At 31.9% G+C, this 144,179-nt stretch overlaps 6 protein-coding genes and 1 long non-coding RNA gene across 19 annotated transcripts in view; 4 read left to right on the top strand and 3 right to left on the bottom strand.

The window, feature by feature from the left end:
• Window positions 1–9,139, bottom strand: part of LOC148614260 (uncharacterized) — a 34,722-nt gene extending 25,583 nt beyond the window's left edge. For 2 of the 3 annotated variants that reach the window (XM_088588255.1, XM_088588256.1), the window contains exon 1: window positions 8,988–9,010. Coding sequence is in view for 1 of the 3 variants with exons in the window: in XM_088588254.1 (XP_088444380.1) it covers window positions 8,988–9,037 (50 nt within the window). In the remaining 2 variants the exon portion in view is untranslated. Of the gene's footprint in view, window positions 1–8,987 lie in introns of all 3 variants that reach the window. The other variant, XM_088588254.1, reaches the window with a different exon arrangement.
• Window positions 9,140–22,975: 13,836 nt separating this feature from the next.
• Window positions 22,976–47,044, top strand: LOC148614259 (armadillo repeat-containing protein 2-like). 3 transcript variants are annotated; one of them, XM_088588251.1, is made up of 21 exons: window positions 22,976–23,069; window positions 23,805–24,039; window positions 26,478–26,550; window positions 27,829–27,864; window positions 29,678–29,840; window positions 30,223–30,406; window positions 30,734–30,816; window positions 31,433–31,531; window positions 32,461–32,636; window positions 32,867–32,969; window positions 33,594–33,766; window positions 34,588–34,638; window positions 36,073–36,218; window positions 37,558–37,657; window positions 37,965–38,105; window positions 39,276–39,444; window positions 40,151–40,273; window positions 41,652–41,765; window positions 42,516–42,648; window positions 43,195–43,355; window positions 44,126–47,044. In XM_088588251.1, exons 2-21 carry the CDS (start codon window positions 23,825–23,827, stop codon window positions 44,290–44,292), a joined length of 2,610 nt encoding a protein of 869 aa, XP_088444377.1. In that variant the 5' UTR covers window positions 22,976–23,069; window positions 23,805–23,824; the 3' UTR covers window positions 44,293–47,044. The 3 variants fall into 3 exon arrangements, with proteins under 3 accessions (XP_088444377.1, XP_088444379.1, XP_088444378.1); XM_088588252.1 differs by having other exon boundaries at window positions 22,995–23,076; XM_088588253.1 differs by lacking the exon at window positions 27,829–27,864.
• A 5,186-nt stretch (window positions 47,045–52,230) lies between these two features.
• On the top strand, window positions 52,231–67,389 carry LOC148614258 (uncharacterized). Of its 2 annotated transcripts, none has more exons than XM_088588250.1 (7): window positions 52,231–52,384; window positions 55,788–55,892; window positions 57,477–57,675; window positions 59,233–59,304; window positions 62,868–63,014; window positions 64,409–64,592; window positions 65,958–67,389. In XM_088588250.1, the coding sequence occupies exons 1-7, from the start codon at window positions 52,292–52,294 to the stop codon at window positions 66,073–66,075; spliced, it is 918 nt and encodes a 305-aa protein (XP_088444376.1). In that variant the 5' UTR covers window positions 52,231–52,291; the 3' UTR covers window positions 66,076–67,389. The 2 variants fall into 2 exon arrangements, with proteins under 2 accessions (XP_088444376.1, XP_088444375.1); XM_088588249.1 differs by having other exon boundaries at window positions 55,788–56,045.
• Window positions 67,390–68,804: 1,415 nt separating this feature from the next.
• On the bottom strand, window positions 68,805–86,041 carry LOC148614257 (uncharacterized). Of its 2 annotated transcripts, none has more exons than XM_088588244.1 (12): window positions 85,951–86,041; window positions 82,923–84,492; window positions 82,171–82,256; window positions 81,564–81,730; window positions 80,884–81,001; window positions 80,578–80,685; window positions 79,515–79,662; window positions 79,133–79,267; window positions 77,936–78,072; window positions 76,931–77,071; window positions 76,377–76,466; window positions 68,805–74,866 (listed from the first exon to the last, which is right to left on the bottom strand). In XM_088588244.1, exons 2-12 carry the CDS (start codon window positions 84,424–84,426, stop codon window positions 74,798–74,800), a joined length of 2,703 nt encoding a protein of 900 aa, XP_088444370.1. In that variant the 5' UTR covers window positions 84,427–84,492; window positions 85,951–86,041; the 3' UTR covers window positions 68,805–74,797. The 2 variants fall into 2 exon arrangements, with proteins under 2 accessions (XP_088444370.1, XP_088444372.1); XM_088588246.1 differs by lacking the exon at window positions 85,951–86,041 and adding an exon at window positions 84,874–84,892.
• LOC148614256 (uncharacterized) lies at window positions 85,928–92,419 on the top strand. 3 transcript variants are annotated; one of them, XR_015923612.1, is made up of 4 exons: window positions 85,928–86,141; window positions 87,274–87,378; window positions 88,802–88,818; window positions 92,288–92,419. It is a non-coding gene; the product is annotated as an uncharacterized LOC148614256 (long non-coding RNA). The 3 variants fall into 3 exon arrangements; XR_015923611.1 differs by having other exon boundaries at window positions 87,271–87,378; XR_015923610.1 differs by lacking the exon at window positions 85,928–86,141 and adding an exon at window positions 86,284–86,360.
• Window positions 88,720–115,279, bottom strand: LOC148614255 (dual specificity protein kinase TTK-like). Its single transcript, XM_088588247.1, has 18 exons — window positions 115,196–115,279; window positions 109,302–109,375; window positions 108,125–108,276; window positions 107,494–107,567; window positions 106,791–106,897; window positions 106,264–106,401; window positions 105,628–105,697; window positions 103,554–103,766; window positions 103,023–103,150; window positions 102,243–102,561; window positions 101,022–101,100; window positions 100,215–100,298; window positions 98,496–98,656; window positions 96,806–96,975; window positions 96,187–96,386; window positions 95,261–95,437; window positions 93,835–93,919; window positions 88,720–92,523 (listed from the first exon to the last, which is right to left on the bottom strand). Exons 2-18 carry the CDS (start codon window positions 109,369–109,371, stop codon window positions 92,396–92,398), a joined length of 2,355 nt encoding a protein of 784 aa, XP_088444373.1. The 5' UTR covers window positions 109,372–109,375; window positions 115,196–115,279; the 3' UTR covers window positions 88,720–92,395.
• Window positions 115,280–115,344: 65 nt separating this feature from the next.
• On the top strand, window positions 115,345–143,396 carry LOC148614254 (rho GTPase-activating protein 1-like). Of its 5 annotated transcripts, XM_088588239.1 has the most exons (16): window positions 115,345–115,618; window positions 117,492–117,590; window positions 117,998–118,027; window positions 119,988–120,032; window positions 122,516–122,619; window positions 123,530–123,596; window positions 124,345–124,432; window positions 125,490–125,621; window positions 127,439–127,525; window positions 132,324–132,422; window positions 133,145–133,255; window positions 134,917–134,987; window positions 135,341–135,418; window positions 136,366–136,494; window positions 137,507–137,613; window positions 138,481–143,396. In XM_088588239.1, the coding sequence occupies exons 1-16, from the start codon at window positions 115,540–115,542 to the stop codon at window positions 138,646–138,648; spliced, it is 1,494 nt and encodes a 497-aa protein (XP_088444365.1). In that variant the 5' UTR covers window positions 115,345–115,539; the 3' UTR covers window positions 138,649–143,396. The 5 variants fall into 5 exon arrangements, with proteins under 5 accessions (XP_088444365.1, XP_088444367.1, XP_088444368.1 ...); XM_088588241.1 differs by lacking the exon at window positions 119,988–120,032; XM_088588240.1 differs by lacking the exon at window positions 117,998–118,027 and having other exon boundaries at window positions 115,390–115,618.
• The last annotated feature ends 783 nt before the right edge of the window (window positions 143,397–144,179 follow it).

Raw genomic sequence — 144,179 nt, 5'->3', positions numbered from 1 at the left:
AGAACTTTTTCCGACAAAAGCTGACATTTAATCACAGAACAAAAATGCCCCTAAAATTGGTTGCATTTTTGTGCATTTTCAATGATTCAGAGATAATAAGACACTGTAGAATATTACAATGCATATCTAAGTATTCTTTACTGAATAACAAATAAAATAAACACAACATTCTGAATTCGATCTGCAACATGAGCTTTGCAAAATGAGTTTTAAGTTGCAAATTTTCACATATTTTAAGTACTAATTACACTAAAATTGTAAAATACCAAAACATTTCCCGGACAACCTGTTCTGTTTCCTAACTGTTGATTCAACAACAATATTTTAAGTGCTTTTGGGTGGATAAAATTAAAACAGAACTAAAATTGTATTACACGGAATTGTTTCCGGACAATTATGTCTAGTTTCCAGACTTTTTTGTGAACAGAGACACATGTAAAGTATCAAGTCTACCTTAAGTTATGATGAAAAGGCTTAAAAGTTTTAAAAATTTACTTTTGTGCATACAAAAATCATACATATTTTTGTGCATTTGTCTTCATAGACAATAGACAATTTTATATGCACAAACACATTTACAGTAAATGGTTATGGCATGAACAAAAACAGAACAATGTAATATACATTACATATAAACTAAATTTATGAACATGGTGCGACAGTGGTGTAAATCTGATCAAAACAGATTAATCTTTAGTTTTAACATTATATATTAATATAATTTCTGTTAAATTAAATTGACCTTAGATTCCAACATTCACTCATGAATTTGATAATTATTTTTAATATTTCTATAGAGCTACTGTTTAATATGTATGCTATGTCTCTTGGTGTGAGGTGAGGTTTTGATGAAGAAATTAAATTATTGTTGTCCAACTTCATTCTGTATTTATTTCTTTGCGGTGTGTAGTGGGTGCACACCGAGAAGAAATGATATTCATCCTCTATGTTCCCACTATCACATGATTTACAAATACGTCTTTTTTCTCTCTATGTTTTTGTACCAACCCCTTTCTATTTCTAGTGCATGTGCACTCAAACGAAATTTACTGATGATAGATCTTTCTATTTTAGATTTACATAAATCAATATATGGGGGTCTTCTAGATGGAATAAATATTTTACGGAAAAAAAGAGTTTTTCACTCATAGCTATTGAGCCTACTTAATTTTGCTTAAACTGATCATGTAGTCTTTTTTACCAATTTTACATATGAAAATTACCAATTTTCCAATAAAAAGGGAGATCCAACCCAATGCACCCCCTCTGGATCTGCCACTGCCGTTAATGGATTATACTAAATGAGTTGGTAAAAACAAACCAGATTCCTTGTAAAAATTCTAATGCAAAAAGAAGAAAGAACTTCAGATGCAATAAAAACTTCTAAAATTGTTTTACCGCTCAAAAAGACTCCAGTTTAAGTAGCCGTATGAATAGGACACAATGGTAACATAGTGGTTATAGAATCAAAGGAAACATCATTGTCCAGGCCAGAGGCGGATCAAGAATATTAGAAAAAGTGAGGGGCTCTGATCAAGACGTTTATAAAGAGGATACAATCTACTGTTTGCTAAATTTATGTCTACATGTATAAGTTGTTATAAACTTAGTTTTTTCTATGAATGAAAAAGTGAACCACTTTATGGTTCATTTCTCTAATCCTTGTTTGTTATAATTTAAATACCAATAAGAATTAAACTGAACATGGAATCACAACTGTAAAAGCATCTTCACTAGCCAAGGGTTACAGTGTTGCCCAGTGTTCATTCCAGACTGCGCCCTTGTGCCATTAGCGCGAATATTTTATTCATGGCACACAAAAAGTGTGGCATGTGGGCCCAGAGGGCACACAATATTCCGTAGGTAGATCTCTGAATTTCCAAAATTTTTTTCCATTCCGTATCCAGTTGTGTATCTGTCATTTAAAAGTGTCAATAGGGTTTGTAAGTCTTGTTCAAGTTTCAGTTTACCTTCCGGAATTTTCGACATGTACATGTAGAAGGAACTGAAATCTAAAGACCAATCTGCATTTTGCTGTTTACTTCCCGGAACTGGAAGCACTGAATTACAATCAAAATCTTCTATTCTTATACCTTTCATAACATTTGAATCCTGTATAACTAGATATTTGTCGAATTTTTTTCAGTATTTTTACACAGAAAGATATTTTGCTTTTTATGTTCAACTCAATGCTATGTTAGTAATGAATCTCAATGCATATGAATGGTAGACGAGGGCCCATTCTCATGAAACCACAGAGTCACGTGACAAGATTTACATACCCTAAGGTTGCCTTGACCGTTTTGTCTTAAACATGAGAAACAAAAGTTAAAAATTTTTATCTGGACAAAACAATTTTGGGAAACTGCAGGCAGTGTGCAGGGGACACAATTGTTTCCCATGATCCTATTGACAGGAACCAGAAAATTTCAGATGAGCCAACTTACTGAAAAGAGTTACATGACCAGAGAATTTCAAGTGAAGATAAACTGTTCATTGTCCATGGACCTGAGCCAGGTTGGATATAATCCTATTAAGAACAGAAAGATTCTAAGTGGAGATGGAACATCAATTTGAATTACAATTTGAATCAGCACAATGCCATAATAAAAAAAAACATATACTAGTTTTTTTTCTTTTTATTCATTTGGAGTGTATGTACCTGTGTTAATGAATCTACGAAGTGTATATAAACCTGGGGTTAACTTGTATGTTGGTTAAATCTCTCCTGTTATCTAACAATGACCCCTTATGATACTGCCATATACATCTAGCCTCTTTATATTGAAAATGACCCCCTTTTGCAATTTTCTATAATGAATTGACTTGCCTCCTCCCTTCATGTGATGGGACTGTAACCCTTGACTAGCAAAGATACTGTAAAATTTAGGAATCTGAAATAAGCAACTCATAACTTGGAAAATTTTCATTGTTCTATATAATAGTAAAGGTGTATTTTATTTGAAATAATCCATTTACAAAAAATCTTGTTAACATTCTCTTTTTCACTGTCACATCCTAGATGACTATTAAGCAATGCCAGTTTCCCTCACTCGTTTAAATCCAGAAACATCATTTACATAAAAACTGATTGATGGGAGCTGAAGGAAAAAACAGAGAAAAGGTGTTAAAATCAATAACCTACCAATGAATCTGGTCCAAACCCCCATTTTTTTATTTTAAATTTGTATATGTTATTCTTATGACTATTTTTGGTATTTTTTATGCTTTGTCTTGACTATGGATATCCTGTTCTTCATTTCAATTTCCTCAAAATGAACATTGTTGAATGCTCAGTTATTGAATAACAGAAAAAATATCTCAAACTTTTATCTATCTGCTTAAAAAGCACTTAAGATATTGATCATGTCAAAAAATAAGTTATTTTGGATAATATTCATGCTTTTCTGTTGCACCAACAGTTCAGAAACAGAACAGGTTGTCCAGGATATGATTTTGTATTTCACAATTTTAGTATAATTAGTACTTAAAATAAGTGAAAATTCGCAACTCCAATAACATAGGGAAACACCAGATTCATTATGGAAATATTGTCACAAATGTATGACAAACAATGGCATCACAAAACTGTGAACACATTTAATTAAGAAGACAGTATTTTATTTGTGTTATATACTAGACGGGCTGCATATTTGGTAGTGGGAGCAACCCCTGTGGCTCAGTGATCAAATTTAAATACTTGCTGAATGCAAGTTGAAATTCAATTTTGCTTGTAGAAATTATTTCCACTTGCTAAAATTTGCTAGTGGAATTCTATATGTAATGTAGGTAAAGTCCGTGTTTTCTAACACTCAAGTCTGACCTGACCAAAATGTACTTTGTCCGCAAGTTCAATTCTTTTTATTGAATGTCGTGTCAATGAAGCCATAGATCATCAGGAGTACGAAATCATAAACATGTCAAACGTGGACACCCATGTGTGAAATAAGCAGGAATTTCGTTTGATGAATTGGTCATAACTACGAGCGGTAATTAGTAAACAATGTTACCTGGTATTACGAAATACAATAAAAAAATAACTGTTACCTGCAAATTTGGTTACAATTAGCCATTTAGATGACACTTAAACTAATTACAATTTGAGCCACGTGCAAATGTGTTATGACATATCATAAATGGGTATAAATTTGCATATTAAAGGAACGATAACTCTCAATAATGTTTTCCAAGTTAAAAAAGAGTTTTGTTAACATATCATCCAGAGTTAATTTATATATTTTAACGGTTTCAAAGTTTCAGAGTTTTTATCAACATCATCGTATTCTTTCATAAAGGATAGCGGCAATGATCAATAATATACGAATTCAATTGCCAATTTGACTGTTTGAGTGACGGCTTTCATTGATTGCAATTTACCAAATATTTTGAATACAGCAATCAAAAGTGAACTAAATAAATTTAATGAAATGCTTTATTGATGAACATTTTTCTTGAAAAATCCTTAGATAAGTCGAAGTGGACGATAAGTCGAGGCTGACACTTTGCTGAAAAAAAATATCAACTTATAGTCCAGAAATTACGGTACATAATGTGTACATAAAAATTGTAAAGTAGAAGCCCAGTAATCAGTACATCAGAAATAATTATAAGTTTCAATTCATTGTCCAAACAAAGATGAGACGGCGATCTCAATCAGCCAGTCATTTGCTTCAAGTTAACTCTGAGACATTTCTTATTTAAAGTATGTTTCAAATACAACCTACATATATCTTTATTGTAATGATGTTTTGTTCAACAATTTCGAACTTTCATTGATGCCGAATGCTGTTTACTTCCATATATTATAAAAAAATAATCCTTTGACAAACCTCGCACAAATACATGTTGTCTATTTTTAGAAATTTAAATGAACACATTGTTTACAATGTCTCCGATGTGTGATGAGTCATCAAATGGACTGCACTTAATCATAACTCAATACAGGACAATTATGCGGGTTTTTTCCAGGATTTTGAAAGCTTTAGTCACTTTCGCGTGAGAAAATGAGGACCATTTTAATGGTATATTTTTAATGGTATGGTATGGTAGTATTTGCATCCGACATAAGGTATTTCAGAATCATCTGTTATTTACAGCTCTGTTTTAAGACATGAAATAAAACTTAAATGTACCTGTATATTGCATATAAATAAAGCACGATTTTTTTTCAATTACCATGCAAGCATGTTTTCGAGAGAATCCAAATAGCATGCCTGAGATTCAATTAAAAAAAGAAATTCCCCAGCTTTTAAGAATAATCATAAATAGAAATCCCTTTACACTCTTATACAATACATTAATCAGGAACATACAAAACTGGCATAATTTTAAATGTATTTCATATTTTAAAAAATGCTGTTTTCTGTATTGCCACCCTTTGTAGAAACACAAAAATACATCTAGCACAGTGTAGATATATAATTGCCTTAACATGCAACAGTGCTACATTGGGCAGATGTAAATATTTACAAATAAGTATTTCCCTATTGTTGCCTCATGAGATTCTATTTCTAGCACAATTTTCAACTGTGCTTTTGGGATCCAGACCGAGTTAACGACAAATTTATGTCATTAGTTTTCAGTTATATTTAGTATTGGTCCCCGAGGAATTAATAGATAGCATATATTTTCAAGAACTTAAATATTGTTGACTTGCAACTACAAAATGTATAGACACCGGGGTAGTGATCAATTGCAAATTACCCACATTTGGTTTACACTCAAAGTTTGATGAACAGAAATATTATTATAAATGATAAATAACTTTTATGTCACTTTGATACAAAGTTGATGAGAAGTAAAGGAATTTTCCCAGCAGTTATGAATTGTTACTTGCATTTGAACTTTTACGCTTCAGTGGTCTAGGGATGACATTTACTCCACGTGCCTGATTAGTGTAATTGGCGATTTGGTGATTGTTTACACAATATTTTGACACCTGTTGAGAGTTGTAATTAGGTTGGGGTAATAAAATTGTCACTTTCTCCACTTGAACCAATGATGGACTAACAGCTCTTAATGTTTTAGTACTTTCAAAGATTTCAGGTGACGAAATGAGACTAGATTTTTTTCGTCATTCTGAAAAGTCTTTTGTCAATGGCGAAAATGACGAGTGCTAGAAAAATTACTGGTTATGAAGTATGTATCAGCGATAAATGTCTTTTTTTATGATTTTCATGTTTAATATATTTGTCAATCAATAATATTACATGCTATTTGTCTCAACCGCTGTTTTATAATTTGTGCCAATGGCTTGGATTAAAGAAGGACAAATCAACTAATGACTCATGTTACTAGTATAAATTCCAGCGACTGGATAATTTAAGAATTTTTACAAGTCCCCCGGACTCCCCTGTTATGATTTTCATGGGTGCCCAATGAATTTCGGAGGTCAGTGACCTGGGAGCTCCGGTACTAAAGTCCATATTGTTGGTGGAGATCAATGAGATAAACTTCACTGTGCTGGGTGAATTTTACACCAAGGTCAGTGATTCTCCATACACAATTAACAATCGGAAAATACAATGTCCAAGATGGATGGGAGTAACACTTACATTACACCGTGAAAAAATCTGGTTGACACAGAGTTTCACTGACTAACACAGATTTAAAACTTGGACTTGAGTGATAGAGAAATAAAAGTCGCTGAGTGTAGTGTAAACATAATACTTATTCTCGTTATATTTGTTTGAAATAGTCGTTCAAGTTTGTTAAATGTACATTCATCATCATCATCTTCCGGTACAAAAGTAGAATTGCAAGGAATGTGGAACCTCCCGGTACTTTGTCTTTATTCTGAATTTATTTTTAATCAATATTTGTCACATAAGATAGTTAATAACTTTTATGAATTTTTCACAGTTTCAAGATTACTAATGCAAATCAAGTGTTTCCTTCACTATTCTATGTGTTATTGACTCGAACCGGATGTGTGGATGATTAGCCTTAACATCCCACTAGTTTTTTCAAACCTTCAATAGTTTCATACATCATTTATTATCATAAGATTTCAACCTCCATGGTTTACACATACAGTGAAAGAAATTACGGAGCAGTCCGATATGTCTGCATTCCTAAGATTTGCTGTCTTTTATAAACATAAGCTAATGTATAACTGTTATTTAAAGTTTTGAATACTAAATCTACATACAATGTTTTTTTAAGTAAATCATTCTTTATAACCAGTGTCATAAGCACATTTCATTTATTTGTTGTCTATATAATCAACATGCTGTTTTCTTGTAAACAATGAAAGTCCGGTAATTCTGCGGATGCTTAGAATAAACACCTGGGTATGGATAAAGGAATGATTTTGAAACTTCAAATTAAGTTTTACAAATTGTTCAGAACATTCATTGAACAAAGCAAACTGTTTTAGTTGATTTCAACCAATAAAACATGGTTCGACATTAACGGTTGCCCGATTGCCCGGGGCAAGTAAATCGCCGGTCTGGGCAAGTAAAAACGACATCAAAGTTGCCCGACTGGGCAAGTGAAAAAAATATATGCCCAAATTACATTATTTCTGATCATCGCAGCTCTAAAACATCGAAAATTACTTCTGTATAGTTCGCCGTTCTTCCCGACCTTGCTGACCTAGATTATCATTGGATAGTTTTCTGATTTTCCCTTTGCCAAAAATAGATCGTATGATATTAATGTTGACCAATCGGATGCGTCCAATTGTACATCTATTTTCGTTATCCAATTGAACATCGCGATTTATTTATGGAATTTCTTACTTTGGAAAACTGCAAGAAATCTGTATCGAAAACTTCGAAAATATGAGAGAAAAAGAGAAATAAGATTCTATTGAAGATAGTTATTGTTGTCCATTCGTTAAACTAAAGATGTGAAATAAAAACTCCTCACATGAATACTTGTAATTTCTTTGCTTCTTGTTTTACCCCTTATTCCCGCAAAAAATATGACGGCTTTTCGATTTATTTGGCTTGCAATTAATCAGTTCTCCCCAAGTGTCGAGGGAGTAAGCATGGCCAAGCAGGGGACACTTGACTGTTTTGGGGTAACTGGGGTCCTGAAATTCCACAGAAAAATACAAAAGCTGACTATGAATTAAAACGAAAACGTGGGTTTAATGATGGATGGCTGAAAGACTTTGATGGCATTGTTGATTCTGAAAATGGCATGATCTGCACTGTCATCTGCATTATAGTTGAACAGTTTCTTGCCATCCACGTCTTATTAAACAAGGGTTTCTGGTTTAAACACTATATAGTGACACAAAGTTCCGGGCAAGTGAATCACATATGTCACTTGCCCGACTGGACAAGTGAATATAAAAGTTAACGTCGAACCCTGTAAAAGTTGCAAAACAATGGGTTCGAATTGTAGTTGTTGTGATACCTTAGACATAATGTGATTTTTAAGTGGAGCTAAATGAACAAATTTCTTTAATTAAATAACTGATTAGGTAGTTATATGGCTTAAAACCAATTATATATATTGTACATGTCTATGATACAGTCACAAAATCAAGTTATTTATAAAATGCTCTGTGAGGTAACACACAAGGGACAGTGGAAGTTACCAATTTTAGATATGTGTTCCTCCTCGGTACAATACTTCAAATGGACCCACTTAAGACAGCAATCACATTGTGCCCAGTTAACAATTTTAAGGCTTAGATCCAGTTTGAGTCCTTCTGGCTGACATTTTCCATGCACAATGCAAGTTTCTGTATCCTCAACTTCATCACCATTCTCTTCAACTCTTGAACGTTAGAATATGGTGTTTCAAATGTTTTTCTTTTCTTTTGAGCAAATTATAATTTAGAAATGTTAAAAGAGGCTTTTGGTGATGTCAGAACTAGGGGAGAAAGTATTAGATATGCAGCTAGAAGACATGGTGTCCCAGATTTCAATTAAGCAATATACATACATGTACGAAGATGCCAGAGCGAAGCGATTGAAAGTTAAAATCTTATCGTTTTAAACATAAAAACAAACAAATAACCATATGCTTACATAGCAACGATTAACGCAAACATCGCAGATGCGTTGACTTGTTGAGACATCGTGTCAATTGATCTAAATAAGTTCTTCTTTTTTTCTTAGCCGTTCACAACCACATGCAGCAATGACTACGCTCGGATTCGGAACCCCTCTTAGTTTAGCGGAAATAGCCGAGTAGTTTCTGTTCGGGTTCAATCGGTAAGTCCTCGGCAGCCGGGAGGTTGCGGTCTCAGTATCGTATTAATTTTCCCATAGACTTCTATAGTGAAGTGCATATTTTTAGGACTTTTTAAAAAATATGTAAATTGATTCAATAAAACTTTCACTGTGTAGCATTTCTAAGGACATGTATAAAAATAATTTCCCGCAAGAAAATAGGGTGAGTCCACGAAGATCGGACAGAAAAGTAGTCTCGAACTATAAATAGTCATTTTCCCTACTTTCACTTTCGTTTTGCACTCACCAAACCAACATTTTCAGTGGAACATTTTTATGATATTATGTTAGATTTTCTTTTAAAAAAGTTCTTCATCTTACAGTGTGATGTTTGCTCTATTTATAAGTCATTGTTCATATCTTTTGACAAAATATTAGTTTGTAGAGAGGCAAAAAGAAAATGCACTATATTTTTATAGCATCCATGTTTTGACTACACCTGCTCAGGTTTATGCAATACGATACTGGTACCTTGCGATTGCGATTGGTTTGGGGTAAGTAGTTTCAAGTTCCGGTCTGTTAGGGGTCTCACTAACTAGCGACAAGAGGTGACAAGAAGAGACATGATGCGTCAAGGAGTCTTGTTTGTTTGTTTGTTGGGTTTTAACGTCCAAGCAGCAATATTTAGCTATATTCAGACGATGAACATGAAATTGATGATAAAAATGAACATGAAATGATGATGAAATGAAACAGGGATGGGACACAAGGACAATGGGGTCGACAAATTTTGAATGCCACTGGAAATAGGGAGAGGTGGGTATGATCGGGCCACCATACATCGTGTACTAAGTTACAGCCCTAGATTAATCCTACGAGGAGGAATGAACCGGCCAGAGAAAGCTATATTATTATATAGCCTAGCTGGCCGAGTGGTCTAGGGCGCTAGGGCACAGGTACTTTGCTGTTCGGCTGATACATAGTTTGGGATATTTATTGTCAAATAAATTGAACTGTGCCAAATACATGATTGTTTATAGGTAGCATCCTACACAAGGCACAGGGAAGCCGAAAAGTATGGTTTGCATTTTTTTCTTTTCTTTTATTATTATTATTATTATTATCATCATCATTATTATTATTTGTTTACATTTTATACAATTAATATTAATGTGAACCAAAATAATGATTATTTAGGCAACCGCGCAGAGTGGTATTTACGCAAGAACAGTAAAGGATACAAGTCACTTGTCCCAATTCAAATTTGTCCCAGACCGATTTGTCCCGATTCCATTTTGTCCAAGGTCAATTCGTCCCATGTTTTCTGAAATGGTTTTTGTTTCAGGATATAGTGTTTGTGGTGTGTTATTCATGGTTATGAACAACTCTTTGTTTTGATTTTAAAGGGTATTATTTTACCAGACCCTAAATTCATGTTTTTGTTTTTCGTTTTGCTTTTTTTTTTTGCGATTTATAATTTAAAAATAGGAAACATTTTGGATTTTTGTTTTGTACAAAACTAGAAAAAAACATGAGAAATGATTTTTTATTCTTACAAAGGAAAGTTCACATTATGTACACTGTACCATTTTTTAAAACAAACACCAACTTCTACTCCATTCTATTATGGTAGTGTAACTCACATATTCATATAACATTATCCGGTACTTGTCTTTCTCCCTAACTTTTATCCACTCATTTTAAATCATCTGTGTTATCTTGTACTAAGTAAAACCAAAAAAATGCATTCAACATCAAAATAACACCAACTCAACACACATTTAAAAGAAACACTCATATAGCATCCATAAAGCTCTCATTCTGAGTCATTCAACATTCATATTAAAACAAATATTTTCATCTACCACTTATTCTTTTTTAATTCATCAAATACAACAAAGAATAGACAATTCACATAAAACATCATCTATTGTCAAAGTTTTGATTTTTAAGTAGTCTTGTTTACAACAATTAGTCCTACAGATTTCAAAAGAGCAGACACATCATTGCTGTAGGCATCCCACAACGAAGAGCGTGATGATGTTCTTAGTGTCCTGAAGAGTTTCTGCTCAGAATCTAATTGTAGCTGCAAAGGAACACATCTAACAAATAAGACATTTTTATACTTCATTTATGAAAAATTTGGACACTATGTTATTGTCAAGTAATAACTTCATACATGTATTTATTTTGTTTCTCTTTTTGTCTCATCTATTTTATTGATTTCCAAGTCATTGGTTTGTTTAACTGTTGATTTTTTTACAAACCTAGATTCATCACTCAGCAGTCTGGTCATCACGTACAGCTGCAGGCTCTGCCCTTCTGCCATTTTGTTGAGTTGTTGATGCCATCCTTCCACGTCATTGTTGGTCTTTACTGCTTGACTAAGCACAGACCATGTTTTGACAGGGAACTTGGAACCAACAATCCATGTGGACGTAACGTAGTTTACTAAGTGGTCTTGCTGCAACAAGAACAGCAAGGTACAGTTTGTTGAAAGATGACACGATGTGCTCTTATGGGAGGCACGGCATTGCCATGATCTGCCTGTGGAATTTATTAACTATGTCGCTGTTCATGTCGACAACCTTAAATAACTTTTCAGTTGCATACTAGTAAATGATAAAATACCACATACTGCACCAGTTACTTAAACAGATACGTTTTAATTAACCCTATAAAAATGTTCATTTCTAACTGCTGAATGACCACATTCAGTGCCATATATATCTTAATTTGTACCGATCTACTATATTTTTTTCTAAAAGCAAATGAAAAGATTTCAAAATACCTGTAGGCCAACCTTTTGACATTTCATCCAAAGTACCTGCCTCAAGTGAAAGGCACACCCACGGACAGTCACTGTGTGTAGTACCCTACAAACTGCTTTCCACATGGCAAACTCAAAGTATTGTACCACAGCTCTAACTGAAGCAGCACTAGGTAGTAACATGAGAATGCAACGGATTACCTGAAAGAAACAAATCATGTGAAAAGATGTTAACCAAAGACCCACAAGGGCAACATAAAACATAATTTATAATTTCAGAAATATACAATACATCCTTTGTTATACATGTACATTTCAGAGGCTTTTCACAGAATCAATATTTAAATATACTTATTTAGACAGATTAACAGCTGTTATTTAACAGGAGTTATTTTATCTTTTTTTTATTTTCAATTCTCAATTTATAAGTACCTATGTGTTCACTTTTTCTGTCTAATCTCACAAAGAAAAACTAATTGCTGCAATGTAATCTTTAGCAAGGCGTCGAGACATAACGGCAAACACTAGAGTATCTGCTTGGTGTCAGAACCAAAACGAACAAAGGCATGGACAGAAAGTAGTGGATTAAATGGTCAGCGTACTACTTTAAATGTTGCATCAATATACCAAGTCTTCGCTGTGACAAGAATGCTCAACTCTCTTCTTGTTGAAAATGTCAGATGGCGTTGATTGTCAACATTGATGTCTTTCTTCAAGAAATCTTCTGGAATATGGTCCCGTACATACTGAAAAAAAAACCCAATATATTTCATGCAACATTTGCATTTGTTTTCCGTCCCATTATTAATTTTGATTTCATTAACAGTAATAACATATATTTATGTAATGTTGAAATATTTTCTATGTTTTAGAGTAAAAAGTGATATGTTGACTGCATATATTTTGATCGCTAATTTTAGTTGAAAGAGACTTATATATCAACCTATATATATATTTTTTTCTTTTTCAATGTACTTATTTTTGTCGATTTAACGGCATATTAACAAGAATTTGAGTTGAAAATAATTATTAATACCTTCTAAGTACAAGTGTGGCCGTGGATCTCCACAAGTATTTCTTTGCTCATTTCCGTGCTTGCTGGTATAATGGAAAACACATTGACCAGGCTTGTGATAATGTTTGATGTTTGTTTGTTTGTTGGGGTTTAACGTCCGAGCAGCAATATTTCAGCTATATTCAGACGAAATAATGTTTGAAAGACTGGTGTCAATGATTGAGTCATCATGGAGTTATGAAAGTGGAGTACCCCAGGTTCCGTGAAAGAACGATTGGTTACGTCAAATGGCTGGTTCTTGGGTAGATAGGAAGAATCTGGATCAGTGTTCAGTCATTCTCGGTTGTCAAAGACCGACAAATATACCCCTTGGTTCTGCTTCATCAACACTGTCGGTGTTATATGTTGGGTTTGACAAATTAAAATCACCTACATTTATGTTACTGCCAAGGGGTGTTCTCGTGTTTTCCCCGTCAGGTTGACAGTTGTTACAAATGTAGTCTGTTGTAGGATGAAATTCTGTAAAACACAACATAAGGCTTGAATTAACTGTGAAGGCATGGTTTTAAACACAAACTGATCGGCTTCGGGTAACACATTCAGACGACATGATGGACTTCATATGACATTTTATAACAGAACTTCATTTATGTACACATACTTTTATTTGACTTATTCAAGAATCCTTTCGGTAAAATGGTAAAATTGTCAATGTTTGTTTTATAACATTAACAGAAATATATTGTGATGCCATACATGTATTTTACCAATGATATTTATCAATGTATTGTCAGAAGACACAAATATTCAAAATGTATTTGCTTGTTTGGGTTTGATTTTTTTTGTTTGTTTCTTTATTGAAAAAAGTACGATACAATATTTTTGTGTGATTGAGGTCGTTATAAGACTACAGATCATCATGCAAGTAATAAATACAAAAAACAAATATTTTCGTGTGATTCAGGTCGTTATAAGACTACAGATCATCATTCAAGTAATAAATACAAAAAAAATATTTTCGTGTGGTTGAGGTCGTTATAAGACTATAGATCATCATGCAAGTAATAAATACAAAAGCAAAACAAAACAAAACAATGCAGAAAAGGAACTATAATAATTTTTTTTCAACTAACATGATTTTCTTACACATGTGAGTTCTCTGCCTTTACCTTCAGTCAATGAAAGACAATCCAGCTCTCCTAAGGATTTTTTTCTGTATATTTATTAAGATCACTTGTAATAAATTATTGCTAATGCTTTTATATTGTACAAAGTTCCAGGAGATATTATTAAGTTCACATTTCTTTAAGCTATGACAAGACACGCTACTCCACTAAGTTTTTTGGTAAGGGCAAAGGTTAACAGCCTCCAGTTAATGTCATTTATTAAAATGACGTATAAAATAACACAGAAAATATGTACATATATATATACATTAACTAGGAGTATGAAAATAGTGAAAATGACACTATATAAGAATGCTTTTATGTAACTTATCAAGGTGTATTATATAAAATTTTCATTTTCTGTCATATATTTAAAAATAAAATGATTCCAATTTTGGTTAAATTGAGACAAATTATTCAAAACTGGGACATATTGATTGGGACAATTCGGCATGCAACAAATTGACCAAGCACCGATATTAAAGGGAACCAAGGTTATATCGGTAATCATAAGAATGTAATCCAGGGACAAAGACCAGACATGGGAAACAGACATACACAACAAAGAACATATAGTAACTAAAATCATATATACAAAGTAACAAAAGCAAATGAGCAACTCGGACTCCACTAAAAACAGGGAGCATGGACCAGGTGCACCGGTAGGGTAAGCGTCCTCTGCTTTTTTAGAAACACCCGCCGAGTTGCTCATAAAAAGTCAAGTCCGGGGTAGACAAACGAGGAAAGGATAACTATGACTCATGGTGCAGATGGATACACCATAACGATCCACGAGTTCATGATGATGACCATAAAACGTCTGCAGTGATGACTTCAATCTTGTAGCAACATAACCCTGTTCCAGAAGCCTATTTGTTAGAGTTCCAGCGCCATACAAAAAGTCTGCGTAGTTTCGGCAAGCTCTGGCATAACGTATGAGTTATGATATGAACATTCCATACGCAGGTGCTGAAGGGATATTGCCACAGATGAAAGGAAAGTTGACAATTTTGAATGAAAAGTCATCACGTTTGTCGTAAAGTTTGGTCAATAGATTTCCTTTACCATCGATTTCTAAGTGTAGGTCAAAATATGATATGAGGCTGACCTCACAGTGTCTGTAATATCCTTTATCTCAAGTTCTTTTGGGTAGATGTGATGTATCAAATCCCGGAAATTAGGATTGTTTAAAGATAATACGTCATCTATATAGCGGAAACTGAGATTAAAGGATCTAGCTAAACGATATTCTTTCTTTCGGATCAGATCAGCTATAACGTCAGCCTCATAAGAGTGAGGGAAAGGGTCAGCAAGTACAGGAGCACAATTTGTTCCCATTGGAATGCCGACCGTTTGTTGAAAAATACGTCCACCACACTGACAAATATGTTGTCGATTAAAAATTCCAGCATTTTGTAAACATCTTCCTCTGTATGTTTGGAAGATGATTTGGAATAATTTCTCACAAAGCATGAGGAATCTCTACCAAGAACTATATATTTGTATCTAGGTGTCCCATTTTTTTGGAAAAACAACGATGTATAATGTTTTAAGTTGGGATTTTAACTGAGTATGAGGAATAGAAGTATACAGTGTTGAAAAAATCATAGGTTTTAATGCTATTATATTCAGATAATAGTCTTGAACTGATTGTCTCCAAAAGATCTTTCGATTTTTTTAGGATCCACATTGAATTTAAAGATACGCGATAAAGTATTTACATAAAACTCAACGTGAAGTGTGGCTTCTTTAAGCCTGGTCGAGTACAAACTGTTTAAAGCTATATATTATAAAAACAAAAACAAATTCACCAGTGCCTTTTGATCCGTGAAAATGTTATCATAACTTTTTATTGTTTTTATTAACATTAAGATACATTCACTAAATTCACGTTTGATTCTCTTTTATTTGAAAAAAAATAGATAAGTCCATTAGCTGCCAATTTTACAATTTTTGCACAAATATAAATTTCTACAATATGCATTCATTTCCATGTGGCTATATTACATCCCACAAAATTTCGCAGCTATGCTGCTTAGAAAATAGTTCGGAAACCTATTAGTGTGGGGTGTCTTAAGAGAGTCAAGCGTGAAATAGAAAGAATCATTCCCACCAAGCACCTGTAAAAATCAGCAACACAATTAAATTCTGGGGAACCACATCACCTTTACTGTGTTTTGAAGGCAGTTAAGTGTTTTATACCAACTGCAGTCAACGATCGAAGTTTTGGGTATGTATGTTTTACCCTGTTTTACCTGGTCTGTCCATACTATTTCATAAGCAGCTTGCAGCATTTTTATGAAACTTTGTAGAGATGTGAATACAGTATTTTACTTAAATTTACATGAAAACTACAAAAGAGAACCTGTATTTCAGGGTATTTGATATCAAGTCTTTATAGCTTCCCACAAGCAAAAATTTAGGTGAATTCTACAAAGCGTAACCTGTATTATATAATTCAGCTTTCGGGGCATTTGATTTAATTCTTATATTTCCTACAAGCAAAATAATGTATCATTAAGGTTGAAAATTCATTGAAAATCTACATTGCAGAACATGTATTATATAATCCAGGTTCGTTCAGTGTGGATATTAACAACGAGCTGTCAGTTGTTACAGCACTCTACGCGTTGACCTACTCCCAAATAGTTACAGTGAGGAAACCCTCTCGGACCCACTTGGGGTGTGTGAGTACAGAGCGTCAACAAAGCAGCACAGCCGCTAGTAGGACATACTCTAAGTTTTTCGGTCAGTTATCCAGAAGGCTGGACTCCGCTACCTTCCAATTAGTAACAGCCATCTACTAACAGAATCCCCGTAAGGGGCGGTCGTGCGAGATCTGTAAGGATAGTCAAGACCGCATGAACTTCCAATCATCTTATTACAGCACTCTTAAAATGTTGTAAGAACAAATGTGGTATGTAGTTCTGCCGGGTTTTCTGCCTATAGAATATCGTTTGCATTACAGATTTTGATAAAGTAATCTAGTTCTCCGATTTCTGCTCTTTTACTTGTCAACCCATTTAATTTTTTGTATGATTTGGTGCCAGTCTAACGCCAAACAGCCTGGACTCTGGTATTTGTTTTAAGTTGCTCATTTATGTATTCATCTGCCGTTTTCAATCATATATTAAACTTTTTTAAATCTAAACTAAGTAGTCAAAATTTATATCTAGTTTTTCCCCTGAAATTACCAGTATTTAATACTTAATAATATTCTTTCGATCGGGTCAATATTTCTAAAATTGTACATTTTCTCCATTGGTTTTCTGTGTACATTTTCTATACTTTATGCATTGTTTTTGGTTGTCATTTTCATTTATTTTTTTTAACTCTATTTTTTTATATATTTATAATTGAAAAATGCATAAGGGTATATATGTATTTAGTTACCACAAAATAGAAATTCTTACCAATTAAATGTAACTTAATCATAGCTGGTTTGAAATCAACATAACTCAATTCTTTATCATCCTCCCAATTCAGGGTCCGCTCCTGACTTGGGAGGATGCTTCTTATACAACCTATCCAGTTAATGAGTAATCAAGGGAACCAAGGTTACAGCGGTAATCAAAAGAATGTAATCCAGGGACAAAAACCAGACACGGAAAACAGACATTCACAACAAAGAACGCAGAGTAACTAAAATAATACAAACAATGTAAAAAAAGCAAATGAGCAACTTGGACTCCACTAAAAACTGGGAGCATGGACCAGGTACACCGGTAATATCCCATTATCTCTCAAAATCAAAATGGAACAAAAATAAAACAAACTGTCCCACAGAACACAACATAACTAGTACACCAAATCAAACAAAGAAAAGGAGTAACAAATATAGACAGAGGTACATTCTTTTTACATTTAAGTAATATTATTTTACTCAAAATCATAAATTTCAACACATTTTAAAAGAAAAACAGACTTTTACGAAATACGGCCACTTTTATCGAGTCTTACAAAATGTCACACATGCTCTTTTTTCGCATTAGGCCAATTTATGCAAAGTTCGCGTCTTATTTTTATATTATTGCTACATTCAATTTTCCAGCAAAAACTGATTTCTGAATGTTATTTTTTCTCAGCTTTTCATTGTCCTAGACTTTTAATTTCTGATTCTTATTACTCTTACAATAGCATATTTTACAAATCTTACAAAATGTCACAACTCCATAAAAATGACGTTTTCAATAATGGTAAAAGTGACGTTCCGTAAGTGTGGTCGGCAATTTTTTCGTACGAGTTTACTCTTAACAGCTACAATTCGCATTATCAAGTTAGAATTTAATTCAAAGCAATATTTAAAATGCGATATTGTCGTATTTTAAAGAAAAAAATCATCAGTGTGGTTTTGAAAATGTCATTCTTATTGTAAAAGACACAAATCTAGATTAACCATTAAATTAAATATACATGTATGTTGCTGAAAGTTTTTGATTATAAAAAATATTTGCATCTAGGCCTATAAGAACATTTTTTACTCTGAAGTCACGTGAGTGGCTTCGAATATTGTAAGTATAAGAATGACAAAAGGGCTTCCAGCAGATAACTTCACGGACGGAAATGCCGTCTTCAAATTAATGCGTGATTCTCTTTTAAATTTTAAATATTTCACCGATATCCCTAGTGAATGATATTTCAAACAATTTTAAGTGTTAATTTTCAGCTAAATATTGTCGAACTGGTAAATCGAGACGCCAAACTATTTTTTGCCGCTTGGCCGCGTAGTAATTTCAAAGAAAATAGTTAAAAGCTATCCTGGTTCCCGGGACTACTGAATATTGCGATTGGGAACCAGTCTAGTTTAAAGCCAATACAATTTAATTGGAGTTATCTCTCTTTGGGTGGTGTTGGATTTTAACTATGCCCCGTGGATGGTATTATACCCAAAATCATTTTATCAAGAAGCGTCACATTCAACATCATCAGATTCCTTTTTTCAAGTTTCAGGTCTCAAGAACATAAACAAATGCAGTAATCTCATTTTCACGACATTTGTGCACTTCTTTGTTTTGTTTTGCTGCAGGTTGCAAGGGAAATATGGGTTCAACACCAAAACATTATCAAACCTTGGTCCATGTCATGACCGGCACTCTAGCACATTGCTTAAAAAAGTAAACAACTATCATGAGAAAGAAAGGATATGGGGAAATGTTATAAATAAACAGCACATCAAACATGGCAGCAACATTTTTTTTGTTTCCTCACTATGAAAACTTTCAACAGGAGAGAATAAAAAAAAATATTACGACCAAAATAAAATGATCGAGGCACCGACAATATTCTAAACATGTCTTTATACAAAAAAGGGACTGGGGAATATTGAACAACTGATTGGTCATTGTACACATGCTCCTTTTGACTAACAAAACAATAATCAGCTTCCGATCCAGCCTGATTCAAGTGTGGCATCAGAAATAACATCAGAGCATTATTTCTTCAGTTCCTGTGTGTCTTCTTCGCTTTGTGGTAGAGTAATCAAGGGAACCAAGGTTATAGCGGTAATCAAAAGAATGTAATCCTGGGACAAAGACCAGACATGGAAAACAGAAATGCACAATAAAGAACATAAAGTAACTAAAATCATACATACAAAGTAACAAATGTAAATGAGCAACTCGGACCCCACTAAAAACTGGGAGCATGGACCAGGTGCACCGGTAGGGTAAGCGTCCTCTGCTTTTCTAGAAACACCCGCCGAGTTGCTCATAAAAAGTCAAGTCCGGGGTAGACAAACGAGGAAAGGAAAACTATGACCCGTTGAATAAATCAGTTTTCATGGTGCTGATGGATACACTATACGTGGTACTAGTTTCAAATTGCTTTCCCTTGGAGTTGGCACTGGTTTCTCAACTACATAACCTATTGGAAGCAATAAAATTTGGTGTAAAGTACGAATCTTCCCTTCAATACCCTCCTTGCGTACTCTGGAGATTGGAATACCCGCATTGGGTTGTGCTATAACAAGATAAGGTTCTTCTCATTTATCCATCAACTTATGCTTCCTATCATACAAAAGAACCTTGATCAATATACCCTATCTCATGGTTTAACAACCGCTCCTCTGATCTTTGTGTTATGTCCTTCTTTCTGTCTTTCTCTGGCGTTTTCCGATGACTGCTTGGCAAGGTTGTATGCCTGCGTAAGACGGTCTTTCAACTCCATAACACACTGAGTACTGGGTACTTGCTCATCCATACAGAGTCTAAATGTAACATCAATTGCTAATCTAAAATAAACATATATGGTGTTTGACCAGTAGAGTCAAGTCTGGTGAATTGTATGCACGTACTATAGGTGCCACATAAGCTCTCCAGTTCAACTTTTGATGTGTGCCTAAGGATCCCGGCATGTTACAAAGTGTCCTAATAAACCTTCGGTCATACCTTTGCCATTGGGATGATACCTAGTTGTTCTGGACTTTTTCATACCTGTCAACTTGCAAAGTCCTTTCACTATCTCGCTCTCAAAATTGGTCCCTTTATCAGAATGTATCCTCTCATGAATGTCATAATGCTTCAGCAGTGGATTTTGCCAGTTGAATTTTAGTAGGAATGGGCTACGCATACCTGCTTTAATCTAATAAGACTTTATAAATTCTCACATTCTTTTTTATATTCTGAAATTACAAAAGTGTTTTTGAAATCCACTATATCGTGTTGTGATTTATGACTTTACAGAAACAAGTCTAAAACATAAGTTTACTTAAGTTCGTCATATTTTTATGGAATATCTTTTTCGTTTTAAAGAAGAGAAAATTTAACTTGCAGGATAAATATCATTTGGCACATTGTTTAATCACAGACCAGTGGCTTATATACCGTAGATTTCTTTGTGAGAGTCCCTGCATAGCTACATACTCCGACAGTTCTTTTTAAAGCAATATCAAATCTTTCAAAATGTTATCCAAAGTCTTAAAGTCAAGTCTTAACCTCTGAATGTTTTTTTTTTTCAGATAAATGTGAAAATTCGGACTGGAAAGTGAGAAATAGTCAGTTATCAGTTTGGTACAGTAACTTCCGGTTACACAATTCAATATAAAATCGACTGAGTCAAAATGTTTTCAACTAGTTTTAACTTCAATTGATTTAAATTACATTTTGAACTTCATGACGAAGGTTCAGTTCAAAATTCTGAATAATAATAGAAAAATTGGCGATTTAGTGAATTGATTTAGGTACGGGGACTTTGGGTCGGCTACGGGTGCGGATTATACATTTAAAGGAGACATTACACAAAAATTTCATTTTTTAAACATTTCAAATAAATAAAGTTAGAATTATTGTGTTATCAGGACGACCTAAGTAATATGCATAAGTGAAAACCGGAACTAACACCCACTTACCATATATGGAAGTGTACGTCATTGGTTCTCAATCTCCATTCTGGTGCATTTAAAATGTATACACGTGCCCGAGAAAAAATTAATAAATCTTCAAAAATAGGTTGTAATTATAATGCAGAGTGGTACAGTGATCTGTGTATGAGCCCGATAATTATGTTTAAAAAGTAAGAAGTCTAAAGTTCTTCTCGTTTTCTGTCAACATTTCATTTTCCTTAGGCATACATTCCCGCGTGGTGAAAACACAAACTACTTTGCACACTATATTTAGGACTTGTACAGGAGGGTGCAAATTAAATAGTGACATTCTGTTAATTGTTCTTCTTTGTCGCTGGGTTATCAATTAACAAGCCCGGTAGACTGAATTAAGACAAAGAGAAAGCGTGGACGGCGGCTTTTATCTTTACATGGTTCGGCCCCCCGCGACACTGGTGTCGACGCAAGTGTATGACTTCGATAATTGAAATAAAATTGCATTTCTTTTGTCTTACTAATTTTGAAATAAGACAATTTACATGGAGAATTTGACACAATACACAATTTGTAATAGGTGACCCTAGGTGAGTTTAAGGGAGCTTTTCTGGTACAAACAATATGTTTTATAGGTCACTTAGTTAAAATATTTAAGTTTAGCAAAACAGATTTGGTACACGAGGAAGCTTCAGCGCGAAACCTTTATGGGCTCTCAAATAGAATCAACAAAAAACAATGTAAAAAATAAACATGTTCGTATTTGTTCGCTGCACTTGCTGGGTACATGTACACTTGTCAGGAGTAAAGTTCCGTAAAAAGGGGTGAAATCAATATTTCCATTGAAGATCGAGTTCGGAAAAGTTTGAATCTTAGAATGTGAATTTAATTTACTTTATGTAAAAAGTTCACGCGAACATGACAAAACATAATGAAATATTTCTATGTAATCTTCGAAAAGAAGTGGTGTCGTCTCTCTGTGTTCACACATGTAAAAGTAAAATATTTCTATCATTGTTTATCATTTTCCTCTCGAAGTTGTTTAAATTGATACAACTGTAAGTATATATTCGTTGGCCAACCAAAACTTTCAATATTTTCACTCTCATTTGTAGAAATCACGTAAAATGTGCAGAAGCCCCATGGACCTATGACGTAGCTTGGTCACGTGACCACATGGCTAATCAAAATTCGTATGGCTTGGGTCATCGTCGACTTTAAATCAATTTATCTTCAATTGAACGATGTAAATGACTACAAGGGGCGATTTTATGATAGATATTAGGTGTGATAAAGCAAATAAACCCAAAAGTGAAAAAATGGATTGGTTTTTGTGTCATGTCTCGTTTAAGGGAGAACCAATTATTGATAAAAAAACACATTTACAACAACATTGATTGCTGATCTTCTTTGACATTGGCTCATCTTCAATAAGCACATTCTGTATGATATAGGTAAATTTATAGCATTTTTATTATTTATATTTTGCAAATTGAAAGCACTTGTAAAATGCAGACCACGTCGTTTTTGGTCACTACTTGGTGCTTCTTGCTACCGCTTGTCGTTTATTACTGGGCACGTTTTCATTTAAGATCCGGCTGTCTGCGCAGGCTCGTTGTGTTGTGAACCAAACATTCCAAGTAAATCTGAACTAAATATGCTGCTACTGTCGTGTGTAAGTTGTTAGTATTTAAATTAAACAGTTTTTAATAACTTGATTTCAGTAAGAATGGCCTGAATTTATTTTCCCAATGGTCTTTGTCGGCATGTTTTTTCGAATGTCAAAATTATTGGATGTCCGATTCCTATCTGCAGGTCTATAGTATACCTATTTTTTTTACTTTGTACCTATAAACTTATGTGAATGGCTGCATTTTTTTCAGGAAACACAACAATATAGTTTCCATATTTTAATACATGGGTCAAAATACTGTCTGGAGATGCACATGTGTGCCACTTCAGTTACGCATCCATATTCACCTCAACTGGGCTCAGTCATATTAAGTCATCAGTGATTCATTCATTATGCAAAAGTTTGTACAGGGGTTCAGAGTCACTTTCAAGAGTGGAAAGTTCTGGACTTTTAGTAGATTATGATTAGACTGAAATCGATGGTCGGCTTGTGAAAACCACAAGTCCTTATTAAAGTGTCAATGACAAAGACTAAGAAGGCCCAGGACCTAGGTAAATAAAATTTAGAATATTCTACACTGGCTACAAGTCAAAATTTAGGGTCCTCGAACTGAGACAACCACTAATTTTAACCTCTGTTGTAGGCCTGAGTCTTACCATAGATTTTAAATATGGTAGCTGTTGCTTTTGCACCAAACGTGGTGTAAACATTTCTCTTTTTGTATAGAAATGGTCAGTGTAAACTTGAAAAAAAAAAATAATATCTCTTGTTTGACAGAAATGAAGATGTCCTGAATCATGGATCCTAAGAAGACAAAACTAGGACTACCATTTTACATTCCACCACAAAATGTTCCACTACCATCAGAAATCATCAGTGATGCCAGGAATAGCCTGAAAAATCCTAGGTCCTTACCAACTAAACGACCGTTCACACCTAGAGATGAAAGGAGAAGCCTTTTCCCAACTACAACCTGTAGAAATCCAGACAACAGACCTCCAAGTGCTTTTAGGTACAAACTGACATATAATAGTGTAGCTGACTATGTTTTTCAAAATGTATATAAAAAAGGTATTGAAGTGTGTTAGCCATGTCTTGTCAACAAAAATATTTCTTTAGTCATACAATTGAGTGAACTGTTTCTTCCTCAGAAAGTAACTGTAAAAATTAATTTATATTGTGTCATTGCTCTACATGTGTTGTAATGAAATAAGCGTAAAAGAAAGAACAAAGTTTTGTGTCAAGTGTATTGAGAATGAAAAAAACATATTAATGTCATATGATTGAAACATAACAATACATAAAAATAATATCAATGTCCTCAGGTTGTGTAGTGCTATATATTTTTCACAACATGTACGTAATCCTGGCAATTCATTTATCCATTAAAGTTTATTAGTTGGCACTTAGAGTTAGTGGTAGCTTACCACAAAATTGTAATTTTATCTTAGTTCATTTTTGCCATTACTTGGCGTCCTTCATCGTCCGTTGTCGTTGTCTATCGTCGTCGTCAATAACAGTTATGCAAAACTCTTTTCCTCTGAAACTACTTGACTGATTTGAACCAAACTTGACATAAATGTTCCTTTGGGTATCCTGCATAGAATTGATTTATGATTTGTTGAAAAATATGGCCGCCGTAACTAAAAATAGAACATAGGGGTCGGACAGTAGTTTTTCATATATATCTCCAAAAAGGTTGGCTTTAGCTAAATGCGGACATAGGTAAAAGTGTTAAGCATGATAAGATCTATCTCTTGTCAAATTTTTTGTTTTAATCTGTTAAGCCATGTTGGAATTGTTGCCCTTTTTCAACGATTTTTGCTATTTTTTTTTTTTTAAACCAAACTTGGTATGAATGTTCCTTGGGGTATCCTGCAGAGAACTGATGTGGCGATTTTTGATTAGTCAAAAAACATGGCCGCCATTACTAAAAATAGAACATAGGGGTCAGACAGCAGATTTTAGCATGTATCTCTATGACCGTTGGGTTTAGCTGAATTCTGACATGGTTAAAGTGTTTAGCATGATGAGATCTATCTCTGGACAAATTTTGGTTTTAATTTGTTAAGCTGTGTTGGAGTTATTGCCCTTTTTCAATGACTTTTGCTATTTTTAATGTTATTTCTTTCAAAAATCTTCTCCTCTGACACTACTTGATCAATTGAAACCAAACTTTTTCTGAATTTTCCTTGGGTATCCTGCATAAACCTGATGTGACAATTTTTGATTCGTCAAAAAATATGGCAGTCGTTACTAAAAATAGAAAATGGGAGTCAGACAGCAGATTTTTACATATACCTCCAAAACTGTTGGGTTAAGTTGAATTCTGACACAGGTGAAAGTGTTAACCATGATGAGATCTACATGTATTTCTTGTCAAATTTTGGTTTTAATCTGTTAAGGTCTCACTAGCCACTTCTAACGTTTCCATTACTTTACATGTTAAAAAGTAATTTTCGAAGTCTCCCTGTGAATTCCCAGGACAAATGACATCTTAAAGTTGCATATCGTTGTTTGAAGCTTGGAAAATAAGGCTTCCAAAATCTTATGCTAATGGTACGATGATAGTAGAAATTCTTCACAAAATTTACTTGAATAAATAATACTGAAAATCCACATTTTTACCTGTTCTGCTAACTGACAGCATGGAGGCAAATTACTTGCACATGTAAACAATATTCATACACTTTTGTAGTTAATTACATATATGATTTTAAAGTACACATTCTCAGCTTCATTTTCACTACTTTTAATCATAGTACACACAAATAATGCACTTACAATGCATATGTCTAGGTTCAGTGTGTTTTTGGTACTACATAGGGAGATGGCCATTTGACCCGGAAGTGGTTAGTGAGACCTAAGCCATGTTGGAGTTGTTGCCCTTTTTCAACAATTTTTGCTATTTTTAATGTTATTTCTTTCAAAAATCTTCTCCTCTGATACTACTTGACCAATTGAAACCTAACTTGGTATGAATGTTCCTTGTGGTATCCTGCATAGAAATGACTTCCCTTTTTTTTACAGTTTCCAAGCAGTATCTTGAAAACAATGATAGATTAAAAGAAACTTTCAATTGTTGAAATGATCCTTAGGATAAGTCGTACCAAAGACTTCTTGAGTCAAAATTGTTGGACAATTTCATATTCAATTTATTGCCTTTGAAAGGCAATATTCAACCATGTGGGCCATTCAGGCTCCTGGGAGCCTCTTGTTGTCTAGATGCTGTGACTGGGATTAAAAGTTAGAGAATGGGCCCATTCAATGGTATTCTAAAGTTCAGTTGGCCATTATTGATCATTTATTGTTATTAAAAAATGTATTTTATTTGAACATTTTTAGCTGGCTTGAGATAAAAGACACTGGACCCCGTCAAATCCTAATCACTTAATATAGTAAAACTAGTGTCTTTCTTGTAACAAACAGTTATTGTATTATATATTGCAGTCTTGGTTCAAAGAATTTTGATGGAACTGATTCCCGTCCTGTTTCAGGAACCAGACTAAGTCCATTAGATTATGTAAGTTTTATATATGCTGATATTTTACTATGTTCATTCTTTTTTTTCCTTTTTTCCTAACTAGTACTCTATTGCATGTTTTTACTGAACCTTATTTTTATAAAAAAAAGACCTGTACATTTTCATGGGGAATAACATGGCACGGAGCTCAGTATAAATTTATGTAATGAGATGATGGTCTCTTGCTTTGACATGTTTTTCTGAAGTTATATTGCAGAATTCAAAGAGTGGATGGTATATGTGAATCACCTTGTCTGTCTGTTTTTTATTCAGATTTTGCAATAATTTTTTGGCTCCCAATAGATAGATTGATTTCAAATTTGGTTTGTTGCTTCTTATAAATGAGGTATAAGTTGTTAGTGATTTTGGGTAATCTCCCATATCAACTTCCCGTACGAGTGGGGGTAAAATTAGCACAACTACATGTACCCAGTACATGTAAGTGTGGAACTTCATGTTTTAATTTCGAAATTAATATGACATGAACCTTTGAGTCCAGTCCTGATCAATGCTATTCTTTCATATTATCTTAATCAGAACTGTAAAAAGTATATACCATTAAATCATATTTGAGCTGAAAGATTCAATTCTTCCTGGTATTAGAATAAAACTACATTTATAAAAGAATTCTAAGTTAAAGCGCTCATATTAGATCTGATTCCATTCTTCACAAAGAATGTTCTAAAATTTTTCATCTATATCTATATTAGCTATAATTTAAAATTAAAGGACCGAAACTAAATGTACCAGTACAGGTAATTAATGGGTCGCTGAGTCACTGATTAAGGTCAATTTTTTAATAAAATGAGACGAAACAAATGATTTGCTGAAAACATTAGGTAAATGTATTGAAGCAATTATATTGTGTAGCTGTTTCTTACAAACCATTAATATCACTGAGGATTATACATGCAATTATATTTTTAACTAAGGCATATTTCTACATGTGTTTCACTTGTCCACAAATTATGTAGTGAGCTTCCAAAGTACAAAGGAAAAATGTAACAGACATATCTTTAGGTTTGTGTTTTTGTAGGAAGAAAAATCCTACAAAATATCACTATGTTTATGCATTAGATGTGTATGTGTACTTAACAAAAAGATGTAATTATTGGTCAGCTTTAAAAAAAAAACAAGATGGCAGATTATAGAGAATAATCAAATGATAGAGCGGCAACTTCATAATATTTTAATCATATATTACAGTTGGCTTTTTAGTAAGTATCCTCCCCTGAATAGTTCCTTTCTTACTATTGTATAAGACATCTTCAATTTCAGAAACCTGGACTCATATCTACAACATTTCCTGAAGAAGTAAGCATATGTCTATGTTGGGTGTACCTGCTCGAAGTTTGGGGGAAAGGACAATGTAGTCTAAAACTTTAATCCTAATTTTGGCCTTCTTCTACACAAGGAAATGCCCATCTGTCCACCCTTTGTTTTTGTAATGGTATGGCACTGTCTCACAGTCTGTATTGTCAAATTGTCCTAATTGTTAACCATAGACACTTAGTTTTTGTGCGATACATTGAGTATTTGATGATGGGTCTTTTGATTTAGTTCAACAACAAAGATTCTTAACACAGATTTGAATGTTTTTGACTGATTTTGATTATTAAATCAAAAGAGTAACATGGAATTAATGATAATACATGTATTAAAAAAATCTGCAATACTTGGTCTGTTTTAATGGAATTTGTGTATGAGAGCAAAGAATGTAGACTTAATTTTGACTATATATAGACTTACTTAGATTCCTAATTTACTACAAATTTGTCATTGGACAGACTGGTTTACTGTAAAATTTTAGTAATGGACAGCAGTAACTTCAAATTCAAATATTAATTTTATAAGAGCCACAGTAAATACTTGAATACTTTAAATAACTTATTTCAAACCATTCAGGTATCTACTAAAGTAAAAATAGTTTAAATTTATGAAAAATGTTTACTTTTTTCCCTTCCCCCAATGAGACTGGCAAACCAGATTTAGAAAAAAGGGTTCCTTTTGATTATTCAATATTTCTCCCTTTTACATTTGGGGAAGCAATACAACATTATGAAACACATTAATGGCTTTCAAAAATATAGTATGTGCTGTGGTGGTAGTTCCCTAAGTAATGTTAGTATTTAAACTGTACATGTAGTTGTAGGCAGTCATGATAAACCTATATTGGTTTCACAAGCAATAGGAAATATTTGTTAATTGAGTAATTGTTTAGTTTTAAAGAAACATATGTATAGTTACAGCATCAACAACTTGTTCAGATGTTTTTTATACCCTTGCTCCGAGAAGATGGGGTATATACTGTTTTTCCTCTGTCTTCCAATCTGTCATTTTTTTCTCTACCACAACAATGATTCACAGTCAATGTGTTACATGTTTTGCAACTGTTGTGTGTTACCATACTGCAGTGAGCAGTAGCTCATGAATATTTTCTTGATGTGAGTTGAAGTGTACTGAAATATCTGGCTCTATTTTAAGTAGTTTGGCTGAACATCTAACAGTGGCTTGACAAAAACTGCTGAGAATGGGATATTACAAAAAATAATCAAGATTTTAAATGGCTACTAAGTGACAGCATTAGTTAAGATATCTTGTTTTAATAGGACATTCTTATCTGGAGAATGATAAATTCACATGACCTCTTTCAACCTTATTGCTAACACATAAAATGTTTTAATCCTGTGAAAGATTTAGTTTCAAGTTAATCTATGGCTAATTTGTGTGTAAAATATGCATGTTCTACTCCTAGTATTAATTATGGAACTTATGGTCACAATTAATTGATTGTATTGAAATAAAAGCTTGTCGAGTTTTACATGATTACTGTTACAATAGATCTTTTTGTACATTTGCAAGTACCTATAGTAATTCTAAAAGATTAACAATTTTGATAAATTTCAACTAGAATTCAGCTTGTCAATTCATTGATGTCATGAAATTATGTATTTATTTTAGAAAAGTAAGGGCTTCCAGTTGTAAGTGCTATAATCTGATTAATTGATGTAATTCATTCTCACATGTTTACTACAGAATTTATGTAGCAGGTGTAAGATCATAAAAGGAGTGTATTTAATTTTTCTTGTGTTGCATCAATTTGATTGGTAACCCTTCTGTTTTCCAGACACCAAATGTTCCAGATGTTGAACCAGAGAATAGTCCCCTCCCACCTAAACCCCCAACTGATCCAAATAAGGCTCAGAGGAAATACAGGAATAGTCGTCTTATGTCTGGAAATAGTGTGGATGAGTCAACTCGTTCTGTCAAAACATTATCACTAAGCGATGGTAAGTGTATCCTACTTCAGATTTATTATATAGGACATGATATTATGTTAGTGTTCATTTTTTGTTTGTTTTAATATTTGAATGGTCTTTTTTTATTTTTTTAACTCATTAATTGTAGTGTACATTTTTTTATTTCATGATATAGCAGCTTAAGGGTTTATATTATTTATATACATGTATTTAAAAAACCTCTAAACTTCATAATATTAATCCAAAGTATTAATAGAAGTATTACAATTTCCACATATAGCATGTTTAGAATTTTACCAATTGTTGATTTTCTGTTTAACAGTGTGTTTCACTTAAATATTTACCTCTTTTTGTATCTATTTAATATTCATTATAACATTTGTTATAACCACAAGACACTCCTTTACTTCAGTTTCAAAACAAAAGCCAGAGATTGACACTCCTCGGCGTGTAAATAGTGGACCTAAGGAGAGAACACCTGTAGAAGGGCAAGAGATTTCTGATACTATACCATTAGAGGAGAGAGGAGAAGGAGATGGAAAGGAGATGCCTTACAGAGCTCCTAGCTCAGCCTCTGTAAGAAGCCCTCAAAGAAGGTAAGAGGAAAGTTTTATACCGTAAGTCTTTCTTGATGATAAGTTTAGCTTGACTTTCGAATTACAGAACAGAAGTAAAACTGAAAAGTGGGATTAATGTTCATGAGACAATATTCTATATATTTAAATGCATGTACAAACACAGAAATATGATTTATTTATAACCAAACAAACATTAAATATGCTAAATATATCAATTTTCAATTTAACACCAGACAAAAGGTGTTTTTGATCATGTTCCTTGTGACAAAAATAAATTCACATCAACACCAAAAAAATAGGTCAGATTAGTCAGGTCATAAGTGACTTATGGAATATCTATTGTAGTGCTGGTAACAGTAAAGATGAGAGTAGAATTGGAAGTGGCGGCAGTAAGAGAACCTCTAGTGCTGGTAGCACTGGTAGACAAGGTAATGTTAATGATGCTATCTTTCAATTCAAGTGAAGATTTTTTTTTTCACAGTGAAATCAGTGTTCTTGTTATTTTTATGAGATTGGAATGTACCAAGTTGTCTTATGTTGGTCATGTTAATAACAAAAATTCTCAATTACAAAGTTTGTGTTGTTAGTGGTATGCTTACCTGCAGAGAAAAATATACCAGCACTTTATTTGTCCTACAACGAATCATATTTGATATCATTTCTTATAAGGTAAACTTATTCTTTCTACATGTAATTAATGTGTGCATCCATGTATGGAAGATATCATGTCTTAAAATGTAAACTTACTCTTTTTACATGTAATTAATGTGTGCATACATATATGAAAGAATCAGTGAAAATTAGCTCTACTTATGATGCTAAGTGGTTTTCATTGTTAAATCTGAAGTAATATTAAAAAGTTTTAAGTCTTCAACAAGAAGGACTCTTTTTCTGCTCAATAGAAACACCATCATCATATGTAAAGTAAAAATTTTATGTATTTGATCAATCCTTTTGAATGGCTATGATAGTGTACAGTTATACTGGCTGTACTATAACAAACAACGAAACTCATTGTTGTAATAATCATTAATTTTTAAATAGGGAGTGCTGGAAAGAGGGAGGAAGAAACCCCAGAAGAGGTACAGTTCTACACAGATCATATTGCTCCTCTACTTGATAAAATGACTGTTTCAGCTAAAAGTTAGTATGAAATGAGTTGATAGGGCTTTTTTTTTCCCCTACTCTGCAACACTGAAGGGGACATTAAAAATACAGGTGTCCATGGGTCTGTTTGTGTACTGGTCTTGTTTTGAATTTAAACCCCAATCCACAGAAACTGAAGAAGTTGTATAAAAAAAAATCAGTGGCTTCATAACATGAATTATCCAATAATTATTGTAACTACATGAACAATAGTAAAGAATACTGTCGCAATATGCACAAAGAGAAGACAGACTATGCATCTTATGTAATGAATGAATACCATTATATTTCGCATTGTTAATACTTTGACAATGAATGGAAAAAATTAATTGATATAAATTATTCAATGTATTATTTATTGTAATATGGACAAATTTAGATCAGTTATGAACCAAACACAAAATCCGAACTGAAAAAACTATGCTCTCTAATAAGAATTATCAACAGAAAAGTGAATTATCCATTATACAATCCATGTTTACAATTTTTGTTAATCTTTCTATACCAGCAAGTGTGCCACATATAATAATCATATGGTTTGGATCATATGATTATAATATGAATCAAGCACCATATTTAAATCATATGTTTATGTTTACACATGATTATTACATGATTATCATATTTTTTCAAGCCAAAATTCGCATATGAGGATCATTTGATAATCATATGACTATCATATGTGAAATGTCATATGATATTCATAGGATTATGATATAAATGGAGACCATATGATTATCATATGTGGCACATTTGGCTGTGTACATCTGTGGTTGTTTCACATTGTTTTGAATGCATTGTATGCCAAATATTCTGTGTTATGACTACTCAGTATATCTGTATACTACTGCATTATAGGCAGTTATCAGAATGAAGTATTATCTATATTCTGTAAGTATGTATTTACACTCTTTGCCTTATTTCAGAAAAAGATGCAGAGCCAGTAGCCAAATTGATAGAAGAATTGTATGCTTTATTATTAAAAGAAAACTTGCTAGGAAAGAACTGTAAACGAAGATCTACAATACTGAAAACTATATTTAAAATACTAGACTTGGATGATCCTAAAGTGCTGTTGAGGCTTGCCAGGCTAATACTCAGTGTAAGTTTGTATTATTTCGATGAAGAGGCAAATACATTTTACATTCCCATTTAAATATCAAGAAATTGATTTTATGGTGCTTTTCAGTTCATTGAAAGGAAAGGTACAATTAAACATTGCTACAGAAAAAAAAATCAAATATAATTAAGTTGATTTGTATGTATTTTGCAGAGCATGATCATCATTCTAGAAAAAATACTTTATTTGTTTTCACATTTCCTATTTTGCAGTTTCGTGTCAGTGGTAATAACTTGACCAGTGTTTGTAAACTTATTTTCAAAGTTAGCCGTAATGAAAAGAATGATCCTCAGTTTCTTAAAGGAGATATATTAGGTAAGTATTCAGAATTATTCATATTCAAGTTAGATATGGAAGATAGAGAGAACCGTGGCTCAGTGAGATTGACATGTCTTAGTTGGGTTACATGCAGCATGTTGATTATGAAAATTTCGCTTAGGATGTTTTTAAAGTCAGGGCAGTTTAGGTACCATCTACTTTGGTGGTATAATATCTATTTTGTCAGATTTAATTTTGACTTCACTTGACTTGGTTATGGATCTAATAAGTGCTTTATTATTTTGTTCTTAACCTTATTTAAAAAAAAAAACAAAATTTATGAACATTGCATTGGTCAAACTTGTCTTGTACATCGATTTATATCAGAGGACACTCTTTCAATCTTTCCACTTTTTTAAGAAATCATGTAACAGAAATTTTAAGCATGAACTAGGGAAGTAAATAATGAATTGCACAGTGGACTGGAATAGATTCAGTTACAGAAGCAATTAACACAATTCATATCTTCATTTTAAGAAGAGGAGAATAGGATATAGTAAACAAGTTATTTTAGATATTTTATTGGGATCAGTATCCAGAAAACATATTGGGTTTCCACCAGCTACCTTTAAAATATCATGTATTATAATGCCAACTCTTAAATTATACATGTATTTTCAGATTTATTGATTGAAATAGTAAAAAATACAGATCATGTGGCCTCATCTGAGGCTTTGATATACTGTGTTGGGGCCATCAAATTCTTGACAGGAAATACCAAAATAGTCAAAGAACTAGTCAAAAAAGATTGTATTGAAGCATTATCTAATCTGTTAATGGGAATTAACAAAACAGTAAGTACTTTTACATAAAGATGATATGAGTCGAGCACCCCCTGAATACAATTTTTCAATATATTTACTATATGGCAATATAAATTTTTGCTAAAATTAGCCAGCCCTGCCAAAAAAATAGCCAGTCTCGGGCTGGTGGGCAGGCTACTATTTCTAACTCTGGCACCCCTACAAAAGAGCATCACACTTGTACATTTTTCTTATGTTTGTGAAGTCATTGAAAAAAAAGGGGCAAGATAGGATATATAAACAGTTATCGATTTATATAATTAACATACCAGATCTAGATACTGTAAAGATTTTTTTTTTATTTTTATTTATTCTTTGTTTTTGAATTGCATATTTTAATTTTAAACCAATTTAAAGGTTACTTTCACTTTGAATTCATGTTCCTGACCCATTTCTGTGGGCCTGTCTTTGACTTGACGTATATTAAGTTAGCCTTGCATGTGATGCTCAGTATAAATGCATAATTGTCAGGTGCACATTAAAATTGACAATCAGTTGCTGCAAGTTCCCATTTGATGTAATTCGAGGAAAAAAATCAGTCAAGTAGTATAGCTCACTCTATTCATTGTTGACCTAGTTTATACTAGTGAATACTTTCATTATGAGTGTCATGGCTTTGTATTGTTAGGCAAGTTTTATTGTACCCCAGCTCCAAAGGAGAAGGGATATACTGGTTCACCCTTTTTTGTGTTTCTGTCCATAACAATTTATTTTCATTGAGCTTTTCTCAGGAACTAACTCATTTTTATTTGTATATATTTTGTAATATTTCTCATGTTTCTACCAATGCATTTTTTTTGTCTTATTTACAGAATAGAGAGAATTCTAAACCTAATGATCAGTTAGGACATATATTGGTGCAGGTTAGAAACTATCAGTATTTACTATTGTTATGAAAGAATGGGTTGATTACATTGATATGGTAGTTATAAGTGAACATGAGGAAAATGTCCATAAGACGACCAATTTAACATTGCCCCCCACCCCCCCCCAAAAAAAAAATATAATAAGTTGTATAAATCATTTTACTTAATGAATTCCAAAAAATGGGGCTATGGAATAATTAAACCATGGGAACAAAACCACCACCAGTATGTCTGTTCAACCAAAATGAAGTTTGGTCATAAAACATACTGTATTTTCTGGACTACAAGTCGATATTTTTTTCACCAAATTGTCAGCCTTAACTTATCGTCCACTTCAACTTGAATAAGGATTTTTCAAGAAAAAATGTTCATTAACAATGCATTTCATTACATTTGTTTAGTTCACTTTTGAATGCTTTAATTCAAAATTTTTGGTAAAAGTCATCACTCAAACAGTCAAACCAGCAATTGAATTTGAATATTATTGATCATAGCTGCTGTCCTTTATGAATGAATATGACGATGTTAATATAAACTTTGAAACAGTTAAAATATATAAACAAACTCAAGAGGATGTGTTAACAAAACTCTTTTTATCTGGAAAGACATTATCAACTGTTCTGGAGATATCCGTCCTTTAATATGCAAATTTATACCCGTTTATGGCATGTCATAACAAATTCGAGCATGGCTCTAATTATAATTAGCTAAGGTGTTATCTAAATGGCTAATTGCAATCAAATTTGCAGGTGACAATTATTTTTTATCGTATTTGGTAACACTAGGTAATATCGTATTTGGTAACACCAGGTAATATTATTTATTTATTACCGCTCGTAATAATGACCAATTTATCAAACAAATTTCCTGCTTATTTCACACTTCGGTGCCCACGTTTGACATGCTTACGATTTTGTACACCTGATGGTCTAGGGCTGCAGAGCCATTGACACGCCATTCAATAAAAATAATTGAACTCACGGACAAAGTACACTTTAACAAAAACACAATTATTAATTTAATTCAGAAATATAATACTTAGTAACATTGCTGGAATAATATGCTGTTGAAACTCTGATCTCCGCTGACACCTACAATATGAATGCACACGTCTGACTCTCGACTTATCTGCTGAATTTGACTTATCTATGTTTTTTTTTTCATTGATTTTGTGCAAAACTAGGCAATTCGGCTTATACTCCGCATTGACTTATAGTCTGGAAAATATGGTTGTATATATAACAAAAGGTATTTAAAAAATCTCAGCTTAGAATCCTTGTTCATGTATAGGAAAGAGATATATATAACCATTGTTTTATCTTTCTTCAGTTATTACCAGAAAGGAAAACAAAATCATGTTGAATTAGCTTTCTTTTCAGTTGTCAGCAGCTATGAGAAAAAAAATCATTCTTGAATTTGCTTTCATTTCAGTTGACAGCAGCTATGAGAAACCTTGCTGATGCCACATCTAGTAGGGAGAGACTGTTAAACAGTAAAGGTCTAGAATCTCTCTGTCATGCTATAGATTCCTATACAGCAGATGGTGATCTTATGCTCAACATATCTAGAATATTTAGGTAAGCTTTTGAGTATGTGGTATTATTCCTTCTCTTTTTGTCCCCCGTGATGCATTGCAAGGGGACATGGAAATGGTGGGCGTCTGGCCTTATTATGAAGAGTTACAGATTAACTTCGACTTCGGTTACGGTTGAATGATTTTTATGGAAGTTATGGACTTTGGACTTGGAAAATTTCAGTGAATTTAAAGTTTTCCTCACTTTTTTTTTCACGGGAGACATTGGAACGTTGTTCCTTTAGTCATTTGATGTTTGAAAACTTAAGAAAAATTTAAATGCGAGTGAACTTAGTAAGCATTAGCATTGGGTTAATAATTTAAGGTGGAACGCAAGAGTATTAAAAAATTTTTGGAAATAGGAATGGGCGTTGAGTAAGGTTCAGATTATTTTCAAGTTTTCATCAAAAGATATATATTATAAAATATTGTAACACCACTTTCCTAGAGAAAAAAAAAACATGGGGAGAAGGTCACTAACCCAGGAGATTGGAAATGAAAATTCTCATAAATCTGGACAAAATGATATATGATCTCAAAGAAAATTTTAAAAGGGTATTCACCATCGTATTTGTTACCAGATTTCTTGTATAATTTATTTCTGAATGATTCCAGTTTATTGAGAACTGTCCAGTATAGTATAGTCGAACTTCACTCGCTCGACCTCAGATGGCTCAAACACCTGGGATTTCTCAGAACACAATTCAAAGTACAAAAATTTTCTCCTATATAATCAATATAAATAACCATTGATTTCTCAAACTTTGATTTCTCGAACACTCGAAGTGACTAGTCGGCCTGTTCGGTAATAAATCTTAGAGAATAACCCTCACTGACTTGAACTCGTCAGCCATTTTGTCAGCTTGGGTAATAAAAGGTGTGAAAAACTGAAACCCTATCATTAATTAGTGTCATTTTAGTTAATTGCAGGTATTACTATAGTTATCACTAATTAGGTAGTTTTGATCTTAACACAATACTGATTGAAGTTCAAGAATGTTCCGAAGTCGGTATGATGAAAGCATGAAAGAAAATGGGATGAAAATAAATTATTGACCAAGGAACTCGTACTCTAAATGTTTTTAAAACCGAAAACAGCATTTTTAATGTCCACAAATCAACATAATCTTCAGAAAGCGAATGAAAAGGAACCACGAATTAAGGAAGTAAGCAATTTCTAACGATAAAGGCGACTTGGACCGGCAACGAAAAATATCCGGAAATATACTAACTTCAATCTCTCGTACTCCCGATAACTCAAACGCATATCAATGGTCCCTTGGAGTTCCAGCTACCGAGGTTTGACTGTAATTATGAATTTAATACATTGTTGTCTATTTTAGTAAAGTAACTCTACATACAGACTGCTGCATGGCTCTGGTTACTCTTCCCTCCTCATACAAGTCTTTCGTTCATTTACTCAACAGACAACAACATAAAGCAGTAAGTAAATTAGGTTGCAATTATTTTCATATTTTTATGACAGTTATGCCATTTTTTTCATCAACAAATTTTCAGCCTGTCTCTCCATTTGTCTGTTATGTTTCGTATAAAAAATTGTACATAAGGGTCTTTTGCAGCTTTGTAACTTCTTATTTTTTCTGATATAGTGAAAATCCTGATTTGTTGCAATTATTGGTTAGATTAGTATAAGAAAGGGATTAAACTTTTAAAAAGACAGAAGGACTTGTCATACATTGTATACATACAATTTTGGTATAACTACAGCATAATCATTTTGTATTTTTAGGATGTTGTAGTACGGGTATGTTTTATATTAGGGAATATGACAGCCAAGAATGATGATGCTAGGTTACGGCTATTTCAAGAAAGTAAAGCCATGGAATCACTGACGGCTGTTATGAAGTATTACTTAGAAAGAGATATAAAGGTAATGTTACCAGGAAGTTAGTTACTGTCAAAAGCAACTTACATTTAGATTAGACCTTTATAACCTTCTTTTTATACAACTGCAAATTAAAATTTGTGTTATATATTGTTACGGCACAGTTGTCGTCTGGGGATACTTCGTTTATGTGCAATAAGTTTGTGGTTGACCAATTGTTCTGAAATTTTAATATGATTTTACCAACCACCAAAGGAAGGTTCCTAATTAAATTGGACTTTGTGGCCTGTACCATTATAGAAAAAAGAACCAAATGAAAATAGGTGTTTAATTAAAATCTTATGCAGAATGTTTTTTTTTCTGATTTTGATTATTCTTTTTTTATTGTGTTCCTTATTTAATTCTGTTGAATTATATATGTTACAGCAGATCTTGTATATTATGGACCATTTTCAAGTTATAGGGAGTCAAATTGGGCAAATTCATAGACATTAACTACCTGTTTGATGACCTTGTTTTTATTTACACTTATGATTACTTGGGGTTGGGGGGGGGGACCTTTAAGTGAGTTTTCCATGTAAAGGTTCAATGCTCAATGCTTTCGTTTATTAATGACATAATTTCGTTGAAAACACAGGTAAGGCAACTAGAAATAATTCTATGGTTGTAATGCTTTCATTCTTGAGGCATTTCTTTTTTTTTATTTAACAAAAAGTAATTAAGGCCCTTTTACCTTGTCCATAGCCAAAAGTTAGACAAAAATTGATTAAGGTGCTTACTTGTTTCTAGTTCTAAAAATTACAGTTGTATTATGTTATGATGTTGTTGTCTTTGTCATTGTTAATTTTTCGTTTCCATGTATTTGAAAGAAATGTAATGAAATTTTGATATATTGTTACTTGCTGATAGTGAAAGCTTGTTATTAAAAAATGTTGTCACTGGCCCCTACTATTCTGCAAAAACAGATTAAAAAAAACACCATGTGTTTTTAGTTTAAAGAGGCAAAATTTGGGCCATACCCTTAAGATATTTTTTTTTATTACGGGTCCAAATTTGAATTTTTTTTATTTGATTCCAGAAAGAAATCCTTACCTGTATTTTTATTTCAATGATATGGCAATTAAATGAAAAATGATGCACTTTCAAAATTAGTGAGGAAGAGCCCTAAAACCACAAAAAGATCATAACTAATCTGTTGAGTCTTTTCATATACAGATACGGTCACGCGAGAGCAGTAAACAGGAAAGTAGTAGTAAGAGCAACGACTGTGATGATGTGTTGATAAAGACTGTTAGAGTTGTAGCTAACATGTCTATCAACGAGATGGTTGGACCAGTATTAGCCTCTAATCATGCCTGCGTGGAACTTTTAATCAGTATTTTAGGTACAAAAATATTTTCAGTAATCATATAAAAAGGGTGCATGTTGTGCAATGTAATTCTTTTGAAAAGAATTCATTCAACAGTGACATGTACAAATTCTATTTATGATAAATAAGTCAATAGAGTCAATAACCAAAATGTGATCACAAGTATCACAGAATTCAGTATTCAAAAAAAATATTGTGGAACTTGTACCCAACATGTGTTGGATCTTGTAATGTGATCATATTTTGTTTTTTTTCAAGATTATCTTGTTCTATACATGTAATACAAGTCTTACTATATGTACATCTTTTTATTGCTGTAAATGGTTGTCTGGTTATGGTTCAGAGTGTATAGATTTCCAAAATGGTCAGTGACATTGAATATCATGTATATCACAGCAACAAAACAGTTTGGTTTTTTGGTGTGACAAACTTTGTGAGTGGAAGCAATTAAGTTATTTCACACGTACAATAACAAAATTTACAATACTGGGAAAGTTCACTAGATTAAAGCAATCTGAATAATAATTTTAATATACTCAAACCAAAAGACTACATCTGTGTCAATGATTATGATTAGGTTTTGCTAAATTGGTCTGAGAGAAATTTCTTAGAACAATAATCTCCTTAGACATGTAATAAGATAAACTTTTTCCCTTCCTTACTTTAAGCATATGAAACATATGTATGTGTGTAAACCATGTGTAATTTTTTTTCATTTCAGAATGTAAAGATATACAGTCAAGCGAAGAATTATCATTAAACACTGTAGCTACCATAAATAATTTATCATTCTACAATACAAAAACAAGTGCAATAACTGCTCATCAAATGAGAATTATAGATAGTAAGTATAACATTGTATTAAGGTACTGTGAAATTACTGCTGTTTGTGGGGTACCCAATTTTCCTGGTTTTTGTGGATAGGCCAAATCATGAAATTTGGTTCTCAATGAAAAGGAAATTTCCATTGGTGTGTGTAATGAAAACATCAGAAAAAAACTGTTGTTTCTTCCCCAATCCACAAAAATTGGTATCCATGAATTAAGAGTACTTTCAAAGTAAAACATTACCTATCGATTGGCCTGTATTTCCAACTAAAACATGTTACATAAAATTTTTTTATGAAATGGAGCTTATTTGATAGGAGAATCTTCTGTGGAACATAGTTATGATAGTTTGAAGGGACATACATGTATGAAGCTGTATAAAAAGTGTAGCCCTAAATGAAACAAGATGGTAGTGAACACAAAAACATAAATTGAATATTCATGAATACTCGATGATGCTTTTACTCATTACTCACAAGTATCATTTAATTATATTTATATGATTAGTCTTTTTTGTATTATACCCACTCAACAAATGAGTTGTATATTAGAATCACTTTGTCTGTCAGTTATTCTGTCCATCCGTCAAATTTTTTCGTTGTAATTATCTCTATTCTCAGTGAGTGTATTGATTTCAAATCTGGTGTGTGGCTTTATATTGATGGGGCATACATTGTAATAAGTGATTTAAGTTGCTGTTCATCATCGACTTCCTGTACATAGGGCAAATTGCACTGTATGTTTTAAATGTTTTAAAACATATGGAAACATTTGTATAGGACCAGTATGGTAAAAATATGTTTTTGTGTTTTTAAAAACACATGTTTTTGAAAATCGTATGAAAATCATACTCTTTTCATATGTGAAATCCTATTGAAAACATATTAACACAATATGTCTTTTATTTAATTGTTTTTCATGAATTACTTTGTAATTCAGAAACATATCTTTTTCATATGTTTTTTTCATGGGGGTCTTAAACATGAAAAAAAAACATGTCACAATATTTCCTGTGTATGAGTGGGGATATACCTAGCACAACTGCATGTTTAATATCCATGTCTGAAGTATTAGATGTATTAATTTAGTTTACAGTGTGACCAAAGACAATTATTATGCAAATTGATAAGTCGCACACAATAATGATCAGAAGGATGATACTTGAAGTGTTCAGTTTGATAAATATTCTCATTTCATTCCAAAAAAGATTCCCAATGGTTGATTTTTTGTAGATATCTAGATGTATCTATTATTATAATAGCTATAGTCAGAATTCTGTTTTGCTTCAGAATTAACATGTTTTTAGTTGTATTCTTAATTATGCAATGTATTTATCGTGTCAATCATATAAGCTGAATCTCTTTTTTGAATAAAAATATTTTATTATTATTACAGATTTATTAAAGATGGTATTAACAGACAACATGGAGGCCATGGTTGAAGCATCTAGAGTGTTTGGTAATCTAACAAGACAGAAAAGTGTTAGAGACTATCTTGTGGATAATAAAGGTAATTTTTTTAATGACAATGTATTGTGTTCAACATCTCCTTGAATTTTTGTTCCCTGTGTTTTTTTTCTCCTAAAAATGGGGCTATTGAAATAGTTCAGCCTTTTGCCTTCTTTCCAGGTAAATTTCTGTTGTATTTAATTGCTCTTGATAATTATAACTGAGTTTTTAACAGATAAATGAGGATACCTATTGGGTTGAAGAAGTGGAGCAGGTCAAGTTTCAGTTGTAATGCTTTGCTAGTTGCCATTTAATAATGAGACCTTGGTGAGAAACACAATACAAAATAAAATTACAAAAATGTATTGGGATGTGTCCTCATAAAGTTAAAATGCCAGTTCTTATTTTTTATTTGTATTGTAAACTAATATTGCTTTACTTCAAAAAAATATAAATTGCCAATTTGATAGCAGAATTAAAGGTAATACTGATGCTGTAAATACCTCCTATCCTTTAGGGGTCGTCAATCTGTTCGACTTAGTACTTAATGTACATGTGTCAATGTTAAACTCAAATAGTGTTTCATTAAAGAAGTTAAGATTATGGTGGACAGAAGTTTGGACCTTTGATTTCTGACCTGTATCATCTATCTATGTCCTTGACCTTCAAACCTTGTAGTTGACACTTTATTTTTGACTTTCTATTCAACTCAAATGAACCATTGATTTGAAACTTGATATTCCACTTTCAAAGGACTCCTGCTTTTCCATTTCCTGTTTAATTTATTGACATTTGATTTTGACTTCTTTAGTTGACCAAATGATGATCACAATGCTTGACTCGGGGAACAGAGAAGTAGTATACATAGCCTGTGGTGTTCTCATTAACTTCATGGTTGATGAAGAGAAGAGGGGTGTATTAAAGAAAGATTTTGGAATTGCTAAGTAAGCTTAAAACAATGAGTGTCAGATGGTTTTTTTTATTAGTAAGTTCATTATAGTCTGAAATTTTATCTTGATTTTTCAAAATTGTTCATGTTACAAATACGTCTTCAGACACAAATCAACATATTTTGTTAATAAATTTGTAATAGAATCATAAAAACTTAGCTCTGCTTATCTGATTTTATAAACTCCTTCCATAACATATAAAAATATTCTAAGGTATGATATTTATCTGCTGATGACGTAATTGGATGTAAGATTGAAAGATTAATCAAGAAAACCAAGATTCTAGTGGAAATCAATGGAAGGCAATCCAGAGACAAAGATCAGACAGGGAAAACAGACACACACAACAACAAATGTAAAATAACCAAACTACATACAAAAAAAATATAAGTAAATGAGTAATGGGACTCCACTAAAAACTGGGAGCATGAGCCATTCAGTACATTGAAGTAGTGAAATAGTTTCTAAATTGGTATTACAAATATAAATGTCACTTAAGTGTATGTAATTAAACACAATGCACTTGTTGTACATTTTCAGATTAATAGAAGTATTAAGAGATTTTGCCAAAACAGATTGGGAGCTTGGGAGTATGGTGTGTCAGATCCTTTGGAATTATAGTGTTAAGATTACCAGTACTAATTCTTGTTTTGGAGAGCAGGAAGCTAAGGACTTGAATGATGTTTTGTTAGAATTGTTAGGTAATGAAATTAATTTTTACCTTCAATGTTTTCTGTGAGGGCTTTTCAGTTTTATAATTTATTGATGCAAACACTGTTGCAATTTTCAACTTGATAAATCCAGACCAACTCCCACTTAATGAGTGGATGGTATATTGGAATCAACTTGTACATTCCTCATTCTATTCATCTGTCTGAATTTTTTGCAATTATCTCCCCTCCCATGAATGGATTTCTTTCAATTTTGTCGTGTGGCTTTTTATAGATGTGGCATATGTTGTAAGCAAAATTTGGTACTGTCCAATTTCAACAACTTGTACAAGTAGGGTTATGCCTTGCACAACAATGCTTGCAACTTCATGTTTCAATATAAAAGCCAGTGAAAAGGAGCTTTTGATATATCCCTGTATCTATGCCTTGTATAGTTTCCTACCATACTCACAAGTTCATGCTTGGAACAGTATTCACCAATATAAGTATCATACACAGGCAAATATTTTTCATATGAAATTCATGTTAATCAAGATTCACATGAAATTCATGTGAAATTAGCATGAAATTAACATGATTTTCATGAGAATATCACTAAACACGAATTTCATGTGAACATTTCATGTGAATTTCATGTGAAGGCTCCATTCACCCGAATTTCACGTGAACTCTGTCACTTAGTTAATTTGCTTAATTCAGGTGAAAATCATGTGAAATTCACGTGAAAATCACATGAAATAATTTTGCCTGTGTAGATGTTCACTAAAACTTTTATTTCATAAGACCGTATTTGTTTACAGATAGAGAATATGCATTTGAAGATGTTGACGATGAAGATGAAGAAATGAAACATTTTTTCCATGACACTTGGTCAGAAGATTTTTGTCCAGTGGCTACCCAATTATTGCAGAGAATGGAATCATATCAATCAGACTTAGAACCCTTAGAAAGCCCTTCAGGGTCCTGACAGCATCAATGATCATTTTAGTTTGATTTTAGAAATTGTAGTCCTTGATCCCATAGGGTTTGTGAAGCACTGTTTTATTGTACTAGGATGTAGGACCCTCAAAGGGTTGTTCTGTGGGGTGTGAATACAAACCAATTCCATGGAAAAAACCAATGTGTTCACATAAAACCGTCCAATCAGGCGAAAAAGCTTGAACAACCATTTCAAAGAAGACTTATCCGTCCATGCTGTGTCTTTTAAAGAAGGCCATAGGTTGCATTTGTGTTGGTAAAGTTATATATTTTTGTGTTGTTATTGTTGCTGGCCATTATCACTCCATGTTTACAATAAGGTTGTTTTTTAATGTTGTGAATACATGTAATTGCATTTTCTTGTACAGAAATTGGGTACTCACACTTATAGATTTATTTGTCAGAAATGGTTGCATTATCTTGAGGATAGTAAAAATTTCCTCCAACAAGTTATTTAATTTGCTTTAATGTCCCCACCTTTTGTGGCTCTAGAATTAAGCTTTCTGTCCATCAGTATATTTGTTTTTTCAACAAAACATAAGTTTTTTATAAATAGTTTAATTGAAACTTGCCTAGGAGGAAGTTTGAATGATAAATAAGACACGAGGATAATTTTGTTTTCTGATAGTAATATGTCTATACCAATGTTATTTAATATGTACACATTCAGGTGACCCTGAGAACTGCTCTTGTTATAACATTGTAAGGGTTACTGTTTTGTATACTACAACCAAAGTTGTCAGGTCAGTGGCCTTTTGGGGCACTTTAAAAATAAATATGTCATTTTCACGTGTGAAATTGACAAAAAATTGCAAATTATGTCCTAGTACCCCTTCTTCCGAGGAACCCTGGCCGACACCCCTCCTTTTCAAAGTGTCTGGATCCACCCCTGTTTGAGTACTTTGTTTATGCTGCTTTTAGGATCTTAAGTTTAGGTAAGAGCTTTTGCTTATTTTAAGTTTAGACCCAAAACAGGAACTATCCATATCTTTATGGACTCAAATCAATTATATGTGAAGCCCGTATGTAATAAAATTACTGCATTACCAATTCAAATCTTTTATGCTGTTGTTAATTTATTTTGGGTGCATGATAATAATAGATGTTAATCAGTAACCCAGCATGAGCTTTATTGAAATAAACATTTTTTCCACATGTATTTATTGGCCTATAGATGAGAAATAGTGCCTGATTTGTTAGCCTGCCATTATCAACACTACTTTTTCACCAATAACAATTGGTTTTTAATATTTGATCATATCTGTCATGAACTGTTATGGTATTTAACTACTAGAAGATATTCTTGTTGTGATTTCAGAAATACCAATTTAACTGGTGTTACGCTGTTGTATTAGAGTAGTTCGTGTATGTTGTTTTTTAAAACTTCCTTTTCAGAAGGGGAGGGTTCTTGACTGCAGCAAACTTTTGGGGAAATACAAATATTCATATGTATCCAGAAATAGTTGGAATTTTTATTTTGAGACTTTCATGTTTCAAACCTTCTAAATCTGAAGACATGAAAACAAAAACTGAGAAAATTTAATACCCCCATTCATAGAGCAAATTTGTCATCCGGGAAGATTACCTGCTATACAGTAGGATGATGTGACAATAACATATGGATTTAAACACATGAAATAAAGAAAGAATAAAAGGATTTGTTATTCTTGTACTATCAGTAAGTGATGAAGTGGATGAATGTTTTTTGTATGATGTTAATGAACATTTTTTTTCTATCGAGAGAAGTACTTGTATGTTTTTTGTGCATTTGTTTAACTTTAGCATCTAGATGATCATATAGGTTAAAACCATTGTTCATCCCCATTTTTATATCAGTATTGTTTTAATTGTTAATTGTATTATAGATATATAATTTATTATCTTGTAGATACACTTAGTATTTATAGAAATTTGTACATGATGTAGATTTCACACATAAAAACCAGTAACAGCCATGAATTTTGTTTTGTAGCCAGTACAAATACTTAACTGCTTTATGATGTGTGTTTAACTATGATTGATTATGCAGTGAAACCTGCTTTGATATTAGAAACAATCCTTCCACTTTTAAAAGTTTAGTAATATGTGCTTAGTCTGCAGTGAGGTATGGTGTTTGCTTTTATTTAATTGCAGTTGATAGGCTTTTCATTCATTCTTTTAAATATCTGAACTGATTTGTGTCATCTGTAGGATTTGTATGAATCATGGGAGACATTCTTTTCTGTTATTTAAGGGGAAGATTGCTTTAACATTTGATGCACACCTTTTTTCAAATAAGTTGTGTTTTTGAATTTTCCTTAAGCCCATGTATTTGTGTACTTAACTTGTAAAAACAACTCCTAAAACTAGTATTTTTATTCAACTTTTCAGTGTTTCATTGTAACTGAAAGTCAGAACTAAGAAACGGTTTGCAATAATATATAGTATCTCTGGTTGTCTAAGGAAATGAAAGGAATTTGGATTTTTTTATAGATTTTACCAGAAAATACTACCTTTGAAAAACTCATATAAATGTGTAATTCCTTCAAAAACAGATTGTGACAAATGCAATGGCATGTCTTGTCAATAGTATATGTTTTATTCAGTTAGTTTCTTTGCTCAACTATGTTGCATGTTTTGTAAGAGAAAGTAAGTTTTGACATGACATATAGATAAAGTATCAGAATTAATGTAATATTGCTGTTAACATTCCAAACAACAGTTGCACTGCATTGGCAGAATAAATAAAATAATAAATCTTACACTTCTTATTATTTACTGGTCACAAGTTAAAAAAGCACTACAAAAGATCAAAAGAGCCTTTTGGGTAATGGTTTATATGTGCTATACAAATGTATAATAACAATAATTGACGTTTTATGTTCTGATCTCCAAGGATTTATTTATGGTTATTGTTTAAGATCTATCAATTTGCAATTACTTAATATTTAATTGACTATTAAGCAGCCCAGAAGTGAGACTTATATCATAGATAGTTGTCAAAACTTGCAATATGACAAACTCAGAAAAAACACTGAGGCTTCATTCCTTGTAGTGCCCTTGGTAAAACTTCTTGGTGCTTTATTTGGCTTCAATATTTTTAATTCCTATTATAGATACTTCTTATATAAATATCTGTTTGGATTTAGATCTTATGTATTTGGTTCAAATGCTGCTGATGAGAGATTACTCCTTGGAAACATGTATTTGCAATATTAATGAGAGTGGTATGTTTGTTTTAAGGAAGATCTTAAATAAGCTTGAAGTTCTTTGAAATTTGTTTGCACTTTTCTTTACTGTTCTTTTGATGGATACTGTGAAAGTACTTTAATTTGTGGATATGAATTTTCGTGGATTAGGAAAGAAACACAAGTTAGTGGATTCTTGAATTCGTGGTTTTATGGTTTTCAGTAAACATTTCAAAGGAAATCTCCTTTTCTTGGGGAACCAAATTTCATCGTTTGGCCTGCCCATGAAAACCATGGAATTTGTACCCCACAAACAATAATACTTTCACAGTATATTGTTTAACACTATTCATCTGTCTTAATGTTGTAAGATTACCCAAAAAATGCTCCTTTTTGATATACCCCTTATATGCTAGAAGTTTCTAGTGATCATGGAGTTTGACTGTCCCACGACTTTTTCATTACTTTTTCTGCAACCAGATATCTCAACCACCGAATATTTTGACAGAAGTTTTATATAGATATGCCATGTATTGGGATTCAATGTCAAATAGAAGCGACATCAATTTCAACATTTTTTTTAGTTTGTCATTGTTTTCTGATTGTTTACTTCTCATTTATTAGACATAAATCACTGAAAAAAAAGAGATGGAATGTACATTTTATATTGTGCTTCAGCCTAGATGTTAGTTCTATTTACCCTAATTATCTAGTATTTCTAATGTCTTTGTTTAGATATACTCTTAAACCAGATATAACCTCATGGTTCCATAAATATTCATTTATCTATTTTTACATTCCTTAACAAACCTATTACAATGTACCCATGAGAATAACACAACAAATATTTCATGTACATGTATAATGATTTTTTTTCTGATTTGGTAGGAATCAAGCCACATGGGTACTTTTAAACCAGATACTTCTATAAGAAGTATATCTTAACATGCAAGATAGTGATGAATTGATTATATAGAAACCAATAGTGATTTAATTCTCTTAGGCCAATTTAATTAAGGTGGTGATTAATTATTTAAGTACAGATTTTTTAATTAAGTACTTAAGCATCAAATCAATAGACCTTAATAATGCTGTTGTGAATCAATTTCTTTAGCAAGACATCACAGTGGAAGAGTAATCAAGGGAACCAAGGTTATAGCAGTAATCAAAAGAATGTAATCCAGGGACAAAGACCAGACATAAAGTAACTAAAATCATACATACAAAGTAACAAAAGCAAATGAGCGCAACTCAGACTCAAAAAATGGGAGCTAAAGAAGTAGGCCCTAGGGTCCATGTAATTTCAATAGGTACATAACTTATAGAATTAGTACAATGACCTCTCTAATAGCTCCTAACTTCATATTAGATTAACAGCTAGTGTCTATTGTTTATTAGATACATAGAAAACAAATCAAAGCTGTGTAACACTTTATTACCTTTAACTTTGGTTTAACATACATGCATGTGTATACATGTAGGTACTTTATTACATAAATCTACAACAAATAAATTTTAACAAATGTAAAGATAAATAACAAAAAATTGTGAAAACATGTTTAAATAAAATTTATGTTGATTGTAAAAATCAACGATAATAGATATCAAATGTATTTCTACTGTTTTGCAGTCTGCCATGTTGGTGGTTTTAGATCATAAAAAGATTCACACTCTGCATGCTCTAGTTTAAATACCGTATAAATGCATTCCAGAACTCAATGTACATCGGTTTCTTTGGTCTGATAAACAATAAGGGTCTTATGGATTACAGCCAAGGTCATATTTAAGTTTTGGTCAGTTTAAAATCCAGACAAGAGAAAAAAATGGTGAAATGTTACAAATGCCCCAGCATATAACCTAAATACAAAATGGTAAATACTTTCAGAGACCACCAAAAGGTCTTCAATAAGTGTAAACACACCTTTATGTAAGGGGATGATTCATTATCAACAACTGTAAACAAATGTTAGTCAAAACAGTTCTGGCAATACATAAACAGCAAACTGATGATAAAAGTATAATGACTCAAGGTAAGTACAGTGTATATGAACACTGAAACATTACATACAAATTAGAGATATTAGAACTATGCCATAAATATATAATATTTAAGTTAAAAGTGAAATAGTGCCAAAAAGCAAACCCAAAAATAAAGAGTAAATCAAAATATGTTTTTTTTTTAAATTCTTCCATAATTTTTTTTAATACTCTTTTTGCTTGTAAAAGTTACCTTAAAAAATTATTCAGGACAGAAATCTAACCTACAAGGTGTATATACTGGTTAATACCAGTTTCCAACCATGTTATTTAATGGAGATTTTAGTCTACCCACTAAACTGACTTATTGACATATTTTGTGCTAAAATTGACTTAACCCCCTACAAAAAAAACTTATGAATTGTTACCACATTAAGTTCAAAATGAGCTCACAAAGTATTATTCTAATATATGCAGTTTTCTTCACTTTCTTATGAAATAAGGAGGTTTGCAGTTAGTTTTTCGATCCACAGTATGCCAAGCATAAGGCCATTTCTCCTTCAAAGGAAAATGTAATGAAATCAACTGTTTTTCCCCATTTTAGCAGAAATTACACATTTTTGTTCCATTTTGCATTAGGATTTCTATGTTTAGTATCCATGGATGAACTGCAAAAAAGACTTTTTTGGCAAAGTTAATGTTCATACATTTTACTACATATTATGCAATATCCATATTGATTTGACTATTTTTCATTTTTAGGGCCTAATGTGATATAAACTGAAAATACCCATTTCTTCTTTAAAGTATTGTTACAGAAGTTTTCATCTTAAAATAGAGAGAGTTATCTCCCTTAATTTTCAAATCTACAGTGCATTCTATACAATTTTTATCTCCTAAGAGCATGGGTTATATGAAAAACCAAATGTTAATTTCTGTTTACTAAAGCATTTTAAACAAAATATCAAAAATAAAAATATGTAGGCTTTTTTACCCATGAATCACATTTTGCATGATCCTTAGCTGGAGTGCTACTTAAAACACATGTAATAAAAGTAATGACAACTAATAAAACAATTGAACAGATTTTGCCTTTAAGTTAAGAATTGTGTTTGTCTTAATTTTTTTGAATACCTCATCATAAAAATCTTACTGATTGATTGTCATAGCCTAACACGTGCATCTGTTACAATAGTTGGAAACATACAATAGTAATAAGTCCAAATTTCCTCTGACCATGAGTTGAATATACATTTAGGTTAGCATAACTGATCACAGTAAATGTCCCAGTAAAATGTATTCCTTTATAAGCTTTGGTAATGGTAATTGTTCAACTTTTTTCATTAAGTGATCTCTTTGAGCAGAGTGGATTAATGAATGTCTAATTACAAGACATGAAAGAGTTCTTAATGTTTGAGGTGCCTCTGCACAAAATTTGATAAGCGTCATTAATTCTGGATGGAGGACAATATTGTGAAACTTTTCACTTTGGCATCTTTTAATTAAGGTAATATCTGCTGAGGCACCAGCCTCAAGTAACATCTCTGGTATTTCTTTGCAAGTACTGAATTGAAGAGCAGTGGACAATGGTGTGTGTCCGTTTAGTCCAATATGGTTTGGATTGGCTCCATTCAGTAACAATAATCTAGTCGTTTGCACACAGTCAGCACGACATGTAAGAATAAGTGGTGTCCAGCCCCTTATTTGAACCACATCGACTTTAGCCCCTCTACGGAGAAGTTGAGAGGCAATTTTATGATTGGCATGCATTGCTGCAATATGGAGGGGCCTAAGATTTGCAGAATCACATATGTTTACATCACACTTTTCGTTGATAAGAATTGCCTTAACCATGTCATAATTGTCCATATCAACAGCATGCAATAAGGGAGACCATCCTCTTTCATCTACAATGTTCACATCAAATCCACCTTGCACAAGGAGTTTGATCATTGGAACATCTTCCTTCACAATACACTTGTAAAGAATGGTCAACTTTAACCGTTCTTTCTTTTTATAAGGTTTTAATATACAGGTATAGTTATAAACATCTACAATATACTTTAAGTTTGTGTTACATCCATTCTCCACCAAAGTTTGAACAATGTTTATTTGATCATTTTCAACTGCCACTTCTAGCATTGTTTGGCCAATCCTGTCTGGTCTATCGTTGCTTCTGAACGCATGGTTAATATCTAGTCCTCTTTTATAATAATCCTGAAAAGTTTTCTTGTCACCCTGAATTATGCAGCGGTATAAGTCATCTTCAAAATAATCCATTTCACATAGGCAATCAATTCATTTCTTGATGGAATATTTAATTCAACCAAAGCTGAGTATTTAGCAAGAGCCAAGAAGAAATTTGTGTTTTTTCTCCTACATTACAACATTGTAATGCTATTTTAAATTTTAAATTAAAACAGGCAAATGTCACATCATAATGTTGGCTTGTTTAGACATAAAAATCAAATAAGAATTTACTGCACCAGTTTGCAATGTATCAACAACGTCTTATAAATACTTATTTAGGCCAGTCAGTTCATGACGTCCACTGTCAATCAAAAGATCCGGGGTCAGCATTGAGAACTGCCATGCGTAACTTAGCAAATGTAAACTTCCGACAGGTGCTCGGTAAATTGAAAAGTTAAATTTTCGTGACAAACGAAACAGGTATCAGTATTATATTAATATAGAGATATCCATTCTGTGAAATGAAATTCACGGAAATTTTTATAATTCATTTCATGCATATTATTTTAATTACTAAAAAACTATTACACTGGAGCATGCAATATTTTCTAAAATTATTCGTTCTTAAAAAAGTAAAATTTGGCGGGAAATGGAATGTCTATTGTTTACAGAAATTTGCTGAGACCGACATTTCAGAAGAACTTTTTAAGTATCCATAGATCTATTGTCATGCCACCAAAACGAAAAGTAAATATCACAAGTCGTAGAGAAATGTTAGGTCTGATTTTAGTGTATCATTCTTAAACCGTACTATTTTGTCAATTTCTTCATTTTTACATGATATTTCCATCTGGAACTACAGTGGAAGGTGGTACATGTTTACAAAATGATGTGATGGTTAGGCTAGATTTAATGATTGATTAAATCAAATGCCAGTATTTCTGTCATCTGTACAATTTTAATGGAAACATATTCCAACTAATGCTAAATGAGAGTAACCTTTTTTTATTAGCTCATACAGAATCAAACAAAAATCGGACCTTCCAAGAAGGTGAAAGAAGTTTTTAAGCTTGCAGATGACAGAAGGTCATTCTAGAATTTGACCTTACGGAAACAGGACGATTACGCTTATATTAGACATAATTTAGGTACTTACCGTAAGTGATTGGCCTTCATGGCCCAGGTCCATCGTTGTCTGCACCACCAGTCAAAAGTCTGTCCAGAAAAGAGTCGGTAAAAGGCATTTTTCCATGAGTGTTCGAAAATCTTAGCAGAAGCTATGGCTGGTCAGTAACATCCACTTAGCAAGAACGATAACTGGTCCCGCTTTAATTTTTGTGAAAACCACGCCCTGACCACCCTAATATCCAATCGATTCCACTGAAAGGATTAAATTTTTGGAATCTGACTGTCAGTGCATTCCGGGTACGCAAAAAACTGTTTTTTTTCTCAACATGTTTTTCCTTTAAATTACGTAAAAAATATATTTTTGAACCAAAAAATTATCATGACAACCGGATTATCAAAATTGAAGATATTTTCAAAAAAAATTAAGCCATAAATGAAGAAAATCGGTCCAGTAACAGCTTGCGGAATGAATTTTGAAATAGGTATGATCGTTGACACGTAGTTTTTCCGACGGCCATTTTTCTCAAAGTATCGTCATTTCAAAGTTTTGTACCATATGACCAACAACTCCAATAACAATGAAAGTTAAATATTTAGAAAGAGAAATGTCTCGACTTCAATTACATATATTTTTTATTGTCATGCAATGGATTTTTGACCATTTTCTAATGTGTTGAATTTGACTCAAAATTGAAAATTTTGCCCTCGCAAGAATATCGAAAAACGCACTACCAACCTCCCTATCTTTCAAAACTTTACCCAAAGTCTTAAAATTACATCATTTTCTTGATTAATCAAAGCGGCGATGGCGTTGAACCTCGGAAGTCGAGATATTTAGAGGTATTTTGAAATCTTTACAATCCACTGGTGGTAATTTGTTTTTGTTTTTGTTTTTTTTCTGTATTTCCATAAGATTAATTACTTCAACAGAATCAGTGCTTTCACCACTTCTAAAACTACATATCCATACAATACTAATGATTCAAAATTTCGATTTAAATTTCTCTTTTCTTTTTTTCTTTTTTTTTGGGGGGGATTTGTTTCATTTCGTTTTTATTTTGTTTCCCAATGTGTAATCTTGACAACCTAATTTTAGTTTTAAATGAATGTTATACGGAAACTAGGTCCAAAAGTGCTGAATGGTGTTTTAAGTCAGTTGAAGTTACAAGCTGAAAACATTTATGATATTTTCAAACTCAGTTGATTTTATGTTCTCAAAAGTCCAGAAATATGTAACGGGTGGTTACCGTATCAAACTAATAATTGACTATTTCTCACTCACCTGTCTGAATTTTACCTTTTTCTGTAAGTTATTCAGAGGTTAAAACTTCACTTTAAGACTTTGGATGGCATTTTGAAAGATTTGAAATTGTTTAAAAAAAAAAAAGAACAGCCAGAGTTTGTATTCTGTACTGTACCTAGCCCGAATCACTGTACCAGCTGAGAATGGATACAATCTTATCCAGAATGAAAAGAGGAAGTCACTTAAGTTGTATCTGATGCGATTTTCATTTATCGCCCTTGAATATTTTAATAATATTATTGTGTTCTGATGTAAAATAAAATGTACATGATAAAAGTGTACAGATAACAAAAATACTGGACTTTGATTTTGGATTACACATTTCGGTAGTTTTGAAAACTGAAAATCCAATAAAAATCATTGATTGTAGCATAGCCATCATATCATTTTGTAAAGGTATACAGCTTTTCAGCTCACGTAATAATGAAGACATTGGATAAAGAGTTTTTGGGTACGGGGAAAAATTGGTACGGATATGGGTTACACATTACAGTATGTGTCCTAAAAGTGAACACATCAGTTCATTTAGACAAATATTAGGTTTCATTTTGAATGATACATGCAAAACAAAGCCAGCAGAGATATTGAAGTAAAATTTATCATAAGAATTAAAAAAAATATTTTAAATTGGTAGAATGTTTAAACATTTTGAACAATAAATGCATAAATTTGTTCTTTTACCAAAAATTCTGGCATTTTGTATTGTTTGTTTTTGGAACTGACTTTGGGACTTTAGTAAAAGGCACGACATTGATTGCAATGTGACATTCTCACAAAGTAAACATAGCAAATACTTTCAATCCTCTTTTGCTGTTCAATTATTTTTTTATGTGCGAAGACATTTTAGTTCTTGAAATAATTAATGGTGACTGCATTCTTTCTGCGACACATCTTTTCCTGACAATAAATTTTTGTTCTCATCATTCTGCACCCTGTTAACTTGCACTTGCATGTTCTCATAGAGCACACACGTATGGCAAGTGAAGATCAGTGCCTGGCATGTAATGAACAGGATTTATGGTGTGCTGAAAATGAAAGATCAGATCACAATTACTAGTATTTATTTGACTTCACCCAGGTCTATGAATAAAATATTTAATTATCTGTAGGTTTCCGGATCTACAGTATAAGTCACTTGGACAATGGCAATATATAGTGTGGCGATTTGTAGATTGACTCAGAAGCCAGCAAATATTTTTCATACCTGTTGTTCACTAATACAGTGTCAATGATTGAATATAATCTTCGTTTGTTGAACATTCACATCATAATGAATTGAACAACATTCCTTTAAATTTAATATAATAATATGGATTAGACATTGCTTATGGATACTTTTACGCCACAAATACATGTAGTTGTATAGTCACATGTGCCATATGATTAGTCAGCAGTGTTGAGTTGAAATGTATTGGATCTCTGTGAAATTGTGCTACAAATTTTCACACCACATTAGTCAGGTCATTAAGATTCTTGGAATTAAAAGAATAATTTATCACTGCTTCAACAACTAACCATTAAAACAGTACTCATTCAGATTCATCAGAGATTTTTCATATACAATGCAAAAATTAATTTTCATCCTGATCCATCATGAATTAGACTTTATTATTATATTTCAGACTAAGTAGAATAGAATATAATTCATCACATCCCTTTAAATTATTCCTAATTTAAATCACAAGATATTTTCACTAGAACCAATACTTCCACTTTTAGGGAGCAAAGAGTGAAACTGGCGAAGAATCTAATGCTAAGAAGGGCAGCAAGAAAGGCAAGTCAGATGGGGAACCAGAAGCAAAGAAGTCCAAATTAGATAAGAAAGCAAGTACTGCCAGCGATGCCTCCGACCTTCCTGATGATGTTGACACGTCCTTCCCCACAGCTATTAACCCTAATGCTAAAACAAAAGATGGGAGAAAGTTTAATAAAACTATTGTATCATGGAATGTCAATGGTGTCAGAGCATGGTTAGCGGTAACTATCTGATACTACACGTATCTATTTAGGATTTGATCTAATTTTACATTCAGTCATGGGCCCTGGGTGTTAAAAGAATAGGCCTGCAGCATTGCTAAGCTTGTCGTAAAAGGCGACTAAATAGTGCTCAGAACCCTAGCCTGGGGCTAGGGCACTTTGCCCACAGAGCAACTGGGATGTGTGCCCCAGGTGGTAGAATGGGGTACCCCTGACGTGTTACATGCTGGGGTTGTCAGGCTGTAATATGGAAAAAACCTGACTGCAAACCATAGTGGTGCACCTTGTTGGGAAAGATGCCACGTTCCTCGTACGTTAAAGAACCCTACTATGGTATTCTCCCGGAATAGGAACTATAGGGCTCCGTAACAGGATGCTAAATTGCCCAACCCTACCCACCTCTCCCTATTTCCAGTGGCAATCAAAATTTGTCGACCCCATTGTCCTTGTGTCCCATCCCTTCTTCATTTCATCATCATTTCATGTTCATTTTATCATCAATTTCACATTCATCGTCTGAATATAGCTGAAATATTGCTGCTCGGACGTTAAACCCAAACAAACTAACAAACATTCAGTCATGGAATGTCAGTGGTGTCCGAGCATAGTGATAGTTCCATTCAGTCATGTTGGATCTAACAATACTTCGTTCTACTTACTGTTCAGATGATTTTTTCAGAATTCTTGGGTTTTTTCCTTCAAATAATGTTTTGCAATTATGAAAGCTGACATCTGGTTGGCTGATAAGAAAGTTTATAGTAATAGGAAATGAATGTTGCCTTGTAAGATCCTGTATACAGTGACTAAACAGAGAAATCAGTAGATCTTATTTTAATCAGATGGTTGTCTGTTAGTAAAAACAACTAATACATTGTTTGTGTAAATTATGATATGCATGTAAGTTTGCAACTATTTGAAATTGTAGGAGTAGTAATTTATTGAAAAGATTTTGACTGTCATAAGATCAGTTCTGATCAAATAAAGTTGAAAGACCTCCTGCTAACTTTGGATCACAAGTTTTGAAATACTTTGCATTCACTGTGGAAGATAAATGAATACAATTAAAATCCATAACTATAGTTAAAATCACAAAATGTAAAAATGTATTGAATCGTATCAAAAGTAATTGTATCGTTTGGAAGTAAAATGATACATATCGTATTTTGAGGTAACTGTATCATTTCAGACTTACAAACAATACTTCTAAGCAATGGAAAAGTAACTAATTGCTGGTACCTCGTCTTTTCACTTTGTGTAAGAAAATGCACTGAGAGCAAAAATAATAAAGTAAAATATAAAAATATTGACAGTATATGTAAATGAATGTATATACATTTATTAATGAACATTTGATTAATGACTGTTGTATTTGCATATCAAACATTAATTTAGAATTGGTGTCCTCTATAAGTTTTCCTGGTACCTTTTCAGAAAGATGGCATTGATTATCTTGACAAGTACAAACCAGATATTTTCTGTATTCAAGAGACTAAGTGTTCACAGGCAAAGTTACCTGAAAAATTACAGGTGAAAGGATACCACTCGTACTTCTCCTCAGGTGATACAGAAGGGTATGCTGGGACGGCTTTGTACTCAAAAGAAAAACCAACTAAAGTCACTTTTGGCATGGGTAAATATTTCAAATGTTACAAGTACTGTTGCAGAGCTACTATAGTATGAAGGATAATATGAGGGTTATAACATTGTATTCCTAAATTGAAATGTCACAGTGTCATAGTAAGTTACAATCTATTTTGGATGCATAACCACCATTCATGTTCTATTTTATTATCACATACAAATTCATCTAGGTTTAAACATATGTTTATACATATATGCACATATTAAATAATCAAGATGATTTTAATATTTTTTGTTGAAACTAGGTAAAGCTTTGTTTTTGCAAATTTGCAGTTTTTTTCTGATTTTTCAAATTTGTGTCATTGTGGGTCATTAAACTTTATATTCCAGTGTCCTGGAGAGTCATCAGAGCAATATGATGATGAGCACAATTTTCATGTGCGACTCTCACGATCAGGGTTACTTGGCAACTTACCAATATTTGTGGTTAAGTCAAAGATGAATTTTGGTTGAAAATTAAGAAGCTCTATACAAATTTTAACTCCAAAACGTTTTTAAAAATTTTGTCATAACACAAAAATAGATATTCACAAATATGAGTGCATTTACAGTTTTAGGAAAAAGATTTAATATATGTGTCACATCTGTCTTGTCCAACTGTAGGGAAGGACACATTCAAAATTATCTTTTAGATGAGATCTGCATGCCACTATTTTTGGCCAATATTAATATGTTGGTGGGAATGAATGTCATCTTATTTGGCCAATATTAATATGTTGGTGGGAATGAATGTCATCTTATTTGGCCAATATTAATATGTTGGTGGGAATGAATGTCATCTTATTTCGCCAATATTAATATGTTAGTGGGAATGAATGTCATCTTATTTGGCCAATATTAATGTGTTGGCGGGAATGAATGTCATCTGATTTTGCCAATATTAATATGTTGGGGGAATGAATGTCATCTGATTTGGCCAATATTAATGTGTTGGTGGGAATGAATGTCATCTTATTTGGCCAATATTAATATGTTGGTGGGAATGAATGTCATCTTATCTCTGATATGTTTATGTTGAGGGATGTCAGAGACCAACATCAAAGCATAAGAATTGTAACAAACTTGATACATTGTAAAATAGGCAAAAAAAGTCTTGTTTCCTGATACCAGCAAATAAAAATAGGGTAGATAGGTAGTGAAATTAGTTTATTTTTCCGAAACAGTTTACACTGACTTAATGAGGACACAATACATGTATATACTTTAAAGGAGCTTGAGCCAAAATGGCCATAAAATGTTTAGGGTAGGCACAAAAAATATAGCAGGAAGGGTAGCAGGAAACAGTTGTATTATGTTTTGGCATAATGTATTAACTATTAAGTGTCATCAGTAAAGTAATGTTTTTGGGGTTGACAGAAATCTTAGGAAGGAAACAAATTGTTCAGTAAACTGAGACTATGGCAATGCATGCTAGATGTTTAACTGGACCAATAGTATACTTGTTTAATTCAGTTAGATTTGTTTACAGTTGTTTTTTTATATAAATAATGCTTACATAGAAATGTATTAAATCCTTTATAACCCATTGGTTCTTGTATTTCTACAGGTGTTGATAAGCTTGACCAGGAAGGCAGGTTGATAACAGCAGAGTATGACAAGTTCTATTTGGTAGGAGCTTGTAAGTAGTGTATGCATGTATTGGGTTAGTGATAGACTGTGTTTGCTTTTAACCAGTAGTCATATGCCTTTAACTACCTGTGAAAGAAATTGATAAGGCTAGTAGAAATTAGTTTCATATAATGGAAATCTTAGAAATTGAGAATTTGGGCTAGTAGCTGAAAAAGTTTTGGGACAGACTGATAAAAGTGGAACATAAAGTGGACACCACCATGATCTGTTGAGCTGTGATGTCACGAAGTTGGTTTGTAAAGTGAAAGAAAATGGGTAATTGATTACGATGTCCGAAGAAGTCACAAATTTGGGACCTCTCCCCATAATTTCAACCCAAAATAAACAAGAGGAGATTGAGGCACAACATGTAAGCCAATGTCAGACTGACGAACAACGGCATTTGCAGCCAGATGACTAGTATGTCATTGGAAAATCTATTGGCTACTTCATATATGTTTGTGTTGCTGGTCAAAAAACTTTTAGAATATTTCTGTTTTATCATTCGGGCAATCGTAAGCTTGACAAGACAACATGTTTTGGTGATTAGATAAACAGAGTTGTAGAAATAGTTACGGAATATTCTTTGTTTTCATATTATTTGCAGTGCATGTATCAGTACCAAACCGACTTAGCGATGTTGCGAGCCAATTGGAAGCTATCGGTAAAAATCAGTGAAGTCTGCTTATGATCTTCCTTCAAATAGGAGAGTTCTGTAAGATGGCTGTCTACATATATTTCAAAGATTTTGAACTGTGCATAGCCTTGAGAATTTTATAAAAGCGCATTTTGCATTAAAGGTTATTTATTTCTGTTTACGTGGGTATGATTTATCATAACAGCCTAACTTTATGCAAAGGTGGCCTTTCCCTTTAAATTGGACATTTTCAGTGTCTGCTTCTCTCTGTCTATGTTGGGGCTTCTCTTTGCTTTGTGTACACTATTTTTGCAATAACTGAAATTCTATTTTGGTGATAAGATTTTGCATAAATTTAGCATTGGAAGATACCTGAATATACAAGTAGTAGCCAATGACCTGTCAAGTGATCCAGTGTTTTCAACAGTAAAAAAAATAGCATTTACCATATTTTCCGGACTATAAGTCAATATTTTTTTTCAGCAAAGTGTCAGCCTCAACTTATCGTCCACTTCGACTTATTTAAGGATTTTACAAGAAAAATATTCATCGACAATGCTTTTCATTAGATCTGTTTAGTTCACTTTCGATTGCTTTAATTAAAAATTTTTGGTAAACAGCAATCAACGAAAGCTGTCATGGCCGTCACTCAAACAGTGAAACCGGCGATTGAATTCGAACAATATTGATCATTGCCACTATCCTTTATGAATGAATACGATTATGTTAATATAAAGTTTGAGACTTTGAAACTGTTAAAATATATAAATATGCTCTAGAAGACATGTTAACAAAACTCTTTTTCAACTTGGAAAACACTATTGAGTGTTTTGGAGTTATCTGTCCTTTAATATGCAAATTTATACCCATTTATGGTATGTCTTAACACATTCGCATGTGGCTCAAATTATAATTCAATTAAGGCGTTACCTAAATTGCTAATTGCAACCAAATTTGCAAGTAATAATTATTTTTTATTGTATTTCGTAATACCAGGTAATACTGTTTACTAATTACTGCTCATTATTACGACCAATTCATCAAATGAAATTCCTGCTTATTTCACACATGTCTGCTCATGTTTGACATGTTTACAATTTTGTACTCCTCAGGGGCTGCTCTGCCTTTAAAAATTCTGTTGCCAGAAATATCGCCAGCTGCCATTTTTTTTATCGCCAGTTTTCAGAAATTAGAGCCAAAGGGTGCCAAAAAAAAATTACAATTTTTAAAAAAAAAGACAGTATTAAGTTCACTGATGAATTATCTTTGTCAATTCATCAAAATAACCTCTCCAGTCATGACATACATGTACCCAAGATTCGCTCTTGATGCATGTATAAAGTAGGTTTTTAGCTTTTTAGGTTTTTTAGTCTGTCACTAAAATATGCATAAAATATTAAGTACTACTCCAGAAACAGGTATTTTACTTCTATCAAAGACTATATTACTATTCTCATACAGTCCCTGATTTTAAAACATGTTCACCTTTGTCCTTTATGGTCTAATTCATCTAATACAATATAATTTATTTTTTTATTATTTTTAACAAGCTTGATTCTTTTTTTTTTTCCAAGTGATAAAATTTCCATCAAACTACAGTTTGTACCATGGACCATTAATTGTGTCTTGATATCTGAATAGCATTTCCTTAATTAGATATTGGGAATCCCCATTCTATTTTGTTTACCGATTTTCCCGCCAAAAAAATCACATGGCAAAAGTGTAAACAAATGTCATCCATTTTCTTTTATCAATTCTTTCATTTCAAAGTATTTAGACACTTCCTGATGGGATAATCATTGTTAATTGGATTTAGTTTATTCTGTTATTAGGTAAGTCTGTTTCTGAATGTATTACATGGTTAAATAGGGCTGCACATGGCCTTAATTGTGTTTACCTTTGACCAGATGATGAGAGTTTTGATTGCTCAGTAATATATTTACATTTGATTGACACCTCCTATGAGGATATTGTCAGTCCAGTAGCCTGGTCTAATTACCTTTAATTGCCTTCAGGCGTAAATTGGTCATAGTCAATTAACTCAGGCCAGGTGTCAACACAATTGTTTAATTAGAGAGAATATCTGTTGCTGATAAACTTCCTGTCAATTTAAATGTACAAAATCTAGGCGCCAAGAAAATCGCCAATGGGCTATTTTTGTCGCCAGATAAAATAAAAAATCGCAAATTGCGACATTGGCAAAGCCCAGCGCGACCCCTGCTCCTGACGATCTATGGCTTCAGAGCCATTGAAACGCCATTCAATAGAAAATAAATGAACTTGTGGACAAAGTACACTTTAACAAACACAAATTTAAATAATTCGGAAATCTTTTACTTAGTAACATCGCTGGAATAATATGCTGTTGAAAACAAACCACTCAACTTGGATCTCTGCTGACATGTACGATATAAATGCACACGTCTGACCCTTCACGTATCTATATTTTTTTTGTTGATTTTGGTCAAATTTAGGCAATTCGACTTATACAACACATCAACTTATAGTCCGGAAATACGGTATACTACTTATTCAGAGTATACCAACCAAGTAGTGATAAAATGTCTATGAGTAGTTTTTTCTTATAATTGAATCACCTGAATATAGCTGAAATATTGCTGCTTGGGCATTAAACCCCAACAATCAATCAATCTTTAAATTGACGTGACCGTGTTATAGATACACAAATAGAATTCTGTCAGGATGGAAGCTTAAGAGTTGTTTTGTAATTGAAACTTGGGTGTCAAGAAAAGAATATCATAGAAAAATTATATTAAATACCAGTAAACCTTAACAGACAATGCCAAAGTTGGTACTCAAAAACCAGAGGAACTTCCTCAATAACCCTCTGATAAATTAACAGATAATAAATATTCACAATTTAAATCAGTTAACATGTCTTTGACTAATGCCATGTTGTTATATTTATACTATAGATGTACCCAATTCTGGTAAAGGTCTTATAAGGTTGAAATACAGAACAAAAGAATGGGATGTAGCATTCAGGAAATATATGAAAGATCTTGATGTTAAGAAACCTGTTATATACTGTGGTGATCTCAATGTTGCACATGAACCAGCAGGTAAAGTTATTTAACATTATGCAAACAGATAAGCATACCTGCCTACTTAAATGATTTAATCATTTAATTGTGTTTTCACGATTTCGACCATTTGTCCAATCTATAAAACTCTGAATTCAAACTTCTAAATTTGTGTTTCAGTCTCATTTATTTGAATAGGAGAGTCATAAATCTAACAGAAGGTGTTAATTGTTGTCCAAACAGGTAAGGTTACGTTTTATGACTGGTAAATAATCTCTGATGAGCAATCAGCTGATCAGGGTTATCGATGATGATTAACAGTTAGAAAATGAATCCTTATTGGATCTACCACTATTTTATGAACAGGCAATTAATTTTAAAATGTATTTCTACTCCACAATTAATTTGACAAAAACTGTCCTTTTAAAAGGTCAAAAATATGTAGAACCAAGTACAAAAACAAATTATAAAATTACCAGACCTGACAGGGTAGTCAAGGATGTTAAATAAAACCCTCAGTCAGTTATAATACTTTGTACTTTTCTGTCACTTAGACCAAAACTGGGGTGTTAAGGCAAGAGAATTGGTATGGACAAATCCCTTTAAAGTTCAAAACTGAACACTGACTCCCTTTCAACTGATATTAATGTAATGAAGGAAAGATATGTTCATTGTATTTTAAAGTAGTAGAAATAATTTGAATGGAAATAAAAGTTGTCTCCTTATTTTTTTTTTAATGAAAACTTCAGAATTTCAATTCGGTTTGGAGGAATTGACTACAAAAAAATGGGCTTACAAACTTCAGTCTATTATACTGCATGCGCTTGTATTTCAACTGAAAAAGGCCTTTTAATACTATAGTGGTTGGCTCATTCATACATTACTACAGTAAAACCCATGCGTTTAGCAAAATATGTCCTGAAAATGTCCGTTCACACATTGTCCCACCATTAAACTCCTATGGGGATTTTCAAAAGTTGGCAGGTATGGATAAGTGTTTTCTTTTTCCAAGTGAACCTTGACTTGGAACTGCTGACATGTAATTTTATAATTCATGTAATTCTGTAATTCATGGAGGCTTAAGTTTATCATTTGGTTCACTTTGAGCTGGTGCTTTATATTGTTACAGTTCCATCCACTCAATTAGAATGTATTCTATTATAAATTTGAATGTGCACTATTGAAAATGTGTCACCAATTTTGAATTGAATAATAGATAATGGATAATTTTAGATCAATACTATTAAAAAATCTACTTTATGTGTCAAGTGCACATTTTGTATATGAGTGAATGAGGCATGTAGCAAAAAAACTATTAATACTATTTATTGTACATGTAGATTATACTAAAGTAATTTTGATTATACAAATATCTTTATGTTAAATTATTTTGTTTGGAGGAAGTATGAAATTCATTTATCTCTTCTTTTTAGATCTGAAGAATCCAAAAACAAATAAAAACAAAACTGCAGGTTTCCATGACGATGAAAGACAGGGATTTACTGATTTGCTCGCTGAGGGTTTCTTTGATTCTTTCCGTGAATTGTATCCAAATGCCAGAGATTGTTTTTCATTTTGGACATACATGATGAATGCCAGAGCTAAAAATATAGGATGGTACACTAATATACTTACACATTACAGCCTACTTTTAAAGTCTGGGGCCGATTGTATACCACATCTTACACAGGGCATGAATAGTTTGTTTAAACCTCACTTTTCCATAAGTTGAGAAAATAATTCACTTTACCTGAAGAAATTTCACTGTCCCTGCGTGAATCCCTCAAAGTGGTCTGAACCTGGTAGGGGGTTTGGGGGCACTCCTCCGAGAAAATTTCAAAAAATAAGATGCAAAGTCCTCTACTTTGAGCCTACCTGGAGGGGTTTTAGATGTTTGAATGTCAATTGTGTCAAATTTTGTTATTGATTGTAAACCAGTGCAGTGTTTCCATATAATGCTTACGGCTAGAAAAATGAATATTGTAAACCATTTGTCTTTCTTTGGGTAAGCTATATCTTACATAAGCTTAGAGTTGTTTTACGTTACAAAAGGTGGTAATTGTACTACAAAAGTCAGGTATTACTGGTTTGATTTATATAACCGTAAAATAGTGATCCTTATAGACATCCATTAATGGAAACCCAAATGCATTGAAACTGGTTCACAAAAGCGTAATTTCAGAACTACAAAAATAATTTATCATCCGGTACCAGCTAGTGAAATGTAAAAAAAAATACGAAGTTTACATGGAAAATTCGGTTGGATCCAATAAGAAACATAAGTCCTATATAGGTATTTACCGAAAGACGGCAATAAACTATTCGCAAAAAATTACTTTCCAGATGGGAAGTACCTACTTTCCCGTGTGATATTTCACTTTCCTCAGGTAATAGGAAATAGGAATCTTCATGCCCTGTTACATATTATAACTCGCTAGTCTGGGGCTGATAGTAAACCTTATCTTACACATAACCCACCTGTCTGGGGCTGATATTAAATCTCATCTTACACATTATAATCCACTAGTGTTGGGCTGACAGTAAACCTCATGTTACACATTATAATCCACTAATCTGGGGCTGATATTAAACTTCATCTTACAAATTATAATCCACTAGTCTGGGCCTGAAATTGAACCTCATGCTACATATTATAATCCACTAGTCTTGGGCTGATATTAAATCTCATGTTACACATTATAATCCACTAGTCTTGGGCTGATAGTAAACTTCATGTTACACATTATAACCCACCAGTGTTGGGCTGATATTTAACCTCATTTTACACATTATAATCCAATAATCTGGGTCTGATATTAAACCTCATCTTACACATTATAATCCGCTAGTCTTGGGCTGATAGTACACATTATAACCCTCTAGTCTTTTGAGAGAAGTCTGTAGTAGCTTATAATTCACATAAAACAGTACATGGAAATACATATATCGTCAGAAAAACTTTTGACCTAATTCTACTTTCAGGAGATTAGATTACTTTGTTCTGTCTAACAGACTGAAGAAAGATTTATGTGAACATATCATACAACAGGATGTAATGGGAAGTGATCATTGTCCTATTGTCATACAGATGGCGTTGTAAACAGGAAATGAGTCAGAAATTCTATGTGGGCTGAAAGACTATTGGGTATTTTACAATGTGTGATTGTTAAAGTAGATTTAACAGTTCCAGAACATTCTGCTTAATGAATGTAGTATAAATGTAAAAATATTTTTATGGGGCTCTTAAATTGAGTGAGCTTTTATGATGTTTTTGTAATTAACCCAAAAACCCTAATGAACTGACTATTCTATGTAAATTTATTCAAATTCTACTGGTGACAGTTGTAACCAGGTATCATACATGTAAATGTATCTTATTCAATACTTTAATATAAGTGGTAGCCATTTTTCCATATGGATGAAGTTAACAAGATGTGAATATGGGTTCAAAGAGAATGGACACATAATTCATGATAAAATGTATTGTTTCCTAAATAGAAGTCGAATTTTCACAATACAGTTCTATGTTTATTTCAACAACCATCAAGGAATAAAGTTATATTATACATGTACAAAATCAGTTTGAAAAAGTTTTATTTGTACAATTGTTTTCTGATCAGAAGTTTTGTTTACTGTCCTATTGTCATTTGTTGTAAAGATTCTTTGTTGTTGTAATGATTTGTTATTTTTTTTAAACAGTCTTGGTGTATTAAGTCAATCATATCATTATGTCATTTAGAGGTGTATTGATACTCTTCTTTCATTATATATCCTGAGACTCCTATATTAACCCAAGGGCCACAAGCCCCAGCGGTGATATTAGTCAAGGGTATGAATGGCATGTGATAAAGATTTTGTCATAATATCATGTTCATGTACAATGTATTTTAATTTTACTTCTAGTGTGTTCTGAATAGGGTTGTGATGTAGCAATATATATCAGGGGTGTGATATAGGATTGAACAATCACTTATAATGCAAAAAAAAAATATTTTGTAATCTAAATATGAAATATAGTATTATCTCATGATGATATTACTTCTTACAGTATAATATATTTTGTTTTCATGATGATAAATACTCTAAATACATACAAGTATCTACATGTAGGTGTATGAAATAATACATGTTTTTAAGTTCCTTGTGGTCCTTTTTTCCTTCTTTGCAAAGAGCACCTTTCACTTCAAATGTTACAGCTACATGCAAATAAATATTTGGTCTTGGGAATCTCAATATTGACTAAAATGGCTGAAACAATATATTACAGTTTTGATATTTCAGAGTATCATTACACCTCTAATATATCATTATTGATTAGTATCATGAATTTTTACTCAAATTGTGTATAGATTGCAATGTAGATAGATTTTACTATGTTGTCACTTGAACTGTTTGTAATAAAATTAAATTAGTATGCTGGTATTATTTAATCACTATATAACTATATAAGGAGAATGGATATGGTGAGTAAATCAAAGAGACAACAACCCCACCAGGATGAAATAAGTCAATTCAAGGCCATCCATGGGTCCTTAATGAACAATAAGGATATCCTCACACCACTGGGCAGGCTGCAGCTGGCCCAAACGACAACATTATACACAGGTACAGCAAAATATTAACCTCTGTATTCCAGTAACATAAAAGTAAACTGAAAGTGAAAATGAAACAAGACATACAGAGGCTAGAAATTCTGAACTTCAGACCGGCACAAACAATGCAGAATGGTATAGTACTTTGGCATGATCACAACCTTCCAAAGTTGTGATAGCTATAGTTACAAAGGAGTGTCACATTTTTAACCAGGCTTTTGTGTGACCACAAAAAACACAAGTTATGGCCCGAACATTTTAAGATATAGAGGCAAAAAATGGTTAGAAGAAATGATGTCTTAACTTCATATCAATTTCTTCTTTCTAGAGTTTAATTTCAAATTTAATGTTCTTTGAACACTTTCACTTGCTGTGTCAAATCGGAACACAATCCAAATTCAGATCATAAGCAAGTTTGATTATTGTTTCCAACCTATTCAGATTTCGACCTCAGCTATAAGATCAAACTGTGCCCTGTGAAGCATTTTATTTTTTTAAGGTCTTGTACTTCTATTACAGTAAAATCTGAATAAAGCAAAACCAAAATTTTGCCTGTTTTATTAAACATGGTGGCTGCCAGATGCCATCTAAGCTACTGATTGACCAGTTTTCAAAGGTCAACTCCTGAAATTTGTTGTTGACCTTGATGCTCTCTACAAATAATCCACTTTTTGTGTGACTCGGGAAAAGCATAGTGGAAACATTTTGGTCATTTATCTCGACTAATATTCAGCCAATGGTGACCTCACTTGGCAGAAATAATAATGGCCATCAGTTGTATGGGAACAACTTCTGTGAAACAACAGGTTCTGTTTTGAAAATTGATAAGGTTGTTGACCTTCTACAAGAGCTTTTTTGTTTGGTTTAGGTGACAACATGAATGATTTAGAATCTGGTTATAAGTTCAGTGTCACTTCTAGTGTTGTGAGTTATTTTTTATTCCCATTCCTTAGCTTGATCATTGTCTATTAATTTTGGTATTTCAGTTTTAACTTTCAACTGAGTTAATCGTTATAGTCTCATCTTAGAAAGTGTCAAAGACACATTTGTCTGTGTTTTTAGTATCATAACTCTCAAACATACCAGTAACACATGAAAACAATGAAAATACTTCCTTTCATGATTAACAACACTGTACCTATATAATCATTAGAATAAGACTGTTAAGAGTTCTTGAACAATTCAGGGATGTAGAGACAGACAACAATATACCATAACATAATCATATAACACCTACTTATTCTATTTTCTTTAATATTTCATAAGCACATACTTAATGAACAATTATAATTTCACACAAAACTATGATAAAAATGGAATTTAAGATCTCGTATCTACAAACAATAAAAATGTATAAAACTTAACAATGAGGTGGAGCTTGAAAATTGAAAAAAGCAAAAACAAGTTATCAATACACAGGAAAAATTGCAACATATGAAAATATAAAATACATGTTTAGGACTAAAATGAAATAGACATGTTTAGGAATTACAAATTAACGAATGAAAATCTTGTAAAATCATTCATTTTAGTAATTCATTAATGAATAGGTAGTGGTTTCTGTTATAAATTTGATTTGAAATACATGAACATATCCATATCAGTCCAAAACATGTTTTAAAATACATGTTAACTTATGTTTAAATTTTTCCTATGTACATGCTTAACATTAATACAAGTACATATTCAAAGACAATATAGCTTTTACCTATTACACATCTTAAAAAAAAAACATGTAGGGACCACTATGCTTAGCAACATCAAAAGCATGATTTTCAAGTTTGTTTATTACATTCACAACAACATACATATTCATGAAAGCTGAGCAACAGTAGGCAGTATTCATAGATCACACTACTTATAACACATTACTTTTTTAGTTTTGCAAAAAAATGTGACATGGTTATCATACTGCAATATCAAAAAGTCCCATTAATGAATTTCTTGCATCATATGTACTAAAACAAATTGGTCAATATATGTAAAGTTGAAAATTAGAAACACATTTCGTCCAAAGTGGTAAAATGGGGTATGTAAGTCTCCGTCACATGACTCCGTGATTTCATGAGAATGGGTCCTAATCTCCCATTCAAATGCATAGAGATTCGTCATTAACATAGCATTGAGTTCAACGTTAAAAGCAAAATTTCTTTTTGTGAAAAAATACCGATAAAAAAATTACAAATATTTAATTTTCCTGGATAAAAATGTTAAGTTAAGAAAAGCATAAAAATAGAAGATTTTGCATAGTGATACAGCGTTTTAATTTCCTGAAAGTGAACAATAAAATGCAGACCGGTCTTCGGATTTCAATACGTTCTACATCTAAAATTCCTGAAGGAAAACTGAAACTAGAATGAAACTTACAAACCCTATTGTTTCCAGAAATGCACACAATAAGTCTTAAGTTGACTAAATATAAATTATCTGAATAGAAGAAATTAAAGTAATTCTATTACTGTCTTGCTAACAACCATTTGTTCAAATTCAAATCAACAACCAACAGTAAATATGACTGAAAGGAAAAACCCGGTTATTTAGCTTTAAGAATGTTTGCAATAGTCCCCACTTGGTGGAATAACTGTTCATTTAGTGCTTTCGAAAGACACCATTTAATGAAAATTAAAATGTTGAAAATTGTGTATATGTATTGTAAGATCTATATTATTACAAGTTATAATATGTATGTGGTTATAACTCTCATACGACAACAAAGTTAAGTACAAAAGTAACTTTTACAAGGCATACTGGTTTGTGTTAGTAGAAATGAATTTTTAAAATGTTGGAAAAGCCAAATGATACCCTAGAAATTTACTTTATTATGGCAATGTCTGTTATCTTCACATTTGCTCCTAGCCTTAAGATTTGTAATTTATTTCCCTCCTAATAGGGATGCTGCATCAGCGGCAACCCATATATGTATATGGTTCAAAATCGTTCTGTTGGAAATGATGTATGCAGTTTGAACATGCAACAGACAACAGAGACACATATATTAAGTGTTGAATGATGTCTTGCATATTGCTGTTTGTCATGACAAAAGCAATATACATAACAACATATGGTGCATTATCAACAAAGTCAAATGTTATATGAGTACAAATGGCTCCCTTCTACTGAAGCAAAGCATAAAATCATATTATGGTAACTATACAAATTTCAAATTATTGTCAATTAAGACACATTCATTCATTCATTCATTACATATAGGAGTACTATATTCATATCACATTCAACTGGCTTAAACATTACAAAATAATGTGTTTCTTAGTACATGTGGTCAAAAGGGACCATAAAACTGAAAGCTAGAATTTGTATTACAGGGTCTCCTATTGCATAGGCAAAGCAGTATATTTCTAGTAAATATTGTATACATGCACTTTTCAAGATATAGAAAGACCATGAGATCAAACTTGTGTACATGCAACTGGAAATGCTGCTATTTAAAACTATATCAAAGTAATTAAACAAATTCTGAAAAAATAACATGATTTTCAACTCACAACTGATCCACATAATAATTAAGAATGCTAAGATTTCCAACCAAATTTTACAATCTTTTTTAATTGTTCAGTGTATAGGCATACACTATGCTATCATTGAAATCACAACCCAATAATGGTCATTCACATGAACACAAATGGATATATATATATATAGAAACAATCCCAATTAAAATCTATTAAAATAAGATGAAGGATTGAAAATAAACAAAAATGAACAGTTCAGCCATCTTAGTGATGTCAGAGCTCTACTAAATGCAATCTACCCTGTTAACTAAAATTTATCTGGGACCTAAAATGATAATGAAATGTTATAAATGAATTACACATGCCTCATTTTGGGTTAAAACCTGTCTATCAGCCATGCAAATGTTTCAGAATGTCTGCTGCACCCACTAATGACATCTTAATAAATTACAGAAAATTGATCAACTTACAATGCATTTAGCATACTATATACTAGAAATCCGCACATCTTTATAAAATTAAATACCTGACTTTTTTTAAAAATGCAATTAAATCAATAAACCAATGCAATTATAATAATTATATTTTAGTTTAGTCAGAAACAAAAATTGGGTGGCATATAACTTGGATTGAATGGACAAGGAACAAAAGACTGAAAAATATTTAATGAAAAGAAAAACAAAAAGTAGATCCTTAGTATAAGCAGATAAATAATTATTTGGGTGGTTAGTCTAATTGACGTTTCCCCTTATCATTACTTCACTGATCATGAAAATGAATCAATACCAAAACAAAGTAGGACCAAACTGATAAGGGAGCACGTTCATATCTTAATTTTACCATTGAGAGTGGAGAAATAATTTAAATAAAATAGAGGCTTAAGGAGGATTGGTTTCTCCCAAATCTGTAGAAACCTTGGAAAATGTAAAACAGTGGGAAAACTCTCGAAGAAATTTTATTAACACACTGCAGTTGAAAAGTCACATGCATTTTTAATCACCAGCTTAGAATGGGGTGAAGTAATTCAGTACTCTTTGTACAACAGACCTGATTTTAAGAGATCAATTAAGAAAGCAACACTCAGCAAAATTTGAAGCAAATCTACAGTAATAAAAGAATAGTAAATCCTGGATTTGAAAAAGAGGAATTTTGCTTTAAATTGGAAGAAAAATAAGACTACAATATTTGATTAATATGAAAATAAATTACAATTAAAATTAAAATTTTTGACGTTATCCGTGACAAAAGTTCATTTTACACGAGACTAAATTACACTGCCATACAATTTGAAGGGTTATTCATGAATACTGGGGAATATTATTCCTTGTAGAATGTATACTGAATTCATTATCTCATGAAATATGAAATTCTACCTACGGAAAATATTCCCCAGTATTTGTGCTATAAACCTTGTTTATCAAATGGAATATCCTAGCCCTATTTATTGTTTTCTGAGATCATTACAATAACGATTTATAAATAAATGTTATTATTAACTGATGACTTAAAATACAATGTAAATTGCCCCTTTAATACAACAGGAGGTTTTAGCAACCATAATTTATACAGGGCAATTGCCCTGTATTAATTTAATACAGGGCACATGCCCTGTATTAATTCTGGCCCTGTATAAAAGTTAAACTTGTCCGCCATTTTGTTTGAAACTGACTATAGAATTTTGCTAAAGAATGCATTAAAAACCTAATTTGAGAAGGTATCAGCAAACTTGGTATATTAATATAGATCTATATAGAAAAGAACAGTTGGGGTGAATAAATGCATCAAGAGATCTGGAGTGTTACAGTCTTCACTAGGAAATATGTCATACTGAGCTGTATTTAAAGGTTTGTACAGATAACTCCTGTTATTTTAAGTCATCAGTTAATAAAGGGATCATAAAATGGTTATTTTCATATTAATCCTGTATTATGTCCTCGTACAGTCGTATTGGGTTTCGACCACTTGTAAGTGATCTCAACCCAATACGACTGTACTTGGACATAATACAGGATTAATATGAAAATAACCATTTAATAACCCTATAGTATATAATTATGTTTAGTGTCCACTCAATAATGCAGGAATGTTGAAAAATTACAGTGAATGAAATCACAGTCTATTTCTAAACAACTTTGATCATTAACAATTCATTGATGAGTACAATAATGAAAACTTTAATGAAAGCTGTATTTAACACAAAAAATATCAATGATAAATGACAGAAAAAATTACAGCACAGTACATGTACCACCTAATGCTGAAGGCTTCCCATATAAGTGTCAAAATACCGGAATCAATTTACAGTGCAATTGTATATGCTTCTTTCTTTACATGTTTGTGTTGTATTAATTGTTGTACAATTCCAGTATTGATTGTAATATTAGTTTTGATTTGTTGATTTCATTTTAAGATGAACAGTTGAAGTATATGAATTCATGACACAATAAAATAGCAAAATGAAATAAACTTCTTCAATGTTGAAAATATTTTACAAAGTGTGGAATTATAAGGTAAAAAGCTGTTTTGAAGGAGTTCATCAGCGTATAAACATGCCAACTCACAACAGCAGCAAGTTATTCACGTACAAACACTGATGAACTCCTTAAAAACAGTTTTTAAAACACTAATCCATGCTATGTAGCATCTGTATAACACTGCTTTATGGTGTATGGAAATAAAATATCTGTCTATCAAAAAATACATTTACATGTTTTAACATAATTTGTATCAGAAGCTCACTAATAGCTATACATTCAGAAAAGAAAAGGAACAAACAAATTTGTTAGTCTTCATGTAACGAGCAATGATGATAACTTATACTCAACTGATTCAAGAATTGTATAAGGGCATAAAAGCAGACTGTAGTCGATTTAATTATTCAAATATATTTGGTACACTTTATCTAGTAATACCCTTCTTATGATACAATCTCATAGTACAGTATTAACATTACTCCTTACAACAATCTTATTCAAGCACTAAAACACATGATTGTAAAGATATACAGCCAATGACTGTACATAAATTTTTTAAAGTGACCTCAAAAACAATAAATTGTTTTAAAATTACCATAATATCACAAGTTTCCCTTGTTGCATTTCTTGCTCAGTTTGATGACAATAAATAAGCAGTGATTTAAAAAACCTCAGCTTTAACTAATGAAAATCATTGACAAAGCCTCAAATTTTCTAGCAGTTATAAGATTCATCTGGACATCTGTTTAATGTTTAGTCAGTGCACTGTCATTGTCTAATTATCATCCCATATACCACAAGAATCTGTTTCTAAATACAGTTGTTCATTATTTGTGGGGTACCAATGTTTGTGGCTATTGTGGTTATATATTCTTCACCGATAAAATTAATAATTCAATGAACTAACATATCCTAGGATGAAGATTAACCTCGAAAAATGATCAGACTGCTCAATCAAGGTATTTAAGTTGTTTACCAGCATATCCATTTTCTTTCAACTATGATTACTAGTAAGATCATGTATAATGGAAATGAAATTCTTCTTAGCCTGCTTTAAGTAAGCTGGGTTTAACCAAAATTTGACTCTTATTCATGATACCATAATATACCAAAACGTGAATCTCTTTTTTTGAAGAGTACAAAAACACCAAAACTGATTTGATCACAATTTCCAAATTTAGAAAATACACTAGCTTTAAAATCTGTAATACAGTACTACGTTAAAATTTGCAATTACAAAAACCATCAGGACCGGTACTCTTCTGCTGTAGTCACATGTCTCCTTATCAATCATATTTCCAGTTCTTTAATTCCATCTTAACTTCCTCACAAGTAATTCGCTTCCTCACATCAAACTGAAATACAGAAAAATATTATCTATAAAAAAAAAATACAGTGACTTCTTACACTATCTTCCTTATAAAAATCTTGAATTCAACTCGTTAGTAAAAGAATTAGAAATGAAGGACCTATAATGTACAGTATTGACTGGTTCCAGGTGATATTCTCAGTAACAGAATATTAAAAACACTTAATTCTTAGGTTTCTTGGTTTTCAGGCATTTTTTTTTATAAAAACCAATGAGTCAGACATTTTTTACTGCAAAAATATTTTATTTATTTTTATTTTACTTAAGAAACAAATCATGGGAACTCCATTTTATCATTGTTTTACCATGGGCTGACCACTTGTGCCACATTATTTTACCCCGAGCAATAGAGCAAGGGGTAAAATATCAGCATAAATGGTCAGCCCATGGTAAAACAATGATAAAATGGAGTTTCCATGTTTTATTTCAATTCTAACAGAACAATAACAGTACTTTTTTACATTTTCGTGATCTATTACGATAACCTTAGACCTGCCATATTTGTCCATACACTTTAGGCTATGTCAGTTGAAATGGTCCTTAGTGAAACTTTGCCTTGAATTTTTTTTTATAATAAAGAAGAGTAATCAAGGGAACCAAGGTTATGGCGGTAATCAAAAGAATGTAATCCAGGGACAAAGATCAGACATAGAAAACAGACATGCACAACAAAGAACATAATGTAACTAAAATCATACATACAAAGTAACAAAAGCAAATGAGCAACCCAGACTCCACTAAAAACTGGGAGCATGTACCAGGTGCAAAGGAAAGGGCAAATCAAGTAGAACAATGTTTGATATGGCAACAGTCCTTTGCATTATAAGGTCACCAGTGTTTACACATGGACAGGAACAATGTTTCATTCATTGACTATTGTTATTGTTTGGTTTCATACATCATGGTGAATGTGGTGAATGCTACCGAGTATGTGTGCAAGTGATTTTTACAGAATATGATATAACTTTACTAAAACATAAAGTTTAATATTTTTATCAAATATGAAGTTGATGTCCATTCACACTACTGAAAAGAATGAAAACAGCTGATAAACATTGGAATGTTACATGTGTTCGTTTACATGATTACGGTAGACAGCAATTTACACACACACACAAGCCACACCCAATAAGTCGTGTGCTAATCATACAGCAATCGAAAATCGTGTTCATTTACATGATTACGGTGGACAGCAATTTACACACACACACAAGCCACACCCAATAAGTCGTGTGCTAATCATACAGCAATCGAAAATCGAAAAATCAACCACAGTTGTGGTCTCAAAGTCAGTTAAGGACATCATTTTAGAATGTAGTGTTTATTGTCAGACAAATGACAAGGGAACTGTTGTTTTTGTTTATTCAACTACAATGACAAATAAAAGAGTATTGAAGCATTCTAAAAAAAAAATACATGAGGGCATGAAAATAAAAAAAAAATCATTTTAACTTGCTTTTCCCCCAATTTTGTTGTAGGGCCTTAAACTACAATACCTCGAAACATCTGTTCAGTATAGAGACAAAAATGTCAGGTATCCTGCGTTTAGGGATGTTATTCTGTATCTTCATCTCTCTATTCTTCATCTGAAATAAATAATATCAATATATTCATACAGATAGTATGATATTGATATACAATTTGTAGAATTAAAAAAAACCCATTTTCACAGTAATTTTTAGGACAAGTAATATCTAATATTCAATTTATTTAAATCAATAGCATTTCTATACTTGAACATATTTCTCCTAGTAACTAATTGTTGACAGATTGTTGTTGACAGATTGTTCTACTACTGCTAAGAATGAAATAAAAAAGTCCTGCCATATGTAGAGATTATGTTAAGGAGGAACAGTTTATCATCAGTGGTACAGTTACAAGAATAGTGTTTAAACTAAATGAATACATGTTTCAAAATATGTCTTAAAAATGTTTTGTTTTTTTTTGCAAACAGAAATTTGGAGACAAATTTTATTAACTGATTCAAAGACTCCAGAGAAAGAATTCTTTTGGGGGGAGGGGTTGTGTTGTTACTACAAATCCCACATACCTTCTGGACAAATGAATTCTTGTGGTCATGCCTTTCACTATACCACATCTGTTTACCAGTTAACATTTCCAACATCATACAACCAAGACCCCAACAGTCAGAAACCCCACCAAGTCTCAAGTTATAGTCTCCATCAATTATCTACAATGGTAAGTGAACATATCAAACAAGGAAAAGACCATATTTATGGGCCATACTTTTAATGTCATTTTGTATCAAATACAATGTTTTGCAAAGTTTGCGGTATATTTACAGGTGATAATGACCCTCCAATTTTTGTGAAAACCAATGTTTCAGTAAAAAAAGACTTTAACTTACTAATACAAAAGTGTTTCCTGTATAAGTTTGTGTTTTTTATACATTGTGTCTGTACCTTTTAATTGTGTAGTGCAGAACATAATCAATTTTTTATTTTATTTTGCCAAACATTTATCTTGAGATAAATTTCCCTTTTAATATGAAGTACAAGTACCTGTACCAATGAAGACTCATGCAATTTTATGATGTCCTATAGGATATTTGTCTACTTTATATTATTTATGAAAATACAGTGAGTCTTAGTTCGCATGACCATTTTGAAAAAAAAAATCACTAACTTAGCTAATAATGCCAAATCTTGACTTATCAGTAATTCACTGCTCAACAAGATCTAATTAAAATAAATTCTTATAAAGCTAAAAGTAAAATAAGTACATTGATAAAATTCTATTATTTCTAGAAATTCAGACTAGTAGGGAGTCAAAAACATCCCTAACTGTATTTAGTCCTTTAGAAATCATTGTGATGTTTGTTTTTTTCTTTTGCAATCAATGCAACTGGATTTTAATTATAACTTACAGTTGGCATGGAGATTTTTTTTAAAATTAAAGCAATTAGACAGGATTTTTCTGTTTATATTTGAAGTCTTTGTTTGTGACAACCTTATGTAGAACAATGAATATATCATGCTATCATATAATTTCTTACACAACACAATCAATGGAAATTTCAAGGGAGATAACTTACCTCTGGAGGCAACAAACATGGTGGCAATGACTGTTTGATATACCCCACATCAAATTCTGCATCACTGGGCACAGATAGAGATAGGTTAGATATCAGAATATGTCTTCTTATAGGGTCCAAAAATAACATGTTGGACGCTGAAAAAATATATAATTAAGTACTAGTCCATCTAAAATTCAGACACTGCCTATGGTAAGGTGATTCATGGTGTAGAAAAACCCATGAATCAGACCATGCTATTTTGGTTTGTGTATGCTATATTTTTATGTGACAATAGCCTTTTCCGTATTTAGATCTGTATTTGAGAAAACTACATTTCAATTTCCCACTAAAATCAACCAAATCAAACAATATCAAGAACGATAACTCTTGCAAAGCGTTAATATCATGCACAATCTATATAAATTTTATCTCAAATGTGCAACCCCTATAAAACTAAGACCAGTGATATGACCTGAACAAGAAATAAAACTGAAATCGGTGGGGTTTTTGACATGTGCATGAATCACCTCCTGTCTGATTTTCATAAAAAAAAACTGCTATTTAAAATATATATGCACTTAGATAAACTACGATCATATTAAATTACTACAGTATCTGTAAGTATGTTTAAAATTGCTTAAGGTTCTGAGGTTAACACAGCTATAACCCACAGAGCAAAGATCTGTCTAATACATCCTCACAGATGTCATCTATAGATTTGATGCCGGCAAATATCCATTTACAGCCTTGACTAAATTGTAATGCCAGGGCACTCAATTTGGCACCATCAAATCCCTGACATAAATGATGCCTCCAAATCTTCAAATACAATACAGTTATTGCTTCTTTTTCAAATATATTGATATGATACTGCTTTACAGTGAAGTCAACATTTAAGTAGATAAACTTCAGTTTGAATGTAAGCTGAAATAATGAAATCTGCTCTGCTAACTACGGGGAGTGATTAACAACCAGATCTATAACTGATTCCTGCATGACTAAGTAGCACTCTGATAGCTTAAATGCTCTGCTATATAGAATGAGAAAAAAATCACAAGGCATGAACACTACTTATTACTAATCTGTAAAACTGTTTTGGGTATATTGAACTTAGTATCAAGTACTGGCAAAGGTGTAAAAGATTTAAAATAGCAATTATATAACTGTTATACAGGAAATTAAGCAATTTTATGAAGGTTTGCTTTTTTCACTTACTTGTCCAGTATAAGTAAATAATGCCACATTTGTTGTGTAGATACAGAAGAGCATCCATTATCTGTAACAGATACTCCTGGACTATCACTGGGTTCAGAAGGGTTCTTTTCTGTAATAAATCTTCTAAGGTTCCGCCTTGAATAGAGAAAAGAAAGTTGTGAAACATATTGATTATTACATCTGAAAAAAAAGAAAACATATCAAGTTGTTGTGATAAGTAGTTTCAAAGAAAACCAAAATGGAAAAAGGTGTGGATGGAAGAATGGATGAACAGACATCATGATTAATACATTCTGCCTGCTTTCAAAGCAGGGTGTAAGGGGTATAATGAAGTACAGACATCAATTTCCTGTATCATGTGTACGTTGATATATAATCATACCTCTAAAGAAAGAGGTACAAACATGGATTTCCTGTATGTTGGTATACACAGCTGCCCAAACATGGTCTACTATATGTTTATGTTGTCTGTTACATAATTTTGTGTAGATTGTGTTGTCAAGGTCACAGTCTGCTTCCTGTAGCCGTATCTGGCATGAAAAAAAAAATAGATTCTGTTTAAACAATTCAAATTTTCATTTCTGAAACTGAGTACACAACATAAACAACATACAATGTGTTTGTAAGAAAAATGAGTATCACCACATACCAACATGTCAATATCAACATGAAGAAAGAATCATTCATCAAGCATTAACTTTTAAATTGCTGCATTTGTTTTTGTAAAGTGTGGTATCTTTTAAAAGATAAAACAAACAATGAATATTATTCAGCTCTTGTTAAATAAATTATTACATGGTCCACAAGAAACTCCAATTTAGAGAAACTTCAGACTTTTGTTACACAACTTTACAAACGGTACTCCACAATCACATCACAATTTAATATACTTGATCAGAGATAGATCTTTAATACAGTAAAACCTGTTGAAACCAAACTCCCAATCAACGAAGTCTTACCTAAATTATACTTTTGAACTGGGACTTAAGATAGCTTAAGATTTGATTAAAGACAAGACTGAGTCCTGTTGTTTTTTAAATTAATATTACTCAAAAATGTACGACATCAAGTCATGAATTTGAAAATCAGAACCATACTCGGAAATAAAAACATAAATTTAGACTTTTAAAAAGGAACTGGTCTCTAATATGTGCTGCCTTACAAACATTGCAAGAGCGATTCAATAAGCAACCAGTCTAATCAAAACAATAAGTCATTGTTCAATGACAAAACACATAAAAATTTCAAAGAGTCGAATGCACTTATCAGACATCTGATGCTGAATTTCAGAAAATAAAACAAGTGTCATTCAAATGCAAGGGAACTTCACAGGGCAGCATTTGGACAATTCATATGTTTATTCCATGATTCCAGGTCCCAGAACTATCCCTGTAATATGTCAATATCTTCATTGGTAAGCACAAAAAAAGCACTAACTGTTATACCTTTTTGATTACAGAGTAATCATCCATTAAGTACACATTACCATAGTCACCAAATGCTGTCAGAGTTTCGCTGTATTTTGGATGATCTCGCCTGTAGTGTTCATCCAGCTATAATAAATACTAGAGATGTTATCAAAGAAATTTGAGTTAATTTGATTTGATAAAAAACATGTACATTTGTATTTATCTATAACTCTGTTAAAAGTACCGTCTAGTTTGTAGTATTTTTCAAGGGTAGAAACACATTCAATAGTACATTCAATCACAGAATTAAATAGAACCAGATAGTAAAAAAAAAATAATCACCTTCAGGAATCTAGATGGCCTGAGAGTGGGTGGAAACACAGTGGCTGACATCACAGGGGTGTCGTAATGCCTCTTCAAGGCCCTGTATACCAACTCTGCTTTTGGCTGATCATTGAATCTAAGAAGACAAAAATACATTGATATCATGTAAAACCTCATAAAGCCTAAAATCACATTACTGTAAAAAAATCTACTTAATGAAAATTGAATCTAACCATCATGCATAGCATTGGAGATTTTGCTTTCACAAAATATCAAAATCAGTCATATTTTATAACAAAATGACTCATAAAAACTTTTCTCCATTATTACCACCATTTCATATGTAGTTCTACATTCTGTAACTAATAAATGAAAAAGACAGGTCAGTTCACATTTTTGTTTAGTTTTACATAAAGCATTCTCAAAATGATGTTATTTTACATTTTGGCCCCAACCTACTATGCTTATTATTATGGTAATGGATATATATACAAAATTTCAGCCCACAGTTTTGTATACCGGTAGTTTAGAACTCTTCCACTTATAAAGTATGTGGACAGACAGACAGGTAGACAGAAGAATAAGCAGTGAAAACTGTAAGGCACCCCAATCAGCTATCATGTGTTAGTAAAACATTCTAAGAAAAGATCTGAATACTATCCTACCATCCTTGATCTGACTGATACTACTACACTTACTCCTCAGCCAGGAAGTAGCACCATCTAACAGGGCATTTAACTTCATCACATGGTGCAGTGGAGTGTTTACCAAGACCATAACACAAGTCACTGACATCTGATGTAGAACTACCATAAGACCACTGTCCTTCTAAAGTGTTTTCAAGTCCTATAAAACCTTCTCTCACCTACAATTGAATATTGCAGAGCTGTGAAGTAATTTTTTTTTTCTTAAATCTACTTATACTTAATTTCAACAAATACTCATATACATAAGCTGAAATTGGAGAATTCAGATTTATCATACGAATTTTTAATGAAAATCCAATTTTTCTTCAAGACTCTATCAAGCCAAGCCCTATCAATAAAACTTTAAGCAAATATAATTTTTGTGATTTATAAGCCTTAGGTTAAGGTTTTCATTTACCATTATTTTTCAATTAAGAGAGGAAACTTCAGCTATATCTGTATGATGATATGAAAATTTGTTGAATCAATCTATTAGTTAATGTTATTCATGACCACACAGTTCTCTTTGGACAAAAATTAAAGCAACAATATTTCAATAGCCATATAAGAAGTTAATGCTTATTCATAATTTTCCAGAAAACATAGGAAATTATCATACCTTCTTACAGTATTTGATTTCACATGAGTTGTCTCTACATCTGGAAGATTTTTCTATAGTTTCAGCTGTTATTCGTTGCTGTATTACTACAATGCAGATTTCACTTATTGTTATGTTTGTAAAAGCAAATTTGCTTGCTAATAAATTTACAATGTACTAAGACATTTAAAGAAAAACAGTTCACATTCAATGAAACATGACAATAGACATGTACCTTAAATAGCCATTTGTCAACACAAATGCTTTAAAAACAATTTTCAAAGGTCAATTACAAGGTTAACATAAACCTGTTCTGTTCCATATTATCCCTAACAGGGCAGCCATACACTAGCTTGTTCTAGAAAATTTCCATTTTTCCTTTATTATACAAAAATTAAGATATTTTTCTTTGGTTACAAGAAGTCAAGTGGATATTAAACGGGGATGGGTGCAATAAGAGCAGACAAGAAAAAGGACAAAACTTACGGCTCATTTAATCCTTGAGCACAGGTGAGCCGAAAAGACAATAATACAACAACTGACATGAATGATTCATGTACTTCTGAATGTATTAGTAACACTTATTGTCAGATTTCTTGTCTATTCACAACAAAATACAAGTGACTACCAGAAACTATGAAAAAATAATATATTCAGACAGTCCAGTATTGAGTAAAATTCAAAACAAACAATAGCAGAATGAAAGCTTAACATTTAAAGAGTTCATGCTACCTAAGTAACAAAGTTCTAAAGGTATTTAATGCAAAACTTACTGCATGTAAAATCTCGAGGACTAGGTGTAATGGGACTTCTGATTAGCTCCAACATATAGTTCTCACTTATTTTCTGTTGTAAAATGGCTCTTGTCATATCCTCCTTGCAACTTCTATAATCAAAAACTTCCTCAGATGGCAGCGGTTGACTTTGGTCCATATCTGATGTAGCACGGCTATAGATACCTGTATCCATAGACTCGTTAATTGGCGATGGTGGCAAACAAGTGGCAAATGATGGAGGTGATCGTGAATATGAAGCATCATTCTTACAATATTTTTTCTGAACATGTTTCAGGTGGTCTGTAGGTTCCGATGTTGATCCACTAGAGTTACTGCTGCCATCATTTAAAAGAACATCGAAATTAGGAATTTGGATGGAATCTGAGCTGCTATTTGATGAATTCTTGTTGAATGATGCAATATCAATGATTTGATTTATTTCTACTGATGAATTGCTGCCTTGATGTTGCCTGCTTTCTGACCCACCGCTACTTGATGGGTTCGGGGGTGAGTCTTTCATTACTGAGGGTTGATCTATTGCACTTAGCAAGGGAATCATTTCCTGTACCGGTTTACCAGTGCTTCTAACAGTTACTTTTTCACTATCTGATTCATTACTGCTAGGACTCAGAGCAGCTCTGGGTGCACGATTTCTATTAGCATTAAGAATGCCTGAAGGTTTACATATATTCATTCCTAACATTGCCATCACAGGTGTGAAGCAACATTTAAGTCCATGGCCATCTAACTGGTCACTTTCTGCATCAGAACTGGTCCCCATACTAAAACTATTATCAAATACAGAGCTTTGTGAACCTTGTGACCCTTGAGATGGCACAGAACCTTTGTCACTTCCTGTTCCATAACCACTGGACCGAAACTGTTTTCGTTTACACTTGGCACTTGAAGAGCTGTTCTCCTCATCAGATACACCTTCTTTGTCATCTTCTTCAACATTATCTTTAAAACTTACTGACCTCCGTGCTGTTCTTTTTGATTCTCTACTTTTCTGTCGTAAGATTGGCAGATGCTCCCTGATCATAGGTTGAATATGGTCACTAGAACTACTAGACTTATTCTCTGATGAGCTTACTACATCTGGGGAATTATCAGATAAATTCTGCTTCCTTCCCTTTAAACTATCTACTTCAATATCTACAACTTTGGGGACAATATCTGGTAAGCTAGAGGATCTCCTTATGGAAAGTTCATCAATATTATCTGATTCCCTAGATAAACGGTAAGCTATACGTCTTTGGTCAGCACTTGAACTACTGTCAGTACTACTGAAAGGCACGACCTGATCAGAGTTTCTCATGAAGACATCATCGTGGATTGCAGGGACAACATGTTCATCCAATGGCACTACAGTAAAAACTTCATCATTAGTTTTGTCTTTTTCATCTCCTCCTTCATCTTCGCCACTGCCAAATAAATCTTCCTCTGCAATAGATGACTGTGATATCAAGTATGGTGGGTGTGATCTCAAAGAACCTTCCATTTCTATAGTCACCTGAGAATTCTTCTATTGCATGAATGGCAAGAGAAGACGGCACTATTCCACCATCTGAAAATAAAAATACCATCCATTTGAATAATTTCAGTAACATTTATTTAAACACAATTAGAAAAAAAAATTTGTCCCTTTCAAATAGGAATTGTCCTTGCTCTCAGTTCAAACAACTATTTAGCATTTGTTCAGAATTAATACGTCTCATGAAGCTTTTACCCATACATGTACCTTTAACTTGATACAACCTGAGCAGTAGGATTCAAATTAGCACTGATCTGAGCTCCAGGATCCTTTATTTTACCATGCACGACCACTGAAATTTCAGTTAACTACATGAGGGTCATGGTCTACCTATACTTGAACCCCTAGAGCATCCTAAAAGTTCGACTAGAGCCACAGACCCTTTCAAGGCAGCAATTCGAAACGTGGTCTTACCTGCCTGTTAATCTTCCCTTTTGTTGAATGAGACTCACTCTTAAAATTTTCTAACTCCTGGGAAGAAGACTTAAGGAATCATGATAAGACATTAATGGCATTTTCACATTATTATAAGCAGTTATTGATAAACATTCATTCTGATTCAATAACGTTGTGAGTGAACCAATTTTGTTGTTTTGAAGTTAATCTTTTGCACAATTATACTATCATTGCATTGAAAAAAATCAACCTCGTAATATCTTAAACCAAAACATATAGATCTATAGGGAGATCTCCTACTTGAAAAGTCTTCCTAATAAACCAGTAGTCCTAGGTCCAAGGCTGGTAAAAATGCTGGTGGGTCTGTAAAAATCCACTTACAAGCCAGTAATATCTATGTGAAAATGACATGCTTTGCAGGGTATAGCTTGATAAGACTGCAGAAGATGCATCTTGAACAGTTGGACACACATTTGATGTTCGATACACTTTGATTGTGGATAGACATTTAATGCAGGATAAGAATTGGATAACAATTGAAGCAATCCCTTTTGGCTCCTAATTCCAAAATAGTTCAAGTCACAGCCTCCAAAATCAATCCCAATCAAGGTACTTAATGTTATAATTTCAATGAATAGGTTGTGATACACAAAGATACACATGGAACCTTCAGTACCTTGTTCAGCCATTGGCTAAGCCTCAGGGTGTACTTTGGTACTTAAGGTGTATAAATCTCCATATCTATCATTCTATGATCACAAACATTAGTACATGTAGTATTAAACTTAAAAATTGGCTGCATATTGATTGGTAGAACCAGATGAAGTGGTTCCTTGTGTATCATAACACTAGTTTAATGACCAAGTGTTGTATTATTATATGTATGTATATTTACACATCTTATAACATTGTAATTAAATGAGATAAATCCACTGAAGTAAGATAAATCAACTATGACCAAGTTCATGGGGGGGGGGGGGGAAATGGGATGTCCGTCTTGATAACAAGTCGACGCTTTTAGAAATCAGGGATTTCCCAAAGTTTATTATTGCGAGGTTTGATGGCAAGTAAACAAAAATAATTAACTCTACCCACCCTTATCTCTAAGGCGACATCATACTCCATCTCAAAATGCACCTGGATTCTGAGAAATGTTAAAATATAATACGGAGCTCATCAATCAAAGGGAAAGTAGCACAAGAAAAGCTTTTTGTGACTTCAAATGAGGTCGAAAGTAAAGTCTAGAGAAACCCAAAAGTCGCTTAATTAAGTGAATTCATGATTTGGTAATTATTCTATTGTTTAATGAATATTTGTAGAATTTTATATGCATCATTAAAATTTATATATACCTTTCTCTCATTTTTTTTCACTTTTAACATTTAGATTTGTACATGAATTAATTTCTCACAATACTTGAAATTGCCATATATGACGACTTATTTTGTGTTTCATTGAGCTGCAACTTTAAGCATTCTTAGAAAATCAATGAATAAAATAAACCGGTTTGTATTGCATAAATAAGTTGTATTTTAAAATAATAAGTTAATAAATAGTTCAATTGTCTTTTTTTTTTAATAAAAGCAAGTCAGCAATTCATGTTAGAAATGAAAAGATTATGGATAAGTGTAAGATTTTCTCAATATTGAATAAAGCACTTGATCGTATGTTTCTTTCTTGGTTTTGTTGGACATACACTTGTACAAACTAATCAAATCACTGATATTGCAGAATAAAGGGCATGTGATGGACTTTATAACTTCATAAGCATTCTTTAATAGTTTCAATAAACAATTTTGCTTAAGTGCCTGATATTTGCCAATGCATCCCCCTCTTTCAGAATTCTAAGTCCCATTTCTCTGAGACCAAAAATTGGAAAACATTGAAAAATTTAAATTCATTGGGTTTTAGTAATGATAATGTGATTGGGAGATGCCTGAAAGTCCATCAAAAGGCAGGCATATATTCAATGGAAATGTCAAACATACTTACATGTAGTCTAAACCAAATGTTATAGTCAGTCTGGGTTTGGCACTGTCTCATCAAAGTGGGAGCTAATGGACTGAATACCCCATGATAGTATTCTTATAATTTATTTTTTTGTCTTGAAGTTAAACCTTGAATTTTGTGAACTGTTTTCTTTGATTTAGTTTCATTACTTTTCAAGCAAGACAGTCTTTACTTTTATATTTGTGATGATTGATTTTTAGAAAGTTGCTGGTTTATTAATGGTTTGCTTGTTTTGCATTACAAACAATAGGCAGAGGCCACTAGAATTATGACATACGATAGAAAACTCTTTTAAGTTTTCCGGTTATGGTTAAGTTCTGATTCCACTATATTTTAAAAACATACATAGTGAAAAATACACCTTTTTCATATTAACTTTGACTTATTTTTTTTTTAAATTTTGAGCAGAGGGAAGTTTTCTCCAACCTGACAGCCTGGTTTACTGTCCAATTGGATCAATGGACAGCAGTAGACTTCAAATTCAAATATTTGGCTTATGGTATTGGAGCTATGGTAAGTACTTGGATACTTTTAAATAATTTATTTCAAACCATTTATCTATTTACTGAAGTGAAAAAAGTTTCAAAGAAAAATGTTTACTGATCTTCCTTTCCTTATGAGACCGCCAACCAGGTTGTCATGTGTTGGTGGGTAACATCCCTTTGAAAAACTTGCTGAAATGACTTGCATTCCGTAAATATGAAAAACAACTATTGGAAGCAACAAAATATGACTTATCAACACAAATTGACATATTAATTACTCTATATAAAGATCTAAATACATGTAGTAAAAATAATGTTAACAACCATTGCCAGCATTGATATGCAACTGTATCTGGAAAGAAAATACAGCAATGACCATTGCTACTACATGTATATTTAAATCTCAAAACCTAACGAACATTTGTAAATATAAAGGTGTAGGGACAATAAGCTATGAATATGGCCTTAAAAGATCAACTTTGTTGTAATAACATAAAAGTTGTTCATAACATAATAAAATATAAAAATAAAAGGGAAAATATTATATTGTGGCATTATTTCATTGTAATGACATGAAAATGGTGCCACAAGTTTACGTCATTTAGCAATAACTGTCGAAAATTGTAAATTTTGTTGTTTTTTTCTGACATATTTACATTCTAAAAACTATGTCCACACCCAAGAAACAACTTTATATTTTCACATGTGATAAACTATTTAATAATGAATGTATTCACTGAATATGAAGTTGTTGTTTGGTTGTCTTTTCAATGTAAGAATTAGTAGAAGTATTCATGTTTTCTCATTTATGATCGATTCAAGTCTCCAAATTCACAATTAAAGCATTCAACACTTGACGATTAATTTTCAGATGAATTTTAGGCCAATAAGATCCTTTGTCACTCTTCTCCTTTGACAAAGAAAATGTTCTCCACCAAAAATGGATATGTTAACAATATATAGTGGTAGAATCCATGTTTTTGTTTTGAAATACCCAGTAAAATGCTTAAACTTGTTAATACACTTTTAGCTTCAGAAAGTATCATGCTTAATATATTGTTTGACTGTACATAGTTAATCTCTGCAATAGCATGATTCATTTATCATATTGAAAATTTTGTTTTTGAAACAGAAAAATCAAATTACTGGTATAAGAAATATGTTTCAATCATTTCCATTTATCATTTATGGATTACCTTAAGAATCCCATAACAAAGTATTGCTTTGACACAGCCAGGGTTTAAATCTACAACCTCCTACACTCAAGGCAAGCAAGCTAACCTGAGACCCATAAAATATATAGATACAAGTTCTTAACTACTATAAGATAAGATGATTTAAATGACTGCAAAGAAAAAAAAAACACGAAGATTTTTAAATATTTAATGCACTTTATATGAGCAACAAAAACAGCTGTCAATATGATAAAATAGTAGATTATACATTTGCAGGTTCCTGACAGATACAGGTATATTAAAATCCCCCTATTCCAACTATCTTTATGCAAACCAGTTATTTACTATTATTTGTACCCCTATACATAGTTTGCAGTATGAATGCTATGCTTTGCTTTGCTTCTATATTATTTTATTTATTGTGTGCATGCATGATTGTTTATTTGTTTTTAGAATATCCATAGTCGTTCAGAGAGCTCTACAGAGCTCATGTTAACTGTTAACTTGTACATATCACGACGACTCTAAATAAAAATTACTTACTTACTAACTTACATGTGTATTTGATTACTGTAAAGATCATTGGGAGATTTGCAACATGTATAACTAAAGCAAAATGTACTTAATTCAATAGATTGGACAAATCCAGGAAAACATAAGAAAATACAACCAAACATGATTTAGCATATACATATATTAATACTTTCATCAGGTAAATTTCTTTCCTTAAGAAAAGAGTGCTATAGTAAAATATATAAAAAAAAAAGACAAGAGTGTTTTTATCATCAAATATGGATGTAATTTCTTTCCACATTAAATGTACCCCATTTCAACATAGAAATTAAGAAAAAAATATCTATGATATAAACAGAAAAACATAATCATTAATACTCAGTATCACATAACTGGTCCATGATGAAACATACTACAAACATTAAAAATTACAGCTTTAATTGTTCTGTACAAGAAGTAATGATACATGTATATGTATATGGGGATAGAAAATACAAGGAATGAATGATAGACAAAGAAGGAATAGTTAGAATAAGATAAACAAGATTTGATTAATCAAAATACATGCACACAGGAGATTTTTTCCATATCATTTAAGGCATCAGAATTGTCAAAGTTGGACAGGAGATCCCTATTCATACATGTCATATTGTAATCCTTCAATTTGAACCACCAAAATGCATTGACACTGTTACTCTGAATATTAATGATAAGGATGGAGTGTCAGCAATGTCCCATTTATGTATAACATAAGACCAAAATTATGAATGGTTAAAAATATTCTAAAGGAAGTAATGAAATTTGTTGACACAGAAGTAGACGATTGCACATGTGCGGTTGTGCTGTATTGTCTTTTAATATGACATTGAGCTCTGTCCATCATAGGCACAGCCTAAATTCATATTACTTGGTCACTGACAGTATACAACACTATGACTCAGTCTACTTTCCTACCCTTGCATGAACTGCCTGTTTATCATAATGTCACTATCTTGAGCCACCAGTGGGGAAAATAGTTTATAAAACCATTGTATAAAAAATTAAATTTGATTGAAATATGATTAGGGTTGCAGAATAAAGACAATGCTAACAGTATACTGATTAGAAACAATTACAATTAACAAAGTCAAAACAGATCAAAAAAGCTCAGTGAAGCTTTTTGCTTTATCCTGATTCTGTCAGAGCCTAATCTGTACATTGTTTTAATTTCAGGTTAATACAATCTTCTTGTCTATATATGTTCAGTGATTTTGTCAACTTTTATGAAAGTGTTCCCTGCAATAGATAGAAAAACAAAGAAGTTTCAAGTAAATTGTTACTTCGGAAAGTTTGGGATAATTTTAAACTATTTTTTCCAAGGAATACAGCCAGACTCCACAAATTAGTTATTGATAACAACCCCCCATCCCCCAAACAAACAATTTGGTCACAAACAAGATAATAAAAAAAATACATCAAGGGGACACAGTCGTGAAGATGTCCATGTCCCTATAACAATCATATACAAAGCCATAAATTTATTAAAGACAGTGTAAAAAACAATAACTGAAGCAAACTTTAACCTTGGTCCTTAAGCAAATCATGTTCAAAAACCAAATATTTCCATAGTAGCAACATTAAGAAAGTAAGCAGAAATTAACTAAGGAAAAACATAAAAATAAAAAAAATTGAACTGACCACCTTAAGCATTTTTTTTACATTCAGAACTACTCCTACAGTGTAAGAGGTTAGAATTCCATTCTTCAATACTCCAATGCACTAAGTCAGAAATTAGCAAGCCAGATAATCTCTAGCATGGCTTGAGTACATTCAGGACACAAAATATAAAGTACAAGTTCACCTAAAAATCATGCAAGTTAAGAAGGAAGTGATGATTTAAGTCAAATATTAACAACCTAACATCTTAAAGAAATTATAACTATGATAAGAATAGCAATATAGGTTATATCTAAGGTTTAGAAAATATTAAAATATGAAAATTCGTCAAAAGAATTAATACTATTGAAATTATTTCCTATTATCACTCTTTCACTACAGATCACTATATCCTCAGTCCTTTTTCTTTCTCTCCACTTTCCCACTCTTTCATTACTTATATCATTCTTTAATCACAAACTGGATATCCTGGGTAGATGTATACCAATAAAAAGTTTAACTTATCATCCTCTGCCTGATTCTTCGGTAAACCTGTACGTCATATAGATTTATGTCCCACATTCTGTACCATTACATGATATATTTACAACTACAAATCACATCCGAGCCTAATGGTTACAGACGAGTATCATGATTCTAGAAGGCATATAATAAATCAATGTTTGTGTAATTGTTTAAAACTTAAGCTTCTTACCATTGAAATATCTGAAGTTCTTAACTTTTATAAAATCCCTTTATTTTAATCAGTAAATACACGCACATGCACTCTGAACCAGTTTATCAGGAATTTTAGCAGTAACCATTTATATTGTGATTTTAACAAGTACAATTTTTACACTGCTGTACTATAGGACAAAGACATTATTATACAAAGCCAAAAATAAAATGGGTATTGGTGAATCAGAAGTAAACATACGGTTAAATCCAGATTTGGATTTCTACCTAAGGAGGTAGACCTAGACAAGAGACATAACTCTTGAAATCAGTGACATGCTTGTATCATATTCAATTTCACCAAAGCCTAATCAAGCTTTCATATGAAGCAGAATGAAATCCGTCAAAGTTACCATGATGCTTACATGATATTAATGTGAAATGCTGAATACAAACATTTCAATGATTTGTAAGAGTTGTGTCCCTTACCCTAGGTCTACCTCCTTAAAAGAATCCTAGAACAATAAAACTTTTGAAATTAGTTGAGTCTTAATATATCTATAACATTTTGAGACATTACACATCAAGAAATCAAGAGTACTTGCTAAGAATTATTTGAGGAAAATAACATACATGTAAGAAATGAACGTCACAAAAGCCTAAAGTTAGATCCACACAGAACAGTGTAATATATTACACTCTAAATCATACAATCATAATTATTGTCAATCATATTTGGTGACATGTGAAACGAAAGACATACATTGTGGATTATAACTATTGAAAGTACAGTATAAAAACAAATACTTTACACAATATCACAGAAAAATTTTAAATCAACTTCACATTACATAGCTCCACAAAATCTGTTATTTCAAGTAGCATATTCCACGAACGCTTCCAGTCACCTACAATTAGGTTACAGTATCTTTATTTTAGGTAGCCCTTCAGCTTGAATGTCTCCTGGATCTGATTAACAGAACAAAAAGCACTTGATGGTTAACCCATTGTTTAGATGTTGGTGATCCATAGGATGAGACTCCAGTTTTATTTCTGTGCATTGAGAAATTCACTGCGAACAAGTGATCTTACAGTGTTTGGAGAAGAAGCAAACTTGTCAGCCAGCTTCTTCACAAGTCTTTCGATATTATCATCACCCACAGAACGATCTGCAACTAAGGACAAATAAAATATTGTTAAGGCCGATATTTATGATTTTGGAATAATCAGTAATGCAAGTGCAGTTGAAGAGCTTTATTTTGATATAACTATAAATTAAACACAAATTTTACAGAGACACACAATGGAGTCACAAATAGGGAGGGTTTTACTATTTAATTGAAAATTTTTGTCAAGGTCATTGGTTTGTTGTGAGAACTATAAAAAATGCTTTAAACTAAACATAAGTTGATTCAAAAAACTTTTACACAATCAAATCTGTTAAACTGCGATAAACAGCATAAAAATGCATTCCCTAATTTTGGAATCTGATAACTTTGGGGGGAAAAACTTACTAGAAAGAAAAACAAAAGGATGTTTCCTTTCATATATATATATATAGCAACATACAATGTACATGTACATTGTCATGATAGTACAGAAAAACTTGAACCGTTGAAGTTACTTGATTTGCCATACAACTTGTGAGTAAAGAATGTAAAGTACTATATTCTTCTGTGTATTCCGCACACATTTTTTCGACTTTTTCTTTGTTTCTGGAGAGATGTGTGCAGAGTACACCAAAGAAATGAGTTTCTTGATTTTTTTTCTGAAGACATAATTTTCGGGAATCATGACTGAAAGTTGTCAACAAAAGACAACATCAAGCAAGTTTTGAGAACAGTTTTATGTGAAATAAACAAATACAGTTTTACTGTTATTTAAGTTGTTTTATCCATCAATGTCATTTTGTAGCATTTCATAGTTTGTACAAAAAACCACAATTTTCTTTCGAATTACACTGTCTTAATTAAAACTTCTTCACCTGTGTGTGGTGGAGCGCCAAATACACAATAAAGGGAGTGCCAACCTATCCTTGGGCCCATTATCATTTAATTATCAAATAACAAAAAATCAGTTTTAAAGGTGATAATTGTGACTACTCACTTAAACTGCATGATGAACTGTCCCCAGATGTCAAATATCAATACAAAAGCTCAGCAAATTAAAACATCTTTTTTATAAATGTTCAGACTTGATGCCATTGTTTTAGTGAAATACCTGATTTTTAATAATGAAGAGTACTCATTTCAGGGAATTTAGCAGAATCCTTTCATCTCAATGTGGTTTTCTGCTGGTGATTCTTCCTTGCTTCCCAGTGTGTATTTTACGTGATTGTTTCACACAAAAACTTTTTTATGTCAATCTCCCTTTGAAAGAGGGGAGTTTGCAGAATACACAAATGTGAGGTATACACGGAAGAATATGGTAATTGGTCAAAACTTTCAATCACAGTTTAGGAAAGAATTCATTATTTTTATTCTTACCTTCTTTTTTCTCACTTTTCAGATAGGGATGCTCAAGCAATTCTTCTATACTGGGTCTAACTTTGGGATCTCTTATTAAACATTTCTGAAACAAAAATATATTTAATATATTTACACCCTTGCATTCTGCCGGTACAAGATATTTTGCGCAATTTCTGGAACATTTTGATAATATTATACATGTATATATATTAGATTTCAAACAATGACTTTATATTACCAAAAAAAATATTATTTCCCATTTTACTGAACATTAATGCATTTGAATTCTGGTAGGCAAATTGAACTGTTTTAGAAATAGATTTTCAATTAAAAAACTAAAATTGATAAATGACATATAATGAAATGGGTAATTTTTGGAATTTTTTTTTCTAAAAAAAAATTCCTTCTTATCAGACAAGTTCCAATAAAAATCTGATGTATCCACACTCTACTGCAGAACAATTCTGCTGAGATGGTATAGATCTTTTATGTACAACATTTTGTTGATCGATGAATGTGGAGGCAACTCATATTTTACAAAAACCAAAACACAGTTGGGGATTTTCTTGATATAATAATGTCATTATGATGTCCAGAAGCAAAGGACCAATACCAGTTGAACATAACAAGCCAGTTTTTGTAGTTAATAAAAAAGTGAATATTTTGTGATATTTGTGTGCCAATATTGGCTTTAATATCACAACCTCTTTTAACCAAAAATGAGAAAAAAATCAATTTTCAAGACCTGTTCAAATGTTTGGTACCACTTTATCAGTAAAAGCCTCACAGAACTAAAGAAAAAATGAACTTCATTTACTACATTTCTTTCTAAATACAACAATACTACAGTAAACTGCTTAGGTATTTTTAGTTTGCATCAACAAGTATCACCATCTGGAACACATTGCCAATACAAGATGAACAAAATCACATTCAAGTTGTTGAACACTGCCTTTACAGATATAAATTGATACAAAAAAAAAATCACCAACCTCTGTGAACCAGCCAGTAATTATGATATTACCATTTTATAATCACTAACATTGAAATCAATGTTTATTCCAAATTTGAACATTGTTAACATGACTTTATTGAAGCAATCACTGTCCTGAATACTTAATAAACAGTTTCTAATATGTGGTTTATAAATGAGGTATTGCAAATCTTATTTTTTTTCTCTCAGTTTTTGCAGTCATTCTCTTTTACACAGTCTCAAATTCACCATTGTTTGTCAAATCGTACAATAGCATTTTCAATTTTTTTTTATTATATACAATATTCCCCACAGTTTTATTTCTGTTTTACATCTCTCAATACAAACAGCAATAACAAAACTATCATGAAAATTTCCCAGTTTCTAATAATATAACAACATTCACTAGTGATTTATTTTCTTCACCACATTTACCTTAAGTACCAGATTCATACTACATCATATACCTACCTTCATGACATCCATCAAAAGTTTATCATCAATATCTGGAAATGTAATGGTATAGTTTGGATTGATAATGGCCTGCAGTTTGGCAAACTGTTTCATGATTTTCTGGAAGGGTGTGTATCCATAGACCATGTTATACAGCATACAGCCTAGTGACCAGACATCACTCTTTATACTGATCTATAAATAAAACAGAAATAATATATAACTTATCCTGAGACATGTTAAACTGCTAATGAAAACAATGATAAAATCTAAAGAAATACAATCTACAAATGCTTAATGTCTATAATTTCATTTCAAAGTATGAACATAAGGGCATTTGTACAGTAAATGCATGTACAGAGGATTCAACTTAATTGCATACCTTATTTTTGCATATTTCTGTTAATTGCAAAACATTTTCAAGAGTCAAATCATTTGCCATCTTTTCCATATTAAAAATTCCTCTCAATTGCATAGCTCTAAACAGACATTCCTGTTTATTGCATATTTTTTTCCAAAATGTTATAAAAATTGACACTTTCTAGCCTTAACCACGTATTTTTAACTATTACTCAATTAAAAAGTGTAGCTAATTCATCTGTGATATTATGTTTTTACAGTAAAATTAGTCAAAAAGCCATATAACTTTGTTTGTAATTACATTATGTTTGTTTAATCAATGCCCTAGCATAGTTTATATAGGAACAGGAAATGTATATGAGAATCAGATCGTTACACCATACCAAATTTATTGCTGCTCGGACGTTAAACCCCAACAAATAAACAAACAAACCATACCAAATTCAACATTCCTGATAAAAGCATATGCTTATGTTAATTGCATATTTTTTTTTCTGACAAATAGGGTATGTGATTAAGAGAACTCCACTGTAATGAGAATCACTTTAATGGTAACACATTGATATAAACTGTCTGTACTATACCTTATACATTGGTTTTTCGTCTCCAGAACAGTAATCCATGATAGACTCAGGACTCATGTAGTTTAATGTGCCTACTTGTGTTTCTGTCAATACACTGGTCTTATCTGGCTGTACTGATTTTGCTATACCAAAGTCAATCAATTTCAATAATCCTCCGTTAATAATAAAATTGGATGGCTTTAAGTCTGAATGAATGACACCTGAAAAATATACATGAGTTGAAGAAAAAAACATGGCCAAACTGTTTAATTTTGAGGGATAAAAGTTTAATGAAACAGCAAAGTTAAAAAATATGAGTAAAATAAAACTTATAAAAGAGTCAACAATGTAAAATAGACTTACTTCAATTGAGGGTTCTTTCAGAAATCTAATTGAAAATATTTCTCCAAAAAGGAAGCCTATATGTATATAACAATGTCTTCAAATGGCAATAAAGTAATTGTTTTGAATAAAACAATTTATATATATTCAAAATTTCTTCATACAGGCCAAGATAAGTAATGATACCGAAAGAAGCAGTTCAATGAAAGATAATTAATCAATTATTTAGGCCCTAGTTTGGAAAAGCTGCTTGCATGACAAGATGAATATGTGTCTATATTAAGTATAAATAGTGTACCTTCGTTGTGTAAAGCCTGAACAGCCTTTAACATAGCATCCCAATAATATTTTATCAGATGGTCATTCAGTCTTCCATCTTCCGCTATCTTGTCCTTCAAAAACTTGCCAAAATCGAAGCTTCCATATTCCATTACTATATACAGCTTACTGTCATCTGGTAAATACTCACTGAAAAGTAGAATTTTTCTATTTATAATAGAAACATAAAAAATAATGGCATTTGAATTCTATAAAATGTCCTGGAAAAAACTTTCAATGAATCTTTTGTTCAGCAATTAAAGTGTAACACTTTAAGTACATGTAAATATGAATTTAATTTCTGCAGGTATTAACTGACACTTAATGAATTTTAACCTGGCTGATCATTTTTAAAGAGGACATAAGACTTCTTCACTTAAATATTGATTAACATTAGAACATTTTTCTTCATTTATAGATTTACAGTATGTTTCAAATAAATGAAAGAACAGCGATCCAAAGTCCCCTGCTAAAAAAAAAAAGTGTGGAAAACTTTAATTTCACTGAAATTTTCTAAGTCCAAGGGCCATAACTTCTGAAAAAAAAAAAACATTCAACCATAACCAAAGTCTAATTTAATCTGTAACTTCTTATAGTAAGATTACATACAAAATTTAAAATCAATTGGTAAAAGCATTACAAAAAAAGTGTGGAAAACTGTATATTCACTGAAAGTCCAAGGGTCATAACTTCCGTAAAAATCATTCAAACGTATCCAAAGTCAAATCTAATCTATATATATCTTTATTTCTCAATAAACCTCTTTACAGTGGTATAGAGAATGTAAATTATACATAATATATAACATTGACAATAATAAATTGACAGTTTTCATACATTATTTTTAGGTTACGAAACAATAATCAAGTATAATAGTAATTTTAACTACATTGTATAAACAAATAAATTCTTAATTTATCCCGGAGAATTTAGTCGTTTAATTATAATATTAATAAACTTACATAATTTGCTAAGCTCTGAAATGTTTTGAGTTTGTAAAAGACTTCTCATTTTCAATATATTGGGTCGTGTTCTATATTTCACTTTAAGGAAATTTGTCCTGCCATTCTGGAATGCAGGGCAAACAAATAAATAATGAAACTCGTCACCAATTTCATGAAAGTTACACAAATTGCAATTTATAATAAGACCACATACCAAAATCAAATTTATTTCTTAAAAGCATAAAAAAAAAAAGTGCAGAAAATGCGGACAGACTTTGGGCATTTCCACGTCCTATTGTGACGTGTCACAGGGACAAAAAGACAATCATGACAGACACTCTTACAGAACACTCTCCCATTGTCATGTAGTATGTAACTGAAAAGGATGTGTGGTTTATCTGGATAGACCTTCAATCACTTATTGTCAGAAATTATGGCAACATCAAACTAAAGAAATGGCATTATGGAACTTTCTTCAATACTGATCATGAATTTCTCTGAATTGTAAGAACTCAGAGATGATTTTACAAGGTCTACAAACAAACCGGAAATTGGCAGAATTGGAAGTAAATATACCGTAAAAAAAAAGAATCTTAACGGTAAAATCTGGATTTGAAATAGTGGAATTCCGCTAAAAAATGGAAAATTTCTGAAAACTGAAAATACTTCATAAATAATTAATGCACAAAGTAATTTCTGAATTAACATTACATCAAATCCACTTACTAATCATATATTTTAATGACTTTAGGACAGTATTGGAGTTGTAACAGCAGCTTGACTTCATTTTTATATCCATTGACTATTTCTTGATTGGCATCGTCCAGATTGACAACCTTAATGGCCTTTGTCCTTGGTTCTGACACAGAATCATGAACAAGGAAAACCTGTCAATGAAACAGTAAACATGAACCATAATAATAAGGGAAGTTTGTATATTGACAAATCTAAATTTGATGAAACATAAGGCATATTTAACAACTTGTTTCATACATGTAGCCAAGAAATCATGTTAAAAGTAATATGAAGATACACAAGGAAGGTGTTGCATGTACAAACAAGAGGCTCCCAGGAGCCTGAATAGCTCAACTGGTTAAAGTTTGTCTTTCAAGGACAATAAATTTAAAAAGGAGTTGTCCAATAATTTTGACTCAAGAAGACTTTGGTAGGACTTATCATAAGGATCATTTCAACAACTGGAAACTTCTTTCCATCTATTATAGTTCTCGAGATATTGGCTGAAAAATCATTTTTCATCTTTCAAGAGCAATTACTCTTACAAGGAGTTGCCTGACATCTTTGATCCCTGAAGACTTTTGAAGGCCTGATAATAAGGATCATTTCAGCAATTGAAAAAGTTTGGCTAAACCTGTATGCAATAAACTTCTGTCTGACCAATATGTTCTACTTTTAGTAACAGCAGCCATGTTTTTTCAACAGATCAAAAATCTCCTCATCAGTTCTATGCAGGATATCCCAAGGAACATTCATACCAAGTTTGGTTCCAATTGGTCAAGTAATGTCAGAGAAGATTTTTGAAAGAAATAACATTAAAAGTAGCAAAAAAAATGTTGAAAAAGGGCAATAACTCCAAAATGAATGAAAATCTGACCACAGATAGATCTCATTATGCTGAACACTTTAGTCAGAATTTGGTTAAACCTAATGGTTTTGGAGATATATGCATAAAAACTACTGTCTAACCCATATATTTTTAGTAATGGCAGCCATGTTTTTTGATGGATAAAAATTCTCAACATCAGTTCTATGCACAATACTCCAAGAAACATTCCTACCAAGTTTGATTCCAATTGGTCAAGTAGTGTCCGAGGAGAAGATGACAGATACCTAGTGATGGCAATAGCTCATGTGGCCTTCAGCCAGGAGATCATGAGCTAAAAAAGGTGACAGACTTTTAACATTTAGAAAGAAAATCCTATATTCTAGATCCACCTCTGATAAAAGAACCTGCTACGCATGTAGATTTATGACATAGGCAAAGTTCATGACAAGCATTCAATACATATACCATTTTCTGTATTTGAAAAATTTTAAATATTATTAAAAGCATGGTTTTTTTTCAGATTAAAATAATACCAACACAGAATTTATAATTTATATTATTTTATAAATATATTATTTATATTTTATTTACATTTTAAGTGTAAGGAAAATCCTATATCAGTATTGTAGAAAATGCCCCCCCCGCTCCCCTCTGAAAAAAAAAAGTTAAATACTTGGATTTACAATAATTCACAATATGTCAAAATTTACTGCAAACACATCTTCAACACAACTGAAGTTAATAACCAAGGACTCCTTTCTGCTGATATAAGACATTATGATTAGAACACACTGAAATTCTTTTGCCATCCTTATTTTACAGAAATACAAATTATACATTTGTAATAGGTACAACAGATACTGTATGTGTTGCTCTCTCACCTTACTTGAGCCACCTTTACCAATCATATCCAATATTGAATAAACATGGTTGTTCACTATTATAGTTTCTACATCCTTCCTGACCTAAAACAAAATAAAGATACTCTTTACTGACAAGAAAAAAAATGCTTTAAATATGCAATATAAATTTTCCCTCCCTTGGTAAGGATTTGTCTGTATCTACAAAAGAAGAAAATTGTTGTCTAGCATATTCACAAACATTTATAGTAGCTATCTATAAATCATTTTGATATCATGTATATCAAGTTAATATGATTTTAGGCTTTGCCTATATGGCACACAGCCCTTTGTTCTCAAAGAACTTCCTGCAAAACCTCATTGTTTATTAGCTGATGTCTTTACCAATGGATATATATGCAAGACTTCTTTATAAATTATGCCGTGAGTCTGTCAAACGTTCAAACAATCAATATGTCACTTCCAACAGAATGTTGACCCAGTCATGTGTTAAGAGTATAAATATATTTAAGACATTTGATCCCTAATACTAGCTTCCCAAACTTTCAAGGTTGCATAGAGATAAATGAAGCAGCATCTTGTCATTATTTATTTCTTATTCTAGAGAAGAATTTGCAACAATGTGGGTTAGTTTTATTTTCCTTTACAAACAGTGTTAATACTCAGCCTTATATTTATCTTGAAATATGGAAATAAAAGTTGTGTGAACAGGCCTTTCTTTTTTATTCAAGGAAATGACAGTCATAATGGTTAAATGTACATGTAAGATTTCTTACTTAGAAAAGAACTTGTAAACATTCTGACAAACAGTATATTAAGGATACTTACACTAGGTGTACAAGGAGCTGGCATAGCACTATTTATACTGGGTGTGGCCTGGACTGGTAAACTAGAAGACACATTATACCTTAAATAAGAAAAAAATCATACAACAAACAAGGGTAAATTGCATATCAGAAGTAAACATAGAGGAAAATAAGAAACAGAACAGTAAAAGTCAAAATCAAAAAAACCAGAATTCAATTCTAAAACAGAAGAAAATCTTGACTGATACAAACAATTACACTATGTTTTTTTTTAATTCTTTCTATCTAACACTTGTATTGGGTATAAATCTCATTTGTGAATGAAGACCATGTCAAATGCGTGGCCGTTTACTTATAACAAATATTTATGCAAAACAAAATATCCCCTTTGCCTTTCAATAAAGTGTTATCTTGTAAAGAAGCAAAACCCAAAGAAGAGTACCTTACCACTTTTAAAATTTCTTGTATTTACTTATAAAATGACATTCATTATAAAATAAATTTGAAATTCCTCAAAAATTCAAAGAACTTCACATTGTATACCTGTTATGGTGTACCATTAAACATAAATATTTTGCTTATACTTCATGGCAACAGTATATGTAAACAAGAGGCTCCCAAGGGCCTGAATCACTCACCTGGTTGAATTTTGCCTTTCAAATGCAATAAATTTAACAAGCAGTTGTCCGACAATTTTGACTCAAGAAGTCTTTGATAGGACTTATCATAAGGATCATTTCAACAATTGAAAGTTTAATTTATCATAGTTTTCAAGATATTGACTGAAAACGGTAAAAAAAACACAAAAAAAAACCGTCATTTTTCCCCTTTCAAGGGCAATAGCTCCTACAAAAAGTGGACAACTTTTATAACTGAAGACTTTTGTAGTCCTAATAATAAGGATCATTTCAGCTATTGATAGAATTCAGCTAAACCTAACAGTTTTGGAGATATATGCAAAAAACTACTGTCTGACCCACATGTTCTATTTTTAGAAATGGCAGCCATGTTTTTCAACAAATCAAAAATCCCCACATCTGTTCTATGCAGGATACCCCAAAAAACAGTCATACCAAGTTTGGTTCTAATTAGTCAAGTAGTTTCAGAGGAGAAGAGTTTTGTTTAACTGTTAATGACGACAATGGATGAAGATGGCGACGGACACCAAGTGATGGCAATAGGGAAAAAGATTTGCAATCATATACAAAACACAACCCATGTAGTCATAATTTTTCTCACTTACATAACTTGTTTACTAGGGGTTGGCTGTACAGCCATGACTTCATTTGGTGAAGGCCTCACTGCTAAAGGTTTCCTAGGTGTAGGATCTATCTTCGGTTCAACCAGTGGTTTAACACTAGGGACATCGAAGTTTTCCTTGGAAGCTGGATCAATTGGTCCCATAAGTATCTGTGGTCCCTTGTTGGGCTGTAGGAGGGATAGATTTTGTGTTTTTGTCCGTTCTTTAGTTTCCTGAATTCCGGACACCTCACATGTCAGTCTGGATGACATATTGGTATCCATCATGGACTGGTATCCACTGCTCATTGATACAAATGTGGCTAGAAAAATTAATTAAATTCAGTTTATAGACTACTAGTAGCTTGATAGACTGCTGTTTATCATCCACTAATATTTCTGGACAAGAACATCTGATTAGTCAAATAAAGCTTGTTGGAAGAAGCACAGAAGCAACAGCCTGCCGGGAAGGCATGAGAGTTAATTTGACATGGAATGATAACTGTAAAATGAAAGCAAAGTATCTTGACAAATAAATTGTTTTGCAGTTTGCCTCAGGCATACAAGAAAATATATCTTCATGAAGTGAATTTGAAATAGAATTTTGATGAAAAGAACAAATATAACCTTTTCAACACCTACAACCGCATGTATACAATTTTTACTTTTTTTGTCTCACTGACCTACATGTATATATATATAAAAAAAAATATTTTTTGGTTCCTTTCAATTTTATAGAACCCCGTGAAAATTAAAGTATAAAATACTATAAAAAGATACTAACAGCTAGCCTGTGGCTCTAATGGAGCAAATCCATCCATAGTGTCATTCAGACAGTCCTCTTCAGCTTCTTCTGTCCTCAAGGGAGGTAAATTTAACTTCCTTACTCTCTGCGGTAAACCAATCCCTTTTCTAATAAAGTACAAAATATTCATCTCTATAATTATATAAGTAGCACAAACATTCCTTAAATTCCAACTTAAATATATTTATAAAAATAATAAGGTAAATGCAGTAAACAGAATTTAGAAAATCATTAATAAAATCAAACTGGTCATTAGATTGTGTCATGAAGTTTAAGTTCCAAAGAAATTAAATTTCAAATTTGACACGTTCAGTGTTAATAGAAATATTATTCATAATTGATTAAATAATTTCTCATGGGAGCTTTTGTCAGGGGCTTTGTTTAGGGGGCTTTTGTCATGATCCCCATTATACTGAATGATTTGAGAAGAAATTTCACCCTACATGTACATGATAAATCATCCCAATCTAAATTTGTGAACATTTGTGCTCTTGTAACAAACAGACATACTGTATCCAATGTGCATTTCCAAGATTCCTCATTTCAGGCGTACTGTTATATGTTCTCATGGCAGGTCTACATGAGCTGGACCGGACAGACACAAACTTCTCTTTATCAGCCTCTAACATGATTGGGGCTGTTTCCATATCATCAGGACCACATTTGTTTATTTCCTCTGTAGTAATCCTTGGTACGGTATCTGCACTTACTCTGGGGTCTAGTCTTAAAAACAGAACATCTCTTATGACAATCCTGCACTTAAAAACTGCAACTGTTTTTTTTTTTAGCCTTCAGGACGGGTTGATAAAATAAACAAAGGAGATTTACCGTCACTATCAGTGACAGAAAATCTAAAAAAAAATAAATAAATAAAAACACCTGTTATTTTACTCCAGAAGAGAAAGGACTTAACGAGGTAGACCTAGGGAAAGATACATAACTCTTAAATTAAAAGAGATAAATTGTATCATATTCAATTTCACCAAAGCCTTTCAAGCTTTCATTTGAAACAGAATGAAATATATCCAAGTAACTTTGATGATTACATAAGGTTGATGTAAAATTCTGAATACAGACCTGTTTACCCCATATCAGTAGCCCCGTGCAGGTCCGGATGTTAAAAGAATAGGCCTGCAGCAGCGCTAAGCTTGTCGTATAAGGTGACTAAATAGTGCTCAGAAACCTAGCCGGGGGCTAGGCGCTCCGCCCACAGAGCAACTGGGATGTGTACCCCTGGCGTGTTACATGCTGGGGTTGTCAGGCTATAATACGGAAAACCTGACCGCAAATCATAGTGGTGCACCGTGTTGGGAAAGATGCCACGTTCCTCGCACGTTAAAAACCCTGCTGTGGTATTCGATAGGAGTAGAAACTTTTGCGCTCCGCCACAGGAGGCTAAATTGCCCGACCTTACCCATCCCTCCCTTTTTCTAGTGGCAATCAAAATTTGTCCACCCTACTGTCCTTGTGTCCCATTTCATCATCATTTCATGTTCATTTTATCATCTATTTCATGTTCATCGTCTGAATATAGCTGAAATATTGCTGCTCGGACATTAAACCCCAACAATCAATCAATCTATCAACCCCAAATCAGTGACCCCATAGTTTTGCCATGTTCTCAGTAGTTTTTGAAATTTTCATATATTCCGACAAAAAGGGCACCTTTATGTATATAATGCACTTGTTTTCTTCACTTAATTTAATATAGGCCTTTTATGTTTAAAAAATAATTGTTCTGTTCAGGCATCCCTGCTGTACTTATCTTCTAAGACGAAATCTATATTTTCATAGCAAAACCTGTTAAAACATAAAACAAACGTCCTTTCAGAGTCCCTTCTACGATGGCCCTACACAACGGAAAGCTTTCTTATAAGAATCGCGGTACTTTTGCAATCCAGATTTACTTTTCTTCTCTGTAGAAACATTGTTATTATTTGTATCACAATCCCAAGCCATGCTTCCTTTTCTGATCAAGTCTTCTAAGCACTTGACACTATAACAATTAACCATTTCATTCAAGCGCTCTATAGACCTTGTTTAAATCTAAGATTTAATGAAGAAACAAATCTATGTTTTCAACATCGGGGAACCGTAGTTTGAACAGTACAAATCATAAATCGTATTTTTTGGCCAATTTTCGTAGAAATTACTGCGAAATTGTAAATGTAAACACCTCTGTGAATACAAACATTCCAATGTTTTGTAAGAGATGTGTCCATTACCTTATGTCTACTTCATTAATTCATAACCAAATTAAAACAAATACATGTTCTACACCATGCCTTGAATGTAAAATTATGTTAATTTTCTGATGCATCAACAAAGTAACACCATGAAAAATCTGTATGACTGGTCTTCATTTATTCTTTAAAATAAGCATATAGAGAACTAACTGAAATATTAACAAAGTAACAGGACCAGAAACAATTTTTTTAAGATAATTTACTCAGTATTATTCAGATTTAAAATTTGTGACAAAAAAAATCATAATGTAACACAGGAAAATACACTGGTATTTCTACCATTTATAGGAAAAATGTTAAATGGCTTACGTATGATGATATTGAGTTATAATATATACCTCTGTTGCAGTAAGCTTGATGTATTTCCAGAGTCTGAAGCAACCATTGGACTTTGAAGTGAACTTGAGCCTGTATTGCAAAGTAAAAAAAATGTGAACTTAATATCAGTTCCTGTCTTGAATATACTCAATGTCAGTTAAAGCCCATTATTAATTTAGTAATTTTTTTAACCCTTCTATTCTAGAGTCAGTGTTGTCCATCTTGTTTTTTTTTGTTATGTGCTTTTCTTTTTTAAAAATCCAAAACATCAGTATCTACAGTACATATGCTTAAATGAAAAAAAACTCCAAATTTCTTACAAGAAATCATAATTTTTTCCAAGCACTGACTGTTGACAAATACTAATTGATGCATTTTTATCATGTCCTGTTGATAAACAGGTAATTTCTCAGGAATTTGAAAATTAACAAATATTTAGTAGCAACAATAATCTTCAAAAAAAATTTAGTGTTAAATTATGTTTTTGGTCATATTACCATAAACCAAAAATCGTTTCGGTGACATAATCAGAACTTTTTTGACCATATAAATATTGTGTAGCTGGATTACAATGAATTCATGAAATCACAATGCATGAGATCACCATCTAACCATGTAACATTGACAACACTTTAAATTGGTAAAAAAAGACATACTAAGTTTTCTTTGTCTTGGAGATAATAGCACAGTTTCACCAGCTTCTAATTTCTTCACGGCTTGTTCGATCAAAGCAGGAGGCTCTGCTTTCAACATTTTGGCTTTCATTAAAATTCTACTGGCTTTATTTGTATTTCCTGTGAAAATATTAATCAATTCTAAATTTTAAATCTAAATTGGCAATGTTGCATTATGTTTTATAAACGATCTAAACATGAAAGTTGTGATTGATGGCTCACTTTGAAAAAAACAAAATCCTTGGCAAACAGGAAGTTGTCAAATTTTTACAAAAATGAATCCCTCTATATAGCATACCTACATAAAGTGTTAAAATTTCAATCCACTGTGATAAGTAGTTGCTAAAAAACTTCAACGAAAATGTGTTACAGAGACACGGAAACACAGACACATGGAAGCATTAAGATTACTTAAATGGCATTCAAGTTTACTTTACATTTTGAAGTTTTTGATCTCTGTACCCTGATAATGATCAAACTTTGATGAACATGACCTTTAGACAACAAACCTTCTCTAGCTTCCAGTTCAGCTGATGCCACGTGTACAATGGCAAACTTTCTAACCATATTCCTGGCTTCTGTCAATATCTGTATAGCATCCTCTGGTAAATGTTCACTAGAAAATTACATAATTAAAAATACTATATCAAATGAATAACCAAAGCAAAGTTTCTAAACTGCATTAGATACCTTTGCTCTTCCAACCATTTAATAAAAACCCCAAACTTAACACTGTCAAAATATCTACAAATAGTTTTTCTACTTTAATCAAAATGTCATATTTTAGTTTAAATATAAAGCATTGTCTTGTTTTATGGGCAATGGGAAAAATTAAAAAATGAAAGGAATTATCCCTTAATAAGAAAAACACTGCAAAAAACATTATTTATAACCTTTAAAATACCAGGACCTTATCTAGAGGGAGAAATGAGCAAAACTTTTCTTGTTTATGTTCACTTCTCCCATTTGTCCTTGACAATGAGAAGTTTTTGTAATAGATTAAATAGACAAAATGTCAATATTGTTACTTTTGCAGAATTTACTAAAACTTCTCCTTGCTATTGATGTTTAGATTAGGCCTTGAAGTACCAGTATTTCTTACATCTCAACACAAAGACAGTAATATACAGTAAATACTAAATTCTATATGTAGAGTATCATAAAGATTGCAATTACATTAACTTCCCTGCAATAAGATTGTGAAAGAACTACCTTTTTACTTCAGCAAAATTTACAAATAAGTAAGCATAAGCCTGATTTTCCTTGTTATCCTTTCCATTAATAGCCTGAAATAAAAAAAAAATGAATTCACTGTGTGATTACCTTGAAGTATTTACTTTAGAAATACAAGACTTTCTGATAGAGTAAAACACTGGAGAAATGGTATAATGACTGGTATACATAATCTAATTTCATCTAACTTCAACATAAGGTACTAAACTGTGCAAATTTGTTATGCGTACTAAAAAACTACATTTGTATTTGTCATTTAAAGTCTGCCTCACCAATAAAGAATCATGCAAATAAAGAAAAAGGAGATGAGTCCAGAACTTTTGTCAACTTTTTTCACAAGCTTAAATCCTTCAAAAAGCAACAATTATGGTAAAAACAGTTATAACAGTTGTATCATAGGTTGGAAAAATAATGATTTAAATAAAAAAATATCAATTTCATTTTATTGATCAATATTTTTTTTGTCATTTTCATCACTAAAAATTTACCAATGCATGACTTTCTGCATTATTTTTATATATATTCTGTATTAAGAGTTTTAATTATTTATTCATGATTACCACACTGAATGAAGTGTGACCATGAGTGATTAAAGGTTACATGTACTTACCCTGAAAGACTTCTCATATAGGTCAGACAGGAAGTTATGTGCTTGAAACCTGTCACAGAAATTGATATTCTGCCTCATATAGTTAGTGAATTCTAGCCAATCCTCAGGTTTGTTTCCTAGACCTTTTATTTTCCTCATCCATGTTTGGTGATCTGAAATAGATGGCAGAAAATATACAACTGTAAAAAATTGAGTATTGTAAACTAATAAACATATTAATTTTTAGTGGTTGCCAAGGGAACATGTTCACGGTTCCAAAGAATGACTTGTATTGTATATTTTAAAGAATCAATTTCTGTGGATACACTGTTATTCATGGTTTTCTGTTCACTGTGAAAATCGGGAAAATAAGTAAAACCACAAAAATTTTATGTTAACAGTAAGTTACTATACCAGCTCAAAAAGTTTGTTTGTTTGTTTGTTGGGCTTTAACGTCCTAGCAGCAATATTTCAGCTATATTCAGACGATGAACATGAAATTGATGATAAAATGAACATGAAATGATGATGAAATGAAAAAGGGATGGGACACAAGGACAATGGGGTCGACAAATTTTGATTGCCACTTGAAATAGGGAGAGGTGGGTAGGGTCGGGCAATTTAGCCTCCTGTGGCGGAGCCCTATAGTTCCTACTCAGGGAGAATACCACAGTAGGGTTCTTTAACGTGCGAGGAAGTGGCATATTTCCCAACACGGTGCACCACTATGGTTTGTGGTAAGGCTTTCTGTATTATTGCCTGACAACCCCAGCATGTAACACACTAGGGGTACCCCATTCCACCACCTGGGGCACACATCCCAGTTGCTCTGTGGGCAGAGCACCCTAGCCCCTGGCTACGGTTCTGAGCACTATTTAGTTGCCTTTTACGACAAGCTTAGCACTGCTGCAGGCCTATTCTTTTAACATCCGGACCTGCACGGGGACAAGCTCAAAAAGTTATTTGCAGATAATATACTTGGGTGTCATTTGTATTACAATCCAAATTGTGTTCCAGAATCTTATTTTGAATAAGGTGATGCAAAATCAAGAATTCTTCAATTTTAAATCATAATAAAATGAAACACAATGTTGTAAATTGCACAATCTTTAAATTTTTTAAAACCATACCATTATAAGTTGTTTACAAAATTCCAATGACATTATATTGTACATATTAAATGTTTTTATTGACAAACCTGTAACTTCACTTGTATCTTCTTTCTTAATTCTGTGAAGTTTGTTCTTGATAGTTGACAAAGAGGCCATTGTCCTGTTAAAAATAAGACATGTAATCAGTGAAAATGAAATACTGCAGAACCAACAGACATTTCTGGTAAAATGTCTTCAGTTCTGTAAAAAAAATGTTATTTTTTCCATGTAGTTGCCCAAATAAAAGTTCAAAAATATGAGATATGGTCTGGTAATTTCTAAATAAATTCCCCATAAACTGTGTAATTTATAAATGTACATGATAAGTGATTGTGTATATATGCATATTAAACTGGTTCATAACTAAATCATCCACTCATGAAAAAGGCATTTCCCATACCTTAACCTTGTGAATTTGGCAACTGTTCAGTATCTATGTCAGTGTCATTAAACGCAAGTAAGCTTTAGTGTTTCATTAACATTATAAATTTCTGTTGGACAAATTCAGTGATTATTGACACAATGAATATTTAAACATGTCAAAAACTCTCAATCACTGTCATTGGGTAATTAGGAAATTACTTTACCACTTTGATTTTATCATGGTAAAATGGATATCTGGTGAATTTTAATCAATTTCACAAAAAATACTTTGACAATTAGTTCACTTACATTGGCAATCTTCATAAAAAAATAGTTTTATAATTTTACTTGTACTAGATCATGGTTATTAAGAACATGCTTCACCAATATTTTATGATAATATTTTTAATCATATTTCTAAAACGACCAGTTATGATGAAGGCAAAGTGCACTGCAATTCTTAAAGGAATTCTATATCATTATATATGTATATGTTTTGGTTGTAATTTTATTTATCAATAAAAGAATAGATAATAAAATCTACTTGTTACTCAAAAAAAAGATGGTACACCTAGAAACAGATATGTACTATTTGGTAGAGATTCTTCATACTTTGTAAAAAAACGATTCCAAATCATCTTTCAATTATACCAAAGATGTTTTAGAAATGCTTGATTTTTTTTATTGACAACAAATTTGTGCAGTGTGGTGGACAGGTTTTACAACAAACGATCAGCATTCTAATGAGAACAATTTGTGCTCCTCAATTCGCTGACTTATTCTTTCACTAAAATGAGGCTGACCTTATAAGTGATCTAAGGAAGGAACATCATTTAACCAGGTCCTTTGATCTCAGTTTCCACTATACAGATGACATATTTTCGTTAAACAATCCTAGTTTCAGGGATTTTATACATCACATCTACCCAAAAGAACTTGAGATAAAGAATACAACAGACACTGTGAAATCACCTCATATCTTGACCTATACTTAACATTGATGGTAAATGAAAACTATTGACCAAACTATACGACAAACACAATGACTTTTCATTCTGTACTGTCAACTTTCCTTTCATCTTTGACAACATCCCTTCAGTGCCTGCATATGGAGTTTTCACATCACAACTCATACTTTATGCCAGAGCTTTCCATAACTATGCAGACTTTTTGTACCATTCTAGACTTTCAAAATGAGGCTTCTGGAACAGTGTTATGTTGCCATAAGATTTAAGTCATAGGACAAGCATGCCGTGGCATTGTATTTTTTAATGAATATCAACATACCCTTAAATTGTTGTACCGATTTTACAACTCTGCTGTGAGATATAAAGAACTAAGATCAATGGTGATGATTATGGAGGATGACAATATGAGAAACCTGACTTTGAAAGAACCTGCTAGCTTTAGATGGTTATCTCTTGATGCAACAGTCACTGGAGTCTTGGATGTTTATCCAGCTTAAGTGAAAGCTTTAGAACATGCTGCTGCAAACAAGAATAACACAGAGGCCAAGAGACTCTTTAATAGGGTTAAGTCTGAGTCATTTTTATTAACATCAGCCTTTTTAAAGGATGTGCTGCCAGTTGTAACGAAATTGTCTAAAGTTTTTCAGCGTGACACAATAGATGTATCTATGGCAAGCCAAAGTGGATGAAAATGAGTGTTTTCTAATATTAAAAATGATTCTTTAATATTACGAATTTTATTTCTTATATTACAAAACCTTATTTTAATATTAAAAAGCCATTTTTTTATTTTAAAAATTCAATTGAATTTCTATTATTAAAAAATGATTTTTTAATATAACAAATTGATTTTCTAATATTAGAAAATGGATTCGTTGTATTCAATTACACTTTTTTAATATTTGAAAATCCTTTGTAATACATGTATTAAAAATGTGACTAATATTGCAATATTGCAATGTGATTTTTTAATATTAGAAATTCGTTTTCTAATACATGTATTACAAATTAATTTTCTAATATTACAAATTCATTTTCTAATGTTACTAAATGTTTGTACTTTGTAATATTACTAAATCAGGAATTTGAAATACAATGTACTAGAAAATCAATTTTTTAATATTACAAAATGAATTTCCAATATTAAAAAATATTTTCTAATATTAAAAAAATGATTTTGTAATATCAAAAAAATATTTTCTAATATTACAAAATATTGATTTTTGTCCACTTTGGCCTACCATATGTATCTGTTGTCAGTGCAATGGTTACATCTACTATAGAAAAACAGAATCAACTGAAGTGTAAGAATGGCATAGAACTTGAATCGACGTACAATTTGATATCAGAAAGTGGAACTTTTAGACAGGTAAAATTGCTTCATATGCAAACATTACGCATGCAATTTCAGAACAATGCAGTTGAGTATTTGGAAAAGTTAGTTGACAACCTCCAAGATCGTTTTGAAGATAAATCAATGAAGACACTTTAGCTTATCAACAAAATCTTGAATCCAAACTGCTTCCCTCAAGACACATCCTCTACGCTTGTTTATGGAGAGAAACCTTTAAATGTGTTGTGCAATATACATTGTACATGGATCAGAGACATTTGTTGGTGAAAAAAGTTTGATACTATTATTGACAACTCAGGTATGAAAGATGATTATGACCAATTAAAAATAGTGCTGAAGACATATCTGCACCATGAGAACCGAGTTGCTCAATGTGTCATAGTTTTCTTTTCCTTTTCGTCTACCCTGGACTTAACTTTTTATAAGCAGCTGGGCAAATGTTTTCTAGAAAAGCAGAAGATGATTACTCTACCGATGTACCAGGTCCATGCACCCAGTTTTTAGTAGAGTCTGAGTTGCTCATTTACTTTTGTTGCTTTGTATTATTTTGGATATGTTCTTTGTTGTGCGTGTCTGTTGTCCATGTCTGGCCTTCGCCACTGGATTACTTTTTTTTTTCGCTTTAATCTTGGTTCTCTTGATTACTCCTAGTCACTATAATGATTTGTTATTGCTGAATATACCTTCAGGTTTAACACTACATCTGCTACATTATGTTGACCATGCAGAGATTTGGTACATCAGTAATCAATAGAAGTATTGCCAGAGTTCTGTCACTCCACTCTTATTTTTAGAAATCAGATTTTTAAAAATATATTTGTATTTGTATAAGGAAAATGTAAAACAGTAACCTTTTCCCATTGATGTAATAAAGTGTGCACTGTAAGAAAAGTAAGAATAGTTAAGTAAGTTCAAGAGTGTGAAAATGTCTGGAGGGAAATGGGTGGACAAAACATTAAGAAAACTAATTAACAAAGATTTAAAGTTAATAGTCCGATGAACAGCTAAACTCTACCAGATCTATGCAACTTATGTATATATTTCTGTGGGTCTGTCCCACCTATAGTACTCCAGCAATGCTAGAGGTTGACTTGTTTGGCAAGCTATTTTCTGACTTGGTGCCATCCTAACCTCTAGCATCTAACATGTTAAATGCCACCGCAAATGTCAATTAGCTAAACATGTGTTTTAAAATACTTTATGTCTTTTATTTACACAAAAGAATTTTTACCTACTGGAAATCGTACAATAAAAATCCTAAACATTTGTTAAATACCAGGAAAACATTTGTAATGAAGACAGTTGTCAAAATGACCAGCAATTTTGAATTAGGTCACTAATTTTACGGAATACAATATATTTTTGACAAAACGAACTTAAAGTTGGTAAAGGCAATTTGTTGGTTAATTTGATATGTTGGCTTCGTAAATTTTAAAATCCGTAATTTTATCAACCGGAATTACACACTCAAAAGCTAAAAACCAAATATAAAGTTCATTTTAACTGCCTTTACAAAGGATTTCCAGGATTGCTGGATATTCTCATCAGGTGGGTCATTGTTTTTCTTTAGTCAAGTCACCTTCTCCCGTGTAATGGTAAAGAAACTGTATAAAACGTTTTAAATGGACAATAGTTCACTACAATTCTGCCGGTTTCAAGAAACGGCAGAACGAGCATTATGCAATATGGCGCTCAGAAGTACATTTTGTAAGAAGTGGAGGAATGGAATTCCAACCTCTTACGTTGTAGGAGTACACCTACATTTGTATAGGAGTCTGGATTGATATTCAAAGTGATTAGGCAATCAGTGTTATACAGTGTTATGCACATCATCGTCATGTACATGGGTCAGAGAGTAGATCTTCCTGTTTGTAAAATAAGAAGCAATTCTTGCCAATCTGTTCTCAAAATTTTATCCCAGAATGATAATTGTTGTATGATAGCTCATTTTTTTGGAGCAAAATATCAGCAATCTGTTAGACATTTTTTTTCTAAAATATTGGGCATAAACTTGTTTTACAGCAGAGGACAAAAAAAAATCCAAACCTAAACTGATTATATGTACCTGTATAGAACTAAAAAGTACTCACATTTTTAAATAAACAAATTTGGAGCAAAACATAATATCATGAGCAAATCAAACAAACTACTGGTCAAGGAGTAGATCTCACCCCGAAGTTATTCTCGCCAACCAATTTTTTGTCCTCTCCTGCGAAACAAGTTCATGCCCAAAATTTCAGACAAAACATCTAACAGTTTACTGATATTTTTCTTTCAAAAATGAGCTACATATGTATCATACAACGATTTTCGTTGAGAAATAAAATTTTGGTGAGCCGATTGGCGAGAACTGCTTCTGCCTTGAAAATGGGGAGAGTAACCTGTACCAAATTCCCAGTACACAAATCACTACATCGCCGATTTTTCTATCATTATTCAGAATTTTATACTGAAACTTGGTCCTAAAGTTCTGAATGATGTTTTCAAATTCAGTTGATTTTATGTTCTTAAAAGTGCCGAAATGTGTAACAGGAAGTTACCGTACCAAACTAATAATTAATCATATCTCCCTTTCAAGTTCAATTTTGCATTTTTCAGAAAACATTCAGAGGTCAAAAACTTCGCTTTAAGACTGAATAGCGTTTTGAAAGATTTGATATTATTGATTTAAAAATGAAATGTCAGAGTTAGAATTCCATATCGTACTGCACAAATCCCTGTATCGGCAAATAATATATAAAGAATGAAATAGAGTCTCATCAATAGAATCTATGATTTTAATTTATCACCCTGGAATATTTTAATAATATTATGGTGTTCTTAAGTGAAATACAAAATAAAATAGTACAAATAACAAAAATACTGGACTTTGATTTTGGGTACAGGAATTTTGGGTTACACATTTCAGTACTTTTTAAAACTTGACAATTGAATAAAAATCAACTTTTCCATAAACAAAACAATTTAAAAAACATTGTTCTAGCCTGGCCATTATAAAATTTTGTAAAAGTGTACAAATGATCAGCTGGAAATATCGCGGTATAATGAAGAAATCTGCAAAAAGGTATTTGGGTAAGGGGAAAAGTTGGTACAGGTTACACATTTCGGTATATAATTTACCGAGAATATTGCTTCGGTATCGAAATCTGACCAGTAACGGTTCAGTTTTGTTTTCATATGACGAGTCATAAAAACTAGCATTAAATATGGCGCTTTTCTGATATAATATAAACTGTTTGCTCTCAAAATTTCATACTTAATTGTAGATATCAGCCCTTTTCATTCATTTAAAATTGTTTGTATTTTCCCTGCATTTCGAAGAAGTGTACCACAAATTTTGATTGGCCTAAGTGTTTTAAAAGAGGATCGGTGATTGGTCAAATATTTTCAAAGGGGGATAAATCTATACAGGAACTGAATTCACCGGATGTTGTTTTCTGTCACATCAAAATATTGGAAAAAAAAAGATTTTGTCTTCCTTTAGTTTAAAGAAAGTAATAGAAATCGGGAAATACAGTTTAACACGGTTTAAATGCAACTGTTAAATATCTCGAACATGCTTACGTAGATGAACTGACCTTTTTTTTGGAAACTAGAAAAATGAGTTCCGAAGAAGTGAAGAAGGGACTGGAGGATTCTAAAACGGAGGGCGAGGTCCTTACTGATGACATGTTAGAAGGTTAATGGTTTCAAAATATATGTCAACTTCGTTATGGGAGTCTTATGTATGTCCAAGTTTCTCAGTGAAAATGGCCAGTTAACACTTTGAAATCTGACTAAGAAAGCAGCAATACCAATCAAACCATATTAGTAGTGTTATTCTTTTCATAAATGGTGGAAAATGTTTGAACATTCACTAATGTATTCACTATTCAAGATTTTACATGTCGATTTCAACTATTTATATTCAGACTAAATAACCTTATTAAGATACCCTGTTGTGTGGTACGCTCGTGCACTGGGATCTGTAACTGTAACACTGTCTAAATGAAAACTCCATTAGAAACACATAGTTTATTTGACCAAGTACAAAGCCTTTGCTACAAGACAATGGTGCATATCGCTTATAAATGCATAACACTTAACTTCAAATTTAACCAAAATGACAATGCAACTGGAAGTGACTGACTAACACCCTAAACGTTTGTTCACTGCGCCATAATTGTAGCTTGACAGAAAACCAGAAATATAAATAATTTCATGATGAATTAGCGTATAACGAAGCGGAAAGGTCCGAATAAATCAAAACCTAAGTAATCTCTCGGAATGTTACATTCCTATGAGAAAACGGCATAATCGTAGATAAATTAAAAGGAAAGAATGTGCACTATAACAGTCTTACAGTGTAGAGATGGTGTGCTACACACCTGAATGGCTATCTATAGAAGAAGTGATAAACTGCGCCGATGAATTCGCTTAAATACTAAATGCCTACTGAATTGACAAATCATTGCGACGATTGTTACTCGTGTTATTAACTCAATCTCGTTTTCAAACACATTAAGCATATGTGAAATACAGAGACTCAACAGTTAACAGTAAAACACCCAGCTCAGCTCACTACTACTTATATTCATAACGAAATCATATGATAATCACGTGATAATAGCAAAACCATGTGTACATGTAAACAGATTAAAGTCACTTCCATTACAACACAATATCAATGCTGCTTGAGAAACCCTGTGTGTGGATAATTTTTCATTTGTAGATTTCATGGCAAAATAGCTGCGAAATCGTAGCTTTTGGCAAGTCTTGTGATCTAAAGTTTCAAAAATGCAAACAAATAGTTAGAACTACATTTAGCAGCTAATGGCAAACCTACTCCTAGTTTCCTCAGACCTTGCAACTGTCCCTTATTTTATGTGGATAGGGTATTGATATGTTGGGTTGGAGCTGGGATTCAGAATGATGTACCAAACAAAAAGCTGTATATTTAGCAGTAACTTTGAGTATCAAACTTCAAACACTTCTAACAACTTGCAGATTGTACTAGTGTATGTCAAACCTACCTAGTTTGATTCCAGATTCATTTTCCCGTAATAAGCTGTATGCTCATACATTGTACCATATTCATTACACTGATTTCTTTTTAATTGAAATTCTGATTATTTTACATGAAAAACCCTGTTTAGTTGACTTTGTGGATTCTTTAGATGAGAGTGGGCTGATAAGTCAAATTATATTTGTATAAATGTATATATATCTTTTTTTACTGGTATACATGTAACTGATACAAATCTAATTTCACTTATCAGGAATAGCTTTAAAGTAGATCACAAGAATCTATATGAGACAGAATAGTATATTATTCTTGAGTAAAATTGTCAAGAATCATTCTAGTGTAGAATTGTCTTAGCTCTTCCATATTTTCATTTAGTAGGTTTGTTAGAAGTTAATTAATAACATGTTTCACCGGTATGTAAGGTTTGCAGAATCAACATACATGTACAAATCATATACAACTACATCATAACATGTCATCCTGTACTTGAGCTGGTAGAATTGAAAAAAAAGATATATTAATTAATTTTTGTTGATGTTTTCTTCAGAATTCCATGAAGCCAATAAAGATAATGAACTATTTGCCAACACAGAAGATCCAGAATTTGAATTTGATGAAGGAGGATTACAACTTGCATCAAAAGAAGGTATGCCATTTTGATGAAAATCATTTAATAAAATTGGGTAGATAGAAAAATTTTAATCAGCTTGACTGACTCATACCTGAATAGGGCAATAGTATTCTGCAGCTTCTTTTATATGGTTAGGTTATTTTTTGTACAGACTTATTTGTGGTTACCAAAATAGAAAAGAAATAAAACTTAATATTTTTTTCTCCATAATTTTAACAACCATTTGAAATAAAGAAAAGATAAACATGTGAAGAAAAGTACATGTAGATCAATAAAAGAAAATTGTATATATTTAAATAAGTAGCTAACATAATACTTAAAATAAAGTATATGGAGGTACAAAATTTTTAAATTGATGCTGTTAAGTTACTGTACTTAATATCTGCTTGTTTTACTTATTTATTCTTTGTTACTGCAACCAGCTGAATTAGATATTGAGGCCGAGTTAGAAGGTAAAATGTTGTCAACAAATAAGTGGACTTGTACAAGTTTTTTCTTTAATGTTTAAATTCTGCTTTAGTTTTGCATGATGATTTTTACATGTTTTAAGCATGTTGTTTTACAGTGCTTTTTATGGTGAAAGATCTGCATTTATTTAAGATAGATCTATATGAAATTTCCTGGAGATCTGTAAAACATGTCAATAACTTTGAATATTGTTATGATGTCAAACACTGAAGTTGTGTAGAAAAAGAAACTAACTATAAGCTTGAATATAATGGTTCAATGGTTCAGTCTTTAAAATATATTCTATAAGGAATATTCTTGGATTTAAACATATTTGAAATGTCCCATTGATGACACTACTGTATTTTTGCGGATAAATAAGTACATGTAGGAGTACATGTAAACAAATGTACATGTAAATATTTTTTTGATACTTTTTTGTTCTACATGTCAATAAACTGTCATCTATCTGGCTTCTTAAGTTACTTCTGATTTTTACCAATATGAACAGATTTGTCACTCCTGCTGCAGTCCTTCTTTACCCTTTTATATTTTTATGCCTTATAATAGTTTGTAATATCAGCATCCTGACAAAAATTAAATTAAAAGGTTTGAATTTGATAAATGGTAAATGAATAGTATAAAGAAATGAAAGAAAATGAACATTAAAATACATTTTATTACCTCTAATTTCATCATAATTGTGTAGTCATAAGCACTGTAGAACTTTTGCGTCATTGTAGAACAGTGCTTACTAATGGTACATGTATTGACATACATGTACAAATTGCCACTGTTGCTTTTAGAAGTGTTAATCAAAGCTACATGCAAGATAATGCTTTCACATCTGAATAATTTACTGTCATATCTTTACTGATTATACAACCGCAAACAAAATTTGCAGTTGAATTATTTCATTGTTGTTGGCGTCCATTAACCTTAGTTTATTTACGATAACTTGAGTAAAACTTAGTCGATCTTTTTGAAATTTCAACACATTGTTCCTAGCTATGTACAAAAATGTAGCAGAGGGCCCTATACTTTTTGAAGGTTTTTACCTCAGCCATTTTGGAAATAAGGGGCTTAAAGGGGGAATTAGAATTGATAGGGTAAGCTTATTGTTGATCTGATTTTTATGATTCAGATATCAATCTGTTCCTTTTGAAATTCTGTTTTACAATTTTTACAGGATATGCATATCTTTAACTATTTTGGAGTTAAAGGGGAATAAATTGGGTCACACCCAAAAAATTTTTGTTTGGTCCGATTTAGAGATTTCTTTTTTCAATGGATAACTTATGAAAATCCTGCCAGCTTTTTTAAGTCAGATTTCAGATATCTCAAATGGTTTGAGTTCTAACACATTGAAGGGGCGATCCCAAAAAAAGTCGATTTTTTAATATTGGTCATATTTCAAAAATTTTTAATTGAATTCTGTGCTACATTGTCTCCAAACCAGTTGTTGTGTCCATAATGAACTGTAAGAGACAACAACTACACCAGGATGAACAATGTCAGCTCAAGGTCACCTATGGGTCTTTAATGAATGGCAAGGAAACTTTCACACTACTTGGCTGGCTGCAGCTGGCCCAGAAATAGTCAGTTAATGTCTATTCCTGTGTTTTTTTCCGAATATATAAATCACATCACTTTTTGAAGTCATGTGATTTTGTAAAATAATAGGACTATTTTTCTTAATGCAATATGTTACAGTTTTCTTGCCACTCTCAGAGTTTGAGGACTAACATTTTGGTAGGTAAGCAGTAAATTGCTTTTGTGTGTTCCCCTACATTGTAACTGACTTTCAAGACCGTTTCAGATGAAAATACTAGTATAAAGAATCAGTAGAGCAGCTAAGCATAGGAAAGGGGTGCAGGTAGCCCTTTTTGTGGATAGTCTTGGCACTGATATGAAAATGTTAATTAAAAAAACTTTATTTATCAAAGCAATTATAACTGTTTTAAGGAATTACGGAGGATTACACTGTACCTTTATCATCGTGGGACGAAGGTAAGACGGAATGTTGTTCTTAGATGGATGCTAACATGTTAATGCTGTGTATTTAACTAACAATATTATTGTTGTTTTTTTAATATTTAGATGTTGTGCAATTTTAATGATTTAGGCTGCACTTCAGTTAGTAACTTTTTAGTCATAATTGTGCTAGTTTGTGTATTTTCAACACAATACACATGGATATCGATAATGATTTGATAGTTGTTTTTTATCATTTACCTGTTTAAATGAAGTTTTATGCAGTGTGGATTCATATTGTACTTTTTTTTCTATGAAAAATATCTGACAATTTACTTTCTTGAATCATGAAATCAATCCTTATGAATTTGAAAAAGTAACAAAGATCTAAAACATGATATTCAATATTCCAAGTTGTCTAGAAAGACGTCGATAAAATAAACATAGTATTCTGTTCGTTATATAAGTTTTTGAATCCATGAGTTTTTTTCTACTGCTGTGTGACCAATTTGTTTGTATTTTTAGATTTTTGTAAGTATTATGGTTTAAATACTGTATGTATATAAGATACCTTTTATAAGTGAATGTACATGTAATTAAATCCAGACTTGTGAAAAGTCGTCATAATATCATGAGTTTAGGGAAAGGTTTTATAAAATAATAAAAAAAATTATTGTTGATAAGTATGGTTTCTCATTATGTACTGGTGTATGCTATACTACTTTTCCAATACAGCTATTTTATATGGTGACTTAAACAAAAACTTCATTGATGTGATCTACCATAGGTTCTAGAATTATTTTCTTGTGTCACCTTACATGGCAATTGAAATTTTGCTGAAGGAAAGTTACATTTTTAAATTCTATTGTACTATAGTAAATTTGTGAAACTTGAGAGGTCAGTACCAAAAGAAATCAAACATTGATATGAAATGGAGATGCTTTGATGCAGTCTTTGATTTATATGTACTTGCTGTACTTAACATCTAGGAATTACAGATCCTTTAATTTTGCGAAATGGGCAAATATCTTGTCATTCCTACCACAAAAAAACTTTGTTTTTAATGAAGTAATTACAAAAGGTGTATGGAAATTAGTATACATGTACCTGCATTGGAGGTAAGAAGCTGGGAATTCAGAAATTAATTTGATTCATTATTTTAGATTTTCTTCCTTGAACAGTTGCTATTACCAAATTATATTGTATCCAACTAAATATTGCAAAAAAATCCAACTTACACTACAATTTCTGAATAAACAGTTTCATGTTATCTAAATCAACTTTTGCATGCTACTTAACTTAAAAAATAAAAACAAACAATTTATTTCAGTTGTGTAGGATAATACTAGGTTGATATACCATGCATGTTCTTGTCCATACAATGTATAACTTTATTTATATTTTTCTATAGTGTATTATAGTGCATACAATGATGTTGTTCAGAGGATATAGTTTGTTTTCTTATGATGGAATGACAATCGCCTTAAGTTGTAAACTCCGACTAATGACAAAGAAATTGAAACTGTCTGTCGGTCACAGATTAAAAGATCAATTGTATAATAGAATCCCCATGTCAGTTCACTACCTAAGAAATTTATCAGATGATTGTCATTTCATCATGAAAAGATTAACTCTATTTCCTGAACATCATCATTATATGTGTTGTAAAAAATAAAAGGATCATATTCCATGACTGTCCATAGTGTGTATGACATCCTTAGATCTACGTTTATCTATCAATTATAATCTCGTTATCTAGAATGACAAGCCAGACAAGTATAGATTTGTCTTGTCCTTTATTCTATACCTGATTTCATTCATTTCTGCCCTGTTGTATAATTCATGCATTAGTTAATCTGGTTTTATCTATTCCTTAATTATAACTCATATTACCATTGTTAAGTTTCACTATCATTTAAGTGCATGTGATACACTTATTTACATTCTCAAAATGACCTAAGATAATCCTTTTTTATTTTGGTATTTGATAATGTATCATTTTTATTTATATCAGTGGTGAACAGGGTTTACACAAATGCATGCATATCCAACAAAGTAACTCTAGATTAGATCATACACCAAAATTTAATGGTAAACTTTTTAGTACACTGATAAAATAATTTTTGATGCAAATATCTTTATTCATCTTTTCATTTTCTGTTTTCAAGCAGTGGATTATTTTACTGGTGTTTATCTTAAATCCAGATAAATTGGGTTGAAATAATATTAAGTACATGTAGGATTGATAGACCTGATGTATCTTTTAAGAGTTTTTTTTTCTAAACTGTAAACCAACTTATTTTTGCAAGTGATTTATTTTTGCTAATTTTATAAGCACGAAAAAAATTACAAAATTATTCCCTTCATTATTGCATACACCTAAATCAGTGTTTGTCATGAAAAGAAAAAATATCCAAATTCAATTGATATCCTGAAACAGAAAATAAGTATATACAAAAATCAGTTGGTTAACAATATTTTTCCGGCATAATGAATGATTCAGCTTTTTCTTGTTTCAGATTTAGCAAGAGAGCAAGCTGGAGAAATAGCCTTTAGAAGTGGTGCTATCACCCCTGAGGGGCTGATCGAAGATGACTTTGAAAAAGAACTTGGTACTCCTTCTGTAAGAATACATTAAAGCATTTACATTTGGGGCATGCCACATTATAAAACATGATCATTTGTAGTTACTGATATGAACATATAATATTAACAATTAAAGCTCTATTGATTCTAATGACCTAGAACTTTCAGGTAATGAAAATGTTAGTTTATTAATTTTCTAAAACTGTTTATGATGTATGAAAGCTATGTTTTTTTTTTTGTTTCATTACAACAAGCTGTCAGCTATTTTCACATTTTGAGGATATCAATTTATTTTTGCTGTTATTTAATTTCAAAACTGACGCTATGTCTATTATGTGTCCCATGTGGAAAGGAATTGTTCATAATGGCAATTGATTTTTGTGTTTTTTTTTCATGTTTGCAAATTATGGGAAAATAAATCACTCCCTTGAAATTAAGTCCCTCTACAATATTTATATCTCCCCTTTTCAAAAATTCTCTTTTTATACGATAGCAATTTTTCTGTCATATAATGGTACATGTATAGCACTGTCATTCGTGCCATTGTTGTATTCCATGGACACTTGTTTCAACTTAAAGTGAAATAAAATCCTGGTTGAAAACCCAAGCTTTTTATGATATGATGTCAAACATCTGATTCTTGAATGATCATGATTGAACTTGTATTAGGATTTTGTAAATGTTTTAAGAATCATCCCTAAATGTTTGAGGAAATCATTATCCTCTTATCTGTTTTCTACAAAATTTTCGTGGTTTTCGTGGTTAGGCCAAACCACGAAATTTGGTTCCAAAAGAAAAAGAGATTTTCTTTGATGAGTTTACTTGAGTACCAGAGTATCTGTAATTCCCATGAAACAATTGATCTTCTCTGTTCGGTTGGATATTTCCTTTTTTGGAATTAGACTCCTATAACTTAAATATTTCCTTATGAACATGTTGTATTTCAGGATGCTGAAGAGTCAGAAGAATCTGAGTTTGCTGATGTGGCAAAGTATAGAATTTTAGAAGTTGTAGGTTAGTTGTTAAAGGCATAAGCTTCACATTAGTCAAACAAACATAGTACAATTACAGTCAACATGCAAATCAGCGATACTACATACTTAGTATATATTTCAAATGAATAGATATTTAGCTGCATACATAACTTAAAACTTGATTGTCTGTAATGTTTAGTATGGATTCCACAGATTATCAAATGTTTGTTGTTGTTTTGATTGAACTGCAGTGAACCTTTCAAGTTCATACGTACACCTCAGTCAAAGGGAGAGGAAAGGTTAAAGACTTTTTTAAAGGAATATGAAATTACACTTGATGACATCACTTGGCAAAGGACTATGAATTATATATGTTACAGTATAGTGATCTCCGGAAGAAAATATTTACTGGTAATGCATGCTCTGTCTACATCTTGAAATACATGTATAAAACACATTCTTTGCCCTTTACAAGTATTGGAATATTGCTAGGATAATAAGGAATTGTCACAGAAAGCTGGTTACTGCTGTAGATACATGTATATTCTCCTATTTTATGTGGATTTCAATTAAATTGTTACCTTCACATTTCTTTTAAAAATCATTAAGGATATCATTTCATCAAATAGTTTATTTGAAGTTATAATGGAAGTGAGATAAGCTTCCAATACATTTTCAGTTTCTTATCAAACTAGGTGCATTAACAGACTGTGCTGTAATAAATTGTTTAATTTAATTTCAATGTAATAAAATAATAACCATACATACATTTATCTATTTAAATACAGGTGATGATACTTATGGCAGAAAAGTGATAGTGGCCTCGGCTTGTAGACTTCCTCCTAGCTCACAGATTAATCATGATCGTTTACTGGAGTAAGCTATTCAGTTTTAATAGCCAATTACCTCTCTTGTGCTAACAGAACATAGTTAGCTTGTTATCCATTAACCAATACAAACCAACTTTCTCTAATTTTACTCCCTGTTCATCAAGTTTGTTGTCTTACTTGAACCACAGAGTATGAACCAATAATAGAACACAATAATCTGGTTCAAGTGGAACGACTGTTTAATTGAAAACAACCTTGGTCTTCCCATGATTACATGGCAATCCCCTATTGCACTACGTTAGAAGGTTAACTGGACAAGAAGTTTTAAACTTTTAATGTAGACAAAGATTTGTTTACCTATGTTTCATAGAAAGTTTCAATCTCCTTCCCATTTGTTCATTTAATTATCTAAAGTAGTTCATCAGGCAGTTCAGGAACTTGATCCCTGAACATCATATTTATATGTTTTGTAGATTGTTTACCATTCATTATGTATCAATAAAATGTTGTTGAAAATAATTTTCCATGTGAATACAGAGAAAAAAATCAGCAAAATGCTTACCCCTGTTATTATTATTATTTTTTTTTTTCATATTTGAATACAGGTCAAGCATAAAAAATTGGTAAATTTTCTGTTCATATACAAGTTACATTACTGGACTCATTCTAGAATTATATGGTAAGGAGTACAAGAATGTGTCAGAATTATGACAAGCAGTTTTTGGCTACACATCTATTCACTTATACCCACACAACCAAAAGGTGGAAGGTATAATGGTCTTGATCAGTCCATTAGCCCTCATTGTCATCACAACTTCACTCAAACTCAGACATGATTTTTTTTCTGTTTTTTAGTGGAATTCTGCTTTTTCAAATCCAGATTTGACCATTACGCTTCTTTTTTTACTGTACATTTACTTCCGCAATGTCCGTTCGTTTGCCGACCTCGTAAAATTGTCTCTGCAAACTACTGAATATACTTTGATGAAATTTGGTATGTAGTAAAAAACAATATTTTATATTGATTCCTCAAATTTATTGTAGCAATGCCCTTTTGAACTGAGTTTTTTGAGTACACTATTAAATTTTATTATTTTTTATAGCTATCTGAGGCATACCCTGGATCAGTATGTAGAGAATGATTATGTCATTGTATATTTCCATTTTGGCTTGACCAGTAAAAATAAACCCAAGCTATCCTGGATGTTACAAATGTACAGAGAGCTGGATAGAAAGTAAGTTAAAAGAGTTTTCAATTTATATCAAAATTATTGGTTTTACACCAGTAAAATATTTTACTATTATTGTGAAGGTTTTCCATATTTGCACCAATAATGCAGCCAATATGGCTGAGTTATTGATTTAATATGGAAAACCCTATGCAATTATACCTTTATTGACTAATTAGTTCATTACAGATTTTAACCAGGCCAATATGACCTATTGGATGGCTAAAAACTGTGTTGGCCCCCTTTTGTATTTTGTATTGACAGTTTTGATCATATTTAGGCTTATATTCGAATGAATTAGTCAATGATTTATAATACACCCAGTGTATGAAACCTCCACCCACCAACTTGCCACAAGTAATTAAAAATAGTGTTTGGTTAGCACTGTTTATGAAGCAACTCACTCAGGTGGCAAGTGTTATTTTCCCAAATAGACTAATTATTTTATAGACACTGGACTATACAGTTTTGATAACACTTAAAAAATATTTTGGCCAACGTGACACTTCATGTTTAAATTGTAAGGATTGTACATAAACCGTAATGGATGGTGAAATTTTATTTTGACAAGTTGGAGGGTAAATTTGTAGACAATTAAGCTAAAAGAAAGTTTCACACAATGCATACCACCATCCATTCATCCATTTACACATTTTGTGATAATTGTAGGAATTTAAATTTTTTTAAACTGCACTTGTCTTCATGGAAGGAATTTTTATTATAATTTTCACTTTTTTTTCTGATTTTTATATGACCCTAAAAAATCGGAATCATATATTGGTATGATGCTGTTGTTATTTGTGCCATTGTCATCGTCTTTAGACACTTGGTTTTTATGCAATAACTTGAGTATTAAATTATTGATCTTAATAAAATTTTATAACAGGGTTACAAACCACAAAAGGAAGATTGGTTGTGGTTTTGGGGGGTTATAGTCCCAACCATTTTAGAATTAGGGACAGAAAGGGGCATAAAACAAACATTTCATATAATTTAATTTTATAACTCCTGTAAAAGAGTGTAGGAATGTCTATGATTTTGTTCCACAATATTCTATATCTCAATGGCTCAACTTTGATTGATTTTGGCGTCAAGACTTTTGAGAAATTAGGGGCCAAAAAGGGTGCTTAAACATGCATTTTCCTGATGTCTAGACAATAACTTGAATATTAGTGAATGAATCTTTTTGAAATTGTATTACAAGGTGCCATACCACAAAAGGAGGACTTTGATTGATTTTTTGGGTTGTGACTTGAGCCAAGTAAGAATGAAGGTCCACAAAAGGGCCAGAAACAAATATTTTTTTCTGATTTCTTGACAATAACTTATTTACATCTGGTCTGATTTTGAAATTTAGATTCTTCATGAAAATCCACGCCTACATTTTTCAATCAGATTTCAGATATCTTTGACAGTTTTTGAACTATATGGGGCCAGAGAGGCCCACACCTAAAAAAGTGACTTTTACTCTTGGTGCAATTTTGAAAAAAAATTGATTCCATATGAAAATCCTAGTCTAAATACAAGAGCTCTAAGAAGTGTGCTTATCAAATTAACCCTATCATTTACTGTTTTTGAGATAATGAGGTAGAAAGTGATCCATGAATGAACCCTGAAGCAGACCTTTATACTTCAATTGAATTTCAAAATGTTGTGCAATTTTGTGTCGCTATTGGAAAACTGTGGTTTTGAACTTTCTAAATGTTACAAAATTGCCGGAAACCACAAAATATTATATCAATAAGCAGTAGTTCAAAGCCATATATGTTCTATTTATAGATACCAAAGGAATCAAGACATTGTTTATATTTTGTCTATTTTAGGTACAAGAAGAATTTAAAAGCCTTATATCTAGTCCATCCCACAAACTTTATCAAGTTATTGTTGAATATATTTAAACCTTTTATAAGGTAAGTCACACAGTACTACATGTACAAGAAGTAGCATGTTGAGGACTTTAAATTCTGTGTCTTTAGTTGATGTATTGTGTGATCATGTTAAATGCTTTAAAATGCAATGGAAGATGATGATCATATGACAAAAAAAAAGAAAGAAAAGAAAAGTAAGCTTAAAATTGTATCGTTTCAAGTCTTCCATTTTTGCTTTAAATACAATGCAGCTGCACCCTATATCCACTAATGTTTACTGGTTGACGCTTATTAGCAACCTGATTTTTAAAGAGGGCAACATTGTGGTTTCTCAAGAAAAGTATTTTTGAGTGTTGATGTCTAATAAGCTCTCTGTTCACTCTGATTTATACTCTTATTATCTATGGTTGACAATTTCATGAGTAGTTACCCATGTGACTGGTTTCTTCTTTTCTTTTTTTGAAGTCTGTGTTTTCCAGTTTAATTTTGTGTAGTGTTAACTATTGTTCATTAAACATTTTGCATGGTATGTCTTTCCATAGATATCATGTATCTAATACTTAGTCCTGTTTTAGTTTTGGTTGTTCGTGAATTTTTTATCATACATCTTGTACTAACCTATCTTTTATGTTTCTAACTCAGCCTTGTAGCCAGGGACTTGAGGGGTTACTACAAACCTCTCCTTGGGGTCAAAATTTTGTGAAAAACTGTTAAAAACAAGCTAAAATTTAGTGAAGAAAATTTTGTCAGAGTATCTAAACCCTGTAAAAATGTCTTGTGATAGGCTTGTACTTATTTATCTTGTATTTGTACCTAAATTGTATGTGTATAATACATCATTATCATGGTGATCAACTTGTATAATACATGTATCTTATGTTACTTTTCTTGTGTATTTTAACTATTATCACAGTAGGTGAGTTCAGTAATAGTGAAATATTTTAAATAGTGTACTCAACTAATACACTAGTGCCTGTATTAATAAAGCTATGTATCTTGTCAAGGCAATTCTACAGATTCTATAAACTATCCTATTGGACATGTAGAATGATTTGTAAGCCTATTCATAGAGAGGAAATACATGTTTTTATAAAATACAAATTTAATACACTACAACTTTGTATTGAGCTCATTGATGAACTCTTTAACAGTACATATAGTACTGAATTTTTACATTTTTTCTATACATTTTAAAATTTTACCTGAAGGACATTTCTGCCTTTTTTTAAAAAGACGTTCAAAAAAAAAAAAAAAAAAAAAAAAAAACCTTTGTATTTGTTTTGTTTTCCTTGGGTATTGTTATTAAGGTCAGTGTCATTACTTAGTACTAGATCTGATTGGTATTTCTTCTTTCCATATTTCTTTTGAGTGTTTCCATCCATCTTTTACAATTTCCTGGTAATCTGGCTAATCAAGATCAAAGAGAACTATCATTCTTCCCTTATAGTGGTACAACATTCTTGTGGTTCTAATAGAGCTCTGCTGACATGTCTTCTTTTAAAACTTTTAAAAATATTTTCATGTGCAGGATTGATATGATATTAAGATTGACATTAATACCTAATTCAAAGGTCAATTATTTAAAATTTTATGGACACAAAACATCTGAAAATTTTACTTTTTATACTTTCACATTTTTCTTTTTCTAAACAGGAGGTAAGTTACATTCATTTGAGAACGGATTGAGGTTAATTCCCGTAATTTGTATTGCCCAAGCATTACCTCCCCTTACCTTTTGGTTGTATAAAGAGGAAGGAGTATGGTATTTTGAAACAATAAGAAAAATGATCCTCTATTTTCTGTAGCTTTGAGGTCATTTCCCATTATTTTTCTTTTTTACGTTCAAGAAATTAAGTAAGAAAATTTTTATAATGTTAAAGGTTTTGCAACCTTAAAATTACATTTCAAGGAGTGTTTCCATTTAGATCTTTTCTCAGCACTGGATAACAATTTTTTGTTTGAGGATTGCAGTGTAGCTATATATATCACTGTCATTGCAGTACAGCTATTAATATCACAGTCAGCTTCTTTAGTTTTGTTTGACAGTCTTTAACAGCATAATAGTTCAGATTTTTCTTGCATGTTAATTTCTCAATATTCGGTATTTTCCAGATATAGAGATATCAATCATAATTCTCTCTCAAGGTTATTGGTAGATATGTAATTATTTAGAAGAATATTGATTTTAATTTGAAATTATTTCTTTTTAACTTACTTTTTACAGCAGGTATGTCAATCACTAAATCCCACCCATCTATGATTCACTTTTAATTTAACATTTTATTGGCTTGCTTTAATTTTGGCAGATTCATTTTATTTTTGGGATATTTGATTTCTAGAGCTTTTATATAGCATTGTAGATATTCATTTGGTCAAATATTGGCTGTTTATATGAAGATTTTAGAGGGTTTTATTATTCACCACAGAATATTTGGTTGTGCTATTTTTATGAAATCAGGACTATCGGATACACAGAAAATTTACAGCTACATCTTGTGTTGCTTGCATGTGATTTTTACTCTAAACTTTTACATATTTAATCATGTACTTCAGTCTACATATATACATATATGAATGCAACTAGCACAATATGTACATGTACGTATATACTTAATGTGAAACATGTATGCATTCAAGTGAACTGCTGTGATTACTAAAGTAATGACACAATACATGTACTGTTAATTGTTTTATCTTCAGGAATACAAACAAGTAAATAATAGTTTGTTCAGTTTCTAAGAATTTTTTTTATTTTAGTGGATCTATTTTTAGCTGTTAAATATTAGAGGTTTGTTGGATTTTGTTTTAAATAATCTTTTTTTAAATTTGTTTGTTTTTTGTGTCATAATTTCTAAAAATAGTAAAACCTGTCCATTAAGTCACTTCAATTAAGGGAATTTTTTTCCTTAGTCTTTTTTTTTTTGGTTATATTCTAGCATCACACTGGCTACCATCTGTCTATCTATCTATCTGTCTGATCATTCATCTTGTCAAAAGTGAATGACAAAAAAAAACTCAATTTAAGGAATTTAAATAAATTTTTGGAAGAATGTTCCATTAGCAAATTGGGGACAAATTCACATAGCATTTTGGATATCTTATGCTTCAGTGCAGTTTCTTTAGTTCTTCAACAGATTTCTACATGTATGTATTTTATCCTTAATATAAAGAACATCTCACTTTTTAAGATAAAAACTTCTCTATTTCTATATCTAAAGAATAATTTATATACTGGATAACTGGGTAGGATTAAACTTAGCAGAAATAAATAAATAAAACAATTTATTGGTATCAGAGAAGCTCTTTTCCACTCGGGCATTGAATTTTTTGCCTGATAATTTTCAATGAAAGAACAACAGTACATGTTTGGAAAAAATTTTGTAGGTCCATCATTTCTGTTTGTGTATCCACAACTCACATGGTCACTTGAAAACTCTTTGAGGAATTTTAAGTTTTTTTTCTGGAAAGAAGCTGTCTTTCCCTTTTCACTATTTTCCTATTTTATTTAATAGTATTTGGAGTCATTTTGGACTATAAACTAAAAAAAAACAGAAAATGGGTGTGTTATAAGTAGGCTTAACATTGACTTGTCTATATGCATCAATTGTGCTATATTTGCTAGGCCCACAATTTTGAAATCACAATGATCAACTATAAGAAGTTTTAAATACCATAGATGAGAAACACGTGGTTTTACTTATAAATACACACAACGTAAAGAAGGTCAATAAACAAGACAAACACAATATATATTATTATTTATTGATAAAAGAACAATACAGTGAGAAGGTCTATAACAATTAAATACCAGATCAGATATGAACAGTGATATTCCTGGTTGATCCACAGTATCGTCGTCTTACCTGAACTCACACTTCCGGTAAAATCGTAATTTCGGTTATAAGAATAGCCCGGTTATTTGCAAAATTTTTACTGGCAAATAGGCTATGCAATTAAGCGGAATCCACTGTAGTACATGTACTTCTTAAACACTTGCTACAATACTTTGCAGTAGATGTTATGGTAAGATATAAACTAAATGCATTATGATAGTAATGTGCTTTGAAGCTACATTTGCAAATAGTTGTATAAACATATTACAGCCAAAAGTTCCACACATGATAATCATATGTTGCTTGATTCAAATGATTATGATATGTAAATACTAGCTTGCTAACATATGATTATCATATGTTTGAAAGAAACATGATTATCATATGTTTGAAAGAAACATGATTATCATTTGATAATCATACCATAATCATATGTAGACTGACACATATGATAATCATATCACACTTGATTTATATGATAATCATATTTTGTGCTTTGTTATTCTCGTGTTTGGAACTTATGACTGTGTGAGCAGAGTTATTAAGACACAGCCTACTCTAATATCAGCTTTTTTTGTTCTTCTACCATTCTTTGAACCAAGTATTGGTTGGAATATTTTCTTTCTTACCAATTTTATAAGAAATAAAATTAAGGTACCTTAGCAATCCTTACTAAATGTTTGCAAAGGTATTGCTGTATTGGAGTAAATCAACATTTTATTTCTACATCAACTGCTTAGTCATTTTCTGTTTTAATACCAGTGTACCAGTATTATGCTATACTGTTGTCTATCTATCCACATGTCATAGGATAACTCAAAATAAAAAAAAAATTGAAACACAATTTTTCCTGTAGTTTAGGAAGCTCCCATTCATTTTTTTTTAATTTTCATTTTTAGTGCTTCAGTTTTAGGACTTCGAACATCAAAAAAGGGGAAGTGGGAGAGTCACATGCTTTAGCACAGCTGTTCATTAACTATTGATATTTTGATGTTCTTATTTTTCAGTGTAAAGTTTGGTAGAAAGATTATGTATGTTGATTACCTCCATAAATTAAAAGAACACCTCCATTTTGACCAGTTGGTAGTCCCTTCTTTAGTTTTAGAGTAAGTATCTTAATGAAATAGTTAATGGAAGGATGAATATATACAAAATGTTGTATTGTTATTGTGGTCAGGGTACTTTCTTTATGTCTTATAATTTGTCACTAACAACTAAAACTGGAAAAATATATAATACAAGCATATTGAAAATGACCATTTACTGTGGAAAGGACATTTTTTCCCATGCATTATTTAATTCTATTAGAACAGTTATGCTTATTTTTTGTACTGCAGCATGTGCAGGAACAAAACTTATGATATCAATTTTGGTCGAATTTCACACAGCAGAAATCATGTTATAGTATGGTGAATTTAGTCCCGTCGGTGGGGAAATTATTTTAGAAACATTTTTTTTCACAGCAACTGCTAATCACACTTCTATTGATATTTGGTATTCAGCATCTGGTATGGGTCCCATATTGTGGCTGCGGACAATTATTTCCTGTTTAATGAAATATGTCCATTTCTATCTTTGACCTATTTTTTGTCATATTTTACCCAAATTATTTTTAGCAAGTCCTATTGGAAAATAAAGTTATTTATGAAAAAATCACCCCTGGAAAAAAGAAAAAAAACAAAACAAAACAAAAAACCACAGAAGTATCCAACAAAAGCAAGCAACATAAACGTCATATATCATGTATGAGGTATGAAGTGATTGATGTTTGAAACTCTTTATCATTAAAGATTTGATTTTCTTACTACATTCATATGATTATTTCCAGACATGATGCTAAGATTTTGGCAGCAAAGAAGCCTTCATATCCCTACTCCTCAAATGAAAGTGAAGAGGCTGCACATAATCCTCAGCAACAGTTTGGTGTTAAGCTTCAGCAGTAAGTTATCTAGACTGGCCATGTTAGTAAATATCATACAGGTGTACACTACTGCCGCTGAAAAAAGCCGTTTTGTAATGTGAGCAACATTCAACAGAAATCTTTGAAATTTCTTGTTGATCACATGATTAAAATCAGAATGACTTTGCACATATGATCTTGGTATAGTGAAAACTGCCTATCATTTGACCCTGCAACAAAAGTGTTCTTGGCTGGCGTTTGAGGTGTATATCAATATTTAAGATGTCTACTACTGATCTTTTCAGTTTCAGGCTTTAGTAACTGACAATCTTTTTTATGCCCCTTGTGACAAACTGTTATTATAAAATATTTTACAGGATATTTCTACATGTGATGAAGGTGTGCATGGCCAAAGAATTTTGATTTTCGTGAAATATTATGGAAATTGGTGATAGTTACACTTAATCATTTTACTCGGAAATATATGGATCATGGCTTCTCTGCCTAATTCCTCATACAGCTTTTGAACTACATCTAAAATACTTTACGGAATATTTCTACACATGATGAAAGCGCAGGGTCAAAGATTTTGATTTCCATGAAATATTATAGAAATTGGTGAAAGTTAAACTTAGTTATTTTCATCAGAAATAGGGCTATATGGCTTGTATGGCTATCTCCTTCTGTAGTTTTTGAACTACATCTAAAATGATTTTTGCAGGATGTTTCTACACATAATGATGGTGTGCAAGGTCATAGGATCTTGATTTTCACTAGATATAATGGATTGGGTGATAGTTGGACTTTGGAATATTTTCACTAGACAGTATGGAACTGGGTGATTGTTAGACTTCATAATTTTTATCAGAAATATATCCTAAGCAACAAAGTTAGGGATTGGTTATGGGGGTATTAACATTTTTTATGTGTCCATCAGTCTGTCCATTGGTCCTCTTTTTCTCATCGCAACTAGTCTGACACTACCAAACAGAATTTCATGACACTGTCTGGCCAGGATACAATATATAGATATGCATATATTTAGGAATTTCTGATCCCCAAATTGATCCCCAAATATTTTTCGAGTTACGATACTGGAACAGTTTTTCATTGCAAGTTTTGGAAGGATTGAGCTGAACCAACAGACCATGAGTATCACAAGTCTTGGAAGGATTTCTGAATCTGCAAACCATGTCTTAATACAAAAATAAACATGTTCCTAATTTGCCAAATCTAGCGAGCGGGGCATCATTAGTGTCTTACAGACACATTTGATTTACCAAAAAAAAAAATTCACAACTAACAAATGAGGTGGGGGCTCCTGTGATAAACACAGCTTCTAGTTTAAGAAGTAGAATGAAACATGAATATTGACTTTTTAGCCCACCTGGCCAAAGGCCATGTAAGCTATTGCCATCACTGGGTGTCATCGATGTTGTTGTCGGAGTCTGTTGTCACCATTAACAATTTTTCAACCTATCCTATGACATTACTTTACCAATTAGAACCAAACTTTGTATGAATGTTTCTAGGGGTATCATGCATAGAACTTGGGTGGAGATTTTTGATCCGTCAAAAAAACATGGCTGCCGTTACTAAAAAAAGAACATAGGAGTTAGACAGTAGTTTTTTGCATGTATATCAATATTGATAGATATTTAATACATGTACATAAATTTACATTTTTCGATGCATTGCAGAATCCTACAGAACTATAAGTGTGTAATACCCCCAGTGGTAGAAACCTCAGTTGAGTACCTCAGAAAAAATGGTAGGTAGTTTAATATATTTATTCTGTGGAGAACAACAAGTTTACAAAAATGTTTTGTTTTAAGGCTTACTTGTTACTTTATTTTCTACAAATCATGCAGCTAATTCATTTCCATATAAGTTAAAAAAAGACCCTTTATATTTGTTTGTACAACAGACAATTAACCATGATTGCCAGTTCACTGTAGTATTATAGAATGTACTGGGAACTAACATTCAAATACTGAATTTGACTTTAACAAGGCCAAAAACAAAGTTACAGGATGTATAAAATCTACTTCATTGACATTTTTATGATCACATTTTTATTCTGTGCTTGTATATCATCTTTCAGAATGTTTTCTTGTATTTTAGCCTTGGATGTTGAAGGAGTTTTTAGAAGGTCAGCTAATGCTGCAGTTCTGAAAGATGTCCAGAGACGATTTAATCAGGGTAGGGGATGAGAAACTGATTTGCTTGTCAAATCATCTGTCTGTGGGTTTGTCTATCTGTCTGTCTGATTCACTTCTTATTTTCAGTAGCATGCATAACATTGCCTCCTATCTTAGTATATTAACCAATCAGATTTCCATTTATTACATGCAGTTCCCTCTTGTTAAACAGTTATCTTTCATCATAAATCATTTTAAAACAAATTAAACTTTAATTGTATATTACACGTATAAACTGTATTTAGGGTATGCTTATTTTTTAGTTCAACACTTCAAGACAACTCTATATCTTTGTGTAATGATAATGATATTTTTACAGTAATTAAAAAAAGCACTACAGTTATGATATCCTTACCAGTTCATTACTAAAGGCAGTTGATCATGTGAGCCTCATTTAATCAAGGAATAAGACAGACTCCCCTGAATATCATCATATTATACTGTAATCAAGGAATAAGGCAGACTCCCCTGAATATCATCATATTATACTGTAATCAAGGAATAAGACAGACTCCCATGAACATCATCATATAATACTGTAATCAAGGAATAAGACACACTCCCCTGAATATCATCATATTATACTATAATCAAGGAATAAGACAGACTCCCCTGAATATCATCATATTATACTATAAAGCATGTCATTTTTGTGGCATACTAATTTTGACATATTTTAGTGGTCTGTCAAAACTTATAGAAACAAATTCCACAAAATATTCACTGTGGGCTTAAGTACATAGGGTACCACTAAGCATCCACCAAAATTAGAGACACTAACATTTTTTGTATACCTTTTTGCTTCAGAATCACCAAATTTTACACCTGCATACAGTCTAAATAAAATTTTTCAATGATCTAGTGAAAGAAAGATGATTTGTTTGTTTTTTTCATGAGCATGGTACAGTTGTAGTTAAAATATTTTGACCTATGACCTTTCTTTCACAGGTGAAGTTGTTGATTTTGAAGAATTAAATGATGTTCACATTGCAGCTGTAACTATGAAAACATTCCTGCGTGATTTACAAGAACCCTTGTTGACCTTTGATCTCTTCCAGCCTGTTGTCAGATTACATAGTAAGTTAACTCTTTGCTATTATACAGTACTTTGACCTTTGAACTCATCTAGTATGTTGTCATACTAGGAAAATGGTAGTTAAGGTATGTTCATTGCCCCATTTTTTGCCCAGAAAAAGAATAAAAAACTTTCCAGACTTTACAAAAACTATTTAAGTAGAATCTCTTGTTCTATAATACATTTCTTCCGTCCTGAAACTTTCAAGTAGCACTCCATCTAAGGATCATGTAAATTCTTTAATGTGTGATACACCCAAAGAAAGGCAATATGTTTTTATTTTTGTTATTAAGTTGCTTTATAGGCCTATATGATGAAATGCTTAATGACCTACATGAACTATTAAATAGTTTCTATTGTATTTTAGTGTCATTTACAGAGTTATCTTCCTTTATTTTAAATTCTGCTGCATATTTTATGTAATTTTTATTTATGAACATGATTTATATGAAAAGCCACATGGAACTTTCTGTTTACTATGACATTTTAAACAAGATATAAACATCAAAATATGTAGGCTTTCCAACCATGAATCACATTTTGCATAATTCTTATGTGGAGTACAACTTAAAATGAACAATCCTTATTAACAGAATTAGAAAAAAAACAACAAATTCAGTATTCTTATAGTATAAATATATAAACGCAGAGTAAAGCTGACAATGTTCATCCCATTGGGGTTGTTGTAATTTTGACATACTTTATCCATTCTCTTTATACAGAGCTGTTGTATTTTTTTCTTTTTGATGTACAGAATTCTGCTTGTTCACATCTAGATTTTACCATTAAACATTTTTTACTACTTTATTTGATTTCAAGTTTGCCAATTATAGCTCAGTTTCTCATTCTTAAACGAAAATTATTTTAGGAACTGAGATGAAATACAAAATGTATGTGTTTAAAATCTTGGTCATACTTAAATTGCATTTTTCAAGGTTTATTTGAACAGTTTCAAGACTTTCTGTTGTTTAGTTTTGAAGTTCTTGGTAATTTGTAATATGTTTCTTTTTTTAGCACTAGAAGAAGATCGGCAGTTGATAGAAGTACAGAGATTGTTTCGAGAGGAGTTACCAAAAGAAAATTATGTAGTGCTGAAGTATATTATACATTTCCTTACACAGGTAATAGTTATTAGCCAAAACATATACAATACATGTACATTGCAAGAAAATATCAAATAAATTTGTACTAGCTTTAGAAACAGATCAGAGGGTTTCTAGAACAATTCTGACTTGTTTGGCAGCCAGTACAAATGAAATTGATATTTTCCAGCAATATAGACTGTTTCCATTCTGCAACTATATTTCATAGTGAAAAATCTTAAATATATCCAAGAAAAAAATGATAAATCATATCATTTTATCCCTTTTCTTAAATGTGGATGTCTTAGGGATTACCCTAAAACTGGTTATTGGTTTTCTTCATAAGGTGTTGCTCAAATTGAAAATCTGTAAAGAGAAGTTTTAGTAAAGTAGAAAGTCTAATTGTAGCATAAAAACATACTCTCTTTCAATCAGTGGTAATACCATTGACAGCTCATACATGTAGACACTTATCTGACATAGATGCCACAAGCAAATAACTGCTGAACACTAGTATGTCATATTTTTATTTAATTACCAACCATTCAGCTATAGTATTTGCATTATTCAGAAAGAATTCATGCAGTCATACTAAGGAGAATAGCTTCCTACACACAATGTATTATAAGTCAACATAGTTGTTTTCTCTTTTTACTATAACCTCTTCCACAGACCTTATTAATTACTACTTCCTGTTTTACTTCGTTTTTTTTTTTTTTTTTTTTTTTTTTTGTGAACGTATTACGCATAGCTCTGATATTCAGGATATGAAAATAATGATTATAGCAAAGAGTAAAAGTTTGCAAATATTCCTCTCTATAAGAGATTAATGATATTACTTGATAGCTTACTAAGTATAATTTGTTTAACTGGGGATATAATATTCAAATTATCTATTCTTTACAGGTGGTGACCTATTCAGAGTCCAACAAAATGAACATCACTAATCTGGCTATAGTTTTTGGACCTAATCTGCTTTGGCCAAAAGGACAAGCTAATTTAAACAACATTGGACATCTGAATAGCTTTGCTGCATATCTGATAGACAACTATTCTCAACTCTTCAATAGATAATAATGTCACTCCCTTGTAGATGGCACCATTTTGTTATGTACAGGCCAATGTCACTGGATTATTTGTTATCAAGTGTGATCTGACTTATTGACCTTTATATTATTTAACCTAATGCTAGTGGAAACCACAAGGAGATGCTACCTGTTGATAGTACTTGTTTATATTCTACTGAAGTGTTGACATCTATTTTTAGAATCACACCTGGGAAGTGACAAGAAGTGCTCAATTCTGAATGTACTAAAAAGACATTTTGAATTTTACTGGATTTAACTTCCTAATTTTGCACATTGAATTTATATTAGACAAATTTTAGTTTTGGGTGAAAACCCCTTTGGAAACTGTGATAGATGTTTGTTTTAAGAAAGCCATTGTAATATTTTCTAGTCTGAATCATTCTTGGTGAAAAAATGTAGTAGGCCTTAATTTATACCTCAAAGTGTGAACAAATTGATGTATAAATTTCTAACAGCTTTACACATATTTTATGCATTAATGTGATTTAGGAACATGACTTATGGCAACAGGTGACACAAAGTTGGCTTATTGCTTTTTTAAGATTAGTACCAAAAGTTTGTTCCCTGCTAAGATTGTGTGCTGTAAAAAAGTGTTATTTTTTCTGATTTCATTTGTTTTGTGCACTTATGTATACTTTGCCTTAAACTAACATGTAAATATTTTGTCACAATTTGTGTTCTAAACTCAACATGTTCGAAGAAATGGCCAAATTCATTTGTTTGTATATAATCATTTCATATTTTTTGTTTTGCTTTTATGGAAATCAAAGAAAAAAAATCCTCTTTAAGAATGAAAAATGTTTAAAAAAACTACTTTATTTTCAGTAAAAAATGTTTAAAATTACATGGTATGCATGGATCACTTCTCAATCTCTAAATTCATATAAAAGATATAATGAACATTTTTACAGATCAGTAATCTATTCCTTTTTCAAAAATCACCTGTTGACTCCTTGTTTTTCGAAAATAAGTCTGCTAATGGGCTTGTTCTTGGAGGCAATATATGTGTGATGTTTCCTTTAACTTTCCTATTTTCTTCTTTCAATACAACTGTGTCTAATAATCTGACAGACGTGAAAAAGTAGTAGAGCATAAAAGCTTTGTTTACAGAAATTATTTTTTTTCCATTAAACATACATGGAAAGTAATGTTATTGATTTGCACAAAAACAAGGGGAGATATTCTTCAATATTTCAATCTTCTGCACCTTCTTTTGTATTTTTTTTTATCTTAAAGGAAAAAACACGTTATATATCTCCTCCTAATACCTCCAGGTAGGTAAGATATAAAATGAACTTGATATTTATCTCCATTATAATACGTCTTGCATGATGGTTTGTATAAAGAATTTTTTTTAATTTCAAAGACTTATATAAACATTTTGCTTGAAATAGCATGAAAATGTGTATTTATTTGACATAGATAATATGCCTACTGAATCAAGTAAAAAGGTGTTGAAACAACAACAAATTTCACACTGCTAGCACATTCATACATGTGTAAGGTTTTTATTTATAATTAATTTATAACATTGAATCAACCATGCACACTCAGGTTCATTGTTGGGCAAGCTGGTTGTTTTTTTTATTCAGTTTCTTAAGTTGTTTTTCCCAAGTATGTATTATTTTTTTAATTTAGATTTTTACTATAAAATATCACTGAAGCAAGTTTCATTTTCTCTTTTATATCAGTGAAAGTGTATAAATAAGATTTGAATAAGATTGGTGTTAGACACACTTTATTTCTGTGTTTTCAACAAATTAAGCTCAAAGATTTAAATTTTGACAACAGTAAATCTTACAGCTGATTTAGTGTATACTGAGTGTTGGGATGAACTTGGGATGACTTACGGTTGCCTAAATGATGTGATAATATTTGAACAGGATCTACTTCACATTCCATTCTGTTACATGTATATTTTACATGTATTTCAATTACATGCATTTTGATTGGTTAAATATTTATATTCACCATGGTTATAAGCACATGTATATGTTTCTATGGTAGACAAGTGTTAGTCGCCTCTGTATGTAATGCTTTTTAAGTAGCATTTGTTGATTACCGCATATTTATAATAATTGCAGCTGGTTATAAAATCTTAATACACTATATTGGATGGATTTTGCATTTTCTTTTAAAATAGTAGAAGCTTGGGCATTAGAAGCAAAATAACTGAACTGGGATTGCTTAAGCATGTTATTTGGTGGACATGATGATTATTACTGATGTAAATGTATAAGTTATGTAAGTTATAACAAATGCTTAAGTTATATGTGTACAATGTATAGGAAATACAAAGTCCATCATACTGTGGTGTTGTTCTGGTAAAAAGTCATTTCAGTATTCTGCTTTGTCATTTTTCTGTTATTTTTGTTAAGGCCATAATAAAAAAAAATCCTAGATTCTCATCAAACTTTTTTAAAAAGAATTGGGTGGGGTTACAAATTTTATTCATTTATTTTTTTTTTCTTTTAATTTTCCTACAGAAACTGTTGCTTGTGCCGAAAAACAAGCATTGGTATTATCATCAACTATGTGTGCTTGATGATTGATTTTACCACCACAAACGTATCGAAAAAGCTCTACCAAAGTGCACCTGCCTCTACCACTACACCTATTGTATCAGTTTTCATCAATTTTGGAATCATTTTCAAAGAAATTCCAATAAAAATATGATTTACAAACCAGAAGTTAATAAATGACGATTATTATCAATCAGTTTTGGAGTAGACACAAAATATTTCTGGAATTTTGTACTTATTATTATTTTTAAAATGCATTTTGAATATAAAAATTAGGCTGGAGGTAAGAATTTAGGATTTTCTTTTAATATGGCCTAAGATGAAAAACTTGAAAAATATTATGTATTTTGAGTTTTGAACAATGTGACTTGGATGTAGTATATAAAGGTTTTGTGTCATTAAGGCCCAGTTCTGGCCCATTATTGTAATGTATATTTAGATATTATTATCCAAATTCTATTTTAGGCTTAAGTATATCAAAATATGCTATTTTAATTTACTTAAGTTTATTTTATATTTTGGTGAAGCTAATCTATTGGAACAGAATTTAAAAATTAAAAACTGGGATAAGTAGGAATCTGGTTAGTTCTATAAAATTTGCAAATATTTAGTCTACACCTTGGTTATTTCAACCATGTTTATATTAAGTTATGGTTTCAAATTTTTCTCAACAGGACAGATCATTCAAAATCAGTCTTATTTTTGCTACCCCTTTTTAGCTCAAATCATGTAGAATATCAGACTTAATACCATTTCTTTGTCACAGGTTACAGGCACTGATATCATTATTTATAAAATATATTAAATCAAGATTATTTACTGGAATAAGTCTGAAACTTTTATTTATGTTACTATGCATCATTTTATTTATTTATTTTATTTTTTTTGTTAACTTCCATGCATTAGCGTGCCAGTTTTTAATGCTGTGCATAAGCAGATTTTGTAAGATCATAAATAATTATACATTTGACTAAGATTTTTTAAATAAATCAGTGATTATGGATATTGTCCTCTCTGTTATCTTTTGATATCACTGTTTGTGAGAGTAATTATCTGTTACTTTCATTATACTTTAACATTGCTGTAAGCTTTCGGTTAAATGCACCTATAATGCTGCTTTAAAAGTTCAGAATTTTAACCATTGTTTATTTGTTTTCTTATCTATTGTTAAAGTAAATTATGAATAAAGGTGTGACTTACCTGTCTCAGATAAAGGAAATCGGGTAGAAGACAAGACAGCTTGAAAAGGTGGAGGATCAGTGCAGTATCCACTCTTCACATTTATTTTAAACTTAAGATTATTGTCTTTTTCTCAAATTATTTTGAAATAATATTTTATCATGATTTCACAACCTCATCACAAATCACAAAGCTTGAAATGGTGATCAGTTCCATGGTGGCTCATCCTAGACACAGATACATTTAATGGTTTTTGTAAAAGTAATTGACTTTTAAAATTATAATATTGTAGACTTTAATTTTTTTTATAATAAGTATTTTTTTATAGATGTCACAAATTCCAAAAAATGTACTTTAAACATAGTTATTTTTTATAATGTTCTCTCTTACTACTGCAATGTTTTGGGAACTTAATCATGAAGAGGTCTAATAACCACCAATGGGAAACCAACAGTCAACTATGTGTAGTTTGTTATTCTGGCTAATGTGTGATATCCTTAAATTCAAACTTTACACTTTGTAGATCCTCAGTAAAATTAAGGCAATTCAGTTCAACAGTGTTGGTTCTACCCCTAATGGACACCAAAGTTTGCCCTAAAACTGTTTATCATATGGTAAAATATATTACAAAGCTTTGCTGGTGTATGGTTAATGCCATTGTAGTTATTTTCAGGGGCGGATCCAGGATTTTAGATTAGGTTGGTGCACAGTTAAAATTTCGCCTGGCGGAGCAAGGCGAAAAAATTTTTTAGGTTAAACTTTTGATATATTCTTCTAGAGTGGGTGCAATGTAGAAATCTTTTGTGGTAAAATTTGTGAGAAATTAAAGTTTCAACCTAAAACCGCCTAAATCTACCCCTGACAACCCATGCTTTACAGATTTTAGGGTGGCGCACATCCCCCATGCCTCCGCCGCCTGGATCCGCCTCTGATTATGTAGAGGATAATTTGATCATCATCCTTTTGATATTGTTTTATGTTACTTTTCCTTGTTATAATGTGTATTTTATTATTTATAAATCCATTTAAATCATCTTGTCTTTTCTTATTCTTAGAATAGAAACTTTATAAATATTGTTCAGCAGAAGAAAAAAAAGCAAGGGCAAAATACTCATAAGATCTATTGCTTTCATCTTTAAATGAAAACTGAAAACAATTACAAATGTGACTTGTAGGTTCTCGGCAGAAAAAGAGGGCTTACACAGAAACATAGACCCCAGTAATCTTGTTGTTTGTCGAATGTTAGGATTGAAAAGCTTCAAAAACTTTTTAACGCCAACTCTACATTTGTATCATATTGAATACGCCGTTGAAACCAGTACTGGCTTAATACAACAGGGGGATAAGAGTGTCGACAGTTTATTGCCGATGTGGAAGAGCAATTTTAAAGCTCTTTACAATATCAATAGTACGGCACCATTTCAATGATTTGAAACAACAATTGTCTTTAAAATACAAAAAAGACCATTCAAACATGGAAACAATATGATTTAATGATATTTTTGAGAAAAAAATCCTGGCCCCAAGTGCCTGTGGGAAATTAAGGTAAATAACATTCGAACGGTAATCCAAAATATACAATCCAATAATAACGACCTAGACAAGAAAAATAAGCAAACATAACAAATAATATTTAATCACCAAAATGAAAAGTGAATAGGAAGAGAAGTAAATGAACAACCCGTACTCTACTAAAACAGTGGACCAGGTGCACCGCAGATTAAATTAGCAACCCGTACTCTACTAAAACAGTGGACCAGGTGCGCCGTAGATTTTTTATAGGTAGCATATTTATATAAAAAACACACAAGATAAA

This window comes from Perna viridis, chromosome 6, assembly GCF_037379345.1.
Source record: "Perna viridis isolate PV_CMFRI_1.1 ecotype Kerala chromosome 6, ASM3737934v1, whole genome shotgun sequence".
In the NCBI taxonomy this organism is placed as follows: domain Eukaryota; kingdom Metazoa; phylum Mollusca; class Bivalvia; order Mytilida; family Mytilidae; genus Perna; species Perna viridis.
This window is presented reverse-complemented; position numbering and strand designations above follow the sequence as displayed.

What these genes read in the sequence shown, in the direction of transcription:
- LOC148614259 (XM_088588251.1), top strand. Translation starts at nt 23,825, where the DNA reads ATGGATCCTAAGAAGACAAAACTAGGACTACCATTTTACATTCCACCA. An exon ending in AATGACTGTTTCAGCTAAAA is followed by an intron (nt 31,532 to 32,460) that starts GTTAGTATGAAA and finishes GCCTTATTTCAG; the next exon opens with AAAAAGATGCAGAGCCAGTA. An exon ending in ACAGACAACAACATAAAGCA is followed by an intron (nt 37,658 to 37,964) that starts GTAAGTAAATTA and finishes TTGTATTTTTAG; the next exon opens with GATGTTGTAGTACGGGTATG.
- LOC148614258 (XM_088588249.1), top strand. Translation starts at nt 52,292, where the DNA reads ATGTCTATTGTTTACAGAAATTTGCTGAGACCGACATTTCAGAAGAAC. An exon ending in TCATGCCACCAAAACGAAAA is followed by an intron (nt 52,385 to 55,787) that starts GTAAATATCACA and finishes TTCCACTTTTAG; the next exon opens with GGAGCAAAGAGTGAAACTGG. An exon ending in TAAAGTCACTTTTGGCATGG is followed by an intron (nt 57,676 to 59,232) that starts GTAAATATTTCA and finishes GTATTTCTACAG; the next exon opens with GTGTTGATAAGCTTGACCAG.
- LOC148614257 (XM_088588244.1), bottom strand. Translation starts at nt 84,426, where the DNA reads ATGGAAGGTTCTTTGAGATCACACCCACCATACTTGATATCACAGTCA. An exon ending in CATGTTTGTTGCCTCCAGAG is followed by an intron (nt 77,072 to 77,935) that starts GTAAGTTATCTC and finishes TTACCATTGTAG; the next exon opens with ATAATTGATGGAGACTATAA. An exon ending in AGAATTCATTTGTCCAGAAG is followed by an intron (nt 76,467 to 76,930) that starts GTATGTGGGATT and finishes TATTTATTTCAG; the next exon opens with ATGAAGAATAGAGAGATGAA.
- LOC148614255 (XM_088588247.1), bottom strand. Translation starts at nt 109,371, where the DNA reads ATGGCCTCTTTGTCAACTATCAAGAACAAACTTCACAGAATTAAGAAA. An exon ending in TATATGAGAAGTCTTTCAGG is followed by an intron (nt 107,568 to 108,124) that starts GTAAGTACATGT and finishes TTTTTATTTCAG; the next exon opens with GCTATTAATGGAAAGGATAA. An exon ending in TCAGGCTTTACACAACGAAG is followed by an intron (nt 96,387 to 96,805) that starts GTACACTATTTA and finishes TATATTTTTCAG; the next exon opens with GTGTCATTCATTCAGACTTA.
- LOC148614254 (XM_088588239.1), top strand. Translation starts at nt 115,540, where the DNA reads ATGAGTTCCGAAGAAGTGAAGAAGGGACTGGAGGATTCTAAAACGGAG. An exon ending in TGAGTACCTCAGAAAAAATG is followed by an intron (nt 134,988 to 135,340) that starts GTAGGTAGTTTA and finishes CTTGTATTTTAG; the next exon opens with CCTTGGATGTTGAAGGAGTT. An exon ending in CCAGAGACGATTTAATCAGG is followed by an intron (nt 135,419 to 136,365) that starts GTAGGGGATGAG and finishes TTTCTTTCACAG; the next exon opens with GTGAAGTTGTTGATTTTGAA.